The sequence below is a fragment of the Antechinus flavipes genome, chromosome 3 (genome assembly GCF_016432865.1).
Source record: "Antechinus flavipes isolate AdamAnt ecotype Samford, QLD, Australia chromosome 3, AdamAnt_v2, whole genome shotgun sequence".
NCBI lineage: Eukaryota > Metazoa > Chordata > Mammalia > Dasyuromorphia > Dasyuridae > Antechinus > Antechinus flavipes.
This window is the reverse complement of record NC_067400.1, coordinates 430,049,770-430,193,948: the sequence shown is the minus strand read 5'-3', so window position 1 is coordinate 430,193,948 and position 144,179 is coordinate 430,049,770.

Below are 144,179 nucleotides of genomic sequence, written 5' to 3'. Positions count from 1 at the left end.
TCTGGGCATATTCCTTTTGCCTTTCACACCTAGAATGCATTTTCTCCTTTATCTCCTGGCTTCAAGTCCCAGCCAAAATCCCATACTCTATGAATAGCTATTTCTGATCTTTCTTAATTCTAATGCCTTCCCTTTGTCAATTATCTCTATTTTATCTTTTATCTGTACATAATTGTTTTCATGTCATTTTCCCCATTACATTGTGAGCTCCTTGAGGTCAGAGTCTGTCTTTTGCCCTCCCAGCACAGGACCAGGCACATTGTTGGTGCATAATAAATGCTTATGTACTGAATTCAGTTTCTTGACATCTTTGACTTTCTTTAAGACAGGGTTTCTGTAAGAGATCTTTTCCAGTTTTCTTCTCCATCCCCATTTGCAGACCCAGCTGGTGCCTTCCCTCTGTGAGTTATCTTTCATTTATACTGTATAGATCTTGGATGTACATAATCCTTTGCATAATACCTCCCCCCATTAGTTTTCTTTGTATCTCTTTAGCATTGTTTATAGCCTGTATCACACACTTAATAAATGCCTGTTTGGGTTACTGTATAACCCAAAGTTTATGCCTGAATTTACATATAAACTATGTCCTTAAAAACAAGTTCTTTCTTCTTATCTCATGATCTCCAAATGTTGCCAAATTTTGTCAAGGCTGATTGCCCATTTTGGCCCCCTGGTTTTTGTTCTTCTCAATGATAAGCATACAAATGGTAATCATTGAGGGCCTTAGCAAGGCTGGAATGGATATTTCCCCCCCAAAAAAAAAATATATATATATATACAAATAGGATCATCAAGAGCCTTAGCAATGCTAAAATGGATATTTTCCCCTTTCTTTTTAGATGTTTTATAGACGTTCTTTTTTATGTGATATAATTAATTTCCAATGATTACCATCAAGAGAACCTTCCCTTGTAATAAGTAAAGTGAAGCAAAGAAATAAAAACATTGATCATTTGTGGGGGGGAAAAAACATTTAATTTCCAATCTTTGGTTCAGGGGACAATCATGATTAAATGACTTGCTCAGGGTGATACAACTAGTAAGCATCTGAGGCTGGATTTGAACTTAGGTCTTCCTGAGTCCATGGTCAGTTGCACTGAGTCACTTAGCTGCCCCCTTAGCCCTTTTCTGAAACAAATGCGCCAATTAATTTTGATCTATTATTGATTGTATTTTATTGCATTATGATCTAAAAAAATGTACATTTAGTATTTCTGATTTTATGGAGTTTTTGAGCCCTAACACAAAGACAATTTTTCGTGAAAGTGCTCTGTACAGCTGAGAAAAAGCTACACTCCTTTCATTCCCTTTCAATTTTCTCTAGAGGTTTATTATATCTTTTTCTAAGAGTCTATTCTTTTTTAATTTCTTATGTATCTTATGATTAGAATTATCTAGTTTTAAGAAAGGCAAGTTGCAATTTCCTCTTTAGTTTTACTGTCTATATCCTCTAACTCATTTAACTTTTTGTTTAAGATTATGGATCCTGTAGCATTCAGTATATGGGTAAAATTGTTATTACTTGATTGTTTATATCATTTAGCAAAATGTGGCTTCCCTGATTATCTCTTTTAATTGGATCTATTTTTGTTTTTGTTTTGTTAAAACTGAAGTGGGTTGTGGTCCCTTTAAGAAACTACATTTGTGGAGCACAACCAGGAGATCATTATATACCTCAACAATGATACTTTATGAGGATGTATTCTGAACATTCCAAAGAAAAAATACTGGGAAATGAATGTAAACTGCTTGCATTTTTGTTTTTCTTCCCAGGTTATTTTTACCTTCTGAATCCAATTCTTCCTGTGCAACAAAAGAACTGTTTGGTTCTGCACACATATATTGTATCTAGGATACACTGTGACATATTTAACTTGTAGAAGACTGCTTGCCATCTGAGGGAAAGGGTGAAGGGAGGGAGGGGAAAAGTGAGTGCAAAGGATAATGTAGTAAAAAAAATTACCCAGGCATAGGCTCTGTCAATAAAAAAGTTATTTAAAAAATAAATAAAAATTAAAAAAAAAAAAAAAGATTTTGTGATTCTTTTCAGATTGATTTGCGATGCCTTTTAGATTACTCCCAGCCCCTCCTGGCTGATGCATAACCAATTCAGGAAGCCTGCATCTTTGACTCACAAATTCTGGTCAAAAGTATCCCTTTGAATTCCAATAGGAGATCCTGGCTTGTCCCAGCCACCATCGGATCTGAGCCAACTTGGGCTCTCACAGCCCCCATCAAATCTGAGCCAACTTGGGACTCCACCCATGGGCCCCCTTTAGCTAAATCTCTCATTATAAAAAGAGCCAAAGTAAAATCTTCTCTTTGCAGAGGTTCTAACCCCAAGGGCCTCTGTCCACTAGAATAGTGTTTCCAATGCTATCTTCTCTTTACCTTCACCTATTTCCTTAACCAGACTTTAGCCTTATTTCCAATCCCCATTATAAACCTCTTTTATCAATCTAGGTTTTCAGGTCTGTAAATTCCTTTACAATGAACTTCTTGTGCTGCCAGAATGGAGTTCCCCAAATGGAGCTCCTACCTTGAGCCAAATACTGAGGGGTTTCAGGGAACCCAAAACCCTCCATTTGATTCCCTGAACCCCGAACCTGCCACTAGACCTTATCTAACTCCTTGACCACCAGAAATCCTAATTTCATTTGGGTTGCCCAAATCTAAACCTCCTTAAAACCATGATTGCTATTCCTGCCTTTTTAATTTCAGATGAAATATAATGTCTTGTCCTCCAGCCCACTTTGTTAATTCTTTGTACATCTTTTCATTTTAAGTATGTTTTTTTAATACAATATATTGTTGAAATCTGGCTTCTAAACCAATTTGCTATTTATTTCTGTTTTATTGGTAGGCTCATTCTATTTATACCCACAGTTAGCATTTGTAATTATTTATTTCTGTGCATCCAATTTTATTTTATTTATCCATCTCTATTTTTACCCTATACTCCACAAAAATCTGTTTTGCTTCTCACCACTGTCTTTCTTATTTCATTCACTTATCATCATTCCCTTTCTCTTAGCTTCATTCTCTCCCATTTCCCTGTTGGCTGAGGTAATATTCTATAGCTGAGTGCATATGTATTCTTTCCTTTTTGAATATGTCCATATGAGAATGAGGTTACAGATTGTCTACCACAACCTTTTCCTTTTTCATTGTAAAAACTCTTCTTTGCACATCTCTTTTGTGTGAGATAATTTCCTCTATTCTTCCTCAGCATTGTCTTCTCTTAAGTATCTTCCTCTTTCTCCCCCTCCACAATTTTTAGATCAACCCAGCATAATTAATTTATGCCCATGCCCTTATCTGTGTAGACTCATTCTAACTGAATGAATGATAAAGTTATTTTTTTAATTTATTTATTTTTTGTTATAGCTTTTTATTGACAAAAGATATGCCTGGATAAGTTTTCAACATTGACCTTTGCAAAAACTTCTGTTCCAATTTTTCCCCTCTTTCCCTTCATCTCCTTCCCTAGATGGCAGGTAGTCCTATATATATTAAACATGTTAAAGTATATGTTAAATACAATATATGTATACATATTTATACAGTTGTCTTGATACACAAGAAAAATTAGATTTACAAATAAGGTAAAAATAACCTGGGAAGAAAAACAAAAATGCAAGCAAACAATAACAGAAAGAGTATAAATACTAAGTTGTGGTCCACACTCATTTTCCACTGTTCTTTCACTGGGTATACCTGGTTCTAATCAGTACTGATCAATTGGAACTGATTTGGATTCTCTCATTGTTGAAGATAGCCACTTCCATCAGAATTTATCCTCATATAGTATTGCTGTTGAAGTGTATAATAATCTCCTGGTTCTGCTAAGTGAAATGAGCAGCCACTTCCATCAGAATTTATCCTCATATAGTATTGTTGTTGAAGTGTATAATAATCTCCTGGTTCTGCTCATTTCACTTAGCATCAGTCCATGTAAGTCTCTTCAAGCCTCTATTTCATCCTGATAGTCATTTGTTATAGAACAATAATATTCCAAAACATTCACATACCACAATTTACCCAGCCATTGTCCAATTGATGGGCATCCATTCAATTTCCAGTTTTTAGGCACTACAAAAAGGGTTGCCACAAACATTTTTCCACATATAGGTTCCTTTCCCTTATTTAATATCTCCTTAGGACATAAGCCCAGTGGTAACACTGCTGGATCAAAGGGTATGCACAGTTTGACAATTTTTTGAGCATAGTTCCAAATTGCTCTCTAGAGGGGTTGGATCCCAGTCACAACTCCACCAACAATGCATCAATGTTCTAGTTTCCCCACCTCTCCTCCAACATTTGTCATGATCTTTTCCTGTCATCTTAGCCAATCTGAAAGGTATGTAGTGATAGCTCAGAATTGTCTTAATTTGCATTTCACTGATCAATAATGATTTGGAACACCTTTTCATATGGGTGGAAATAGTTTCAATTTCATCACCTGAAACTTGTTGCTATCCTTTGACCATTTATCAATTGGAGAATGGCTTGATTTCTTGTAAATTAGACTCAACTCTCTATATATTTTGGAAATGAGGCCTTTATCAGAACCTTTGACTGTAAAGATGATTTTCCCATTTATTGCTTCCCTTCTAATCTTTTCTGCATTAATTTTGTTTGTACAAAAGTTTTTTTAATTTGATATAATCAAAATTTTCTATTTTATGATCAATAATGATCTCTAATTCTTCTTAGGTCATAAATTTCTTCCTCCTCTACAGGTCTGAGAGGTAAACTCTCTTATGTTTTTTCTAATTTATTTATAATTCCATTCTTTATACCTAGATCATAAACCTAAGATCATAATCTTATCTTGGTGTATGGAGTTAAGTGTGGGTCAATGCCTAGTTCCTGCCATACTAATTTCTAATTTTCCCAGCAGTTTTTGGGAAATAGTGCATTCTTATTCCAACACTGGAGTCTTTGGGTTGGTCAAACACTAGATTGCTATAGTTATTGACTATTTTGTCCTGTGAACCTAAAGTATTCCACAGATCAACTAGTCTATTTCATAGCCAATACCAAATGGTTTTGATGACCACTGCTTTGTAATATAGTTTTATATCAGATACAGCTAGGGTTTTTTCATTGGTTCCCTTGAAATTCTTGACCTTTTGTTCTTTCAGATGAATTTTGTTGTTATTTTGTCTAGGTCATTAAAATAGTTTCTTGGTACTCTGATTGGTACAGCACTAAATAAACAGATTAATTTAGGGAGTATTGTCATCTTTATTATATTTGCTTGACCTATCCAAGAACACTTAATATTTTTCCAATTGTTTCATCTGACTTTATTTGTGTGGAAAGTGCTTTGTACTTTTTGTCATCTAGTTCCTGAATTTCCCTTGGCAGACAGATTCCCAAATATTTTAAGCTATCAACAGTTATTTTAAATAGAATTTCTCTTTTTTCACTTGCTGATTTTTTTAGTGATGTATAAAAATGCTGAGGATTTATTTGAATTTATTTTGTATCATGCAATTTTGCTAAACTTGTGGATTATCTCTAATAGCTTTTTAGTAGAATCTCTGGGGTTCTCTGAATATACCATCATATAACCTGCAAAGAGTGATAATTGGTTTCCTCATCAACTATTCTAATTCATTTAATCTCTTTTTCATCTTTTATTGCCAAAGCTAGCATTTCTAAAACAATATTGAATAGTAATGGTGATATTTGACAAGCTTGTTTCATTCTTGATTTTATTGGGAATGGTTCCAGTTTATCCCCATTATATATGCTACTTACTGATAGTTTTAAATAGGTGTTACTGACTATTTTAAGGAAAGATCCATTTATTCCTATACTCTCTAGTGTTTTTAATAGGAATGGGTGTTGAATTTTATCAAATGCTTTTTCTGCATCTATTTAGATGATCATGTGATTTTTGATTTTAATTTGCTAATTGATATAGTCAATTGTGTTAATAGTTTTCCTAATATTAAATCAGCCCTGCATTCCTGGTATAAATCCTACTTAGTCATAGTGTATTATCCTGGGGATGGTTTTCTATAATCTTTTTGCTAGTATTTTATTTAAGATTTTTGCGTCAATATTCATTAGGGAGATTGGTCTATAATTTTCTTTCTCTGTTTTCTTCCTACCTGGTTTAGGTATCAGTACCATGTTTGTGTCATAAAAGGAATTTGGTAGGATTCTTAGTTAACCATTTTTTTTCAAATAGTTTATATAGTATTGGAGTTAATTGTTCTTTAAATGTTAGGCAGAATTCACATGTAAATCCATCTGGTCCTGGGGATTTTTTCCTTAGGGAGTTGATTAATAACATGTTCTACAGTAATGAATTGAACCAGCTACACCCAGTGAAAGAACTCTGGAAATGAGTGTGAATTACTACATAGAATTCCCAATGCTTCTATTTTGTCCACCTGCATTTTTGATTTCCCTCACAGGTTAATTGTACACTATTTCAAAGTCCAATTTCTCTTGTGCAGCAAACTAACTATATGGACATGTATACATATATTGTATTTAACATATACTTTAACATATTTAACATGTATTGGTCTACCAGCCATCTGAGAGAGAGGGTGGAGGAAAGGAGGGGAAAAATTGGAACAAAAGGTTTTGCAACTGTCAATGCTGAAAAATTACCCATGCATGTATCTTGTAAATAAAAAGCTATAATAAAAAATAGCTTGTCCTATTTCTTTTTCTAAAATGGGACTGATTAACCAATTTTCTTCTTCCTCTGTTAATCTCGATAAGCTATATTTTTTTAAGTTATCAAATTTATTGGCATAAAGTTGGGCAAAATAACTCCTGATTATTGCTCTAATTTCCTCTTCGTAAGTGACAAGTTTTCCCTTTTCGTTTTTAAGGCTAACAATTTGATTTTCTTCTTTCCATTTTCTAATCAAATTTACCAAGGGTTTATTTATTTTGTTGTTTTTTTTCATAGAGCCAGCTCTTGGTTTTATTTATTAATTCAATAGTTTTTTTTTTACTTTCAATTTTATTAATCTCTTTTTATTTTTAGAATTTCAAGTTTATTGTTTGAATGGGGGTTTTCAATTTGCTCTTTTTCTAACTTTTTTAGTTTTAAGCCTACTTCATTGATTTTCTCTTTCTCTATTTTATGCAAGTAGACCTCTAGAGATATAAAATTTCCCCTTATTACCCCTTTAGCTGTATCCCACACATTTTAGTATGTTTTCTCATTATTGTAATTCTCTTAGATGAAATTATTGTGTCTATGATTTGCTGTTTCTTCCCTTTATTCTTTATGATGAGATTATTTAGTTTCCAATTACTTTTTAGTCTATTTCCCCCTGGCTTTTTATTGAATGTAATTTTTATTACATCATTATCTGAAAATGATGCATTTACTATTTCTGATTTTCCACATTTGAATTTGAAGTCTTTATGTCCTAATATATGGTCAATTTTGTATAGGTTCCATGGACTGCTGAGAAGAAAGTGTATTCCTTTCTGTTTCTATTTAGTTTTCTCCTAAGATCTATCATACTTAACTTTCCTAGTGTTCTTTTTACCTCTTTAACTTCTTTCTTATTTATTTTGTGGTTTGATTTATTTAATTCTGAGAGTGCAAGGTTGAGATCTCCCACTATTATTGTTTTGCTGTCTATCTCCCTTAACTTCTCCTTTAAGAATTTAGATGCTATACCACTTGATGCATATATGTTTAGCATTGATATTGTTTCATTATCTATGCTGCCCTTTTGCAAGGTAAAGTGCCCTTCCTTATCTCTTTTAATTAGATCAATTTTTGCTTTTGCTTGATCTGAGATCGGGATGACTATCCCTGCTTTTTTTAACTTCATCTGAAGCATAGTAGGTTCTGCTCCAGCCTTTTACCTTTACTCTGTATGTATTGCCCTGTTTCAAGTGTGTTTCCTGTAAACAATATATTGTATGATTCTGGCTTTTAATCCAGTCTGCTATCTACCTCTGCTTTATGGAGGAGTTTATCCCATTCACATTTATGGTTAAAATTACTAATTCTGTATTTCCTGCCATCTTGTTAACCCCAGATTATGCTTTTCTCTTTCCTTTTCCCTTTCCTTGCCTTCCCCAGTATTAAACTTATGAGCAACATTTACCTCAAGCAGCCTCCCTCTTTAGGACTCCTCCCTCCCCCTTAAAGTCCCTCCCATTTTCTTAAACCTTTTCCTTTCAATTTCTGTATTTCCTTCTATTTGTCCTACCTCTTCCCTTTTTGTTTTTCCCCTCCCACTTTTCATTGAGGTGGAAGAAGTTTCTCTGTAAACCAAATATGTCTAATATTTTCTTTTTGAGCAAATTCTGATGAGAGTAAGATTCACACTATGATCATCCCCCTCCCTTCTTTCCCTCAGATATAATAGGTTTCCTTTGCCTCTTTGTGAGATGTAGTTTCCTTCTTTTTACCTCCACTTTTCCCTTTTTTGATACAATTTCCTTTCCACCTCTAGATCTTTTTTTTATAACACACCAAATGATACATGTACTCTTTATGTATAACATAAGAGAAATACAGTTCTCAAGAGTTGTTTTTACCTTTTTTATCCTTCTCTTGAGTTCTATATTTGGATGTTAAACTTTTTATTTAGCTCTGGGTTTTTTTGGTCAGAATTATATGGAATTCACCTATTTCATTGAATGTCCATCTTCTTCCCTGGAATAAAATGCTCAGTTTAGCTGGGTAAGTTATTCTTGGCTGCATACCAAGTTCCTTTGCCTTTTGGAATATCAGATTCCAGGCCCTTTGATCCTTTAATGTGGAAGCTGCTAGATCCTGAGTATTTTAATTTTTTCTGGTTGCTTGTAGTATTTTTCCTTGGTCTGATAGTTCTAAAATTTAGCCACAATATTTCTTGGAGTTGTAATTTTGGGGATCTCTTTCTGTAGGTGATTGATGAATTCTTTCAATATCTATTTTACCTTCTGTTTCTATAATATCTGGGCAGTTCTCTTTGATGATTTCCTGAAAAATAGTACCTAAGCTCTTTTTTTAATCATGATTTTCAGGGAACCCAATAATCCTTAGATTATATCTCCTAGATTATTTTCCAGGTCTATTGTTTTTTCAAGTAGATATTTAACATTTTTTTCATTTTTTTAGTTTTGCTTGACTGATTCTTTTTGCCTTATTGAGTCATTCATTCCCATTTGTTCAGTTTTGAATTTTAGTGTGTTTTCTTCATTTACTTTTTTTTTGCTTCTTTTTGTATTTGTCCAAATTAATTTTTGAATGAGTTGTTTTGTTCTATGAAATTTTTTTTTCCATTTCACAAATTATGTTTTTAGGGAGTTATTTTCTTTTTCCATTTCACAAATTTTGTTTTTTAAGAAGTTATTTTCAATGAAAAAAAAATCAAATGAAGGTGGTCTAGCTGTACCTGATCTAAAATTATATTATAAAGCAGCAGTCACCAAAACCATCTGGTATTGGCTTAGAAATAGATTAGTTGATCAGTGGAAAAGGTTAGGTTCACAAGACAGAATAGTCAACTATAGCAATCTAGTGTTTGACAAACCCAAAGATTCTAAATTTTGGGATAAGATTTCATTATTTGATAAAAACTGCTGGGATAACTGGAAATTAGTATGGCAGAAATTAGGCAAGGACCCACACTTAACACCACATACGAAGATAAGATCAAAATGGGTCCATGACCTAGGCATAAAGAACGACATTATAAATAAATTAGAGGAACATAGGATAGTTTATCTCTCAGACTTGTGGAGGAGAAAGAAATTTGTGACCAAAGATGAACTAGAGACCATTACCAATCACAAAATAGAAAATTTTGATTATATCAAATTAAAAAGCCTTTGTACAAACAGAACGAATGCAAACAAGATTAGTAGGGAAGTAACAAACTGGGAAAACATCTTTACAATTAAAGGTTCTGATAAAGGCCTCATTTCCAAAATATATAGAGAACTGACTCAAATTTATAAAAAATCAAGCCATTCTCCAATTGATAAATGGTCAAAGGATATGAACAGACAATTTTCAGATGAAGAAATTGAAACTATTACCACTCACATGAAAGAGTGTTCCAAATCACTATTGATCAGAGAAATGCAAATTAAGACAACTCTGAGATATCACTATACACCTGTCAGATTAGCTAAGATGACAGGAAAAAATAATGATGAATGTTGGAGGGGATGCGGGAAAACGGGGACACTGATGCATTGTTGGTGGAGTTGTGAACGAATCCAGCCATTCTGGAGAGCCATCTGGAATTATGCCCAAAAAGTTTTCAAACTGTGCATACCCTTTGATCCAGCAGTGTTTCTATTGGGCTTATACCCCAAAGAGATACTAAAAAAGGGAAGGGGACCTGTATGTGCCAAAATGTTTGTAGCAGCCCTGTTTGTAGTGGCTAGAAACTGGAAAATGAATGGATGCCCATCAATTGGAGAATGGCTGGGTAAATTGTGGTATATGAATGTTATGGAATATTATTGCTCTGTAAGGAATGACCAGCAGGATGAATACAGAGAGGCTTGGAGAGACCTACATGGACTGATGCTGAGTGAGATGAGCAGAACCAGGAGATCATTATACACTTCGATAACGATATTGTGTGAGGATGTATTCTGATGGAAGTGGATTTCTCTGACAAAGAGACTTAACTGAGTTTCATTGGAGAAATGATGGACAGAAACAGCTACACCCAAAGAAGGAATACTGGGAAATGAATGTGAACTATTTGCATTTTTTATTTTCTTCCCGAGTTATTTTTACCTTCTGAATCCAATTCTCCCTGTGCAACAAGAGAACTGTTCGGTTCTGCAAATATGTATTGTATCTAGATATACTGCAACATATTTAACATATCTAGGACTGCTTGCCATCCTGGGGGGGGGGGAGGAGGGAGGGAGGGGAAAAAATGAAACATAAGTGATTGCAAGGGATAATGTCGTGTAAAAATTATCCTGGCATGGATTCTGTCAATACAAAGTTATTATTAAATAAAATAAAATTAAAAAAAAAAAAGAAGTTATTTTCTTTTTCCAGTTTATCAAATCTATCTTTTAATGAGTTGTATGCTTTTTCCATTGCACTATGTCTATTTTGTGTTGCCTTTTCCAGACTCTCTTGCAAGGCTTTCATTTCCTTTCCCCATTTTTCCTCTAGCTCTCTTTTAAGATCCTTTCTAAGTTCTTCTAGGAGAGCTTTGTGCTATGGAGACTTGATTATTTCACCCCTTGAAGCTTCATCTGGAGACAATCTGCCTTTATTCTTCTCAGGGTTTGAAATCTGTTCTTCTCTTTCACCATCAAAGCTGTCAATTGTTAGAATCCTCTTTACTTTTTTACTCATTTTTTTAAGTTAAGTTAAAGTCTGCCTTTAGGGTGGGAGAGGTTTTTAAAGCAATGGCAACTGTGCTGGGTCAGTGCTGATTTACTCCTGTTGCTGGCTCTGCCATTTGGAGTCTTTAGCAATGCTTTGGAGCTCTGTGCTGTCTGCCCTGGTGTTTGTGGTCCCAGTCTGCTTAGGCATCCTGTGCTGGCCTTTGTGGCCTTGCTGTCTCTCTCCCACTTCCAATTGAAGTAGACATTCTTTGATCTGCTTCCTCCTGCAAACTCTCTGCCCTGCAGGAAATCACACCACCACACTGAGACTATTCTTCCCTGGGATCCTGCCCTGTCTATGCTGGTATTTGTGGTCAGCTGTTTGTGCTTTGATGCCTCTCTCCTGTTTCTGATTGAAATAGATCTTTTCTGGTCTGTTTCCTCCCACAGATTCTCTGTCTTGGGACACTGAGCTATCTGCACTGGTGTTTGTACTGGTTGCCTTGGCTACCTCCCTCCCATTTCCAATTGAAACAGACCTTTTTTGGTGATCTTTGAAAATATCTTCTGCTGATAATTTGTTGCCCCCCCAATAGTTTTGGGTTTTGCCCATCCAGAGCTAATTCAGAGGCTGGATTTTGTTATTATTGTGAGGGTTGTAAAGAAGTTCAGAGAGAAATGTGTGTCATCTCTGCCATCTTGGCGCCGCCCCCAGAAATCCTAAAGTCATTTTTAAAGCATGTTTCAGTCTCTGGAAGTAAATAATATGCTTCATCATTAGTCCCTTAGAATTGTATTAGAACATTGCATTGCTGAGAATAGCTAAATCATTTATAATTCTTCATTGTACAAAATTGCTGTTAATGTCTACAACATTTTCCTGGTTCTGTTAACTTCGCTTTGCATCCAGTTCATAACAGTCTTCCCAGGTTAATGATAAAGTTCTTAGAAGTTTTAAGAATCATCTTTTTATATAGAAATATAAGCAGTTTAACTCTACAAAGTTGCTTATGATTTCTCTTTCACATTTACCTTTTTATACTTTTCTTGAATCTTGCATTTTAATATCAGTTTTTCTATTCAGCTATCATCTTTTCATCACGAATGCTTAAATGTTGTTTATTTCATTGAAAATCCATTTTTCCTTTGAAAGATTATGTTGAGTTTTCTAAGTAAGTTATTCTTGAATATAACCATATTGTTTGCCATTCAGAATATCATATTCCAAATTTTCTGCTCCTTTATAATGGTGGTACTAAATCTTGCATGATCCTTACTATGACTCAAAGGTATTTGAATATTTTCTTTCTAGTAAATTACAATGTTACTTAGCCAGAGAACTCTAATATTTTAGCTATAGTATTATAGAGAGTTTTCATTTTGTGATCTTTTTCAGATGTGATTCATGGCTTCTTAATTTTTTTTGCCTTCTGACTACAAGAATTTGCAGCAGTTTCTGCTGCAACTATGATGCCTAGGCTCTTTCTTAGATCATGGCTTTCATGTTGTCCAATAATTCTTAAGTTTTCTCTTCTTCATTTATTTCCCAGATTAGTTGTATTTTCAATAATATATCTCACATTTTCTTCATTTTTTTTCATTACTTTACTTTTTTTCTTGATGTCTTATGGAATAATGACTCTACTTAGCATCCAGTTGCCCAATTTTAATTTTTAAGAAATTATTTTTTCAGCAAACTTTTAAACTTCTTTTTAATTTGTCCCATTATGTTAAGATTTTATTTCCCTCAATATTTACTGTATATTTTTCCAAATTCCCTTTTCATATTGTTCTTGCATTTTATCCATTTCTTTAGCTCTTTCAGGAGTTTTTATCGATCTTGTGAAGCACACTAGCATCTCAGCTTATCAAGCATTTCTTCTACTTTAACCATATATGATAATATCTTTGATGTCAATATTACCGACGGCTATTTGGGTGATATCTTTCATCTTTCAGAAGCCTGGATTTTTCTTTAAAACTGGAGACATCATCTACTAGAGTGAAAAAGAAAGCTGTGTTTTGATTTAATGAACTTTTTTTTGGAATCAGACCTAATTGATCCAAATTAGAGATTAGTTTATAATTGTTCAAAATCAATTTGGCAATAGGTTTCTAGTGGAGCAACCCAGAAATCCTTGCTTGCCGTTTTGCTTTTTACCATTTTCATCAATGACCCAAATAAAAACATATACATCATCCTCATCAAATTATCAGGTGACACAAAGATAAGAAGAAGAGTTACTGCATGGATGATAGTATCAGCATTTTAAAAGACTTTGACATTGAATTTAAAACTAAATTCAGTAAGTGATACATGTAAATTCTTACACTTGAGTTCAAAAATTAAGTTCCCAAATAAATGACAGGTAAGCATGTTTGGGAAATAACAACCAAAAAAGTATATTAGAAGACCAAGAGGACTCCAAGTTCAATATAAGTTAGCAGTTCAATGTGACAAGTGAAAAGGGTAATGAGATCTTGAGCTGCATTGAAAAGAATAGTATTAGAAATTAAGAAGGTGATACTACTGATGTATATTTTTCAGGTCAACTCACATATGAAGATTGTGTTCTATTCTGGATGTCACCTTTTAAGAAGACATTTATAAGTTAGAGAATATCTTAAGGAGGGTAGCCAAGATGGTCAAAGTTCTCATATCAGTTAAAGAAATTGAAAATATTTAGGCCAGGAAAGAGAAGACTTTGCAAGGGGGAGATAGCAACAGCATAGCTGTGTGCAAGTATTCAAAGGCTCTCTTGTGGCAGAAGAGCTAGGCATGTTATGTTTGATCTCAAAGGATAGAACTAGGCTCAATAGGTGAAAACTATAAAGAAGCAAATTTTGGCTTGATGTCAGAAAAAGCTTTCAGATTTCTCTGTCTTTCTTCAAGTCTCAACTAAAATGATACCTTCTCTAAGATACCTTCCCTGGTCCCTCTTACTACTAATATATTACCTCTGAGATAAAAAGAATAAATAATTTTTAAATATTTTGTCATTAGATAGATAGATACACACATATAGGCTCATATGTGTACATGTGAGTGTTGTATGTAATCATTTTCAACTTGTCTCCTCCATTATATTGTAAGCTCACAAAAATTGTGAGATTTTAAATTTTCCTTTGTAGTCCTAGAGCCTACTACAGCACAGATGCTTAATAAATGCTTTTTGACTTAACAGCTTAAAAGTCTTGACAACTTCAAATCTTTTAAAACCAGTAATTATTTAAAATACTTCACCCCTGAATTGAGTATATTTGCTTTCTCTGCTCCTATGAAGATGCTTCTGAATGCTGCTATAGGAAGTCATAGAATTGGGCTGCTTGGGTCCCCAACCTGTTTTTTGTGACAATCTAAAGCATCCTATAGTGGTAGATAATTTTGCACACTGACAACAATTTTCTGTTGAACAAATGACAAATAATAATTCAATATGATGTGATAAATATTTCTGATAGTAATATTGGGTAGTAATTTTTTAAGTAACTTAAAGAAAAGAAAATAATGTATCTCATGAGCCTTAAAAAACCCTCTTTTGAAGTTTTTATATATGTAGGCTGAATTTACATTTTTGCAATACAGCAACTATCTTTTTCAATTGTGAACTGTTTGCCTTACGAATGAATCTTTTTACTTTTGTCTTACAAATGAATTTACTGTTTGTCTTATGAATGAATTATGAAAGAATGCACATTTTGTTTTAATACAGCATTTTTGAGAATGAAAAATATTTTTTTAAAAAGAACAATATGGCCTAGCTTTTTTCTTTTTTCTATCTTTCTTTCCAATAAAATAGTTATTAAATCTCTTAACACCCTAAGTATATCTAATTTTGAAAATTTCTAATTAATAATCGTCTACAATTTTCTCACTAAAATTTTAATGATTTTGTATAAATGTACATAAAATTATTTTATATTTTGGAAAAAGATGGAAATGTTTCAAAAGGTAAATATGACAGCAACTTTACAAACATTTTAGATTGTGTGATTAACCTTCTCATCTCTGAAACTAGATTCACTATTTTTTCTTACAATCTAGCCAGTATATGCCACTTGCCAAGTATCCACTGTCATCATGATATAGGACAGATATTGGGAGGAATCAAGGTCATATATCTGTAAAATAACAATGCAAGGATCTACTTGGAACAAGTAGCCTAGAAATTTCCTTTAAAAATGTATTCCAGCAAATATAAAGGAAATAAGAGGGTCATAGAAAAAAGAGGTAGATTGCATTACTTATTTGTTCTAGTCTTTGATGTCATTAAGCCTTAAAAAACAAAACATTCCTTGTGTTATATACTCTTGGTAATAAAAGAAATATTTCATGAGTAAATAGCTAGTTTGTTAAAGTGGAATGGAAAAAGCATTTAAGCAGTATCTACATTTTGACAATTAGAAAAATAATGTGGAATTTAAAGTTCCAGCTACCAATGACAGAATGACATCCACTGGGGCTAGGTCATTCAGTAGACATTAATGGGGTATTCACTGGTATTTCAATATCACCTCTTCACAAATAATTACCCAATTAATTAAGGATTTCTCTCTCTATTAGATGTGCCTATGCAACGTCAACTAGTGTTCCACACACGCCATCAAGATAAGACATTCTTGGCAGAGGCAGAGCCAAGATGGCAGAGTAAGGCAGGGAATTGCCTGAGCTCTTCCCCAAAGCCCTCCAAATACCTTTAAATAATGAGTCTAGACATATTCTACAGTGGCAGAACTCACAAAAATATCAGGTAAAACAATTTTCTACTTTATAAGACAACTTAGAAGTTTAGCAGGAAAAGTCTTCTGCACAAAGGAAAGAAAGGAGTTCAGTCCAGCACAAGCTGTTCCAGCATAAACCAGCTCCCAGAAAATCAGGATCTGTCTTCAGGCTGACTAAATCAATGGTAGCAGTATCAGTTTCAAGATCTCTCAGTCCACGATAAGGGGAATAGACCATAGGTCAGAAGGAGATTTACAGCCCTTTGTTGACACCAGAAGCAAGTCTCTGTTATATTTCCTATACTTGGATCTGAGTTGCAGTCCTGGATCTTAATCCCAGGAACATTAGCATAATAGAGATTTTTCCACAGGGAAACAGAAACCCAGGTCACAATTCCAGGACTGAAAAGAGTGAATATGGTCACTCACAAACTATTGAATAATATAGGATAATAGTAAACACATCTCTTCCTAAATCATTCTACCTTGGAAGAGACAAAAATATATAGAAACTTAGAATTATCTCTGAAAACAGCTATTAAAAGAACCCTGAAATATGGGACAGTATCCCCTCCACTTGGGAGGCAGAGACCTACTTTAGCATAGAGTTGTCAAGAAACAGTCTGGAAAATGATTTAAAAAACAGAAAAAAAATCTGACCATAGAAAGTTACTATGGTGAGAAGAAAAATCAAAATACACACTCAGAAGAAGATGACAAAGTCAAAATTCCTGAATCTAAAGCTTCCAAAAAAAAATCAATTGGTCTCAGATCATGGAAGAGCTCAAAAGGGATTTTAAAAAACCAAGTAAAAGAGACAGAAGAAAAATCAAGAAGAGAAATGATAGTGATACAAAAAAATAATGAAAAAAAGAGTCCACACCTTGCTAAAGGAGGAAAAAAAAAGTTTGAAGAAAATAACACCTTAAAAAAACAGAATGTGTTTAACAGTTAAAAAAAAAAAAAAAACTTGGACAAAGGGGAAAACATACAAAAATTCACTGAAGAGAATAACTCCTTAAAAAGCAGATTTTGATAAATGGAAAAGGAGATACAGAAGCTACTGAAGAAAATAATTCCTTAAAAATTAGAATTTAGTTAAATGAAAACTAATGACTTTATGAGACATCAAGAAACAATAAAATATCAAAATATTTAAAAATAGAAGAAAATGTAAAAACATTTCATTGAGATAAATAACTGACCTGGAAAATAGATTCAGGAGATATAATTTAAGAATTACTTGACTATCTGAAAGTCATAATCAAAAAAAGATCTTAAAAATATGATACTTGACATTATCTTTCAAGAAATTATTACAGGAAACTGCTTTGATATTCTAGAACCAGAGGAAAATAGAAATTGAAAGAATAGATTGATCACATACTGAAAAAGTATGAATAAAAAATGAAAAAAAAAGAAAACTTTAGGAATATGATAGCCAAATTCCAGACCTCCCAGATCAAGGATTAAATACTGCAAGCTGCCAAAACAAACAAACAACAACAACAACAACAAAACCCTCCAAATATCCATGGAGCCATCCATAGTCAGAAAAATAGAAGATTAACAACTTCTACATTAAAGGATTGGAAGACTTGGAATATGGTATTCTGGAGAGCAAAAGAACCAGAAATAAAAGCAAGAATCGCCTATAGAGCAAAAATAAGTATACCCTTCAGAAGGGAAATGGATATTCAATAAAAGAGAGGGCTTTCAAGCATTCCTGGTGAAAAGAACAGAGTTATTGAATTTCAAATACAAGATATAAAGGAAATTGAAAAGGTAAATAAGAAAGAGATTGATAAGATTAAATTGTCTATATTCCTACAGAGGAAAAATGGTATCTATAACTCCTAAAATATTTCTCATTATTAGGGCAGTTAGCAGGAGGATAGATAGATAGAAAGCCAAAAAGTAGAGCTCTGATGGTGATTTATCTATAAAAAATAAAATTGAGGGATGAGAAAGAGGAATTTGCTGAGGGAGAAAGGAAGATGTGGAATGGGATGAATTATCTGACACAAAAGAGACCTGGAAAGATTTTACAGTGGAAGGAGCAAAGAGGGAAATGGAAAGGGGAGCAAATGTACTTTACTTTCATTGTTATTGGCTCAAAAAGGGAACACCATACACACTTAGATACCCACTATCTGACCATACAAGAAAATAGAAAGAGAAAGTGATAAGAGAAATGTAGTGAAGCTAGTACAAGGAAGGGCAGTTTTGGGGAGGTAAAAGCCAGAAGCAAAATGCTTTTGAATAATACTATTGGTGAAGTAATATATTCTGGAGAGCAATTTGGAACTATGCCCAAAGGGCTATACAACCATGCATATTCTTTGAACAAGCAATGATGCAGTTACTACTAGGATTGTTTCCCAAAGAGATAAAAACAAAATGGAAAATGTTTACAAAAAATTATTTATAGCAATTCCTTTAGTGATGTCAAAGAGTTGGAAATTGATGTGATCCCCATAAATTGGGGAATAGCTGAACAAACTGTTGTGATGGAATACTATTGTTCTTTAAGAAATGATGAGTGGAGCAGCTAGATGGCACAGTGGATAGAGCACCAGCCCTGAGGTCAGGAGCACCTGAGTTCAAATAACCCCAATTGCCTCAGATATATATATATATATATATATATATATATATATATATATATATATATATATATATATATATATATATATATATACATGCTCTTAGAAAAACATACATGAACAAAGTGATATTACCATAACAAGGAAAACATAATACATAGGAACAACAATATTTTATGATTATCTACTATAAATAACTTAACTATTCCCAGTAATATAGTGATACAAGACAATTCTGTAAGATTTATGAGGAAAGGCCCTCTCAATCTCCATGGGGAAAAAATTGGGAGACTGAATGTAGATCAAATATATGTTTTCTTTACTTCTAGTTTTCTTTCACACAGTAACTTACATTGAAATATGTTTTTCATGACTATACATGTATAATCTACCTCAAAATGCCTTATCAATGGATGGGTGAGGGGGAAAAGGAAGAAGATTAGAAATCAAAATTTGAAAAAAAATTTTGAAAATTTTACATGTAATCAGGAAAAAGAAAATATTAAATAAAAATATATTCTCCCCCAATTCATGTTGCAATTTTGTCTCCATACATAGAAAAGAGGAACAAATATTTCTCAAAATATATTTTAGTTATATAGACTTTGAGTAATTAAAATCATAGTTCTCAAACTACTCAAGAATGTTGTATTTTCACAAGAAATATCATGCTGACAGTTTCCCTCCAAAAAAAAAAAAAAAAAGTAAAAAGGAATGCCCTGAGCCTGTAATCAACCATAATAGTAGGTACTATTAGTTCTTCAAAGAAGTAGTAACTGCTATTAGCTTTTCTAATAATAGGAAATACTATATAATGGCAAAAAATAAGCAACTATTAAAAATGCTGATGATGGTGGCAGTGGTAGTAATGATAATAGGTGGCATTTACATTGTGTATAAAGATTTGCAAAGTGCTTTGCATATGTTAACTAATTTCATCACAGCAAACATTATGGTAGATGTTATGATAATAAAATAAGTTTTTGTGATTATGAAAATCTCATCAAATTTTAACTTTCTAAAAAGCTACATTTTACTTCAAAATATAGTTTAAGTTTTACATTATTAGTCTGTTTAAATTAGTTCTTCAAGATCTCCAGGAATAATCTTTTTATGTCTCTGGTCTTCCTAACACTCCAGTTTCTCAACAGTTATGTTGGTCATAATCATATTATACCTTATTATTTGTAACTTTTTGCTTTTTTCTGTCTTTTCCATTAGATCATAAGAAGAAAAGTACTTTCTATATGTTGTACAATTCTCTCATTCTGTTGAATGCAGTTTTTGGCTCAATCAATATTTATTAACTGTTTTTGGTTGTTAAGAACTGAATAGTAAACTTAGTTTCAGAACCATGAATTTGGAGTATAATGCCAAAAATGTAAGATCTACTTATTAAAGTTCTAAATCAGTCTTAAACTACCATACTGTTGAAAATAGTCAAACAAAACAAATTCCCTCATTAGTCATGTTCATAAAGTGTATCTCTCTGACTAATGTGGAAATATGCTTAACATGATTGAACATGCATAACCCTATATGAGATTGCTTGCTATTTTGGGGATGGGAAAAAGGAAGGGAGCAAGGGTGAAAATTTTACATCTCAAAATCTTAGGAAAATGAATGGTAAAAACTATCTTTACATGTAGTTGGAGGAAAAATACTATTAAGAGGGAAAAAATATAAAAATCTTAGAAAAAGACAACAGACTGAGCCTTTATTATCTTAGTATGAATGAGCTGTTAGGAAAGAAGAAAATTTTAACAAGTAAACATTGGATGCCTTGGAAAACAGAAGTTCTGGATACTGTAAGGGAAAGATAGATACAAGACAAACTTCCCTTATTTCAGGATTTTGTCAAAAACTGAATTTGATAAGAGGCTTTAATATAATTCATTTAATAATCATTTTGTTGTATATTTTGAAGGAATAGCAAGTTGTATGTAGTAGATTTGCAATTTTATATACAATTATTTTTTATTGTACTGTAATAGTAATGTATTGCATGGGAATTCATAGATATGTATTAATGTAAAAATTTGGTCTTAATTAAAACAAGGTTTTATTATTAACTTTAATAACCATGGCAAACATAAACACTCAAAGAAACAACTTTAAAAAAAAGTATATGCCTTTTTATGCAGATTAAAGTCCTGCTTTCTTTGTCTCCTAGCTGTGGGTAACATATTTCATCATGACCCTCTGGAATCATAACTGGTCATTACATTGATAATTTAAGTCTTTCAAATTTATTTATATTTACTACCACATTGTTATTAATTGTATAACTTGTTCTCCTGATTCTGCACACTTCATTCTGCATCAGTTAGTACAGTCTTCCCAGGCTTCTCTTAAATATCCCTTTATTTATATTTATGATTGTTTCTTCTCTCTCTCTCTGTCTGTCTCTGTCTATCTCTGTCTGTCTGTCTCTGTCTGAATCTCTGCCTCTCATTCTCCCTCTTTCTTTGTCTTTCTCTCTCCCTTCTCTCTCCCTCCACTTTTCTCTGTCCATCCCCATCTGTTTTCATCTCTCTCCTCCCATTCTCTTTTTCTATTTCCCTCTTTCCCTCCCAAATTTTGGGGGAAGTGGGATCAAAAAGTTTTTTTTTAAAAAAAACCTTGAAAAAAAGAGGAAGTAATAAGGGCAATATGATAACAAATTCAGGATTTTATTTTATTTTTTCTTAATTTCAGGTATGTACCTTAGATATTTTCATAGAAAAAATATTTTTAACAGCAAGATATTTCTCCTCTACACATGGTACTTGCTTTATAATCCAGTTCCTCTACCAACACAATACTCAAAACTAAAGGTTCAGGATCTGAGATCCTGGGAGATCCTACCAGATTTTAGCTCTGTCTAGCTGTGAAGCCAGGCTAATACCTATCTCACAGGAGTGTCCAGAGGAATTTTTTTAAATGAATTTTACAAAGCTCTTTGGAGATCCTTGGATAAAAGGTGCTGCCGAAGCACATAACATTCTTATCTCCCCTGTTGCCACAGAGCCTGCGATTTCCCATGGCATTTTGTATCAACTTGAGAAAAAGCCAGGGTGAGCTGTGCAAAATGTGAACACTGGCAACTGGAAGGGACAGATAGCCAATTTAGCTCACATGGGCTAGTGTGATCTCCAGGGATGATGAAAGGTAGCCTGGATTGTAATTAGTGGATCAGAATGTTGATTCTTTTTCCAGACTAACTGAAGCCATTACAAATTGGTAAAATTACACAGTTTGCACTTGGTAATTTTATTTGGCTAAAAAAAAAAATTAACTCAGAAAATAGCTCCTAAGAAAACTCCAAGTGACATAGTATCAAAATGCATTATATGAAGAGCTTGTTTTTGAACTTGAAAAGTATTCTGCAAAAATCATTTCATTTATAGACTGCTTGTTTCTGCAAAAGGAAGAAAGTAAACATTTCTATCAAGATCCTGTTCACTTTTGACTGTGGATAAAGACATTGAGCAAAATATTGCTAGGGGGAGAACAGCCTTTAATTTATTCTTTTTGCATTATTTTAAGTGTCAAAACAAATACTATATTTTGAATTCCTATAATTCAAGTAAGCTACATTTTGGTTTTTTAAAAGCTATTAATTTCCACTGTCTGAGTTTGTAAATATCAACTCTAATAATCATGTCTTTGTTTCCTTACTGAGAAATAAATTATGCATTCTATAATGTGACATAATGACATCAGTTTCTTTTGGGGAAGTGGGGTAAAAACAAACAAATAAACAAAATCCCTTGAAATAACACCTGCTCTTTCTGCACCAATGGTGAGAGAAGCCACTGAGAGGAAGTACCGCTCAAAGACTAGATAAAAATATGGGGGGAAAATCAATAAATAACTAAATTATTTAAAGAAAAGCTCCAACAGGGTGTCTTACTGTCATGCATCAGACCCCGTATCTGAAAGCAGACAGGTGGACTGTCGACAGCTCACATTGGTTTGGACGCTCTCTGCAGCATGCTCATTAGTAGCTCATGGTCTAGGTTCCCTGTTAGTAGAAAGGCAGGGATCACAGCAGGAAGTTATATCTCAGGCTTCTCACATTCCTGCTCTATCTTAGCAAAGCTTTGCAAATCCTTTTCTGGCAGCTCATTAGTAGGTGCACTGATGCATAAGAGACAGTCATTAGAAGTGTTTTTCAACATTGGCTTTTGATCAGGTGACTAGTAGCATCGTAGAGACATTTACTTACATTGTTTTCTATAAGAGATTCTGTTGCTATATTGAGAATGACATACATATAAAATGTAGAAAACTAGCTTGACCTTTCTGTGACAAAGGGGGGAAAAAAGCTCCATTAGTTGCCTGAATCTTGCCTTTATATTGTCAGCTATGACGTAATAGAAGCATGGAGTACTCCCTCAGCAACTGTGCTCTTTTAGCTTTAATAATCTAAGCCAAGTTCAAATCTATCATTTGATTTAGGGTTATGGCAAGAGGGACACCAGTGCAAGCGAATACAACTAGCATGCCATAAGCTTTATGGAGTCTCCTCTAATGTTGGGCATCCGTTTCTTTCACCATAAAGGCTGACATTCCATATAAGGACAAAATCCATCTTCTATTGCTTAATAAAACATCATAAAAATTTAGCCGACCAAATGGGAATGGCTGATTAACCTCTAAAGAGAGTCTCCACTGTCGAAATATACGAAGGCCCCAGGGAAAAAAATTTTATTAGGCATAAGCATAAGGTATAGAAACAAGCATCAGGAAAAAGCATATAGACTTTAAGGGGAAATATATCAGACAGAGCCCCAAATATATATATATATATGTTTAATAAGAGATATATGCACTTTTTACTAAAATAAAACAGCATTATGTCCAGGGATATTTTCCCTATGTTTCCTTTTAATTAATGCTTCAATCTCCCAATCCTGTTCTTTTCTCTCTTTCACCCCCATCTTGTAGACTTTAATTTCTTGAAGATTATTACTTAATCAGTTTCTAATTTGTCCATTGGTTTTTCACCAATGGAAGGAAATCATGTTACACATATGCTCTATCATAAAATCTAATAAAAAGGAGGAAGAGAAGCCCTCTTCTGAAAACTTTGGAGAAACAAAATACATCAGCTTAATCAGGCCTGTGCTTGGGCTGCGGAGGAACATGACATGCCAATTACATAAAGTTTCAACTTAGGGAAGACTCCTGCTGACTAATTCCAGTGTTGATTGTTTTCCGCTACATGGCTTTGAGGGCTTGTTAAGACTTAAAGGGAGGGAAAAAAGGGATAGAGAGAGGAGTAACAATTGTAGGAATTCTTTGCTTCCATCAAACTGTCTTATGATTGCCAGCAATTAGTTAAGCTTCTTGGCAGGAAAATGACAAGATGGAACTTGACCAAATACAATGTGTGGAACACATAGGCATCTGCCCCAGCTGAAAGACATTACAATGTTTGTTAACCTTCGGGGTCACTCCTGATTCACTTCTGCAGACAGAAAACAAGATTTATATAACACAGATCAATACTGCCCTAAGACTTTCGCTATTGAGGATGCTCGATTGAGGTACTTCTCTTTATCAGTTTACCATGACACTAATGTATTTTGCCTGTTTTGCCTGGGCAGTGATGAATCTGTTGGCAAGAGAAAACAAATAAGTTCTGTTGTTGAGAGACATGTTGTCCATGATTTGTCTCAGCAGACATGCCAACTTGCTGGCCAATTCATTTCCTATTTAATTTAAGTGGCATATCTGTCTTCCCCTTTCAGGTATGTCTTTTGTCTACTGCACAACTATACTGGCAGTGTGAGAAAGGTTTGCAATAGAGCTTTTCAGGTAGACTGACATTGAAAACCCTGAACCAAATATACTATTGATCATACATACTTACATATATATATATATATATATGTGTGTGTGTGTGTGTATGTGTGTGTGTATTTAAATACACACATACATATCTAGATGTCTGTCTATATATATATATATATATATATATATATATATATATATATATATAATTTGTTTCTTTCTTCCCCCCAGAAGCATTGTTTACACAAATAGTTCCCTGATCTAATGCAGAGCTTGGTCCATTGGCTGCTTGAGAAACATCTCAGTAGACTTTTCCAAAAATTTACTGAATTTGATATTGTTTGGGGATTAGAAATAGTCAGTAAATGTCAGTCTTTACAGGTAGTGTTTACTTATTACTTTCGAAAATATGTTCAGGTTTAGTTGGTGATGCTGACCAGATATTATTTAATGGTGAAACTCTTTGTGGCTTAAAATGAAAAATACTATATTATGACTGGTTGCATCCCTGTCCAATTCCCTCTTTCTTTATTAAAGCAATTAGTTATACTCAATACTCACACTTTTAAGACACTCAATAAAATATAAGGAGGATAGAAACAAAACCCAGAGAGGCCCATTGAAAAACAACCTCATCCTTCAGCCATGCTTTAAATGCACCTGCTTTAAAATGGGTAATACCACTTTCCATTGTACATGCACCAGTGAAACATAGATAAGTGGTAATAAGAGAGTCAAGCAGGAAAGAGCTTTCCATCGCAAATCATGACAAAGCTGACACTCAAAGAAAAGTATCATCTAACAAAACTGGAGCTTAAGAGCTTCTCCAACTAAGGAGATCCTTAAGCAATGGAATAGTTAACGTAGTCCCACACTCCATAAATGTGCCAACTAAATCTCTGTGGCAGAACACATTAATTATAGCAGTCAGTTTACCTTTCTCCTTCATAACATTTTTGATTAAAATTTCACACATTACAATGATATGTGTCTTTTCTACAAGCTGTGAAATTTACTCAGCAGTCAATGGGTTCTGATTTTGTTCTTAAGAAGCTAATAATACACAAAAAATTGACTTATGATCTCTGACAACAAAATCAAAAACGACGCTTTTTAGGATATACTTAGAATTTTATATAAGCCATGATTGGGTTGAGCAAAACACTCATTAGTAATATTATCTGCCCACCCCCACCCCAAAGCAATAACTTCTCTCTTAATATGTTGGTTCAAAATTTATAACTGTATGGCTTAATTAAGCTGTAGATTATGTTTTGAAAGGTATATTCAATTTAATGAATCCCTGAAGATGAATAATAAACAATAAAAGATAATCAAAACATTTATCTATTTAATGGATTTATATGGTTAGTCTGTGAATGTTATTTAACGGATGTGCTAAGATTAAATATAAGAATAAGGAAAACCAATAATTGTGAAAATAGTGAAATAATTACTAACTATATTGACATGCAAAACTTTCTTCAGGTTAAGTGATTAAACTACAAAACAGAATAAATGTACATTTATTCTTATAAATATAAGCCTGTCAGTTGAAATCCAATTTTGTATAAAGATACAGTATGGTGTGGTTTTATATTAGTTATTCTTCTGATTGGCTAAATCGCACCAGACTGTTCTCCACTTAGAATCAGAAAATTTAATAAAGTAACCCTGAGCCATGATTGCTCCACTGTCCTAGCATTTATCACATCTAATGATTACATCTACATCAATCATGTCATGCAATCATTCTTCTGGAGAGTTCCTGGTTTTTCAGAGCTGTTTTAGTAACCTGAAAATGCATACATACATACATACATGTGTGTGTGTGTGTGTGTGTGTGTGTGTTTTTGATTTTAGTTGATCTGAAACATCTAAACAACTTGAGATAATACTGGTTCTTAATTTATAAATAAAATAATTCATCCAAAGACTTTAATTAGCAACTATTAAGACAAATCCATTCTTTTGATTAGTTGCTTTCTTTTGTCCCTAATCAAAAGATAAAATAAATTGATGGATGAATAAATAATAGTTTTTCTACTCCAAACATAGAAATTCCCATTTCTATAGATTGAAATATTATTCAGTGGTTCTCAATCTCTTGGTTTCTATCAAAAAACTCTTATCTTGGTAGAAATACCAAGAAAACAATATAATTATCAGAAACAAAGTTATCAGATCAACTAATTAGCAACTTATTAAGGATTTGATATCAATCAGGTCCTATGCTAAGCTCTGGGAACACAAATAAAATGTGTAAAGCTAGTCTCTGCTCTCAAGCAGCTTATATCTTAATAGGGGAATATAATTCATGTTACAGAGTGGCTCCCTTTGATTACCATTTAAACTAACATGTAAGCTTAAATATCAAAGGTTATTTTTTTGCCTAGAATTTCAATAGTAAAATAAGGGAATGAAGCTATCAGAATGTAGAGTGTTATAGGAATATTGGGAAAATAAAAAGAAATAAGGTTCTAAACTCTGAATTCATCACTGTGTGTGTGTGTGTGTGTGTGTGTGTGTGTGAGAAAGAGAGAGAGAGAGAGAGAGAGAGAGAGAGAGAGAGAGAGAGAGAGAGAGAGAGAGAGAGAGAGAGAGAGGACCTTTGGCAGTCTTGTGAAATCTATGGACCCCCACTCTGAACAATGGTTTTAAATTCATTTAAAAAAATACCAAGAATGCAAAGGACACTAATAATATTGAAAAATAGTTATCAAAACATTTTTAAAAATCAGTTTAGAGATCTAACTGTAGGAATCCCTATTTTAGATCTTGTTACATTTTCCTAGAGTTTATTTTATTTTGTATAACTTGATAATATTCCTTAATAACAAATACAACAAGACTGTCTTGATTGGCTCAAAGGGCCACAAGGATAGATACATCTCTAAAGCCTTCTACAAACACCATTTTCCAATAGAGACATTCATGCTCTCCAAAGAGAGAGTGTCTACCAGTCTGAAAATATCTCTCTGCTCTCCTGAATATTGTCAATTTGGGATATGATTTTGAAGTTTAGGATAAACTTATGACTATAACTCATTAATGGGGAAAAGATGACATCAAGTTTTAGATACAAGGCTTGATTCCTTTTCCATCAAATACTACTTCCACAATGAACACTCATAGCAAATAGCAAAGAGCCCCATTTATCTAAGCTGAAAGCAAAACAGAAATGAGAAAAAAAGTATACACAGGATAATATATACCAACTATACAAAGTAAAGAAGCTCTACTACTAGGAATGAGGTAACTTAGCTCAACCAAAAGAGTGAAAGAATGTCAGATCTCACCCAAAAGGAAAATTCTCTGAAGTTTCTCTAGCAGTAGCCTAGGAATAGAGACATGATGAAGATTGCCAGCTCCTCTCATGACAGCTTCTTCTAAGAACATATACAAATAAACAAACAAATAAATAAATATATTCACATATATGTGTGTGGGTATTCTTTCAGGAACCCAAAATGAGTTTGGTATCTTCCATCTTCTTTCTTAAATCTGAAAGTCAAAAGAGTCCCAAACAAACTGGAGAATGTGCATCTTGTCTTCCTGCATTCAACAACTTCAATCCTAGGAGCCAGGCATTAATCTTAACCAGTGAGAAAAGAATCCTACACCAAGAAGCTTTATCGTTCTAGACACATAAGGATTAGACCATCTCCTGTTATGGGCCAGAATTCTGAACTTGAAACAAGGATGCTTACAAGGTACTAAGTGGAATTGAGGATATAATGGCTATCTAGTTTATCATGGTTCAGTATGATTGATTTAATCCTACAACAGATAATGGTTTTCCTAGTGATATAGTGATTGGTTTATACTCAGGGTAGAGCATATAAGCTAGGACCTTCAGCTAGGTTGATTCAGAGATTCGGAGAGGCAGAGAAGACAAAGGACTGGAGGCAGGAGCTTAAGCTCTCAGAACCAATTAATTCAAACTTCAATCTTCCTGGTGGTTGTCCTGGAATCCTGCACTTCCCCCACTAAGACCAAGGCCAGATCGAAAGGCTCTCCAGAAAGCTGCCCAGCATCAGGCAAAGAGATAATAAAGGATTTGGATTTTAACACCTGGTTGTCCTTGTGGTGATTAATGAACTGAAATGAAGGCTGCCTCAGAGACCCCCAAGAAAACTAAATCAGAGAACATTATAATCTCCATCACAGTCCAGGCTAGTTCTCCTGATACAAGGCAACAAAGTAGAGTTACTAGAACTTCAGTCACTTCCACAATAACCAGAAGGATTTGAAGTTTTGCAGGAATGGGACAAGGCCCTTGAGGTATTTCCATACTGATGGTTGTCATCCTGTTGTTAAACAGCTTTGGTTTCAGGAAGTTCATTATAATTAGCTTAAAACTCTCTTACTCTAACTTATGATCATTTCTTTCAGTCACTTAATTAACATTCATTATGGCCCACCATATGCAGGTTCTCTGTTAAGCCATGGGGACACATAAAAAAGGGCAAAATATAGATCCCCATTCTCAAGAAACTTGGAATCTAAGATATTATTGTGTCCTTGTTTCTGAAATAGAAAACAGATTTTAGGTCCCTTCCATATATTTAAGGGCTATTATCTTATTGTCAGATCCTTCATTTGGTTTTCAATCATTAGCCTATCTATAAAAAACTTTTTTCTCAAATGTTTTTGTTACTTTGTTGCTGCTTTCCTTGCTACTGTCTTCATTTCTTCATATTTTTCTTAAGTTGTAGAACTAAAGATTGCAGATGGAGAGAAGCATGCATCTATTAAGCAACTACTATGTGGTAGATAGGTAGAGAGCTTTACAAATATCTCATTTTATTCTCACAACCTTTTAGGATGCTAGTATAATCCCCATTTTTCTAATGATAAAACTGGCAGCCAGAGTTTAAATGCCTACCCAGGATCACATAACTAGTAAATTTCTCATCTGGATTTGAACTCAGATCTTCCTGGGCAAATTCATTACTATTTGTCCTTTGTTCTCAAAGAGGACCATTGCATCAGGAAGGTAATGTCATGACTTGCAAAAGAATTGGATTTAAGTGAGGGAGGCCTGTGCAAAATCTCTAGCCTTTTCTCCTGAGCCATCTGGGTCAAGTGGCAAGATATAGATCAGGATGACTAGAGATGGCGCGGGGCTTCAAATTCAGGTCTCTGTTCATGTCCCTGTAATGTCCAGACTAGCTCCCTGGAGGGCCTCAGGATCAATCAGAGTCAGGATATATCAAAGTTCTTGGTCTTTAGGGGGAGAAGTGAAGGAGGCAGGCAAACTGCCATGAGGCTTGCCAAAGATGAATCCTGGATTCTGGAATCCAGAGTCTCCAGCCTCTCTCCTCCTCTACCTGTATCAAGTGACTCTGACTTCTCTCCCCCAGCCCTCCAATCTTTACCTACGATTATCTCACCACCAAAACATTCAGCAAGTACCAATGGTGAAGAGAGCCATCACATCACCATCTCATCTAAATATGTACATAGAGCCATTATCTCATATCCAATAGATAATTAGCCTTAGGTGTTTTGCTAGCTAATTCAAGCATACCTTTTAGGAGTTTCAGACCTCTACATATCCCAACCGCAAAAAAGAACTGTTCAGTGGGGATTGTAGAACAATACATAGAAATGAACAAATGTTCTGTGGTGATACTTCTGTGGTTCTTATAACTTCATTAATAAGCAAAATAATTCTATATTAAGTATAGCTGATTAACTTGGCTAACATAAAGTGATGGACTTTGTTTAGAACTATAATTTTATTCTTTCTCTGGAGGTTATATACATACCCATTAACTATCTTATTCAGAAGACTAAGAAACATTTACCAGATATTATAATCCATTGAGAGAAACCTGAATATGGAGAGAGGTTCAAATACTGATTCTGCCACTCCTAATTCATGTTACTTTAGGCAAATGATAATTTCCCTAGGACTCAGTTTTCCCATCTACAAAGTGAGAGGATTAGACTAGTTTACCTCTAAGATCCCTTCCAGATCTAAATCTATATTCCTATGATATCTCACCAAATATAAGAATATCTCACAGAATCTCAGACCTGGAAATAATATGAGACACTATCTCATCCAGTACACACTTATTTAAGAATCAATTATACAAGATCCCTGGAAATGTTTATGTGCCTGTTGTACCTCACAGTCAGCAGATATTCTATTCTGTACTTAGTTATCAAATTGATCTTCCTAAAGAGGAAATCTGACCATAGCACTCATACAGTCTCAATTAAACAAGGTCCACTGGCCCCCTATTAACTTCAGTAACAAATATATAATTCTTATTATATGTGTCATTTGGCTCCTTCCTACCTTTCAAAATTTATAAAATCTTATTCACTTTCTTCTGAGTACTCTGAAACCAGTGATATTGGACTTTTTATTTTTCATTATGTGTCCCAACTGTGCATTTTCACTCACTGTCCCCATGCTTAGAATGCTCTCCTTTTTCATCTCCACCTGCTGGCTATCCTGACTTCCTTCAGTTCTCACCTAATATAACCTCTCCCACAAAAGACTATTCCTAGTCTCCCTTAATATTAGTAGTTTTCCTCTGCAATTACTTCCAATTTATTCTGCATGTAGTTTGCATGTGCATAGATGTTAAGGAAATAATGTACACAGATAAGTAAACAATAACGTGTACATTAGGTAAATTTAAACTAAAAGGAAGAGGAAGCATTAATAGCTAGGATAACTAAGAAAGGCCTCATGTAGAAGGTGACATGTAAGCTAAGTCTGGAAGGAAGCTTAGGCTACCAAGAGTCAGAGGTAAAAAGAATTCATTCTAGCATGGGCAATGGCCTATGCAAAGAAACAGAGTTGGGATCTATAAAATACTGAGTGAGGGCTAGCAGAAAGATCATTTTGACAGGATTGCTGCTGTATAAAGGAAAGTAATGTACAAATATATTGGAAGGAGATTGACAGAATTCATATATTTTCAGAAATAAGTTAGGCATTAATAAGATATTTATTTGTAATAAAGGATGATTCCTATTGGAGAGAATGGAATTTGTGGGTAGTATGTTGTTGTTGTTCAGCTGCTTCTGACTCTTGATGACCCCATTTGGGATTTTCCTTAATAAACATACTAGAGTGGTTTGCCATTTCCTTCTCTAGTTCATTGTACAGATGAAGAAAGTGAGGCAAACAAGGTTAAGTGGCTTTCCCAGTGTCACAAATCTAACATCTAAAGCAGATTTGAATTCATGAAGATGAGTTTTTACTGACTCCAGTTCAAGGATTCTGTCCATGGTGCATTTAGCTATCCTGGGTAGTATAATTAAGGAAAAGGAAAGAAAAAGGGAAAGAGAAAGAGAAAGGGAAAAGGAAAGGGAAGGAAAAATGAAAAAGAGGAAAGGAAAAAAAGAAGGGAAGAGAAGGAAAAAGGAAAAAGAGGAAAGGAAAGAAAGAAGGGAAGAGAAGGAAAGGACAATGAAAAGAAGAAAAAAGGAAAAAAGAAAGAGAAAAAAAGAAAAAATTAAATACATACAAGAGAATTGAAAATTCAGAAAGGAACATAGATAAAGGGAACAATAGTTTTATTACCATGTTAAATTATATATATATATATATATGCATATATATTATATTTATATGTATATAAGCTTGATAAAAAAAAGTTTATAGTTTCACTTACAACCCTGTTTATTTATATGTTGATTCACTTTCATACTGATTCATTTCTATGTTTGTTAAGTTCATTATGAAAAAGAAAACTTCAGCAAAATAATAATTGCAAGAAAAATAAAGAAAAGCTAGAACTAGACTGTTCCAAAGACAAACAGGGGAATCTGCATTTTATCAGAAATAATAAAGGGTCACTGGATGTTAGATATATTATAGAAGGATAATCAAAAAAACTTACCAACTTTTTGTACAGGATAGGGGAAAGGGAAGAGTTGAATGTGAAGCTGAGATTGGAAACTCAAATGACATAATATGTAGTGATGCTCTTGGAAAAAATAGAGAAGATAGCAAGAAGGGAAAGTTTTGGGCCAATAAGGTAATGAGATCAGTTTTGGAAGTGCTGAATTTGAAATGGCTATTGGAGATGTCTTATAGACATCTGGTATTATGGTGCTAGAGTTCAAAAGAGAGCTTGGATCTGTACATATAGAACTGGAACTCCTATATGAAATGAAGGAAACATTAAGTCCATGGAAACTATTCATTTGACTTCAAAAAAGTATACAGAACAAAGAAAAGATGCCTTAGGACAGGACTCATCTCAAAGACATGGGTCAAAGATGATAACTCTGAAAAGGAAAAGAGATTTGGAAATGAGTAGCCAAATTTGTAAGAAGGGAAATTAGGGACATCACTGCCCTGAAACCATGGAGAGGAGAAAGAATTTACCGTGGCTAGTTTTTTCCTGCCAGTGTTTTTCACATGAATTTATGAGACACACTTTTTAACGCAATAAATTTTATCAGGAACAATAGAGGGTTTTCTTCCTAGGCCCTGCCAGGCACTTCAATGGGTAGAAACCTCTCACGGTCACTATAGTAGCACCAAACCCTTTCACCAAAATAACAGATCCTCAATTCTTTAAATTGAAAATTTCTTCATTTAACTCTGGTTTATAAATAAAGCATTTAAATCTCTTTCAAAGATACATACACAAACTGCACATGTACAGAAATATATATATATATACATATATATATATATATATACACACACATACATACAGAGAACACATACATATATGAGAACAGTTTTTGTCCATAGAATCTCAAAGTCAGAATGGATATTAGATGACACCTACTCCAATCAATAACTGTTTAAGAAGCCCACTCTTCAACATTATTGATACCAGCCTTCTCAAGCTTAAGTGAGGGAAGAATCCCCAAGCAGGATTGCTTCCAAGCAATCCTAATCAATTTTTACATGGCTCTAAAGGCAACCATGTGGTTCAGTGGATAGTAGCTTGGGATCAGAAAGACCTGAGTTCTAATTTAGAAACAGGGCATTTAGTAGCTATATGACCTGAGGAAAATCCAATTTTTTATCTATCTGTTTCCCTAAATGCAAAATGGGGGTAAAAATAACTACCAACTTCTCCCTGGATTGCTGTGGGGTTCAATGAGATAAGATTTGTGAGTTGCTTAGCACATTGCTTGGCACAAAGTATGTGTTCAATAAATGTTTTCTTTTTTCCTTTATAATAATTAAGAAATTTGTTTTTTCCCTGGCATGAACCTTCATTTTCTTCTTTTCACTCTTCTTGATAATTGTGACCTCTGATGTCTAGCAGAAGTTTAATCCCTTTTCCATATGGTAACCCTTCAACCACTTTGAAACATCCTCCCTCTTTCCTACATCCTACTTTTCACCCCAAGTGAAAGTCTTCTCTAGTTCCTTCTATTGATAACTGACCCTAATGGGGCTTATTCTCCAGTTCTCTCTTTGTCTTCATCTCTCTCTATTGGAAATAATCTAGCTTGTTTATTAAGTACAAGAAAAGAAATTAATTTAGGCTACAAATTAAACTATTCAAAATATCTCTATATTAATTTTGGTCAATACCTGTGATTTTTGTCAGAGTAAGGAACTGCTAATGTGAAAAAATCTCTCTATCAATGGAGACAGACAATTCCTGTGTAATTTATAGCTTAGAGAATTTCCTAGAGTTACTAAGAGGGTAAATAAGTTGTCTATGGTCACTCAGCTACTGGATATGAGAGGCAGGACTGGAAAGAACAAAGCAAAGAACTTGGGCAGGTCATTTAATTTGCCATCCATCACATTAAGTTGCCTTTCCAATTGTTGTTTTTTCTCTTGAAATTAAAATAGTAGAAAATGATGAGGTGGGCCTATCAAAAGAGGAAATTGGACTTTTTTGAAATAATCTTGGGATTTATATATAGAACTGAGTCAAAGAATTCAAAGTTTTGGGAATCAGCATTCCTAGTTAAGAAGCCAAACTTGAGCAAAATTTATTATATTAATTGTAGAAATTTGTTATAATTTCACTATGACATACTGCCCCCAAAAGTGATTGTCTAAAATTGAGATGAAGAGATTGAAATCACCTAATTTAGACATATTAATTAGTCAATGAAAATTGATATTTTGCTAATGGTGTGGGCGACTTTTCTTATTAAATTAGCACCTTTTTTAAGGGCCTTCAAGATGACTTGCTTATAATTCTTCTCAAACTTAAAAACAATGCACTACAATCTCATTTTACAAGGAAGAGCTAAAGTGATTCTCATTCTAGAATTTTAAAGAAAATCCAAATAAATCAACAAAGTTCCCTTACTGGGGTTAAAGCTGTTTCCTGTATCCACATTATTTCATGGCATTGCCTGGAAGAGATCTCAGCCTTGTTTTCAAGCTGACTTTTTCTGCTGGCTAGTCCTTGATCACTGCTAACGATCCCCAGCTGTACCAGCTCCCTGGCTGCTTTAACCCCAATTGGCCTGGCCTCACATCTCTGCATCACTTGAAAGAAAAATGAAACTAAGCTGACTAGCACCTCCCTAATGCAGTCCCAGATAATAGGTAGTAATAGACATTCAAATCTTCTTTTTGTTATTGTACATGGACCCAGAAACTTAACAAGTCTTGCATTTAAAAAAGAGAAAGGAAAAAAATCCTAGTCTGTATGTCAACTCTGAAGCTTTTATATGATTCTCACCCCATTCATTATTACTAGGATGTTTACAATCCTGTCAGCAATAGTGCAATGGCTATAACCAAGACGTGGTAAAAATCTGTTCTGAACTGACCACACATATGCTAACTTCCCAATGACACAATGTACCTCTTCTGTAAAATAAGATCAGCAACTCTGATATTTTCCCCTAGTATACATAAAGACAATACATTGTTAAATCTTTCTATTTTCTTTCAAAGTAAAGATTAAAAAATGGTGAACATAAAATGAGGTGCTAAAACATAGAACTACTGGATGGAAGAGGATCTGCTTGTATTTGCCATCTAATCATTAGTGATGGATATCTTTCATGCATCTTCAGGATTAGTGCACTTTGACACACTGGCAAGCAGGAAGAAAAGGTTTTTATGGATTATGATCTTCTCTGAAATTTTGACATTTACACATAGTTAAACCAGTAACCAAAATGCATGGTTGCAGAGTGCTTCTTATGTCCTAGTTAAAATCAGCCTCCCGGCTAATATGTAGTCAGGATCAATAAATAATAAACTAGTGCGAGTGTTAACTACTTCTTCATTAACTGATGTTCTTATTCAGGCCTGTTAGGCCTTTTTTTAATAGCAACAATTAGTATCAAAATTAAGCAAGGAAATATAAAGATAATGCATCATTTTTTTCCAGGCTCAACAAACACTTTTCACTTTCTAAAAGCTGTCACTGAAGACTACAACCATCAGGTAAAGAAACAAGTAGATAGCTTCATTCAAGAAATGTCAACACATGAAACATGAAACACATGGTATCTGATTAACTGTAAAAGACTTTCATATGTTTCCAGAGAAAAGATCTATATCAAATAGTCATTGGTTAAATGCCATAAATAATAATAGTTGCTAATATATATAGTACCTACTATGTGTCTGGTTTAGTGCTTTACAATTATTCTCATTTAATCCGTACAACAAAGCTAAAAGGTAAGTGCTAATATTATCCCCATTTTACAAACGAGGAAGCTGAAACAAACTGAAGTTGAGTAAAACTAAGGTAAAATTAAGAACTTATATCTACAATATGTACCCAGGTAGTATAACTTTCACTTTCATAAAAAAAATTAAAAGCTGAAAACATTACTCTCTAAATAATAATAGATAAATTGAATAGATTCACATTTCTATATGTAGCTCTTAGGTAACTTCTTATACCTTGTAGAACAAATCAATGCAAGAAGTGTTTATTAAGCACCTATTATGGATCAATTTCTGTGCTATAAACTGGGGAAACAAAGAAATGGAAGTCCCAGGAAAGAATTCAGGTTAGATAATCAAGTGGCCACAGGAAAACATCTTTTTACAAAGGAGGAATGTGTTGTATAAATTGGAGATAAAATTTACAGAAGGTAGAGTTTTAGGTGGGACTTGACAGTAGCCAGGAAAATCGAGTAAGATTCACATGTGTGTTTAAGATATGTCTCCATACACATGCATATCTCTATTATAGCATCAGAGATCTATAGATCTAGAAGGAAGTGACCATGTAACTATTTTGGAGGAGACTAAAGCCAAGGAAAGTCTAAGTGGCTTGGCCAGGAATAAAATTTGAATTCAGATTCTCTAACTTTAGGGTCAGTGGTCACAACCCCCCCACACACACACATACACCCCAAAACACTGCCTCCTGGCCATGAAGAGATTAAGTTTTCATATGAATTTGCACTCTGATCCAATATCCAGACACATAAAAATTTGAAGTCATTTGGAAATAAATGTACATTAGTTGATTTAGGGCTGAGAGAAAAATTGTCCTTGTTTGATTCCACCATTGCCTTTCCATCAGAAACCAGATTCTGCTCCTAGGCACTCATTCACACTTCACAGTCACAGTCTGCCCTTTGTTACTTACACCATGTAACTCCCCTGGGAATAGTGCCCAAATAGCCAAGAACAGAGTTTGGCTTGAAGGTTGCATATAACTAACTGACAGAAAATTTGCCCTATAATCTTGTGTTTGTGACATCACAATTGGTTTCTCTGTGAAAGATTATCCTGTCAAAACAGATTACTGCAGTTGAGGAATAACAGGTGTTTTCTCTCTCTCCTTCTCCCCCTCTCTCCTCTCTCCCCCCCCCATCTTCCTCTCTCTCTCTCTTCTTCTCTCTCTCTCTCTTCCTCTCTTCCTCTCTCTCCTGCTCTTCCCCACCTCTCTCCTTTTCCCTACCTTTCCTTCCCTCTCTTCTTCCCTCTCTCTGCATCCTTCTTTCTCCACCCTTCTCTCTCTCTTACTCTGTCTCTCACTCTGTCTCTTTCTCTCTGTAGCTCTGTGTGTCTTTCTTCTCCCTTCTTTCTCTCCCCCCCCATCTTTGTGTCCCTCTCTGTCTCTGACCTCCATTCTCTTCCCACCTCTGCCCCTCATTTTTTCTCTGTCTCTCTTTTCTCGATTTTATGTCTTTCTTCTGGGTCTCTTGTCTCTCTCTGTCTCTTTCTATTTTTCTTTTATTTGTCTCTGTCTTTCTCTATATCTTTCTGTGTGTCTTCTACCCCCACCACTCTCTTTAATCCACTAGCAGAACATAGATTATCTTGTTCTTAACCCCAGGTATCTTTCTACTTTAAACGAGTCTGCCCGTTTGGATCAGGTGTGCCCTATAAAGTACATTCAGACTCTATGATTAAAAAGGCTATGTAAATTTAAGATTTATTCATTCATCTTAAACTGATGAAGGATGAACTTCCTCACTAAAGGGATTTTTTTAACTAAAAAAGAAAAAACAGTTTGGATAGAGCTCTTCTTTCAGGTCTGCTGGGGATAATGTGTCCAAAGTAAATACCCCAAAGGCCTTCCTTTTACTAAGTTCACTGTCTGTATTATCTTCTCTCCATGAAGGATTAATTTTCTAAATGCCTATGAATTTCAAACTAGAAATTGCAGAGCACAAATTAATAAAGAGTTTAGCTGTAGGGCAATCAGGGGCCCTTCCTCTAATCAAGCTCAACACAGGCAATCTGCTCTTTTAAGGTTCTAATAGTTTTGTCAATGTAGGCTAAGTCACATGGGCATGTCACCACATAAATAGTATTATTAAAAAAAAACAATTAATAAAATCCAAGAGCATCACTTTCCTAGGCTGTTGGGGGAATCAAGTTCTACCTGGCACTTGATGAATGAAAATAGCTGCATCTTTGCAGAGATTATGAGCTTAACTATACTGTAGTTACAGATATAATAAGGAATGGGAAAACAATAAGTGCTCCCTTGTGAAAAGGGCAAATTTAGTCTTTTTGGCAATTTTAGGAACATCTAAATGTACCTCGAATGCCATCTGGACTAACCTCTTCATTTTACAGATGAGAAAACTGAGACACATAAAGATTAAAGTTTGCTCAAAATTATACTGTTCATAAATAATCAGTTATTAAACACTATTTTTAAGATAGTCAGGCAATATGGAATAGTGGATAGATATTTATCTTGACAGTCATAAAGACTTAAATTGAAGCCTTGTCTTAGAAATAAATGTTGTGTTACCTTGGGTGATTCAATTTACCTTTTTATTCCCCAGGCAGCTCTCTAAGACTATATTAATGATGATAGAATTTCCAGTCTTCATTGATAGAGGGACTTCCCTTCTTGGGATTCCTTATCCTATACCATTAAAATTGAGGGCCAGACCCATCAACTATATTGAAAAGTTTCTAGGTACTGTGCCAAATGTCAGGGAAACAAAGCTATATCAATAAATGGTAGAAATCATCAAAAAAAATTTTTTGAGTGTGTTTCTGCTCCCTTAATTAGAAAAAAATATTTAAATTGTATATGTCTGAACTTTGATAATGAATCTCTCTGCTGTTATTTAATAACTCTGAATCATAAAAGAACATTTTGTCAGTGTTTTAATGTTCCTTTTACTTGACCTTGGAAGTTTCTTTTACTATTCTTTCCTTGTTTGTATTTCTCTGGTTTAGGCTCCATGACTGCAGGCCTGTGGCAATTCTACATTTCTTTCTTGTTGTTACTGCTGCTGTTGTTCTTACAGGGCCCACTGGCTGCTTTATTATTCTTATTTAATTACATAGAATAAGTGAACTCACAGGCCAAAAGTTCATTCGGTCAGAAACTAAACCTCATGTGTTTCAAACATAGTGAAGTGTTATGTTCTTCCTACTTATTTTCATTATGGAAATAAAATGTTTTTACACATTGGTTAAATGCCAACAAATGCTTCTGCATTCTAAAGAATCCTGAAGACAGGGGTTTTCGATTAGGTGTTTCATTCACCTGCAAAGGCTCTTATGGGATAGTAGAAAATGAGTCAGGAGATCTTGATGAACTTTAACTGTCAATATCTGTGTGATTCTTGGCAAATCACCTGACCTTCATCTGCTTCAATTTCCTTAACTGTAAAATGGCAATAATAATACATGACTTATTTACTTCACTGTGAGGAAAAAAAAAATTGTAAACCTCAAAGTGACATACAAACGTGTGCCATTATTATAATAATTCACATTTTTGTTAACATCAGCAAATAGTAGAAATGATATTTTTGATTCATCTATTTCCCTCATTTGTGAGAGCTCAAATGATTTATGGGATATATGTAATTTTGTAATATTTCAAATGCCCTCAACTTCAGCTGTTTATTTTTACTATTACCATGCTGACTGCTTTTATTATTACTACTACCACTATGATTATTATTCAGCTAGGCCAGTGCTTACCCTATTTTAAAAAGGGAGATATGTGTCAGTACTTCTGAGGATTCATTCTATGAATTTATCTGAGTGCCCTTACCTACAGAACTGAATAATTAGAGAACATATCTTTAAAGTTTCTGACCAATTCTCCATAACTTTTGGAAAGAATGAATAGATATTATGTGACAAGAGTTATCATTTTTAGCTTTTTAAAATTATTCTGATAATTGTATTTTAATATGATTGATTTTATTTGTAATCCTATATAATTTTATGTATTTAAAAATCATTTGGACAGGTAGGTGGCACAATAGATAATGGGGTGTTGGGCCTCGAGTCAGGAAGACATCTTCCTAAATGAAACTCTGGCCTCAAACATTTACTAGATGCATGAGTCTGAACAAGTCATTTAACCCTATTTACCTCAGTTTCTTCATCTGTAAAGTGAACCAGGAAATGACAAATCACTTTAGCATCTTTGCCAAGAAAACTGCAATTGAGGTCATAAAAAAATCTGACATGACTGAAAAATATGAAACCATGAAGTATTTAAAAACATTATTCTGGAAAGGAATCCATCACCAGATGCCAGAGGGGATCCATGATACAAAAAAAAAAAAAATAGATTAAGAACCCTTTCAATTCAAGATAAACTTTCCTTTGAGTATCCTTCACCAAACCCAATAATGGTGATAGATTTGTATTCACTGTTGGCAAGTATTTTACCTGATCTTCTTCATAGGATTTTCCCTAATCAATGACATACTTATACATGGCATCCTGGAACTAGGCCAAATCAAACAGACCACATGGAGTTTGAACCTATACCCTTCTAGTCCTTTGCCCAGCACTCCAAGCAGTCATGTTAAGCAGTCACAGATACACATGGCTAGACATATGCATTGCAGAACCTTTGCAGTCAGAACCTCTGCTGTAGATACTGGCCAGATACATCTGCACCAGAGAAAATGGGAATTGAATAAAGTAGAAAAAAAGAATCTGATCATTGTCATCAACTTCAATTGGAGAATTTGACATTGAATAAGGGCAGATTTAGCTTTTAGACTGTGAAAAGCTATTATAACCATAGCCACTGAATAGTTCTGTTTACCTTTTCCCAAATTCTTATATCAGAAAACTCAAAGGTCTAAGAGAGAGTGGGTAATGAATGATAACAATAATCATAATATTATATTGCACTTATTGTATACCAGGAACTGTGCTAAATGCTTTACAATTATTATCTCATTAGATTTTCACAATACCCCTGAAAGTTAGGTACTATTCAGCTAAGGAAACTTAGGTAAACAGAGTTTTGTAACCATGGGCCCATGGTTATACAGTTAGGAAATATCTGAAACTGGATTTTAACTCAGGAATCTTCCTGATTCCAAGTTCAGTGCTTTATCCACTGTGCCAACTGGACTATGGATGAAGAGTACAGATTCTTGGTATATGCACATTACAATTTCAGCTCTTAACACAGTGCCCGGCTCATAAAAAGATAATTAATGTTCGTTGACTTGAATGGAGTGGGCTGGGGTGGAGCACTGGACTTTAATCTAGGAAAATCTGAATGATATTTTTAAGTACTTAACCCAGTTTTTAGCATTTAATACATGTTTAATAAATGCTTATTCCCTGTCTCCTCCTTTTTAAAGTGTTTTATATATACTGATTTTCTTACTCTGGGCAAGTAACTTAAACTTTCAGGGCGCTAAGCAACTTTTAAAAACTATAAATCATAGTGAAAGTGGCACTTTCATCATTTATAAGTTCCTTAGAGTAGTGAAATCCAGTCTTTACCTGAATTCAGTTCCTAAGGATACTATGATTATAAGAGTAGGTTCTGCCTTCATTGATAGAGAGCATATCCTCCTATGGCTAGACAGATACTTTGAACATTACTGTCATCAAAAAATGTAACCCAAGGCCAAACTGGATATAAACTTCTCCAAACTTGGTAGACTGATATTTAGGTGAGAATCATACAATCTATCTTCAGACTTATCATTTAAAAAAAAAGTTGGTGATACTAAGTGAAATGAGCAGAACCAGGAGATCATTATACACTTCGACAACGATATTGTATGAGGACATATTTTGATGGAAGTGGATTTCTTTGACAAAGAGACCTAACAGAGTTTCAATTGATAAATGACAGACAGAAGCAGCTACACCCAAAGAAAGAACACTGGGAAACGAATGTGAACTATCTGCATTTTTGTTTTTCTTCCCGGGTTATTTATACCTTCTGAATCCAATTCTCCCTGTGCAACAAGAGAACTGTTCAGTTCTGCAAACATATATTGTATCTAGGATATACTGCAACATATCCAACATATAAAGGACTGCTTGCCATCTAGGGGAGGGGGTGGAGGAAGGGAGGGGAAAAAAATCGGAACAGAAACGAGTGCAAGGGATAATGTTGTAAAAAATTACCCTGGCATGGATTCTGTCAATATAGTTATTATTAAATAAAAATTTAAAAAAAAAAGAAAAGAAAAGAAAGTAATCATGAAAAAAAAAAGTTGGTTAGTGTTGGAATCCTTACTAACTGCTAAGTAATTAGAGTTGATCTAATCTTACAAGAAGTTGTTTTGGCCAGAACCTGAAACAAGGTACTAAGTAGAACTAATTAAGACAAGGCTTGTGTTCACACCTTTACTCACTGGAGTCCACAAGTATGCTAGCTTCACAAAGTACACTTTCTACACCTCCCTTAAAGCTCATTGGGCCAGAGAGCACTATGGGAGAAAACCCATAATCCCATTCTCTCAGAAGAGGCAGATAAAAGGCCAGCGATGAGGGATCTATGGCAGAATACATTTTTTCCTCTTGGCTGGCTGATCGCGCTGGACTCTAGAGGAACGACTCTGGTGCAGAGAACACTTTGACGGATTTCAGTGGAGCTACGCCAGAAGCCCTCTCTCCGCGGCAAGTTGGTGGCTGGGCTCCCCAGAAGGAGATAAGAGAGACCTTCCATCTCTGTCTTGGTTGGAGGCAGAAGAAAGCAGAGGCAGAGGCTGAAGGACAGAACCTTTGGATTTGGAGACATCCGAAGGACTCCAAGCCTCTAAACCGGCTGTGCTTTGAGAAGAACAAACTCCAACATTTGAACTCTAACAGGTTAGGATCTGCCAGAGATTATACTTACTAGAATAGCCCTTCAAAAAACCAAATATTCCCATGCCATATATGAGTTGCTAATATTAGCTTAAAAGTAAAATACAATGACCAAATTAGACACAAATTGTGTTTGATATTGTAGAATATTCTTTAGAAAACTATGACATGATGAAAATTACATTATGCTCTACTATGTATTTGTTACTAAGAATTACAAATTGAGGATTATCACAACAAACCACAAACTAAATTTAAAATGTGATTTAAACTTTTTTTTAAATTTGGGAAGAGTAAAAGCCACAAATGATTTTATAAATAGCACAATACTTGGCTATAATAGGAGCATAATAAATGGTTAGTAACATGACAAATGTTTTTAAGTGACAAAAATAATAACGAAGAAATTACTCAGAATGTTTCTGGTATCACAGATATCTTTTACTGAATCCAAATAGTTGATGAAATCCTCCAGAGCTTCTGTTCATGAATGACATTCTGCTAATTGTATTCAACTAAAGAACTCATAACTATAGAACTTCATAAATGAAATCTGTGACTACATTAGAAAAACAAAAAAATTTGATAACAAATGCATATTGTATAGGTTATATACTGCAAATTAAAGAGACAATCTATTGAGGTAGTTCATTAATATAAGTAAATTGATTAGACTTGGAATAAAGACAATGAACTAGATCTAGAATTGATTAGGAGGTTTTGGAGCTGGGAAATTTTGCAGCACCATTAATGAACCCTCAACCATGTGTTATTCCAAAAGCCCATTTCTCCCAAGAATTTTCTGTTGATATGACTGTGACTATAATGTAACACACTCAAAATTTAAGGTGATGTAAAGCAGTAGTGTCAGGGTCAAGTGGAAATAGAATAACTAAACTAAATATAAGGATACTTGTGGGAAATGTATTATTCATAAAACCACATAGTAATATTATCTATGTTCTATTGTATTTTTATTTTGTTAAAAATTCCCAATTTTACTGTAATGTGGTTCTGTCTGTATAGCAGAAGTATACCTTTTGATACCATTTGATACCTTTGACTTAAAAGGCACTGGGAAAGTACATGATGAGTGCAAGTAGGCTACAAAGTAATAGCAAATGTGATTTGCAAATGAAATTGTATAAAGTGCACAAAGGACTAAAATGACAAAAAAATAGGTTTGCGGGCATGTGGCAACCGTGAGGGAAAAGAGTTTTTATTATTTTTAAATGTTACTGTCATATACTAATTCGACTAACCAAGAAACCAATAAAAAGAATTAGAGAAAAATTTCTAATGAATTGAATAGATTCTTTACTTATGATTTCCAGAAAAGCACTGGCAAGTTTGTGATATGCAAAGGTAAACGAAGTACCTATGCTAACAAGATAAAATAAATTCAAATATTGGAATAACTCAAGAAACATGTTTTGCCCTGTGCAGTAAAATCTCTATTAAGCAACATACTTATAAATCTTCTTATTGAAGCTTTTTTCAATGAATGTTTTATTTCAGTTTTGGCTATTGACAATACTTTAGCCATATTCCTGTGATAGTAAGTAAAGTTCAAAAATTATGTCCAGATCCAACTTCATGGTCTTCATCACAATATCAGTTATCATTTTAAATTATTATAAATATAGATGTAGAATTTATTTGAATTTGGAGTGACTTTATCCTGACTCACAATATATGTTTGATTTTGTTATAAAATAATAAATACCAATCTCTTTTTTGTAGTTTATTTTATGACTTTCTTATTTTTAAAAAGTCAAATACAGAAGACAGAAGTTCAATTAAAGAAAGCATTATTTAAAGTTTTTGAGTTCATTCAGATTTTAATATATCAAGTTTGAGATATATACAGACACTGAACATGGATAATTGGTTTGTTCTAGGGCTGAGTATGAAGACAAGAGCATCTTGTTGTGTCTTTGCAAAATTGCATGATACAGTTAATGAATACAAACTTTTCCCTTTAACATAGTCTCATATTTTATATAATGTTTTCTTTCATTTGAAATAGTATGGTTATGGACTATGTGGTACCACAATTTTTCTAGGATTAAAATTGCAAATGACATAAAAGGCAATGAATTAATTGCACAGAAGAAGCAGCATAAAAAGCATCAATAGTATTCTTTTAAGGGTTGACCACACATTGAGATCAAAGAATAAAGTATGGATGGTTTGTGAGTTCAACTACTGTTTTCTCTATATTGAGAACTAGAAGAAAATCCCCACCATACTGAGTGGAATCCAGTGGAAGATTTGCAGAAAGAATTGGGCAAGATATGCCCTGGATGAGAGACATGTATGGGGCTGCAATCTTCATTGATATCTATACAAATATGAATGAGGTTTCAGATTCTTTGAAGCAGAGGACCATATCCTATGTTATAATGTTACTGTCATATATTAATTCAAGTAACCAAGAAACCAATAAAAGAATTAGAGAAAAATTTCTGATGAATTGAGTAGATTCTTTACATATGATTTCTATATATAAATTAAATTACTTTTTACATTGTTATATAGTAGAAAAATATTATTTTTGAGGAATTTAACAAAATTTTACTATACTTTTGAAAAATGCTTATTTTATCTATGTATAAAATACCACTGAAATTTCTTAGCATTAAAATTCTCAATTTTAAATTAAAACATTCTATTTTTAGATAAAACAACTGAAACTGATGACTATCCAATTGCATTGAGTTCTGTATATTTTTATGCAGTATTGAGGAAATTGTTGCTTATGCCACTATAAATCCAAGCTAAAAGATAAAACAAAGGTAGATGACTTTCAGAGTTGGAAACTTATTTAGCACATTTCTGTTCCAAATCCTTTTTTTGTTGTTTACTGCTTTTTCTAGGAGGCAAGGAAGATCATGAAATAGAGGTGTGAAAATTCAGATTGCAGTTAATTAGTTTAGTAAGACTGTTAACACCAAAGTAATGGATTTTCAGCTTCCTCTCTTCTTTATCCTTTGACTTAAGGCAATTATACACCAGCACTTCTGGAACAAGTTATTGTTCATGATTTTCAGAAAATAGACTGCTTGCACACTTAAGTCCAAACTAATTAATTCAATTTATTTGAAATTGTTTATTCATTTTAAATCAAACTGAGTTATATTTTGACCATTAGTGAGCTCACTCCTTTGGTAGAGTATGTTTTCAAGGTAACTTGTATTATTAAACTAAATACAAATAAATTTCAACAATGTGGAATAAGTATGGACTTTGCTAAGAAAAGTGTTTTGTAAACTTTAAACTACCATAAACATGACTGATGATGATGATGATTGATGATGAATATGATGATGATGATGATAAGGAGAAGGGAGTAGAAAAGAGGGAGAAAGAGAAAGAGAATGAGAACATATAAAATATAAGGAAAAAAGTCCCTTCTCTACAATGTTACAATTTAATTTGGGAAATTATAAATCCAACATGAAACTATTAAGGAACAAAGCAAGGGTGACTGATACCACCTTTACTTACATCTACAAGGAAGACACAAGTGTATGTATATTTGGTGTGTGTATGTGAAATTTCCCCAATATGTGTGTGTGAGTGTGTGTGTGTGAAATTTCCCCAATATCACTTTAATTTGATCCAGTTCAAATTTAGTGCACTGTCCTTTCCTGGTATAGTATCTGTTTTGCTATGTTTTATTTATTACATACATGCTACCGTCCTTGGCTGGCATAGTTTGCTTAGGTGTTTTGCTCACCATTCTTTTGTCATAAACTCAACTTATAGAGTTCTCTGATGCTGGAGCTACCATTCTCTTTGTCAAGCATCTCCTAACAGTTGAGAGCTCTGTGTCTGTGTGTTCTAAAAATTACTAAGAAGAACTTGCAACTTCCAGATCTATTTTTACTTAAAATTATTTTAATAGAATATATACAATCAAATACACAGTATCACGTAGAAATATACACAATAAAAAAGGTCTCAACTCTTCTAAAAGCTGTCTCGTCCTTCAAAGCTCAGATGTCTCAGAGACAATTACCTCGAGCAGGACTATTAGTTCTTTCTATACATCTCAAAATCACTCAAAACTGTTCAATATAATTTCATGTTATATAACACCAACTGGATCTACAATACTTAATTACGTTCATCCCTTACAATTTTCTTCAAATAACCAAACAAACCTTTTTGAATCCCTTATGCTTCCCCTACTTCTTCCCTTCTCTCAATAGATAGCATCACTTCCTACTTCACTGAGGAAATTGAAGCTATCTGGTGGGAGCTGAGTCATCATATCTATTCTTCATCTCAAAATGCTTAGGTAGTAAGGTAGTGTAATGGATAATGTACAGAGAACTAGGCTTGGATTCAGTCTATCTCAATTCAATCTGGCCTCAGACATTTGAGTTGATCCTGGATAAATAATGGCTTCTGTCTGCCTTTGTTTCCCTAAGTGAAAATGGGGATAATACACACACACACACACACACACACACACACACACACACACACACACACACACACACCAGTATGGAACAGGTGAATTGTAATAATTACATTAGATATTTGTAAAGTATTTAGCCAGACCTGGCACATTGTAGACACTATATAAAATGCTTATTCTCTCTTCCTTTTTGTAACTTCTGCCTTTTCTTCCACTTTTTGAGAAGGAGGCAAACCTTCTTAAAAACAACTCCACTTTCCCCCTGCATCCCATATCACCTTGGCTTATCCAGTAGTTTGTTTTTTTAATCATTTCCTTATTATTCATCTTTTCTAATATGTTGAAAATTTCCTTCATGTTTACGAGCCCAAATCTTCCCTTCCGTAATTTTTTTTCACTTGACTTTGTCATTCCCTCAAGTCAGCAGCATTGAAACAATAGGTTATACACAGATAAATAAAAAGGCTCTCTCCCTTTCACAGTTAAATTCCTATCATCCTAGAAAGTTAATTCTCCCATTCATTTTTCAATCCCTTGTGACTACTCTACTGATACTATTGATTTGAATGTTACCAAAAAATCTCAACTTCAAAATCCAATTATTCTTTTTAGTCCTCATTCCCCTTTATTGTTCAACTGTACCTTTCTTTTCCTTCCTTGGCCTCAATGATACAATTCTGATTTTTCTTCCTATGTGTCTGCCACTTCTTAGAAAGTTTCTTTAAAAAAAAAAAAAAAAAGAAAGTTTCTTTTTAAGGATCATTATCCATCTTCTATCCCTTAAGCACCAAGATTCTATTCTTGGCCTTCTGCTGTAGATCTCCACAGGTTCAATTATCATCCTGGCATAGAAAACCCTCAAATACATTTATCTGCTTCTAATCTCTTTCCTGAATCCCAAACTAAACTCCAATTGTTTAATAAACATTTTCATTGTGATGCCACATCAATATCTATGTATCTAATAATTTGGAGCTGTTCAAATTTTTATTTATATTCATCCAAATTCCCTAATTCTGATGAAGGCATTACCCCATCCTGTTCCATAATCTTGGAGAAATTCCTGACTACCCCTAATTCAATCAGTTACCAAAACTGACAGTTCTATTTCTACTGCATCTTATTCCCTCCCCACTTTTTGTTTATGGGACTATTATTTTGCTTTAGGTCTTAATTACCTGTAATCTGGATTATTGTCATAGCTTCCCAATTGACTTCTCTGCCTTTCTTTCCTCATTGACATAACTGACAAAATAGTTTTCCTAGGGCACAAGTTCATCATATCCTTTCTTCTGTATGAAAAATGTTAATGCCTTTCTGTTGCCTCTAGAGTACAATACAAACTGCTCAGTCTGGCATTTAAGGCCCTTTATGATTTAGTTTCAATTTATCTTTTCAGTTTTATGACATATTACTCTCATTCACACATTCTACATTTCAGCCAAACTCTACTACTATCTGTTCTTCAAACTCAAAATTCCATCATATGAATCTTAGCTTTTGCCAAAGCTATCTCCTAGGTCTGGAATACACTTGTTTCTCAGTCACATTTTCAGAAAGAAGTTTTACCTTCTTTCTAGATTCAGGTCATGAAACACTTCCTCTGTAAAGCCTTTCTTGATGCCCTGAACTATTAGTGCACTTTCCTTTTCAGATGATCTTGTGTTTATTTATCTGTAAAGATTTTTTTTTATTTCAATATATTTTCACTCCCCTTCTCTATTCCCAATAAAATGAAAGCCCTTTAAGGGCAGGGCCTATTTCCTTTTTGTCTTTATATCTTCAGCACATTGAGTTTCACATAAGAGACAATGTTAAATTGAAGAGTCTTCCCAACTGCCAGTTTTCCCCCTTCCCATTGCTAAGAATTTAATACATTACTTTTGATTACGTTATTGGTCTATGAAGAAGGGCACTATAGTGTCAAAAGAATTATATTTGAAGTAAAAGAACTTTATTTTGAGCCCTCTGATACAACTTGTATAATACTGGGAAAGTCATTTAAACTTTTAGGGTCTCAGCTTCCTTATTTGTAAGATGAGGTAATTGGACCAGATGACCTCAATGTTCCTTTCCAGTTTTAAATTCAGTTCTATGATTGTTATTGCAGTGAAAAGTCATTAAATATGTGAGAAAATAAGTGGTTTTAATAATTATAAATACCCAAATTAACTACAGAGGACATTTGAAGGAAGAAACTATTTGCATCCAGAGAAAGAACTGATAAATAGAAGTATTGGATGATTTTATATATATATATACAGAGAGAGAGAGAGAGAGAGAGAGAGAGAGAGAGAACTGATAAATAGAAGTATTGGATGATTTATATATATAAACATATATGCATATGTGTGTGTGTGGATGTGGGAGTAGATGTGGGTGGGTGTAGGTGTAGGTGTATGTATGTGTGAGTGGATGTAATGATAGCTATCTCTAGAGTAGGGGGAAGGAAGAAAAAAGGGAAAAAGAAATTTACATGAAAATTTTTTAATGAATAACAAGTTATGGATAATAGATTTGCAGTTTCATGTGTAATCACTTTTTTAAAATTATATTCTGCTATGGAAATGCTTATTTTATCCCATAAATTAAAATTATATATATGGTCTTTGAGTGGTAAAGTATGAAAATTTGTATTTTCCAGAGTTTGATTACATAGAACTTTGAAGACAGACTAGGCAAAATATTCAAATTCAACTAGACAAGGAATGATCTAGCAAATATAAATCAAGTATTAATAGCACACTGATAAGTAGTCCAGTGGATAGAACACTGGGTCTAGAGTCAGGAAGACCTGTGTACAAACCCCACCTGAGATACTAGCTTTGTGACCCTGGGCAAGTTGCATAACTTCTGCCTCAGTGCTCAGCTATAAAATGGAAATGATATTACCTATCCCCAGGATTTTGTTAAGGACTAAAAGAGAGATCATCTGTAAATCACTTAGCACACTACCTGGTCCATAATATGTATTTAATAAATGTTTGTTTTCTTCCTTCTTCCCTTCCTTTCTTCCTTCTTCCCTCCTTCCCTTCCCTTCCTTTCTTGCTTCTTCCCTCCCTTCTTCCCTTACTTTTTTCCTTCATCCCTCCCTTCTTTTCTTCCTTCATTCCTTTTTTTTTCCTTGGCTTCCTTCCTTTCTTCTTCCCTTCCATGTACTGGATGCCATAATAAACACATTTTAGTCTTATCTAATAAATTATCCTGCTGTCTAGTGTAAATAAAGGACCTTTTCTTTCCTTCAAAGTCCAAATAAGATGCCATCTCTCCTTGTGGACATAGATGAATGTGATCTCTGGCAGGAATATTGGGCATATAGATATTATAGAACCCAGCTTCCTAAATTGTGGGTCATAGCTCCATGTGAAGTCTCAAAACTGATTGTCTTGGTCATGAAATTATTATTTATTATCAGTAAATGTTTGACTTATATACCTATTTATATACCTGTATACCCAAGGTTATATACAATTTGGGAGGGGGGGCAAAAAGGGATTATCAGTGGTAAAAGTTTAAGAATCCCTGGTATAGAGTATAGGACTTAGAAGCACTCCATTAACTAAAACAATTTGGGTTAGATTGTATAAATTGTGTGACTCTGAGCAAGTCACTTAATTTTTCTGATTAAAATGAAGCTAATATCTAGATCTCAAATAGTTATTTTAAGAATCAAATGAGCCAATATATGCAATAAATTTTGCAAAGCTTAAAGCACTATATGAATGTTAGTTATTATTAATTTATTATGATCTCTCCAAGATTCTCATAGTACTTTGTGGCAGTCCCTATTATTACTTGCTAAATTCAATCTTATATCAAAAATATTGATATACATGTCTTCTACTTAACCTTATCCCCAATAAATTATAAATTCCTTAAAGATAGGTTTGTTTGGTTTTCAGTTTTTCTCTTCAGTCTCTTGTGTATAGTGAATGTGTGTGTGTCTGTGTCTGTGTGTGTGTAATTTGTTGAATATGTTAGACTGCACTAAATTGAACTGAATAACTCGGGGACAACATTATAAGAATTGGGTAAAGGTGATAGTAGTAGGAATGAATGAAGAGAGCAGGACAGAGGAAGTAAGAACAGATGAAATACAGAGGGGGAAGTAGAGGAGCGTTCCATAAGGTTGTGAACTTAAGTGACTAGGAGAAAAACTGCATTATCAAAAAAGGGAAGTCCATTAGATGAGTTGGTTTGGAGGAAATGCTAGTAAGTTCCTTATTAGATTGGTTCTATTTGACATGATAACTGAACTTTCAGGAATTGACATGTAGCAGCTCAGGGGGAGGAGAGAAGGACTGGGAAAATAGATTTGGAAGATATTTACATAGAGAATATAGTTTGATCCCAAAAGTCAGGGTGAGTATTCTCACCTTACCAGCAGTACCCTATTTATTGGGAAGCAAAGGGAACAGCTGTGGCAAAACATTGATTAAGGCATAAAGCCAAGTTCAATAATGAGTGTTGGAGAAACCACACATATTTGTTATCTCTTTCAAAGTTGCTGTTTAGAATCATTTCACTCTAGTGACTAACATGGTTTTCAAAATAAAAAATAGAAAGCATTCATAGTGAGAAAAATGTAGTTGCCCTGCAGATATTTGGCTTAAAAGAAAACCCTTATCCAAACTCATAGCCTCTGAAAGCAGCAAAGACACAATTGGTGGGGTGTTGATAGTGACAAATTCGGTTATCTCAAAGACATAGACAGACTGTGCAGGTCCTGCAGTCTATTACCACATAGCATAATGCTGTCTCCATTGACTGGACCAGAAATACTTCATTTCACTAGATCACAATCTTATAAGACAGCCTTGTCATTTTAATTTGTCACTCTTTGTCTCCTATATCTTATTGAAGTCTCATCTCTTCAGCCAAGTGCCATAGGCTACTTACTACTCCTGGAAGGGAAAAAAGCAATCCTATCACACTGAATAAGAAAGCAAAAGTCAGAAAAGAGAAAGTTTGTGGCCAAAGTCATTGCTGTAGATTCCACTCCCACAGGCATAGCAGGTGGTATAAATACAATCTAAACCGAGACAGAGAAATGAATTGTTGCTTCTATTCTCTGTCTCCAGTGTTTCCAGGAATGTTATATCTGCTACCTTTACACTGGTATTGATTTGGTATCCCCTCTCATCCACTGAGCAAAGTGGAAGAGGAACAAAAGAAGAAAAGGATATAGAGTATTACTGAATAAGAGAACTAATGTTTGACATGCAGTCTGAGCCTAAAAGAAGCCATAGGGAGTCTGAATTAATAAGTTCTGAAATTTTGCCTCCCCCAGAAAACCTAATTGGAAGAGAAGTAGCAAATCCCCTTCTGGCTCTGGTCCTAAATCAACAAACAATTTCAATCTCTCTCCCCACCATTCGAGTTTACAAATATAAAATGTGCTTTTTTCCCCATCTGAAATAACATAGTATGAATGCATTTTTGCTTAATTTAAAGATTTTTTGTTTATTACTGGATTCACTTCTCAATATTTCTCCTTATTCTCTAAGAAAATGGTTCTATTTTCCTCCTCTCAATGCTTTATTTGGTTTCTTTCCTCCATTTTAAGAACTTTGAACTAACAACTATCAATATGAGCAGAGACTCTTACAGTATTTTAAAACTATTAGTGAGTTCCAGTCTGAGGTAAAGCAGTGTTAAAGAATAAAATTTAAATTAGTTTGTTTTTACTATGCCTTCATTCTTTTAGTAGGGCACATTGTTTTGTTTTGTTTTTTACATGAAGCAAATTGGCTTCATTATGGAAGAAGTCAAAATAAAAAGGCATCAACATATAGCTATTAGTTACTCTATAGGGTAATAAGGGGAAAATTATTTATTCCTATAAGCCCATCCAACTGATTCACTATCTCATGACTTCTTATCCTAGCTGGATATTAAATGGTATTTGACCAATAGTGAAATATTGTGGAGTTCACAACTAAGAATCAAACTTAAAGATAAACATGCAAAAGGGCACCAACAACCCCACTGAGGATACGAAGGTAGGTTAGTGAGACTAAAGCCAAATATCTAGTCAATAGACCCAGAATTACAAATAAATCCTATTACTTCAAATTTAGTGCTTTTGTCAACATATTATGGCCATCATACTCTGTTTCTGTGCCCTATGTTCTGTTACATTTATAAAGAGAAATGATTTTCTTATATTAGAAACTTACATAAGCATATTACAATGGTTTCAGATTATCTCTTGAGCTTTATTCCATAGAATAAAATACTTATTATGCACGGTGGCCACCCTTGATAAATGCTTAATTTTATTCATTTTGCAAAGCATTTAGAACTCTGTCCCTTTCTCTTTTCTTCTCTAACCAACATACTAATGTCGTCATCCTGAGGCTGACAATTTTGTATAGATCTACCTCACTTAAAATTAGTTCCCACACAAATCGACTTCACTCTGTGATGTCATTGGTCCTCTCTGAAAAAAAGGATTAACAACATCAAAATGGTCATCTTGGAACCTTCATATACAATCCTTATAATTTTTCAAATTACAAAAATAAATAAAGCTTGGTTATTTGAGTTAAAATAGGACTCAGTTTTTACAGAATCCTACCAACTCATTTTAGACTAAGAAAAAGATGAAGTAAGAGAGGTTTTAGTAAAAAGAAAAAATAAATTTTGCAAATAAAAGAATTATGTTAAATTAGCTAGCTATATTTCCTTATGGAATGTTAAATGCATACAAACTCAGAGAGACAAAGACTACATCTTTTTGCCTTATTCTATACAGTATCAGATACACAGAGACACTTCAAAATGTTTGGGGATTATAATATAACATAAAGAAAAAAAGTATGTTCCCAAATTTATAAAGTAAACAAACATTCCCAAATAGGTATATTATATTAGGCCTTTGAGTGTAAAACCACATTTACATTCTCATCACACATATAAACATGTTTTGTATTTAAATTTCTTTGTCTAAATTTCACAATACATCCAAAGATAAGCATTCATAGTACAACATCGTTGTGCTTGAAATTATTATGTTAACTATCATCATCATTGTAATTATGTAAGTATTATTGGTATTCAAAAGTATCAAATATAAGCATAAAAATATAACTGGTATTTTTGCAGCTCTTTGTGATTTAAAAGGTATGTGTATTATATCATGTGAAGTTGATTTTGTGTGACTGACCCTATTTTCCAAATGAGAAAATCTTGGATCATAGAGGTTAAGAGTAACCTAAGTTGCACAGTCCTTGATCAATAGAGCTGAACATGGGACCTTTGTTTCTTGAGTGTAAGAGTCTTCTATGATATCAGGCTACCAATCTCAATTTGAGATGCCAGGATTTGAAACGCAAAAAGTAGGGAACTCATTTTTCAGTGCTATTCCAAAATGTTGAAATGAATCCAATGAATACATAATATATACACATGTGGCCATTAAATAAATGCTAGCTGCTGATGATAACAATCCATCTGCATGATCATCTGCTCAAAGAGAAAAATAGCATATGGAAAAGCTACTGCCTGACAGTTATATTCTATGTGTTTCTTAAAGATATAGTAGAGCTGGGGAAAATGTGGTTTCAAAGCAGAAGAAGTAAAAACATAAATGTTAGTAAGCCAAGTTTTTGATAATAACTTTCTGAGAGTGACAAAAAATATACCTCCTTTACATTGAATGCAAAGGCATATATGATTTGTAATGTGCCAAATGTACCAGTGTTTTTATGTTTTGATTACTCATCCTTTGTTTCAAAGAGTACATCATGGGAAATCTTGACATGCATGTGAATTAGATTTAAGTAAGGCAGAATTACATAGTCAACATCACATGTCCTTTTATAGTCATCGAAGTCCAATAGCAAGACAAAAGCAATGTATGACTCTGAAGGCTTAAGCATTTGACCAAGCACCTGCTTCTGCTGCCTTCATAGCTATTGAAAAAAATATGTTCTTATTTTCCAGTTTTGCCAGGGTATAGACATCTCCCTCATCAACAGCTGTCATTTGGAAAAGTTTAGGAGGATTTCTGCATTTGAACTAGCTATTTTACAAAATTGCAAAAGTTGTCTTAGACAATATTTCTAGAATTCCTACTCATTTAGATTTTTTGCCAAACTAAAGGGAACTCTTTCTCATAGAGAATAAAGAACTCTAGATGTCTGATTCTATTACTTGGTCTAAATGCATGCCTCATGAATATGTATTTCTGAATTTTCCATCTAGGTTACTATGATCTGGATTATACCATTGACTGAATTTTATTTGTGGATTAATAGTTGAGTACTTGTGTCTTTATAATCATTGGTTTTCAGGCTCTCTACATACTTCAAATAGTCTAATGAATATTCAATTATATTGTTTTGACTATTCTCTGCAGCGATGCAGATACAAACCATCTTTTGCCTACTCATCCTATGTACTTTCTATTTATACAGAATAGGGTAAGTGGCACAATGTATAGAACTCTAGAGGTGAGGTCAGGAAGACATCTTCCTAAGTTCACTTCTGGACTCAGACAGTCACTAGCTATATGATCCTATCCAAGCCACTTTTCACTATTTGCTTTCTTTCCCTTATGTGTAAAATGAGTTGGAGAAGGAAACATATCTTTGCAACTCCAGTATCTTTGCAAAAAAAATTCTAAATTCAGGCACAAAAAGTTAGCTACAACTGAACCACCACAACAACAACAAAAAAAGGGTAGTGACAGGTCCTTTGACTTTAATGTATAGAAAACTATCTAATAAAAAAAAAAAAACTACCAAAATATCTACCAAAATACCAGAATATCTCAGTACCTTCTCTTTAACTTGTGTTATTAGATTTGCCTAAAGCACTGAAAAATTAAATGGTCAATTTCAGGAGCAAATAGTATGTGTGTGAGGTGAGCTAGATCCAGGCTTTCCTGGCTTTGAGTCCAGCTTTCTATTGATTACATCATTCATTCAAAAAGTATGGTCTGAAGACCCAGGGGAATCCCCACGATCCTTTTTGAAATTTAAAAATGCTTCAGAATAATATTGTGATGTTTTAATTTCTAATATGGCAATTGTTGATATATCTAACCTACATAGATGAAGTCTTCAATAATGTTTAAGAGTATAAAAGGATCTTGATATTAAACATTCAAGAACTGGCATACTATATTATGATGTCTATCTACATCACGACGAATAACTTAGTCCAAATTTTAAAAGACAAACTAGTCATTTGGTACATAAGCAAAAGAATATTATTAAACAATTTTTAAAAACTTTTTAATGGGTGACTTTCCACAAAACGTACATATAACCCAGGATACTATCACTCCCATATTTATATTATAGGATGTTTCTGCTCAATTACTATGTCACTTCACAGACTATAAGTGCATGGCAAACAAAGGCCAATTGAAAATAAGGAAATTTTTGCATTGATGAACAGTGTTTGCTAACCTTGCCAACTTTCCACAAATGAGATGTCTGCCACAAATGACAAAAACATTCTTTTGTCAGATTTCTACTTGAAGCCTTTTCAAGAAGCTAGGGTCACACCACCATAGTAAGGACCAGATGTAGGGTTTTAATGGAAGTAGATTTGAATAACATATGATCATACAATTTGAAATAGTCTTATTTTATCCCAATTTCACCTATATTTACAGAATAATTTTTATGAATATAATTGACCAGTGTTATGGTTGTTCAGTTGTTATTCAGTTATATCTGACTCTTCATGACCCTGTTTGGGATTTTCTTGGCAAACATATTTGTGTGGTTTGTCATTTCCTTTTCTACCTCATTTTACAGATGAGGAAATGGTGTTAAGTGACTTGCCCAGACTCACACAGCTGTTAAGGGTCTGAAGTTAGGAAGATGATGAATCTTCCTCATGCCAGGTCCAATACTCTATCTATTCCAGCTGTGTCTGCAATACTCAGCTGCCACAATTGGCCAGTACCTTGGGGAAATTTTTTAAAACTTCTTTAAAGCTTTTTTTTTTTCAAAATATATGCATGGATAATTTTTCAACACTGACTCTTGCAAAACCTTGTGTTCCAATTTCCCCCTTCCCCCCCCCCTTTTCTAGATGACAAGTAATCTAATATATGTTAACACGGGAAAATATATATTTAAATCCATTATATGCATACATATTTATATAACTATCTTGCTGCACAAGAAAAATTAGATCAAAAGGGAAAAAATGAGAAAGAAAATTAAATGCAAACAAACAACAAGAAGAATAAAAATGTTATGATTCGTGATTCATGTTCAATTCCCACAGTCCTCTTGCTGGGTGTAGATGGCTCTCTTCATCACAAGATCATTGGAACTTGCCTGAATTATCTCGTTGTAAAAAGCCATATCCATCAGAATTGATCATTGAATAATTTGCTGTGTACAATGATCTGATTCTGCTCATTTCACTTAATATCAGTTCATGTCTCTCCAGGTCTCTATGAATCATCTTGCTCATTGTTTCTTATAGAACAATAACATATCATAACATTCATGTACCATAACTTATTCAGCCATTCTCCAACTGATGGGCATCCACTCACTTTTCATTTCCTTGCCATTACAAAAAGGTCTGCCACAAACATTTCTGCACATGTTCATCCCTTTCCCTCCTTTTAAATCTCTTTAGGATATAAATCCAGTAAATACACTGCTGGATTAAAGGGTATGCACATTTTGATGGTCCTTTGAGCATAATTCCAACTCACTCTCCAGAATGGTTAGCAGTTCACAATTCTACCAACAATATATTAGTGTCCCAGTTCTCCCACATCCCCTCCAACATTTGGCATTATCTTTCCCTGTCATCTTAGCCAATCTGAGAGGTAAGATAATCTCAGAGTTGTCTTACTTTACATTTTTCAGATCAATAGTGATTTAGAATACTTTTTCATATGACTAGAAATGGTTTCAATTTTTTCTTTCTTTTGAGCATTTATCAATTAGAGAATGGCTTGAATGTAAAAAATTTTCCCCATTTATTGTTTTAGTGTCTGCATTAGTTTTATTTGAATAAAACATTTTAACTTAATATAATCAAAATTATCTATTTTGTGCTCATTAGTTCTTCTTTGGACACAAATTCCTTCCTTCTCCTTCAGATCTGAGTGGTAAAGTATCCTTTGTTCTTCTAATTTGCATATGATATCATCTTTATGTCTAAATTATGAACCCATTTTAACTTTATCCTGGTATATAATGTTAGGTGTGGGTTGATGCCTAATTTCTGTTATACAAATTTCCAATTTTCCCTGCAGTACTTTGAAAAAATTTGCATTGAAAAGTTATATTGAAAAATGCAAAATTGGTTTTATGTTGTATCCCCATTATTTAGACTACTTAGCATCAGAAAATAAGCATTTAATAAATTCTTGCTGACATTGATGAAAGGACAATTGTTCCTTCTATCTCTAAAAACAATTCTGAAACCTCTCCAGAAGGTTGGAGGCTCTGACTTTTTGATAGGTCAGATGTCCTTGCCGCATTTCTTTCCTCAAATCCTCTATGTTCAGGCACTTGTTTCCTCACAATGCCTAAAAGAGTACAGGCTACATTACAGAAGATAAATAAAACTTGTTGAATTAAATATCCTACAAATCATTACCTCTAGGGGATTCCTTAAATGAAAGCTACAGCCAGTGAATACCAAAGATAAATAAATATTAAGGGATTAGTAATTTGGATCTTTTATAGGGTTCCCCAGTCTCTCTCTCTCTCTCTCTCTCTCTCTCTCTCTCTCTCTCTCTCTCTCTCTCTCTCTCTCTTTTCAGCCTCTGGCTTTGTTATGAAATAATGAATAATACTACAGACCCACTGATCTAACCCATTAAGAAATACATAAACACTTACAGGAGGAGCATATACGAAGATATATGCTCAAGTCCTATGCATGTGTAAACTACAGTGCATGAGATATTAAATGCTTAACTGTTTATTTCCATTTACAAAACATGCTGTAGCAGGATTAAACTGGATCCCCAAAGAGACATTAACTTGTATTATGCTGAAGTATTTATTATTGTGGCATATGTAACAGATAATATTTGTTTACGTTTTTAATTACTTACATATTCAGCCAAGAAAATCTCTGAGGATAATGCCTCATTTACAAGAGTGTCCTGGCAAAAGACAACATAATGTAATCACACATTACCAACAATTCCATGACAACGATGCAATGGTTTTAAAATGACTTCCAAATAAAAGCTTAATTAGAGTCAGCTATTAAAAAAAATTAAACAGGAGATACAATAATGGTACTAAAATTAAATTAAGAAGAAAAGAATCTTCAAGTTCATAGTGACAAGAAACAAATGGAGATGCTGAGACCAAAGACTTGATAGAACTTCCCTTCCTAAGTGGTCCTAGACTCCCATCTTTGAAGTCAACCTAAGCATACCTCATTCAGATTTGAAAGTTCTTATAAAGTGGACAAAGAGAAGTAGGACATTACTTAATGCTTGAAGCCTTTGCTACCAACCTATTAAATCCCATTCTTGGCATGCCTTTTGCTCCTTTATTGTTCTATTGGAAAGCAGAAATAGTAATTATATTTTCCATGATCAAATCATCATTTTTACCTTCTGAAGCATATTAGTATTTTCATTTGAATATTGTCAAATTTTTTGGAATTTTTTTGGAATTCATATTATTTCACACAAAAAATAAGAAATCCACTAAATATAACCTAATTTTGGAAGGATATGGTCAGGTCCATGTTGAGAAGAGAAAGATAGAAGCCTTACACAATGAAAGCTATCCCCATATAACTGTGCCAGAAACTGCCACTGACTCTTGGAATAATAATGATAACACTACCATTCCAAGAAAAAAAAGTGCTAATAAATTGTCTTATGATTCTTCTCACCATCCCAGGAACTTTTTGATCCAAAACATTCCTCCCTAGCCCACCAAATTTCAATTTATGTTGTCTTCTCTTATTAGAATATAAACTATTTGAGGTCAGAGATACTGTTGCTTTTTGTGTTTATATACATAGTCCATGGCATGGTGCAGAGCATATAGTAACCACTTAAAAAATTGAATATGAAACTGTTGTTGATCTGAATAATTCTTTTATATAGTAGTCCTAGACACAAAAGAAAATATGAATCCCATCACTCACAGTGCAGTTTTAAGTTTCAAGAAGTAAAACCAATTTTGGTCATTTCTGATTCTATCATAATTATATATAGTCTCAGATACACCTGTCTTCATTGTCTCTGCTAATACATGCTTCTAGAAAACATTTTTTCTGAAAAAATTAATTTAATTCAAATTTATCATATTAAACATATATTTACTAAGTATATATTAAAATATCCCAACAAGAATTTATTTTTCTAGACCTATAATTTGTTCAATATAAGAAATTGTGATAAAGGTTTTTGATCCCATTTTTTGATTATTCCCTTTTTATAGTCTTAGAGACTTGTTTTTAGGGAGCTAAGATGGGGGAGGAAGCAGTAAATACCCATAACTTTCCCATATTTACCCCCAAACAACCATAAAATAATACTACAACACAAACCCTGGAACCAGCAAAAAGGTGCAGTGAAGCAATCTTTAAACCCAAGAAACTTGAAAGATTGGCAGAAAAGATTGGTCTCATTCATGTAAAAAGGGAGCACTGTCTAGGACAGGAAGCATCTGAAAGCCAAAAAGAAAATACATTTCATCAATCTTTTAGGAGAGCCTGAGCCCCAATATAGTAGAACAAGCAAACACCAACACTAAAAGACCCCAATTTGCCTCATTCAGCCAGGAATGGTCAGACATGAGCTCTAACAAGCATGTGCTTCAGCAAAGCCTTTGGCAAACTGGCAACCACTAGAGGTCATACTGCTTATCTGCAGTGTAGCCCCAGGAAAGTGATAAAACATCCCACAAGCCTCAGCATACACCTGCCAACTACATTAGGACCCTACTGAGCACTAGTTAAGCAACCAGATCCCTAGGGCTTTTACAGTGTCAATCACCCCCATCTCAACCCCACAACATAGCCGCAGACATCAGATTTCCCTGTGGGCCTCAGACCAACATCAGTACAGAACCAGGTAAATAGCCTGGGCCTGCAATCCCTAGCACAAAATTCCTGAGACATTTTCCCTACCACCCTGGGAGCAGAACTCAAAATTAGAAGGACAAAAAAGGCCAAAAAAGATTAGCCAAAAACAAACAAACAACCAAATCCAACAGTTACAACAACAACAAAAACAAACAAAAAGGATCTGATAAATGAAATTTATTATGGTGAAGATCAAGACAAACTCCATTTAAAAAAATCCTTGAAGAGTACAATCGCCAAATAGAAAAGAAAATACAAAAGCTAATTGAGGAAAAGAACACATTAAAAGTTAGACTTGGGCTCGTGGAAGCTGATGATGATATGAGACAGCAAAAATCAATCGAATAAATTCAAAAGAATGAAAAAATGGAAGAAAATGTCAAACAACTGATATGGAAAATACATTTAGGAGAGACAATGTCAGAATCATTGGACTACATGAAAGCTACATAAAAAGGAAGATTTGAACAAAGTCTTTCAAAAAATTATCAAGGAAAACTGTCCTGATATCCTGGAATCAGAGGGCAAAATAGGCATTGAAATAATCCATTGATCACTTCAGGAAAGAGATCCCTAAATGAAAATTCCAAGGAACATATTAGCCAAATTTCAGAACTTTGAAGTCAAGGAAAACATACTACAAATGGTCAGACAGAAACACTTCACATACTAAGGAGTCACCATCATGATCACACAAGATTTAGGAGCTGCAACATTAAAGGATTGTGGCCAAGGAACTTGATATTTTCTAAGAGAAAAAAGCTAGGACTGAAACCAATAATCACTTAAATGGTAAAAAAAAAAAAAGCATAATAAACAAATAGGGAGAATGGTCATTCAATGAGATAGAAGGATTTCAAACTTTCATAAGGAAGAGAGCAGAACTAAACCAAAAATAAGACTTCCAATAAGAAGACCAAGGAGAGGCAAAAAGAGGTTAAAAAGGGGGAAAGAAAACATAAGGGATTTGATAGAGCTAAGTTCTTCATATCCATACAAAGAAAAATACTTGTAATTCTTAAAAACAGTATCCCAATAATACAGCTAAAAGGAATATAGATAGACAGATGGTATTGGTATAATGTGAATATGAGGGAAATTTAAATTTTTAGAGAAAGTGTAGTACACCAGATGCAAAAAGAAGGGAGAGGTAGAATGGTATAAATTATTTCACATGAAGTGATGTAAAAGACCTATTCCAGTGGGGAGAAAGTTGAGAGGTGGGTAATAAGCATTACTTGTACCTTACTGTCTCAGTATTGACTCAAACAGGGGAAAAAAAAATTATATATATATATATATGTTGGAATCCTTACAAACTGCCAACTAATTAGAGTTGATCTAATCTTACAAGAAGATGTTTTGGGCAGAACCTGAAACAAGGTACTAAGTAGGACTAATTAATACAAAGGTTTACACCTTTACTCATTGGAGTTCACAAGTATGCCAGCTTCACAAAGTAAACTTTGTACCTTTATGAGTTCACACCTCCCTTGAAGCTCTTTGGGCCAGAGAGCACTATGGGAGAAAACCCATAATCCCTCTCTCTCGTATCCCACAATTCCTCCCTCTTGGATAAAAGAAACAGACAGAGACTCTCGGTCAGATTTCAGTGGAGTTATGCCAGAAGCCCTCTCTCCAAGGCAAGGCAAGAGAGAATACATTTTTCCTCTTGGCTGGCTGTTTGCAGAGGAGAGTTCAGCTGGACTCGAGAGGAGCGACTCTGGTGCAGAGAGCACTTTGACGGATTTCAGCGGAATTACGCCAGAAGCCCTCTTTCCGAGGCAAGGCAGAATATTTTCCACTTGGCTGGCTGGTGGCAGACGAAGAGTTTTCAGAGGATAAAGCTAGGAGTGGAGAGTTCAGTGGACAACCAGATTCATCTTCATCTCACACCACTGTAGCTGGTGGCTGGGCTCCTGCACGCCCCCCACTGAGACCAAGCTGGTCTGAAAGACTCACCAGAAAGCTAGCCGAGCCCCAAGTGAAGGAGACAAGAGATTCATTCCATCTCTGTGTTGGTCGGAGGCTGAAGAAAGCAGAGGCAGAGGCTGAAGGACAGAACCTTTGGATTTGGAGACATCCGGAGGGCTCTAAGCTAAACCGGCTGTGTTTTGAGAAGAACAAGAACTCCAACATTTGAACTCAGTACATATATATATACAATCAGTTGAATATAGAAAGCTATCTTTCTTAACACAAAAATAGTAAGAGAGGAGTTTACATAAGTGGTGAAGGATGGGGCTTGTCAGAAGAGAGGGCAGAACAGAGGAGGCAGTAAATAGTAATAAAAACAGTAAAGAAAGGAAAGGATGAAAGGAGAGAGAGGACAAAAGAGGAAAAGTAGAATAAAGGGAAATACACAGGTAGTAATCATAATTGTGAATGTGAATAGGATGAACTCTCCCATAAAATGAAAGAGAAAAGCAGAGTGTATCAAAACCCAGGATTCAATAATATGTTGCTTACAAAAAATATACCTGAAGCATTGAGACACACACAAGGTAAAGGTTAGTAGCTGGAAGAGGAATCAATCAGGGAAAGTAAAAAAAAAAAAAAAAAGAAAGAAAGAAAGAAAGAAAGAAAGAAAAACAAGAAAAAAGTGTAGCAATACTGGCACCAAATAAATCAAAACCAAAAATAGACCTACTTAAAAGAGATAAATAAGGAAATTAAATTTTGCTAAAGCATATTATAGATAATAAAGCAATAGCAATATTAAACATATATGTGCCAAGTAGTATAGCATTCAAATCTTAAAGAAGTTAAATGAGTTACAAGAAGAAATAGCAAAGCCATATAGTAGGGACCCCAACTGTTCCCTCTCATAACTTTATAAATTCAACCCCCCCCAAAAAAAAATAAGAAAGCAACTAAAAAGGTGAATAGCGTCTAAAACATTTATGATAGACCTTTGAGAAAACTGAATGAAAAGAGAAAGGGATATAGTTTTTACTCATTAGTATATGACACCTACTCAAATATTGACCACATACTACAATATAAAAACCCAAAATTAAATGTAAAAAGACAGAAATATTAAGTGTATTTTTCTAAGATTATAATGCAATAAAATTACATTTAACAAAAGGCAGTAGAAAGATAGAGTAAAAATCAATTGTAAGCTAAATAATACAATACTATAGAATAGATGAGTTAAAGAAAAATCACAGAAACAAAACATAAGTTCATTAGAGATAATGCTTACAATGAGACATCTCAAAATTTGTGGGATGCAGCAAAGCAGTACTTAGGGGAGATTTTATTTCTCTAATTTCTTACATCAACAAAAAAGAAGGACATATCAATGAATTGGGGATGCAACTGAAAACAAACAAAACAAAAACCTAAAAAAAGAACAAATTAAAAATTCCCAATTGAGCACCAAATTGGAAAGCCTAAAAATCAAAGTTGAGAGTAATAAAATTTAAAGTTAAAAAATGTATTTACTAGTTGTATAACACTAGGCAAGTCATTTAATCCTATACTCTGGTTTCCTTATTTGTAAAGTGAGCTGGAGAAAGAAATGGAAAATCACTCCTTTATCTTTTGATAAGTAAACCCCAGATGCATTCATGAAGAGTTGGATAGGACTAAATAAGAACAACTGCACCAAATCTTGTGTATCTGTGTCATTGTTTGTCCTTGTTTGTTCCATTATTCATTACACTCAGATGAAAGAAAAATTTAGGTGATAGGTACCTTTTCATTTGTATAGTCTTCTATTTACATAATTTTATTATATCAGATTAGTTTTCCTATCATTGTCCCCTTACTGTTTACCAGTATATATCTTTTCTTTTCCTTTTACTTTGCTTTAAAAAAAATAATTATAATATAACAAAATCACTTTCAAGACTTCTTCCTTATTTTTTCTCTCTATATAACCTATGATGCCATTATTGTTTTGAGGGAACAATTATGCCTCCTCTCTATTAAAAATGTAAGTACTTCATGCTCATATATTCCTTTCTGATTGCTCAGTTGTATATATCCTAGTGTGTTTCTCTTGATCCAAGTATTTCTATTTTCAGTTTTATTCTCAGTTTTCATCATTTTATCAGAATCTTTTGAAGTTCTCTACTTCATTAAAGGCTAATTTTACCCCATTGTGTTGAATAAAATATTTTTAAGTTTAGGACTGTAATTTTCTTTTTTGATATGACATACTAAAATCATTTATTATGTTATCTTGATAGTAATTCAATTGACATTTATTAAACATCATATTAAGGTTTATAATCTAACTGGGGAAACAATATAAACAACTATGTACAAACAAGACATACAATATTATTTGGAAATAATCAATGAGGGGAAGGCACTAACACAGAGATAAAGAAAAGCTCCTTTAAGTTTTTTTTTCCCCAATCTCATATTTAACCTGGGACTGGAAGATATCCAGAGAAATCCAGAAAGTAGAAATAAAGAAGGAAAATAATTCTTGACATGGAAGATAGTCAGTGAAAATTGCTGGAGTCATTAGATGAAATATCTTGCTCAAGGAACGGTAAGGATGCCAGTCATTAATTCTCAATGTATAGAAAACAATATGGTTGCAAAGTATTAAAATGTTAGAAAGATAGAAAGTCAAATTATAAAATGTTTGAATATCAAATAGAGTATTTCATATTTGATCTAGAAGGTGATAAACTTCCAGTGATGTTTATTGAATGTATGGGAGCCCAATGGTTCTAACATGGTCATAATTTTGCTTTAGGAAAATCAATATAATAGCTGAGTGAGAATGGACAAGAGAGGAAAGAAACTAGTGTTAGGGAGACCCACCAGAGGCTACTTCAATAGTCCAAGCATGAAACGATAATGACCTACATTGATGTGATGGAAGTGTCAGAGGAGAAAAGCATACATGTGAGAGATGTTATAAAGGTGAAATCAACATATCTTGGCATCAGATTGGATATGGGGAAAGAGGTGAAAGTAAGAGAGAGTGAGAAATCAAGAATGACACTTAGGTTGTGAACATCCTTAAAAGTAATAAGGAAGTATGTAGAAGGAAAAGATCGGCAGTGGTGGTAGCAGTAGTTGTCAAAGTGGGAATGAGATGGTGGTGGGATTAATAAGTTCAGTTTGGAACATGTTAAATAAAAGATGACTATGGGACAATCAGTTGGAAATGATTAATAGAAATGATTTGGATATTCAAATATAAAGGTTGGAAGAGGGATGAGGGCTGAACAAGTAGATATGAGAGTCATGATCATAAATACAATACGTAAATACATAGGAACTGATCAGATCATCAAGAGAAATTTTATATAGAGAGAAAAGTAAAGAACTTAAGACCAAACTGAAGATCTTAGTTTAGATCATGCCTGCTACTGATATAATAATGGAACCTGAGAAGAGAGAGAATTTAGTGATGGAAGGCATGGAGACAAGCACTAATGGTCTATGGAGAGTTTATGGATCCACAAAGTTTCTTAAACTTCTGACAGCTTCATTTTAGCTACTTATTCCAAGAGATTGGGTGATGCTCCACGGTGCTACTCTTTCTTCTTTTTCTTTATTTTTTTTTATTTTTGTGATTTGTTCTGGGTCTTCCTAGCCAGCATTGTTTCCATTAGAAACACAATTGTTTTGGAGTATATTTGTCCTGGAGAATAAAAAGCTTGTCCAATTTTTTTTAAAGACTAAAATATATGACCATCTGGCTTAAGCTAATTAACAAAGTACTTTTTAGAAATATTCTTTTCTATTGATAAATGGTCAAAGGATATGAACAGACAATTTTCAGAGAATGAAACTGAAACTATTACCACTCATATGAAAGAGTGTTCCAAATCATTATTGATCAGAGAAATGCAAATTAAGACAACTCTGAGATACCACTACATACCTGTCAGATTGGCTAAGATGACAGGAAAAAATAAGGATGAATGTTGGAGGGGATGCGGGAAAACTGGGACACTAATGCATTGTTGGTGGAGTTGTGAACGAATCCAACCATTCTGGAGAGCAATCTGGAATTATGCCCAAAAAATTATCAAATTGTGCATACCCTTTGATCCAGCAGTGTTTCTATTGGGCTTATATCCCAAAGAAATACTAAAGAAGGGAAAGGGACCTGTATGTGCCAAAATGTTTGTAGCAGCCCTGTTTGTAGTGGCTAGAAACTGGAAAATGAATGGATGCCCATCAATTGGAGAATGGCTGGGTAAATTGTGGTATATGAATGTTATGGAATATTATTGTTCTGTAAGAAATGACCAGCAGGATGAATACAGAGAGGACTGGCGAGACTTACATGAACTGATGCTAAGTGAAATGAGCAGAACCAGGAGATCATTATACACTTCGACAACGATATTGTATGAGGACATATTTTGATGGAAGTGGATTTCTTTGACAAAGAGACCTGAGTTTCAATTGATAAATGACGGACAAAAGCAGCTACACCCAAAGAAAGAACACTGGGAAACGAATGTAAACTATCTGCATTTTTGTTTTTCTTCCCGGATTATTTATACCTTCTGAATCCAATTCTCCCTACGCAACAAGAGAACTGTTTGGTTCTGCAAACATATATTGTATCTAGGATATACTGCAACATATCCAACATATAAAGGACTGCTTGCCATCTAGGGGAGGGGGTGGAGGGAGGGAGGGGGAAAAAAATCGGAACAGAAACAAGTGTCAATATAATTGGAAAATTGGAACAGAAACGAGTGTCAATATAAAGTAATTATTAAATAAAAATTAAAAAAAAGAAATATTCTTTTCTGATGAATAGAAGCTGAAACATGAATATGAATCAGAAAGGCAACCATAGTAGTGATAATAAGCATTAATAACTGACAGTCATATAGAGATAGAGATAGACTGGCAATGAGTATTATGATTTTTCACTGGGCATTAGTTGATACAATGGATAGACTGCTTATTTTGGAGTCAAAATTGTTAAGAGTTCAAATGTTGGAGTTTGTTCTTCTCAGAGCACAGCCGGTTTAGAGGCTTGGAGCCCTTCGGATGTCTCCAAATCCAAAGGTTCTGTCCTTCAGCCTCTGCCTCTGCTTTCTTCTGCCTCCAACCAAGACAGAGATGGAAGGTCTCTCTTATCTCCCTCTGGGGAGCCCAGCCACCAACTTGCCGCGGAGAGAGGGCTTCTGGCGTCCAGCCACCAACTTGCCGCGGAGAGAGGGCTTCTGGCGTAGCTCCCCTGGAATCCATCAAAAGTGTTCTCTGCACCAGAGTCGTTCCTCTCGAGTCCAGCGCGATCAGCCAGCCAAGAGGAAAAAGTGTATTCTGGAATGGCTGTCTCGTCTTATATGTGAACCTTCTGAGAGAATGGGATTATGGGTTTTCTCCCATAGTGCTCTCTGGCCCAAAGAGCTTTAAGGTGTGGACTCCCTTGAAGTTAGAAAGTGTACTTTGTGAAGCTAGCATACTTGTGGACTCCAATGAGTAAAGGTGGGAACACAAGCTTTGTCTTGATTAGTTCTACTTAGTACCTTGTTTCAGGTTCTGGCCAAAACAACTTCTTGTAAGATTAGATCAACTCTAATTACTTAGCAGTTAGTAAGGATTCCAACACAAAATGAATTGAGTTCAAATCTGGTCTTAGATGCTAACTGCATAAACCTGGGCAGTCATCTAATCTGTTTGCCTCAGTTTTCTGAAATATAAAATTTATATAATAATAGTACCTACCTCCCAAGATTGTTATGAGAACCAAATAAGATATTTATAAAATGCTTAACACAGGTGCATGGTGCATAGTAGGTATTTAATAAGTGCTTGCTTCCTTCTTTTATTCATTCACGGAGATTTCACAGGTCAAAGAAATTCTTTATCCAAGTAAATCATTACTTTCTCTTCAACTTAAGAGTTTTAGAAAATTGCCTTGGGCATTGAGAGCTTCAATGGCTCACCCTCAGTTCTATGACAGGTATGTGTTACAGAGAAGACTTGAACTCAGTTCTTCCTGGCTCTAAAAATAACTTCCATCCACCACTACAAACATCTTCTTTTACATGTAGATTGTTCTTTCAAATTTGCTGGGCACTTTACCTATGAAACATTTAAACTTTTAGATTTCCAAGTAATTCTATTTCTGTAAGTTTCAGACCAGTGTTCAACCTGTGCCTTGGCATCTTAAAATACAATAGGGAGATATTTACCATATATAGAAAACTATGATTTGATGAGAATTTTTAAAGTACACAAAAGACTTCTCCAAGAAAGTTACTGATAGCAAAAGATCACTTCCAACTGAAGGAATTGGAAGTTTCTTGAGGGAGACAGTATTTAAGTGAGTCTTGATAATTAGGTAGATTTCAGTAGGTAGAAATGAAAGAGAAGGTATTCCAAGAATAGATATCAATATCAATAAAAGCATAAAGGCAGGAAAGTACAAGATGTGTTCTTGGCCTTGGGGATAATTTTCTATAGATTCTTATCGATTCTTAAAGGAATTTGTTAAAGATAAAATTAAAATGGTAGGTTGGAAACAGGTGATTGTGTAAGACTTTAAATAATAAATCAAGAAATTTGTATTTTACCCTTGAAACTATCAGGATCTCAATTCAGTTCCAATTGATCAGTGATGAACAGAATCAGCAACACCCAGCAAAAGAACATTTGGCAATGAGCATGGACCACAACATAGCATTTGCACTGTTTCTGTTGTTGTTTGCTTGCATTTTATTTTTCTTCCCAGGTTATTTTTACTTTCTAGATCCGATTTTTCTTGTACAACAAGAGAACTGTATAAATATATACACATATATTGTATTTAACATATACTTTAACATGTTTAACATGCATGAGACTGCCTGCCATCTAGGGGAGGGGATAGAGGGAAGGAGGGGAAAAGTTGGAACAGAAGTGTTTGCAAGGGTCAATGTTGAAAAATTACCCATGCATATGTTTTTATTAATAAAAAGCTATAATAATAATTTAAAAAGAAACTATAGGGATCCATTGATAGTAATTGAGCAGGAAAGTAAAACATCCAGGCCTATGCATTAGGGATATTAATCTGGCAGTGGTATATACAGTAGATTTCAGAATGTCGGTTATTTCAAGTAGATATTGTTTCAATCTTTGTACTTATATATCCAAGATGTATATATTCCCCATCATGTTGAAGTACTTAATAAAAACTTATAGGTTGACTGAAATGAAGAGGCTAGTGAATATACTACTGCGAGAGTGCAGACAAGGCACTATGATGATATGTGCTAGGACAAAGTGAAAATTAAGGGACCAATGGGACAGACATGGCAAGGAACACCATTACTTTCCATTTGAAAGTACCCAATTCCCTGCCTCCATCTGTCTTTTTTTCTTTGTTTTTTTTTCCTTTATAATTATAACAGACACTACTAACCACAGTACAGAGAACAGAAAAAGAGAACTGTATATGAAACAATGAACTTCTATTATATATAATTTGTTAGATTTTAAAAATTAGATTAGTTATGTCCTTCTTTTCTGTATCTTCTTCTGAACTTCATTCTGTCCTTTTGTATATTTTTAAATGTTTCATTAATACTTCCTTTCTACTTTTATTTTCATGTCACTATAGTTGCCATCTGAGTTTCACATAAAATTCCCCCTCCCTCCAAATAAATACCTTCCAATTACCAAATAAGTATAGTCAAGCAAAATAAGCTAACATACTGGTCATTCCTGAACAATGTCAAATTCTATAGCTCTAGTTCATCATTCTTCCTGCCAAGAAATGGGGCATGTGCTTCATATCAGATCTCTGACGTCATAATTGCTCACTGAATGACTAATATAAGTTCTTAATTCCTTCAAAAGTGTTTTCCTTTATATACATTATCTTTGTGGAAATCTTTCTTACTCCATTTTTGTTCACTTTACACTGAATCTATTCTTACAATTCTTTTCCACTTTCTCTTAATCTATCCCTCTGTCATTCCTTGAGGCATAATAGTTTGTTACATTCATGTGCCATAATTTATTCAAACATTCCTCAGTTGATAGGTACTAGTTCTTAATTAACTACAATAAAAAATACTGCTATAAATATTTTTATTCATGAGTCCTTGTCCTCTTTAAGGTATATACCTCATGGTATTCTCTCTAGCTCAAAGTATATGGGAATCTAGTTCAAAACATTCCCTAAATTGCCTACCTTACTATACAGTTCCAACAAGAGTGCATTAGTGTGCCCTTTTTCCCCCAGTACCTCCAACAAGTTTTTTATTATTTTCAGGACTACTTTAAAACTGACATGAGATGGAAACAGATAAATACTAATATCCCTTTCCTTTCTCCTTATCCAGTCTATCAATTTGTCATGCTGGGAAATACCACCATGCTAACGAAGACCATATAGATTGATTTTCTTAATGTTTCCCCAGTAGTTATCAACTTTTTTTTCCTTGATTTCAAATAGTTTTTTTTTTCTTATTGCAGCAATTATCCTCTCTCTCTCTCTCTCTGGGACCTCTGAAGAATTGGTTTTCTACTCCCAGATATTTTCTATTTGTGATAACTTTCTATCTGGATCACTTTGCTTATATTTTGTACCTTTTTATACCCAAGTTCCTCTGCCTTAGAGGATCCTCAGCTTCACAGATCATTTGACATGTTTAAATTTTCTTCCATTTGAAGGGGATTTTGCATAACAGGTTATCAGTTCAGAAACTTGTGTTATGCAAAGAAAACTTTACAGCTGTACTTTGCGGTGCTACAGAAGCCATTTTGGTAAATATTATCAAACTCCTATACCTATATCATCACTTTTCCTATAACCATTTCTATAGAAAAATGTATGGAATAAGGATTTTATTAAATACTGAAAATTTTCAGGGAAGTATCAGCACAAAATAAGTTAAATACAATATTTATCAGCTTTATTTCAATGTTTATGTTCTTGTCTTTACCTAAGAGTTAAATTGTCTATTGGCAACATAGAATGATGTATGTCAGTGAACAACACTATTTGAAACATATGATTCATGTATGAATATGGTTAAGTCAGAATGAATGACTAATGAGTGTTCTTTCCCATATTTTGTACACCTTAAAAAGTATCTTTTGTAAATAAAATAATTATGACATATTTGAAGTTCAGACAAAGCAAAGACAAAGGGACATGCAAATCAGAAGAAATGGCAAAAGGGTCCATCAATATTCTGGTCCTAATATTTAAAGTGAGTAAACATACTTTGTCCAGAGATTTTTTAAGGATCTTGGGTAAACCTTAGTAAAGCAACGAAAATTCAAGTTAATCATTAAATTGTATATGCTTCTCTTTATGCCTGCCAGCCTAAATTCAAATAGATTAATTAACAGAGAGTGTGCTACCAGGAATAAATTTTTTTTCTTTAACAGTTTAATAAACTAACCATTAGGCTCAAAAGTGTGTCTGGCTTTATCAGTGGAAGGAATGCCTACCATGATGAAAACATGTATCCTTGAAATATTAAGGAAATTACTAAGCACTGAAACTTGTATAACAAAGAATGAGAGAGAGTTTTATACAGGGTTGTAATGATCACGCTCGCACCCAGGACACCCCAGAATCAGCCCGAGTCAGGATAAGCAAAAGTCCTCAATCTTTATTCTTGGTCCCCAGAATCTGGGGGATTGAACAGGATGGAAGCAGAATCTCCAGGACCACTTTCCCTTGCCTACCACCAAGAGTGAGTCTCTGGCTAACTTTACTCCACCCCCTAGTCCCTCCTACAATCCTCTATACACCAATCATTGAGCCAGTACAGATAATGGAAAGGACCATTTTCTAAACATATGCCCATATGCTTGCAGTCCCGGCAGTCCCGATCTCAGTGCATAATTCCAGCCCTCTACACAGGATGACACAAAAGTCAGTGAAATTTTTTAAAGTTAATACTTTTAATATATTAAAGTCACACTAAAACATTTAGAACACCCTGTTTATTATGATATGGAAACAAAAGTTTTGTCAAAAAAAGATTCCCAATGAACTTAAACAGGTAGTCTTCAGTGATGTACATAAAACCTTCTGGAAATCGGGAAGTCAGGAAAAATCAAGTAAATTCAATAAGCATTAATAAATTACTTACTAAGTGCCAAGTACTGTGCTAAGTTCTGGGCACACAAGGAAAGCCAAACGCAGCCCTTGAACACAATCAAATGGAAGAATAGTTATTTAAGGCTGGCAAAGTATTCTGCAATTATCTCATCTCATGTTTCAAACAGGTTTTTTTTTTCCTTATTGCAGCAATTATCCTCTCTCTCTCTCTCTCTCTCTCTCTCTCTCTCTCTCTCTCTCTCTCTCTCTCTCTCTCCTCTGAAAAATTGGTTTTCTACTCTCAGATATTTTTTATTTGTGATTAACTTTCTGTCTGGATCATTTTGCTTATTTTTTGTACCTTTTTCTACCCAGGTTCCTCTGCCTGAGAGGATCCTTAGCTTTGAGAGGTGAGAACTGAGCTATGGATATAGAAATCTATCTTATCTTGCATAAAAGTAGGAGAAGGACTGGCTATGTGAAAGGGAAAGAATGATAGAATGGAGGGCGTATTGAGGGAGTGGAGTGATCAGAAACAAAACTGTTTTCATGAGGGATAGGGTGAAAGGGAAGGAGAGAGAGAGAGAAAGAGACAGAGAGACAGAGACAGAGACAGAGCAACAAAGAAAGATAGAGAGACAAAGACAGAGAGACAGAGAAATAGAGACAGAAAGAATAAGCAAGGAGGAGATACAGTTAGCAATACTTACTGTGAAAAGAATTTTGAAGCAAGTTTCTCTTATGAAGGACCAATTCCTCAAACATAAGGGATTGAATCAAATTTGTTTCAAAATAAAAGAGCCATTCCCCAATTGATAAATGATTTTTAAAAATTACAGTTTTCAAATGAAGTAATCAAGCTATGTATGGCCACATTAAAAACAAAAACTCTAGGGGCAGCTAGGTGGTTCAGTGGATAGAGCAGCAGCCCTGAAGTCAGGAAGACCTGAGTTCAAATGTGGCTTCGAACACTTAATACTGCCTAGCTGTGTGATCTTGGACAAGTCACTTAACCCCAATTGCCTCAGCAAAATAATAAATAAATAAAATACTCTAATTCATTCTTGATCGGAAAAATGCAAATTAAAACAATTCTGAGGTACTACCTCATACCTATTTGTAGAGGGCCACAGATAGTGGGGAACTCTAGGTAAGGTATAAGACCTTCAACCCAGAGGGAACCTCTCCACTCCCCTGCCTCCACCCACCAAAATCGTCATTTCCTATACAACACATCAGGACTTGCACAAAGAGTGGGTGGGGGCCATTCTCTCTCCAAGCTTATCTATTAATAGAGTATGGTCCAATTACTATTTAGCCTCATGTGCTTGGGACCTCAGTGCATCAACTCAAGCCTCAGCCCATTACATCTCCCGCTTTCTTTTGTTTTAGAACACAGGTGATCATGCCATCCCTGACTCTTCAGGGAGGTCAGAGCCCCCAAGGGGAGGTGATCACACCCTCCCTGATTTCTCAGGAAAGGAGGTGAAAGCACTAAAAAGGAGATAATCACGCCCTCCCTGACATCTCAGGAAGGGAGATGAAAAGCACCAAAGGGAAGTGGGGGTTGCTAGCAGGTTTCTGGGCTCAAGGGTCTTATTATGCACAAACCCATCAGCATGGGAACACATAGCACATAGCAACAACGCAGAGACTATTAGTGATGACTCTCCCCACAGTCAGTGCAGGCTTGATGTGGTGTAACAAACATGAATTATACACCCAAGTAACGGTATAACAAACAATATAAATCAACAGTATGATGTAAAAGATTGCCAGAAGTCCTAGAAGGAGAGTATGTAAACAGCAGTCACACATACACCTCTTCAGCAGCCGAGAGATAGTCCAAAACCAGTCTATTGTCCATTGCTTCACATATCAGGGAATCCAATGATCCCCCCAAGTTTTTGAAGTCCAGCAAAAGTCTTTTTATGTCTTAGGGAATCCAATGATTCCAGCAGATTTTGAAGTCCTGTAACAGTCTTATCATTTCTCAGAAAATCCAATGATTCCTGAGGGCTTTAAAGTCCTACAACAATCTTATGTCTCAGAGAATCCAATGATTTCTGAGGGTTTTGAAGTCCAATGATTTTCTATGTCCATAAGTCAAACGCCATAACTGCCACACTCTTTCAATGGTGAGCACAATCAGCAACAGAACCACCCGATGTTTCTTGGGTCTTCTCCTTCGTTTCAAGGGTCTGCTCCGTCTCTCTGCGATGGACAAGGCGAATACGGCTCGTTGGCACCCATCTGATTCCTTCTCCACCTGTAGAGATACAAGCAAACCCTCTCCCCCAAGCAGTTAGCCTATCTGGTCCCTTCCATTCACCACTTTCTGGGTCTCTCCACATCACCTGGCGATTATCTAAAGATAGTGGAGCTGCTCGCACTGGACATTGCCCTTCCGGTGGGTTATAAAACCTGTCTGCCAGAGCCAGTGCATCTTTGTCAAAAATCAAGAAGTTAATAGTATAAAGTGCTAGATTTAGAAGCTCTCTAGGGTTACCTGTGGCTCCCCCTTTCTTTTGTTTTTGGAGCAGCGTCTTAATATCTCTGTTTCTCCTCTCTACTATTGCCTGTCCTTGAGGATTAAAGGGTATGCCAGTGGTGTGTAAAATCTTATACTGTGCACAAAAGTGTGCAAAATGTTTGGAGGTGTATGCAGGACCATTGTCTGTTTTTATTGCTTGTGGCACACCCATAATGGCAAATGCTTGCAGGAGGAATTCAGTGACCACTCGGGCTGTCTCTTTTGCTGCTGGTATGGCAAAAGTGAATCCTGAAAAGGTGTCTACCACAACATGGATAAAAGACAGACGACCGAAAGATTTATAATGGGTCACATCCATTTGCCAGATTTCATTGGGTCTCAAACCACGAGGGTTCTTCCCTGGAGGCAGTGTAGGAGCATGGAAAGGAAGGCAAGCCGTACAGCTTTTTACTATGCTCCTAGCTTCCTCTTTTGTAATCCCAAATTGTAAACGCAAAGCTCGAGCAGCTGATGGTACTTAGAATGGGATTCCTGGGCCTCCTGAAATAAAGGTGTACTGGCCAACATAGTTAAAAGGCTATCTGCCTTTGAATTCCCATCAAAAATAGGGCCTGGGAGTCCACTATGTGAGTGGACATGCAAGATATAAATCTTACCTGGATGTTTTCTCACTTGCTCCTGAAGTTCCTTAAAGAGCTGATATATATTAGAAGCTGCAAATTTTATTTGGGCTGTGGCAATTCTTTGTACCACACCTACTGAATAGGCTGAATCAGATATTATATTTATGTCTCCTGGGTAATAAGTGAGAGCTAACATGATTGCATACAATTCGTTCTGCTGAGTGGACTGAAAAGGAGTTCTGACTACTCTCTTTATGGTTAAATCATGAGAGTATACAGCACAAATATTGTGTTTGGATGCATCTGTAAAGATAGTTGGTCCTTTAAGGGGAACTTTAGAAACTTTTTCTTCAAGAATCCATCGCCAATTATGTAAAAGTCTGGTTATCTTTAATGGAGACCCATGTATAAAATTAGGAGCCATGGCTAATAAAATTTGCCACTCTGGGATGGTCTCACAACACACATTAATTTGTGTATTGGTGTAAAAGGTGTATATCTTATCAGGTCTTGCCCCAGATAATTGTACTGCTCGCTTAATGGCCTTTAACAAAATTCTAGCCACAAGCACTGGGTAAGGAGTAAGGCTTTGTTCTGGTTGTGCCGGGAGGTTCACCCACTCTATCACACTGTCTCCTTGATGAAGGACTGCTGTGGGTGCCTCTTGTGTGGCAAAAACTGTTATTTCCAAGGGTTTTTGAGTGACTCTCTCAACCACATTGGATAAAGCCAGTTCAACTTCTCTCAAAGCCTCTTGAGCTTCTTTTGTAAGCTGGCGTGGTGAATTTAAAGCACTGTCTCCCCTTAAAATATCATATAATGGTTGTAACTGATAGGTAGTCAAGCCTAACACTGGTCGCATCCATTGGATATCTCCTATCAATTTCTGAAAATCATTTAAGGTGTTTAGCTTCTCTGTTCTTAAGGACAGTTTTTGTACTGTAAGCACCTTAGGGTATACTTCATATCCTAAATATTGAAAAGGAGCATGTCTTTGAATTTTCTCTTCAGCTATATATAATTTGTAGTATCTTAGTGTTTCTATGGTCTTTTGTAGACATGCTTCTAACATTTGTTCCTCAGGTGCACATCCCAATATATCATCCATATAATGTAATAGCATAACTTTTGGAAATGCTTTTCTTATTGGAGCAAGAGCAGCAGCAACATACATTTGACACATAGTGGGGCTGTTTTTCATTCCCTGTGGCAAAAACTGTCCATTCATATCTTTTATAAGGCTCAGCTAAGTTAACGCTGGGCACTGAAAAGGCAAATCTTTTCATATCCTCCTTATCCAGAGGGATAGAATAGAAACAATCCTTAATATCGATGACCCAAAGAGGCCACTCTCTAGGCAATTGAGTAGGAGATGGAAGTCCAGGCTGAAGAGTTCCCATAGTTTCCATCTGTTCATTTACTTTTCTTAAATCAGTGAGCATCCTCCATTTTCCTGATTTCTTTTTTACAACGAACACTGGGGAATTCCAAGGACTTAGAGAAGGTTGTAAATGTCCTTGTTCAAGCTGTTCCTGTACTATATCTAATAAGGCCTGAATTTTATCGCTACCCAAGGGCCACTGTTCTATCCACACTGGTGTATCAGTTTTCCATTGGATAGGAACAGGTGAAAGTGTTGGCAGGCCTTCAACAGCAGCCCTGCTTAAAAAACCGAAGTACTCATTTTTAACCCTAATTGTTGTAAAACATCTCTTCCCCACAGATTGATGGGGAGTTTTTCAACTATAAAAGGAGTAAAAACTCCTGTTTTGCCTTCAAAATTCCATCTCATAGGGGCAGCACTAACTTCAGCTGCTATTGATCCTCCTACTCCAGACATATAGGTGTCTGCTTTAATCTTTGGCCAGTGACTGGGCCAATTGGCACCTCTAATAACTGTACGATCTGCACCTGTGTCTACTAATCCTTCCAATGGTAGGCCATTTATATAGATCGTGAGCATAGGTCGGTCAGCTGTTACAGCTGCTGTCCAGTAAATTCCTGGATTTTGTGGTCTGGAGTCAGAACCTGGGTGACTATCACGAGGCTGCTTATTAGGATTCTGTATGAGTAAACCTGATGCTACTACGTCTCCTGGGTGATAAGTCACACATTGTCTACCTGTATTAGTGACTGGGATATTATCTACACATTCCCCAGTTTCCCACATCAGTGTGTGGATGGACACTGTTTTGTACGTACAAAAAGGAGGTGAGATGGTCAAGCCTACTGTGCCTGGAGGTAAGGGATCCATAGGCTGGAGAGGAACAGATTTCACCTCTCCAGGGGGTATCTCAGTTGTCCCAGCTGCGTACAGCTCTATTCTCCCCAATTGTAATTCCCTTCTGCCATCAGGTTGCTTCCTGGCTGGTTGACTGTGTAATCCCCTTCTCCCATCATATGGCTTTCTGGCTGATTGGTCATGTCTGGGTACTGGACTTCTAGGCCCTCCCTGGGTGCACCATTGGCTGCCATCATGCCCCAAGTGTTTTTTGCCTTGGGCCCTGGGGCTGGGCCCCTCATCCCGTTTCCCTGAATCTGTCTGCATTCTGAGGCCCAATGGAAGCCTCTGTTGCATTTTGGACATGGGGTTTGGGGTCTTGTTCTCCCACCTTGTTTTCCCATTCTATCTCTATACCAACATTGAGCTTTCAGATGCCCAGTGGATAGAGCACTAGCCTTGAAGTCAAGAGGACCTGAGTTCAAATCCAGCCTCAGACACTTAACAAACAGAAAAAGTGAGCTGAGCCAACCGTGGCAATGGCAATCCCAAAAGTCTCTCCTCCCCTTCCTTCTCCACTCCCCTGCCTCCACCCACCAAAATCGTCATTTCCTATACAACACATCAGGACTTGCACAAAGAGTGGGTGGGGGCCATTCTCTCTCCAAGCTTATCTATTAATAGAGTATGGTCCAATTACTATTTAGCCTCATGTGCTTGGGACCTCAGTGCATCAACTCAAGCCTCAGCCCATTACAGGAACCTGCTGACAATATCTGGTTTGACTGCCCATATCCCTTTGGTGCCTCTCACCCTTCCTGAGAAGTCAAGGGGGATATGACCTGTATTCTACTTGAAGCAAGAAATACTTACAATAAAGAGGAATTTACATATCAATAGCAGAGTGCTTATAATTAACACTTGCACAGTGTGCTGTGGTGATGTGGTAATATAATAGTTCTATAGTTGGCACATGATCACTGTGCTGTAGTGATATAATCCTACTAAGGTTTTTAGGGTCTGAGAGGACTTGAAATAAATGGACTCCATCTTTGACCATCCTCATGGGTCCCCTGCTTCATCACTCCTCCACTAAGACCAAGAACTCAGGCTGTCCCTAGAGATCTCCAGAGAGCTACTCAGGATGGTATATTTTGGAACCCGAGCATGGGGGCTCCAGAAAGCATAGTACATGTTGGCACCCCAATTTGGGGGCTCTAGAAACCACACTATACATATTAGATTAGTTAACAGGACAGAAAAGGAAAGTGACAAATGTTAGAAAAGACTTCCTTGAGCTCATACAAAATGATATGTACTGTGTACAAATAGCAACATTGTAAGATGATCAGCTGTGATTCGTATTCTGAGCCACACAATGATCTAAGACAAGTCAGAAAGGTTCATGATGAAAAATGCTATCCATACTCAGAGAAAGAACTGATTGTGTCTGAATAAAGATTAAAGCCTATTTTGTAAATAAAAAAAAACAAATTTTAGTTGGACAAATGTAACTAATATAAGTAAATAAATATTTCCCAATTATTTTTTTTTAAATTAATACACTCGTGCTTGCTTCGGCAGCACATATATACTAAAATTGGAACAATGAGGAAACCAAACTATCACTCTTTGCAGGTGACATGATGGTATACCTAGAGAACCCCAGAGATTCTACTAAAAAGCTATTAGAAATAATTCATAATTTTAGCAAAGTAGCAGGATACAAAATAAATCCCCATAAATCCTCAGCATTTTTATACATCACCAACAAAATCCAACAGCAAGAGATACAAAGAGAAATTCCATTCAAAATAACTGTTCATAGCATAAAATATTTGGGAATCTATCTACCAAAGGAAAGTCAGTAATTATATGAGCAAAATTACAAAAAACTTTCCACACAAATAAAGTCAGACTTAAATAATTGGAAAAATATTAAGTGCTCTTGGATAGGCCAAGGGAATATAATAAAGATGACAATTCTCCCTAAACTAATCTATTTATTTAGTGCTATACCAATCAGACTTCCAAGAAAATATTTTAATGATCTAGAAAAAATAACAACAAAATTCATATGGAACAATAAAAAGTTGAGAATCTCAAGGGAATTAATGAAAAAAAAAATCAAATGAAGGTGGCCTAGCTGTACCTGATCTAAAATTATATTATAAAGCAGCAGTCACCAAAACCATTTGGTATTGGCTAAGAAATAGATTAGTTGATCACTGGAAAAGGTTAGGTTCACAAGACAGAATAGTCAACTATAGTAATCTAGCATTTGACAAATCCAAAGATCCTAACTTTTGGGTTAAGAATTCATTATTTGATAAAAACTGCTGGGATAACTGGAAATTAGTATGGCAGAAATTATGCACGGACCCACACTTAACACCATATACCAAGATAAGATCAAGCCATGACCTAGGCATAAAGAATGAGATTATAAATAAATTAGAGGAACATAGGATAGTTTATCTCTCAGACTTGTGGAGGAGAAAGAAATTTGTGACTAAAGATGAACTAAAGACCATTACTGATCACAAAATAGAAAATTTTGATTATATCAAATTAAAAAGCCTTTGTACAAACAAAACTAATGCAAACAAGATTAGAAGGGAAGCAACAAACTGGGAAAACATCTTCACAGTCAAAGGTTCTGATAAAGGCCTCATTTCCAAAATATATAGAGAACTGACTCAAATTTATAAGAAATCAAGCTATTCTCCAATTGATAAATGGTCAAAGGATATGAACAGACAATTTTCAGATGATGAAATTGAAACTATTACCACTCATATGAAAGAGTGTTCCAAATCACTATTGATTAGAGAAATGCAAATTAAGACAACTCTGAGATACCACTACACACCACTACAGATGGCTAAGATGACAGGAAAAAATAATGATGAATGTTGGAGGGGATGCAGGAAAATTGGGACACTGATGCATTGTTGGTGGAGTTGTGAACAAATCCAACCATTCTGGAGAGCAATCTGGAATTATGCCCCAAAAGTTATCGAACTGTGCATACCCTTTGATCCAGCAGTGTTACTTCTGGGCTTATATCCCAAAGAAATACTAAAGAATGGAAAGGGACCTGCATGTGCCAAAATTTTTGTGGCAGCCCTGTTTGTAGTGGCTAGAAACTGGAAATTGAATGGATGCCCATCAATTGGAGAATGGCTGGGTAAATTGTGGTATATGAATGTTATGGAATATTATTGTTCTGTAAGAAATGACCAGCAGGATGAATACAGAGAGGCTTGGAGAGACTTACATGAACTGATGCTAAGTGAAATGAGCAGAACCAGGAGATCATTATACACTTCAACAACGATACTGTATGGGAGTGGATTTCTTTGACAAAGAGACCTAACTCAGTTTCAATTGATAAATAATGGATAGAAGCAGCTACATCCAAAGAAAGAACACTGGGAAATGAATGTGAACTATTTGCATTTTTGTTTTTCTTCCCGGGTTATTTTTACCTTTTGAATCCAATTCTCCCTATGCAACAAGAGAACTGTTCGGTTCTGCAAACATATATTGTATCTAGGATATACTGCAACATATCCAACATATAAAGGACTGCTTGCCATCTAGGGAAGGGGGTGGAGGGAAGGAGGGGAAAAATCGGAACAGAAGCGAGTGCAAGGGATAATGTTGTAAAAAAATTACCCTGGCATGGATTCTGTCAATATAAAGTTATTATAAAATAAAATATATAAAAAAATTAATACACTTTTATTAAAATTTTGAGTTCCAAATCTTTCTTTTACTTGTTACCTCACCACCTGAGAAAACAAGCAACATGTAATTGATTATACATATGAAGTCATGCAAAACACATTTCCATATTAGCTGTTGCAATAGAAAAACATTTTAAAAAAATAAGAAAAAATGAAAAGTATACCACAACTTGCATCCAGAGTTCATCCTTTCCAACTCTGGAAGTAGAAAAAAAAACTTTTCAGAATGTTTTTAAATGCATGAAATAAAATACATTTATCTTTTAAGTATATTTGAAATTTAAAACTATTTTAAAATAGTTGTTATGCATTAGAGAAATAGTTTTAGATCATCCAGAGTAAATTATAAGTAGACTATCAATGTTATATCATAAGATGTGAAGATCTAAAAATAGTGCCATCAAGGAGAGAAAACTTCAGGTGCTATTTACTTATTACAAAGCAATAGAAATTTTTTTTCCAATGAGAAGAAAATCGAATTTCTGTCATTAAAGAGATCAAATATTAGAGTAAAAGAAGCATTGGGTGTAAATTAATCTAAATCTTAGCAGAACAGCAACCAAAAACAAACAAATAAACAAAAAGTCCAAGGTGTCCTACTTGTGAGGAGAGAATGAAATTGAAATATTTTTTAAAAGTTTAGAGTATAACTTTTAGCTGTAGATGAGCTTCAGAATTAAAATCAATCCCTTCAATTCTTCAAGCAATCAAAAATGGTAGGGTTCAACAAAGTTTCATAATATAGTGAAAGAAACAAGAATAAGATGTTTTAGACTTCTGAACAGTTTACATGTAAAACATGCCTGCCTCTCATAGCACCTTGTATTTTCTTTAAGAAGAAAAAATATATGTTATTGTGAAGAATCATTCATGGTTGACTTAGGACATTTTATGAGAAATAAGAAGGGCATGTTTAAATTACTTATAAGAGAAAATGTCCTAAAGGCAAGAGCAATTTAACAATGGAACAGTCTCCAAAAGAGGTCACTGAAGAAACATCAATAAGACATTCAAAAAGAGATTAGATATAATTCTAAAGGGAGTAGCATTACTGTCTGACAATAACCTGCACTAGGTGAAGAGAGCTGAATACAGTGACCTATCGTGTTCTTTGTAGCCCCAGTGTCTATGATTCTACTAAAATAATCATAAGAGCAAACAGAAGCAAGGTGCACAATAAAGGGAAAACCCACCATATGAGTTTAAATATAAAAGAAAATGACTGGGCTGGCCTAAAGCAATTAGAGTCATTGTCCAAATCCACAATTGACATGGTAGTCCTTAGGTAAACTATGCTTTCTTGGTAAGGACAAGCTCACAGAGCAACAATCTGGCTCCACTCTTACTAGAGAGTTTTAGCTCTTCAGATAAAGTATAATCAATCATGCTGTCATTTAATATAGGTCTTCTCATTTTATAATTGAAGAAAATGAAGTTAGAAAAAAGTTCATTTCAGTCAGATTTACTAATAGCTAATACTCTATTCCTTATACTCCAAAACATGCTCTCCCACTTTTGAGGGTTTATTCAAGCCATCGTTTGTACCTGGAATTCACTTTTTCCTATGCATCTCTAATTCTTAGATTTTCAGTTTTTCTCAAGATTGTTCAAGTGGCACTTCTTCCATGAAACCTTCTCTCATCCCCATAGATTACTATATTCTCTTTCAATTTAGATTGCATTACATTTATATGTATAATTGTTCTATGTGATCCCCTGACCCACATATCCTCGATTAAAATGGAATCATCTTAACAAAATTCATTTTTGTCTAAGAATTCCCAGCACCTAGTGCATGCAGGCCTTTAATGAACACTAATTAAATTTAATTACTTGAAGTCACAAAACAAATTATTGGAAGAAATAAGAATCCTGATCTGCTGATTCAATTAATTCTTTTAATTATTAAGTACCTACTGTTGTGAATGGACTAAACTCATTAATCCATAAACTAAACTTGCAGAAATATGCTGTCAATTGATGTTACCACAAAAATAATGTATTTGACTTAATAATGAACATTTGTTACAAGGATTATATTTTTCTTTCTCTTTTTTTCAGTGCTAGAAAGGGGAATGATTTTTTTGGGGGGAAATAGGAAATGATGTTTCTTGAGTAAAAATATTATTTGAGAAAAAATATATAATATCAACTACATGGGAAAAAATGAAAACTATAGATCAAGGTTGGTTTGGGAGGTCTTTGAACATCAACTAGAGAATGTAATATGTGCTCCAAGAGATGATAGGGAACCACTGAATTTATTAAGTAAGGAAGAGGGATTCATGGTCAGACCTACACTCTAGAAAGATCACCTTGATAGCTGAATGGCAAATGGAGCAGAGTAGCGAGAAGCTTGTGTCAAGAAGACAAACTAGTGTCTATTGCAAAAGTTTGAGCATGTGGTGATGAAAACTTGTATCAATAAGGTGCTGGCAGAAGCAATGGAGAGGTGTAGGCATATATTATAGGTACTATGAAAATAAACTCAAAAGGCAATAGATTTGGGGAATAACAGTGAAGAGTCAAGAATGATACCTAAATTATAAGCCTGGGTAACTCAGAGGATAGTGGTGATCTCAACAGTAACAGGGACATTAAGAAGAGGAAAGAGTTTGGAGTAGAAGACGAATTCAGTGTTAGTGATGTTGAGTTTAAGATATCTCTAAGATATCCAGTTCAAACATCAAGAGGCAGTTGGAGTTGTAAAAATGGGTTCAGCAAATCTGAATAAGTGTTGGAGAATCATCAGCATAGAAATGATAATTGAATCCATGGGAGCTGATGAAGCTCTAAATGATATGTATACAGGAAAAAAAGAGAATAGGATCCAGGACAGAACCTGAAAGACAAAAGAGATTGAAAAGGAATACTCAAATATTTAGGAGGAAAACCTGGAGAAAGCAGTGTTTTGAAATCCTAGAGAGAAGATAATATCAAGAAATGGGTAATGGATAGTGTCAAAGATTGCAGAGAAATGAAAGGACAAAGATTGAGAACAATCTATTAGATTTGGCAATTAAAAGATATTAGTAATTTGAATAGAGTATTTTTGGTTGAATGATGAGGTTGAAAGCCAGATTGTGGAGAGTTAAGAAGAGAGTGATAGGAAAAGAATTGTTGACATTTGTGGTAGACAGTTTCTTCAAGGAGGTTAGCTACAAAAGGGAAGAAGAAACATGGGTGGGGTGGATGGATGGATCAAGTGAAAGTTTTTGAGAATGGTAGAGTCATGAGCAAGTTTGTAAGAAGTAGGGAAGCATCCAGTAAATACATGAAAGATTGAAGATATTGATTTGATGCATAATTACTGTCAAAATTCATAACTGCTAATAACTGGAAATTTTTATTGGGCTTTAGAGCACAGGAAACCCACAAAAAGTAAAGAAAGTACTTTCCAAACCACACCAATATTTTGTCCATCATACAATCACAGTCAACAGTCTTGGCCATCATGATTAATATTTTGAGAGAACAAGAATATAGGTATGTAATAAGGGGAAGGCACCAGCAGAGCTGAGTCAAATTGAAACCAGGTTCTCATAAATTGCCAGCCATGTTAGAATAAGTGAAGATATCCAATGAAGAGAAGTAGTCCAACATTTGCTAGTGTTATGGAGTCTTCTGATTGTGGTGATCTAAAGAGTCACATGGTTTACTTTGCTGATATTGATGAAATAGAATTACAGTTAGAGTTAATAAACATTAAATAAACAATGTGACTATAATGTACTAGCAACTGTGTTAAGTGCTATGAATACAAAGTAAGAAAGTCCTTGTTCTTTGGAAGTACACAATTTAATGGGGAAAGAAAACATAAGCTAAAAAGGAAGGGGAAATTATACATAATAGGGGCATGATACTGTACCCAAAATGAATCTGAGCTAGAAAAAATTCTGAAGTTGATTTCATTTTGTAGAATGAAGAGTTTCTGAAGATAATAAACTCCAAGAAATTAGCTGGGTGGAAAATGGTGAGGTGCATTCTCAAGATGCTTTCCTCAACCTGAGGAACTAGAAGAGCTCACAGATGTCATCCCATTGATTTTGCCTCAATATTAAATGCACTAAAGTGATCCTTCATTTAATTATGAAAACTGACATCATAATTCTCAAAATTTCTGCCAGTGACATAGTCCAGAATATATACTCCTAGCAAATCAGAAAGTTTTTATATGGGTATCCAGTAATAGACAGTATGTCTATCATCCGACAACCAATCTAGGTAAATTCACAGAAGCTCATCAAAGAGTGCTTCAGGGATATGAAACACCCGGCTTGTCCATCTTAAAAGACATACTAAATAATTTGCTAAAACAACTGCAGATGATGATGAGCTGAAAGGTAAGTACAACAAACTCTCACTACTTGAATTCTATAAGTTGATAATTTTGTATGGACCTCAAATGATGTTATAAATGTCTAAAAGGCAGAAAAAAATTAGCTCCCCATATCTGGATTATGTACTTTGTGATGAACTTTTCTGTTATAGCAACTCTCTCATATGGATTGCAACCCCTAGAATACTTATTCTGTTTTCCCTTTCTCATCACAATTCTAGTCCTCATTTCATATATATCTCCTTCCTCTCCCCACCCCAACCCCAACTTAGAATCTAACTTCCTTAAATGCAGATTTTTTTTTTCAATTTTGTCTTGAGCTTCAAGCACATTTTATTGCACATAGAAAGAACTTTTCTGTCACTGGAAATTCAAAATTTTACTTTTAGGGATCATCTCATTCATGTAATGATTTCTGCCATGCCTAAGAATATTTGTGGAACTGAACAAAATATTCATCCATATAAAAACAAGTATTGAAATATTTAAATAAGTAAAGCTGAGAAACCCCTTTAAGAAGCATTTTCAGGCAAAGGATGATGTAGCTTAGTCTGAAGCCCATTTTCATCAGCAACACACACACACACACACACACACACACACACACACGTGCACACACACACACACACACACACACCCCTATTTATCAGTCTCCATTCTTCCAGGAACACAATTTCTTTTTTTTTAAACCCTAATTCACTGGAAACACAATCAGCACAGTAGGAGAACTCCAAATAGTAGTTGGAAAATGGTTCACACATACTTCAAAAGCAGAATTTCTCCAAAAACAAAGTCATCCAATAATACTTGAGGTATGGAAATACCCACTATTACTGTTATGCCATAACCTATAAAGGCAGAGTGATCCTTCTGACTGGGATCACTCTTCTAACTGGATGTAGCTAGGCTGCTCTAGAGTATTACCACCTCATTCCAATTCAGTAAACATGCATTGAGTACCTACTATGTTCCAGGAACTGTGCTAAGCACTAGGGATACAATTAATAAAGAAAAGATAATTCCTTGCCTTCAATAATTTACAATTGTGTGTGTGTGTGTGTGTGTGTGACAATGTACAAAAAGTGGTAGTGTTAGAATAGGGGATGCTTAGCACAGGGGCAGAGGAAGCATCTTGTTCCATGGAGTTGAAATCGAGTTTCTACTCTTTATAAAAGAAAGCTTTGGAAGGAATTTGGAAGGAAGGAATACTCTACTCTCCAGTCCTACTATAAGATGGGATAGAGGGTTGAGAGATTGGATTGTCAATCTTGGCTTGAGTTAGAGGATCTGGTGATGAAATTAGAAGTGATGAGCTTAACCTGGGGGTGGAGGATATCATGTTCCATGTATTTAAAAGCAGACAAGATAGCAGATGCCCCAACTATCTCTTTTTCAATTAAACACCTGTGCTATTCAGTACAGTTAAATGTGATTATTTTATGGATATAGCTTTAACTAAAACTACAATAGTTGCTTTAGATTTAGTTGCAACTGATTGAACTAGAATCAGTCTGAGATACAACAAATTTATCAGTCTTTATTTACTCAAAATACTCTTTTTGAGGGCACCCTCTCTGATTAACAAAGTAGAAATGTAGCATGTGCTACATAATTACTTTGGTAAAGTAATACAGTATATTTTGTGTTCAACACAGTTCAGGAAAATATATCTAAGAACTTTTCCATATCCTTTTCAGAAATACTCTTGGTGATTTATTTGATCATGTTATTTCAAGAGGTTTGGAATTTTCTTAATTTGCATAAACACAAAGCACACATTGTTAGAAATACCTAAATATTAACCATGAATCAAGTTACAAGTTAGTTGTAAAAAAGTATACAAAAACATCATTGATGCTAATTCATTGAAAATGACTGGGGTTTAAAGAATCACCCACTGGTACTATTGAGAACTGGAGTCAAAATAGCAAAATTTGTTAGTTAAAAATGGAATCATGTTGATAGCCAGGCCCTGATTCCTGATTCCTGAATACATGATTCCTGAGAAAAATAGCATTATAGGAAAATCATAACAAAGAATAGCTATTTAGGAAAAAAAACTTATTTAAGGAACAAATCATGTTTCATTAAAAATTTGATAGTGCAAAAGTGGAACTTCATAATAATCAAGATTCTATATATATATGTATATGTATATATATATACATATATGTATATCTTAACAAATTGAAACTTGAGAAATGAAAGATAACAATGCAATGGATAGGTCATTGGACTGAGGATGAAAAAGATTTGATTTAGATACTAAAGAGGAGAGGAGCTGTATTATCATAGGCAAGTCATTTAATCTCTCTGCTCCTTAGGTTCCTTACCTATAAAGCAAGAGTTGAACTTTCTGACTTCTATTATTTCTTTTAGATCTAAATCTATAATCCTATGGTTTCTTTTTGTTTTAAAATGATGCTTTTGTCAATAATAATAATAATAATAATTAAGGCTATAATTAAGACTAAAAGTTAATTTCTTTTGATCAAATTTCTTTTTTTTTAAAGATCTTGGTCATTTTTTTAGAAGAATAAGGAAAAAGAAATGTCAGAAAGGAAGGAAAAAAATTAAGAAAAGAGAGGAAAGAGGTTATGTCTTTAAGCTGCTGGATCTACGTAGTCAATGTATAGTAAGCTTTGATCTTTCTTTTCTCTTTTTCAGCAGTGGAAATGGAGAAGTTTGAAATAATCTTATTCCTATCAATTGTAGACCAGTTCAGATCATAATTTGTAGATGTTCTGACTCTCACAACCTCATTCCAAGGCAAACTTTGGAAGGTTTGAAATTTGCTCTTAGGTTTATACAATGAGTTCATTTAACCCTGGAAGCCTAGCATCATGTCATTATGTCCCAAAACACAAGGAAATAAAGATTACATGTCTTTCTTTCCCTTTATAGTACTGCCCCATCTAAATACCCCTCCCAACTGAGATTCTCCTTTTTTACTTACACTTTCCCCAGTAAAACAGAGATGTTGACAAATTCATGTTATAAAAGAGCATTGTAAGACTGTTAAGCAAATAACAAGAATACACTGACTGAGTATATTTGACTTTCCAGATTTGGCATTATGTTAATGTCAGGGTTTGGGGTCCATTTATTCTGAGGCCTGTATAACATGTATGCATACGTGCACTATTTCTATCCACAATATATGAACATAATGGCCTACTGATTCCTGTGTCCTCTGCCCCAAAGTACATATTTATTTTATGACCAGAGACGTGAAAAGTTCATTCATGTCAAAATGGGTTGGTAAGTATAAACACACTACTTCACTTAACAGAATGAGGAAAGATCCCTGGTGTGTAATCTGGAGATTGGCACTCTACTGAGATAGCACAGATTTTGTATGACTAGCTGCAGCTCACAACAACAACAAAAATGTAACCTTTAAATAGAGGCACCAAAATAATTTAAAACAGATTGGAGGGTTTACTGAGCTCCCCTAGTAAGCAGCTCATATTTCAGTTTCTCCCCTCTAGGGACTACCTATTTGGTGCTCAAAGTTCATCTCATAATACAGCTGCTTATGTTCACATTTTCTACAATGTGGTATGGCAGAAATGTCCACAAAATGAAATACAAAATAAAATATGAAGCATTTTTTAAAATGGTCTCTCCAACAATAGATTAGCTGTTACTGGGCCAAGGGGAAATCATTTAAAAGCTTTTAAAAAGGAAATTCTACAGTAGAAGAAAAAGGAGAGAGGAAAGAAGAAAAATAGGGTAAATTTAAATCCTTCTAAGGTTCACAGGTTTATACTGGGATAAGGTTGAAAGAGAGGAGAGAAGACAGGAAAGGAGAAGGGGGGGAGGGAAGAGAAAGGCAAAAGGAGGGAGGAAAGAGCAGAAACCCTTGAAGATTTGGGAGGAATTTAAATTTCAACAGCTCTGAAAAAGCAAAAGCAAGATCCCATAGGTTATATAATCTATTGTAGTTTTTTTTCCCTTTATTAAAAAAAAGACTTTGTAATTTACCTAGACTTCTCCTCTACCAGTCAAAGATTGATAGCAACAAGGGACATATAATTATGCTATTTTTTTATCAGTTTATCACTTTATTTTCTTCCATGTTGCAGTTCCCATTATGGGAAACATAGATTTTGCACCTGGCTTTAGTCAAGACTAGGCTTTACAAACAATATATTTTCTCATTTTAATTAAAGGGAACAGTAATATTAGTTGTATGGGCTGAGGCTTCAAAGAGAAGAGGAAATACTCTGTTCAGTATCTAAAGCTTCAGAGGAAAGATTCTTTGCTGACTATATCAACATTTGGAGACCTATTTTTAACCAGTATTGTTAACTGCACCTGCATAGCTTACAGGGATGCCTGTCTTTCCTGTGCATAGTAAATAGGATCATAAATTAGACGAAAGTAATCAGGAAAACCCAATGGAAAAAAAAAAGTAGTTTGTGTATGTAAGAGGTATCATTGTGATTCTCTTTGGCTATGCTCCCAGAAAATTCAATAATTTTCCTATATGTCTTCTTTCTTTAGGCTTTAACATTATCCTCAAAAATCATAAAATGCAAAGTGTTAATACTCAAATTGTCAGCCCTAAGTTTCATCCCCATTCCCTAATTGTTGCAATATTCTTTGCTGCCTATTTAGAGTCCATGCATACTTCCTGATAGATATCCACTGGGGTTGGGGGCAAGGGGAATACACAATGATGATCTCTATCCAACCAGTACAACACCCTCTGCATGTCTCTCCCCAGTGCACTGAACAATGTCAGAGCTGACAACCAAGGCTTAGTGTAATGGGTCAATGATTTTTTTTCCCTCTAGATCCAAGAGTAGACTCAACTCATGCACTGGATGTAGGATAGGATGTGGAAGAATTTTTTCTACCTTCCAAGCTTTCAGAAAAGGCATTTTGGGGTGTGGGTGGTATAATGGAAATAATTTGGCTGTACATTGATAAATAGCTCAAAACCTGTTCCTTCCCATTTTCTTCCAATAATAGTACGTGAGGACAATGCTCTGAGATTTCCTTCATCCTTGCCTTTAATGTACTATAGACTTTATGGATTAAAATACTCTCTACACCAAAGCTCACTAACCCACAGAAATTTCTTTGAGACTAGTTAGTTGCTTAATTAACAAGACATTTAATAAAAGCACATTAGTAAAATAACAACAGAATACCAACTCTATAGGCCTTGATCTTATTCTACCACTAATACAACCATATACGTTCAGTGGAAGCAAGAGGACTGGATTGGGATTATGAGCATCCATGTGTAGGGAAATCATATTACCAAGGCACATTTAAGGAGAAACAACTCATGCTTATACCATTTCAGAGCTGTTATTATATTCTATCAAGATCATACTGCCCTCTACTAAACCCATTCCCAATTAAGCATTGTATGAGAGCTATGTCCTTTGGGTATCTCAACTGCTTTTTTAAAAGCCAACATGCTTCTTTCCTTGATCTGTTAACCAACTATTTCAGCCATCCCCATTATCTGTAGGAAGTATGCTGTGATTAGCAAGCCTCTCTCCTGAATAGATTCCATATAAGTATATAAATACAGGCATAAACTCTACATAAGGACTCAAAGGGGGCTACAGTTTCTTTTTAAACTTCCAATTATACCATGTCTATAGTTTCTAATTCAAGTTCAATCTTTCAAAATATGTATCTCACTCTCATCAACTCACTGTCAGTTATGTGATTAATAAGCTCCCCACCTACAAGGTGAAATATGATGTCTATGAAGCTTTATGAAACTTTCTAATTCAGCATTTTTACCATACGCTATAGAAACTGAGGATCAGATCCAACCTTATGAATTCTAATTAGAACTCATTTTCACTTATGAATATCTGCAGAATCCCTGTCTTCAACTGTCTACCCTGTATTCTTCAATTCAACCATCATTCAAATTAAGCTCAGAAATGGCATAGTTAGATAATTGAGGTAAATATGGCCAAACTTATTTCCCCGAACAGAAAAGAAACTTATCATTTTAAACACCTTCCCTTTATTTTTCCTTTTTTTATGCAAACAACAGAGGCTTTGTTTTTATAAAAGAAGACTGAGAGGCAGTAAGCTTTTCTTCCATTTCCCCTAACAACATATCATAGCCTGTTCTAAGTACGGATGACCCTTTATAATTTACAAAGCATTTTACATACAATGTCTCATTTGATTCTTAAAGCAACCTGTAAGTCAGGTAAAAATAATTTACTTTCAATACAAGCCATTCTTCAATTGATAAATAGTCAAAGGATATGAACAATTTTCAGATGAAGAAATTGAAACAATTTCTAGTCATGTGAAAAAAATGCTCTAACTCACCATTGATTAGAGAAATGCAAATAAGACAATTCTGAAGTACCACTATACACCTCCCCTATTGGCTAATAGTACAGGAAAAGATAATGATAAATGTTGGGGGGGAGGAGGGACTGGGATACTAATACATTGTTGGTAGAATTGTGAACTGATCCAACCATTATGGAGATCAATTTGGAACTATACCCGAAGGACTATCAAACTGTGTTTACTCTTTCATTCAGCAATGTTTCAGTCTATATCCCAAAGAAACCATAAAAAGTGGAAATGGACGCACACGTGCAAAAATGTTTATAGCTGTTCTTTTTGTGGTGGCAAGGAACTGGAAACTGAGTGATGTTCATCAGTTGGAGAATGGCCGAATAAGTTATAGTATATGGATGCTATGGAATATTATTGTTCTATAAGAAATGATCAACAGGATGATTCCAGAAAGGTCTGGAGAGACTAACATGAAGTAATACTAAGTGAAGTAGAATCAAGTGAACATTGTATGCAGCAACAACAAGATTATGTGATGATCAACTGTAATGGACATGGTTCTTTTCAACAATGAGGTGATTCAAACTAATTTTAATAGACTGGTGATGGAGAAAACCATCTGCATCAAGAGATAGGACTGTGGGGATTGAATGTGTATCACAACATAGAATTTTCACTTTTTTCTTGTTTTACTTGTACAGCATGATAAATGTGGAGAGATGTATAGAAGAACTGTACATTGGATTGCTTGTTCTCTAGGGAAGGGAGGTAAAGAAAGGGAGGGAGAAAAATTTGGAATATAAGGTATTGTCAGTATGAATGTTGTAAACTATTTTTGTTAATATTTTGAAAATAAGAAGTTATTTTTAAAAATTCACTTTCTTCAAATTGCTATGGTTTCATCTATATGTATATTATTACCAATAAGAAAAGGAAGCTTCTCTTACTAATGCAAACCTGAAACTGTTCAGACATAGCTATTTACCTATAAATATCGTGGTAAAACCCATCACACAAAAAAAGCATTGTAAATAGAACACTTGCCTTGAAGTCAAGAGGACCTGAGTAAAAATCCAGCCTCAGACACTGAACACTTCCTAGTTGAGTGACCTGAACAAGTTATTTAACCGCATTTGCCTCATCCAAAATAAATAAATAAATAAGTGGAATGAAATGAAATTGGGAAAGTACTCTGTGCACTGCTTCCTTTATAATGTTGTTGTCACTCTAAAGAGTTTATCTTATAAAAGTATTTTTAAAAATTATAGAAAAAGCTATTCAATACACACACACACACACACACACACACATATATGTTTATTGGACATGTTTAAATATTTTTCCTAATCTTAGTGAACCATCTTATCTAAGATTTCTTATAGCCAAAGGCATATGATGTTGCATTTGTAAATCTGTGACATAACTACATTAGGCTAATTGATCCTTCCAGATTTTAACTATGGCCATAATAGAACTATGCTGACTTTGTTATACATTTCAACAAAATAAAGAAAAAAAAAATCAATTTTCAGGTTTTTCCCCTAGTAACATATTAGTGGTATCATGGAAGATTGAAAATATACTGAACTCAGAGACAAAAATCTTAGGTCCAATAATAACCAACTGTGCAATCATAAACCAGTTGCTTACCAGTAGCAAATATGAATTGTTCATTCTAAATCTTAGTTTTCTCATCTTAAAAAATGGGAATAATAATAATTAACCAATTTGTCTCATGATTATTTTGGGAGAAATGGGATTTGTAAAGTTAAATCATTATATAAATGAGATTATTTTAAAATCCCCTTGTGATTGATTCATGTTGCTTTACATATACTAATAACTGCCAGAAATTAAGAGACAGAAACATTTTAAAACATAAAAAATTATCAAAAAGAGATACAACCAATAAAATATTTTTCATGGTTCATGTGCCATCTACTTAAATGAACTTTGACATCCATTCAAGAAGCTCAGTTGGAACTGAATTTTATTTTCTAAATCAGAGTACTTTCATATGGATTAACCATGCTCTCTGAAAAATAAAAATAAAATAAAATACATCTATAAAAAAAGAGAAGCTATGTAGATATGGAAATAACTTAAGGAACAGTGAACTTGTCTAGCTATTGCTATAATGAAAAATTAAAACAAAATTGTGATACTCACAGAATATTACATTGAAAAACTGCCATACCTAAACATATGAGAATAATGGTGACTTAGCCAAATGGACAAGATTTTTTGCCACAAAGGATATTTCTATAGGTTTTTCTTTTATATATGCATGTGTATATAACATGCACATATATATTATTCCAAAGACTTTTCAATAAAGTTGATATTCCAATTTGAAACTATCTTTGTTACCCATCTTCCTGTATTTGGCAAGTAAGTCAGATTTTGCTAAGGTGCTTTACAAACCTTTTGGCTTTTGTAGAAATTAATTTACATTAATGTAAATAAAAATAAAATAATTATAATTATGATTGATATTATTTCTATGATATATTTCCCATTTTTAGACTTAATACCTTGTTTAAATAATTTAAGTGGAATATCAATTGTAGGCTATATCTTTTATATTACTATTTTTTCTTGTTTATTATAAATCAGAATCATAACTCTGATAAGTCTGTAGTTGCTTACACAATCAGTTAAAGCTCTTCTCTCCATGAATTAAAAGCCATTTTCTGTTTGTTAAAATGAAGTCAATTTCTTCTTTGTTATGTCATTTTTTCTAGCAATGTTAAATACCTATAAATTCCTTTTTTCTGTTTTTCATAAAAATGATGTAAAATCAGTGAATAGTTATTAAATGCCTATTAAATGCCAGACATTAAGGTTTTGTATAATTTACAAGTCACTGCCATCTTATTTCTATCTTCTGAGACTGACTGTTACTCAAATAAGACACATTTTCTTAGCTCTGGTCATTTTCTGTAACTTTCCCCCACAATTGGAATATTCTCCCTCCTTAAATCTGCTTACTAATTTCCATGATTTCCTTCAAGTACACAAGAAAGTACCACCTTCTACAAGAAGCTTTTTCCAGACCCTCTTAATTATACTGACTGTTATTTGTTTCCTATTTATTCTGTATATAATTTGTTTTATATATATATATATATTTATTTATATAAAATTTATATATATATATAAACAAATATATTTGTTTTCAAGTTGTTTTCTCCATTGCATTGTAAGTTCCTTGAAGGCAAGGATTGTTTTTTTTTTGTTTTGTTTTGTTTTTTTGTTTTTTTTTTTTGCTTTTTGTGTCCTCTTAGCTTAGCATAGTGCCTGTTCTATAGTGGGTTCTTAATAAATATTATCATTGAATGATAGCTTTCTTTCTACTTATCTACAATTTCCTTCTTTTTTTTTTCTAATTTTGATTTTAGCAAGAGTGCTAAAAGAATTACATGTTTCAGTTCCTCCTGTGGTATTTAAGACATTGGTCATTAAACAAAGATTTCACATTTATATTTTCAATAATCAAATTTAAGTCATTTGATGATCTAAAAATTGTTCGATTCTTAGCATCCTTTCCCTCATTCCTCCCACTCTCTTACTATAATTACAGAAGCAATAAGAGATGATATAACACCGAGGACCATTTTGGGAGAAAAGTCTTAAACTTCAATAGAGAACGGTGACTGAGAACTTTAATAAGAATGATATATACCTCCTCTTTCATACATTATAAATAATTGTGAGAATCATCTCTATATGAATCATGGGAATATTCAATCACTACTAACTACTACTACTACTACTACTACTACTACTACTAAATGTTACTACCACTACTGCACTACTACTACTACTAAACTACTACTACTACTACTACTACTACTACTACTACTACTACAACTACTACTACACTACTACTACTACTACATTAGTAATCAAGCAATTAGTTGCAAGCAATATTAAAAAAAAAACACCTCTTTATCACTGCATAATTGACTTAAAGATGGGCTTATTATATGTTAATTATTTAAAAATCATTCAAGTTCATAGAACAAAACTCTGTATCTAACTTTTTGTAGTATCATTTAGTATTCCTGGAAAAAAGTAACAACAAGGAGTCATTTGCTCAATGACTCTTTAATAATCAAGATCCAGAAAAACTTAAAACTTTTGCTTCCCCAAAGTATTCTCTGATACGATAGAGGAAATTTAAGGCAGAATCCACATCAAGAAAAGTTCCATATACATGGTGAAGTTCCCCAGATGTTTCTATTTGTGGATGACATTATGTTTATTCCATCAATGTCCAAGAGATTGCAGAGTCTTCTGGAAGAGGTTTGTAATCATTTGATGGAATTTGGCCTCTTATTTTACACAGGAAAAACCAAATGGATGAAGAATGTGTATTGCCTAAATTTCAACATGCTTCTGAATGGACCTCCAACAAAGCTTGCTCAATATTATACACAACAGAGACAAACAATACAGATAGACAATGAACTATGCCCAGAGCTATAAAGGAAGAGCAAAGTGAGCTAGATTGCTTTCAGAAAATTTCAAAGTAGCTTAACTGATCTGGTATTTTCTTTAAAATAAAAGGTTAATTTTTTCAGTACAAACATTTTACTAGTATTTCTGTGTAACAACAAGATCTGGAGAACCATTGCCTTTAAAGAATTAAGGATGAGTATCACACTGAGGGGAGCAGAAAGGTAAATTGTGAGTGTGAGCAGGCTGTAACCAATACCAAGGAACTAAAAAAAAAAAAAAAAAAAAAACAATAATAATTGATGTCATCTAGGAATTGGATGATAGAAAGAGAATATGGATTGGAGGCCAAAGGATGACAAGTAATTAAATTAGTTTCACTGATAATCATTGCAATGCCAGGAGAAAGCAATGAAGGCACATTGAGTAGCCCTACTATAGAAACTCTCATGAGGACATGAAAGAGAATTTCACAGGATAGATAGGCACAGATGGGTTATAATTCACATTTTCCAATGAGATTACTGATCCTTTGATATTTTTGTTTATTATGGAGGATGTAAAGGGGAGCATAAATGTTAATCAAGGTATAGAATGGTTGTGATCTGCACTGGTAGAGTCAATACCCCATACACAGGGGGATGACAGATCCATCTAAATATTTCCCTATAATCACAAGTACAAATTGTATTCTTTTCTATAATTAAAACATTTTGCATTTCTATGACATATTCAAAAAATTTTTCTCACAATTTAACCAATGAACTGTATGCTTTAAGAAGCAATAATTTGGCAAAAATTAGTCAGTTCTTTACTTCCTACCAGACTCTTTGCTATATCTTCTTTGACTCAAACTTCTATTAACGCATGAATTTTATGAAGTGAAAACTAGTTGTTTCTTTTATCTTGCATCTTTAATGTTGATAACATTTCTTGTTACCAGTTATTACATTATATTTGCATATCTACAATACATAGTTTCATATTTATGGCCTTTCACTCCAAATGAAATATGTAATTAAAAAGTCATAAAATTAAAAATCTTCATAAAATATCTATGTGCAGGTTTAATTGGGTCACAAAGTTTGGGGCCTTTTATAAGTGAAACTGAATGCTTTATAGGCAGAATAGTGTAGAAACTAAGATAGAGGATATTTGTGTTCTAATCTCAGTGCTGTACCAAAGAAATCTGAGATCTGGGGCAATTTGTTTCATTATTTGGGACTCATTTAGGACATCAGTAAAATTACTGGATTAAACCACAAGATTTGTAAGGTTTTTTCTAGCTTAAATATTTTAATACCTTCAAACTCTAATGTTTCATTATTCTAAATGTTCTGGTAAACTATTACATATATATATATATTAAATTATTATATTAAAAAGTGTGAAGAAGAAAAGTCTCTGACTTTATTGGTTATATCTCTATATGAAAGACCAGGAATGTGTTAGTCAAGTAGCAGAGAGAAGGGCCCTTATCTCTCGGGTTTAACTAGTCTGAGTATCTCTTTTCTCCATTCATTATTCTACTAGGAGAATGGAATACCAAATTTTAAAGTTGTTTGGTAGCTGTTGGGCAAATAAACTTAAATTAACTTTTACTCCAGTCTTCTAAGACCAGTAATTGAGAATAGGTAGTTCTCATGGGAAAGTGAGATGAAACCTCAGAAAACCAGCCTTACTCCCCTCCTAACCCCCAAAAACTATAGAAAAGACTGAGTCTAGAAGCATTAATTAGTTCTTAGGGAGCACCCTATTCTAGATTTTATAGAATCTGAGTATTCTGGTCAATGAAAGATCTTAGTGGTCAAGATTCTCAGTAATAAGCCAACAAAGGAGTTTTAGCAATCTTAGAGAAAGGTTTTTCTGCCTTTATCTAAAGCAACTGGTTTGAAGAACCTCTCCATGCATGTATCCTGCTCATATATTTTCCTTAAATGTATTCTAGACACTTCTTTCCTTTGAAACACATACGGATGGAACTTTGGAGCTGGAAATGGAGAAGACTTGAGTTTGAATACTATCTCAGGAACTTACTAGGTATTTTACACTGAACAGGTCACTTTAAATTTTTGAATCTAAATGTCTTCTGTAAAATGGGGCTATTTCTAGAATGCCCCTGAATTTATGAGGTGATTGTAAATATCAAAGGGGATGACATATTTGAAGGACTTTACCAACTTTAAAGCAACTCTTCCTAGTGAATTAAATATATTTGTGGGGTGTTTGCAGTGTTCAGGGAGGACTAGCACCTCTGGAATGAGGACTTCTAGGACCTTTTCAGAGCAGCTCACCTGCCTTTGGTATCCACCTGATTCATCCAACTCTGACCTGTGGCTCTAACGTCCACAGGAGCTATAGCCTGATAAGCTACGGCTTATCATAGCTTACCATACCTTAGCAAGGTGATCTAAACCAAGTTGAGGGTAACAGACAAAAGTCTCAAATCTATTTATGAGTTAGGCAAAGTGTGTACACCCAAGCATGTGAAGGCTTTTCTTGGCATAATGGCAGAACTATTTGTTCCAATGGCCACTTAGGTGGCTGGGTGCTTCGAAGTGCTTAGAACTTTGTCAGGCACTAAAAATGCCAAGGATTTCCATTCCATACTGGGCCATAACCAGTTGTCTTGACTTTCTGCCTGCTGCTGCACTTTGATGAAAACAGAAGAGAGAGTGGGGCATATGAATTTGTTCAACTCTGTCTCATTTAAATCCAATTCACTAACAAATCAAGACCTTACCAATGATGTCACTTGTCTACTTTGAAAAAAAATGATGTACAATATCAATATTCATTGGAGAATGTGACCCAATTTTTTGCAGCAATCGTTTTGTTGTTACTTTTCTTACAATGTCATTCTATTAATATGTTTACTTGGAACTAATTGTAACCTCTGGTTAACTATTAAATGTAAATAATTGTTATTTGTTGTTGTTATCTGATGAAGAAATTTGTCCTATGACTAGGGATTATTACCTTAGTGCAAGCCTATTTTTTCATGTCAACATTGCCAATATATGAAAAACTATACTATTGGATTTGAAAACTGGTTGTAGATACCTTGACTATCTATGAACCTCCAATATATTTCCAAAGCCAGAGAAAAATGTCAAGTTCAGAGTCAGTAAAATAGTTTAAGAATTTTTTCACGCCTTCTGGTGTGGCTTTAGCTAGTATTTTACCCTATAATATGAAAGGCTGCATGTCATTCTTCCCTTTTGTTAGGAAGTAACAATGAAAATAGAGTTGTATACTGCCATTTCCTTGGGTTTACTTTTCAGTTAATGCCAATTTAAAGTCTAATTGATTACTCCAGAAACTTTCCAAATATCAATAGCACCTAGAAAGGTTGAGCTAGGGTCTCTGGACATACACTTTTTATTGATAATACCCTCAATAGTGAAACTCTTTTAAGTGTGAAAAACATCAAATGTGTTTTTTCTTAGCTATTTTATTGCCCTATAAGCAAAATATATGTATATATAGCCAATAAAGCTAACTGGCTTTGGATTTATTGCTTTATCACCTAAACTGTGGCCCATTGGAATTATAGAAAGTGATAGCATAACTTCAGAATAAGACTGTTATAGCACCATATTTAAGCGCTCAAAATAAGTAAAACAGTATTTTAAAAGTGCCAGGATATAGTTCAAACTAAATTTTCTCTTAAAATCAATTGAACAAATGTTTATTGAATATCTACTTGTCCCTTGTACACAAAATGTACAAGCACAAAGGCGCTATAAACCTTCAGTTGAGTAGACAGCCTAATACATCTTTTCTCCAATATTCTCTTTCAAATCCTCCCAAACACTGACCTAGCTCTAATAATGCATATGTTAGCCTTATCATCATTTGTACGTTCCTGGAAAATATAATGCCAAGTAAATAAACTAATCTACAGAATTCAAAATCTCTCCATTTGCTGGGACTGATGGTTCCATATATGAATGTATGATGCTAGTTGGTAGAAAACCTATGGCTGTTTTGTCTTAATTGCTGGGCAGAAATTAGCAAAAACATCAGAGAATTTATCCATATGTTGTTGCATCTCATCCTCAGATCAAAGTAACATACTGAATCTCTGTCCATGTCACTCTTGTTTTGTAGCTTTCCCAAGGTAAATAGTTTACTATCAGTGCAATAGCTACCTCAATGTCTTTTTCATCCTCATTGAAGGCAGTGGTGTCATCCACTGAAAACATGGGAACAAGGGATATATAGACAAGACTTGGGACACTGACAAAGATATCAAGGTGAACAAGATATGAAAAATGCTCTAGAAAGAGGAATAACTGTGATGATGGGTGCCATAAGAGAGGGGAATATGGTTTGGAGAATTTGAAGAAAGAAAACTAAGCTGGTGGGAAGGGGGAGAAATAAGGAAAGATTCATTAAGAAAGTGTTAGGTGAAGTAATCTTTAAAAGTGAAGCAAAATGAAAGGGGGAGGTGGATGTATTTGAAAGCAATTTGAGTCCTGGCCCTGCTACTTGTATAATTGTTTCAAGTCATAAACTCTCTAGATCCCAGTTTCTCCAGCCATAATGGGGATTAGATGAAATGATTTGCATGTTTTCTTTAACTGTAAATCATATGATCCTAATTAAGAATGGGTAAAAATGTAGTAGGTACTAATATAGCAGGAAAAACATTTAAAGAAAAAGGAAGACTATAAGGAAGGTCATGAAACTGGCAAAGTTGGGACATGTTTATGGAAAAGCAAAATTTTGGGGGAACTGGAATTTATTAATGGAAGAGAAGAATATGAAAGTTCTTTGAAGATTTTTGATCAGGGGAGTGACATGAGTAGAACTGTGCTTTAGCCTAGTATTGCAATGAAGGACAGATATCAGAAGTGCTACAATTCCTGATTTTAAAACTGCTCAATATGTCATATTTTCCTTTGGGATTCCCACCCAGACCATTCTGCTTAGAGAGTGTGGAACAGGTAAAGCAAGAAGGCAGGTTGCTTCATAGCAGTTCTGCTAGAAGCTGACAGGAGAATTGTTCCCAACTGTTTGACCCAGCTCCCTTGAATCATTTCATTGCTGTGATAGAAACATTTTCACTTCATCAAGAACAGGTCATGCCAAACTGACCTCATTTCCTTTTTTGACAGGGTTACTAGACTGGTATATTGGGGAAATGGTGGAGACATAGCTCATCTAGATTCCCGGAAAGCATTTGACAAAGACACTCTCATGCTATATGGAGAAGGTGGAGAGATATGGGTAAGGCAATAATGCAGGTATATAGTTGCAAAACTGATTAATGTATGAGACCCAAAGAGTAGCCAGTTGATGTTAACTTGAAATGGAGATAACTAGTGCAGTGACTCAGAGATGTATCCTTCATTCTATACTGTATACACAAAAAAGTATTTGAATACCTATAATGATAGGGGGGAAGGATTAGATGTGTTTTCTTTGACCAAAAGAGCAAAATTAGGAATAGCAGGTTCAAAAGTGGGATTGACTGCCTAAGGACGCAGTGGTCCTCCCTTTATTGGAATTCTTCAAGAAGAGTCTGGAGCACCAAATGTTGGGATAACAGAAGAAGGATTATTAAACTACAGGCTGCACTAACCTTTTAAGGTTCTAGGATCCTGGGGAAAGTGATAATCCCCAATCCTATCTTTTTCCCTGTTCATCAAGATTCACATTTAGAGTTCACACTTTCTGACACTAAACTTCCTTTATGACTGTGATTACAAATATCTTTGTCTCTTAGTCAATCAAATTTCCATCAGTTGAAAACTAAAATTCCTATTCTGGTGCTTGCAAATGACATGTCAGTTAGGTGTTGTTTCTATTATTCTTCCCCCCTCTTCCCAGGGATATGTGTTTACTGAGCTAAAAAATAATTCCACATCATCTATTGAGCATCTATCAATGCATTAAATGACCATTAATCAATATTAACTTAGACCACATTCAAATCACTGAGACAAAGGTAAAAGTGCCTGGTCTGCTATTTTCTTATTGTTCTTTTCCAGTTTTTTGCTTAAAAGTGTCTACTTTGTAAATATCAATGAGGACACCATTCTTTTCTCACTATCAAGAAATGAAGCATACTTTTGGGATATTATTCTTTTTTTCCTCCTGTGATTATAAAAAAAAACCCAACAACAACAAAGTATTTCATAAGCATTTCATAAAGTATTATTGTTTAGCAACATCTAAGATAGTAGTATAGTTATAAAGCTGCTGTTGCTTTTTCTTTAGGATGACTATTTTTAAAATTTACTGAATGCCAACAAAGAAGATTTCGTTTTCAACAATTTCTCTCAATTCAGGAGTAGATAAAATTATTATTCCTATGAGCATTACTTAATTTGGTAAGAAACAAAAAAAAAGCAAAAACAGAAAAAGAAAACATGTTTATTGCCTATTCAATGATACTAGTGAATCTTTATGGAAGCATTTTCTCTTAATATATATTTTTTAATATTTCTGTGCCTTCTCTCTCCTCTTATGAAAGCCAGAGGACTCTGATTTGAGGGTGACCCTCCATCGTGTATGAGGGATTTTATATTGACTTGTCAGAGGTAGATGAATTGTATGCTCTATAAATTCTACAGTAATTGTGTCCATTCTGTAATTCTGCTTTAGTATGGCAGTTAACTGTAAAATTACTGAAAAGTAAAACAATGCAGGTCAAAAATATTAAACTGTCATGGCCATCAAGACCAAATAACAGCAAGGAAGTATTAACAGAAACCAACATTTAGCTGCTGAATGTATATACATAATAGAACCATTATTTTTCTGGGCATTGGAATCAGGATATACAGGTTTGCACACCAATTCCAGTACTTGCTAGCCATGAGATTATGAGCAAGTTACTCATCTCTTAGAATGTAGCTTACTTGGCCTCTAAACTTAGAGCTGGAAAAGACTATAGATATTTTCTAGTTGAGTTCTGTATCTAATTTCTTAATCTGAGATACATGAATTTGGATGGATGAAAATTACCTTTTATTACAATATAATTAGTTTATTTTATAATTCTAGATATTTTGTTTTATGCACTTAAAAAATTCTGTTTTATTATTAGTATTATTAGTTTGTGATCCCTGGGAAGTCATTTAACCTTTTCTTGTTTTAATTTCATCTGAAATAATGTAAATAATAATTGTACTTACCTACCTACGTTGTTGTGAGGATAAAATGACACTATTTTGAAGATACTTTATAAATTTTAAAGGGCTATATCAATCCTAGTGATGATGACGATGATGATAAGTAGTTTATATACTTTACTACACTATCCATGAAACAAACAAACAAAAAAAAAGTCAGGAAATCTTTTCTTTAGTTCAACTCCTTCTATAAATAGGAAACAATCTTAGAGAAGCAAAATGAGTTGTCCACGGTCTCATAATGTGTAAGAAAGAGACAAGATTCAAATCTGGGTCATCTGACTCCAAATCTACCATTTTTATATTTCATCTTCTCTGTCTCAGTTATTTATCATCTTCATATGTGCCTCATATATGAAATGAGGATAATAATAATTGTAGTACTTCACATTGTGCATTTGAAGAAAGAATTTGGCAAATTACAAAAGGCTATAGTAATAAGCCATTATTAGTAGTATGATCAGAGCTTAGTGGATCAGAAACATATAAGGCCCTGACATTAACAAAGTGTAGCCATGATGCAAACCAATCAATCATTACAGCTTTGCACAGATACTTGCCAGTTTGTGCTTCAAGAACTTCAGGGCTGCATATAAATGAATTGTACACTGAAAGGGAAAAAGGGGGTGGCGGGGTAAAGAGGAGCAGCAGTAGTTTCTATACCCTTTCCTTCACTTTTTTTTCTTGAATGAATTATTTTGAGTAGAATAAACCTGCCCTATTAACCCAGAATTCTTAGTATGCTTAGTTATTGCAGACTAACCCAGGGAACATTCCTGCCAATCTATAAGGACATGAGGAAGGAATGGAGTTAGAAAAGCTTATGTCCCTCTCCAAATCCCTAGAATACCTTAATTGGACTCATTATAGTCCTAGTGATTTAGGCTACATGATCTCTGAAATTGTGTCTGACTTAAAACTTGCAATCCAGGATTGAAATGGAGAAAATAAAGTTAAATTTCAATTCATGGTGGGAGCTTGGTCATGGGGGTAGAAGTACAAAACCAAAACTAAGAATTGTTGTTGATTTTAAGTTTAATGAAAATCAAGTGTGTGTAACACAGTTGACCAAAAATCTAATACAAAATTAAACTCCATTAAAAGAATCATACTATCCATGACAGGAACATCAACAATCCTATTTTCCACATTTTAGACAAGTCATTATGGACTTGTCAAAATGGAACCCAATCATTGGTGGGCCATCAGAATGGTGAAAGGATAAAAAAGTAAGTTATATCAGAAATTTTTGAAGCATTAGGAATGTTTAACCTGGAAAAACCAACTGGGTTTGAAGGGAAACATAGCTATCTTTAAAGATCTGAATTGTGGGACCCCAGAAGGAAAAACTGGGAACAACTAGTGAGAGTTACCTTTAGACATTGTAAATTCATATAGAGATTAGGGTATAAGACTTCTAAGGTTCATTCTAGGGCTAAAGTTTGATGATTCTAGTATGGTTAGAAAATAGATCTAACACAGTCATTACAGCGCCATAACTATTGGTAATATTTCCCCTTTTTTGATGGTCTCCTTTGAGCTATACTATCTTTTATGTACTTTTTCTAGTTATAATTACATTGTCATGACTGCCCCTTCCAACAAGAATAACAACAAAAACATTTTTAACACAAGAAGTTTTAAGTGGTTGCTTTCTTCACCATCATTTTCCTTTATCTTAAATTAGATATGAGAAATTATGAAATATCAAACCACCCATCAACCATTCAATATGATTCTGTGATGCCCATGTGTTTTTGATTCACAGGACAAAGTGAAAATCTGTACAGTAGGAATTACTACAGCATTTGGGGTGCCAGTTCTGGATAGCACTCCCTGCATGATGCTATTATTATTATTAGAGGCTGTGAAGAAATCTTCTAAAATGAACAGCAGGACATTAAAGTTCAATGGAAAGATTTCATTTCAATTAATGCAGCTTTAGAAGGAAAGAGAGTTTTAACACGTGTAAAGGTATTATAATTAAAGCATCATTCCCTGGCCACTACTACTCCCTATGTATTCTCTTCCTTATTAGAAGGTAAGCTCCTTGAAGGCAAAGACTATCTTACTTTTTTTCTTTTTATTCCTGATGCTTAGATTGGTATATAACATCTAATATTTTTATTTATACATTCATGATGTAATTAATTTTGAGCCAAGAGATGAAATTTAACTTTTAAAAAATTTTATTTTAAATTAATGAAGGTCATTTTTCATACCAACATCCATGATAGGGATATATGCTTACCAATGTGGAATCCCATTTGAAGAATTAGGCAACAAATTAATGCTATTTTCTCACAAAATTGTATAGCACTACATAGACCCCAGTTGAGAAATATAAAAACAAAACTGGACTCTTATGTTTACCCAGAACCAGCTAGGTAGAATGTTTACAGACTTGGTCTTTTGTTAATCCCTCCCTTTAGAGGAAAGACAGAATACCCCACTGATTTGTCCTCTCAGGATCTCAGTTACTTCAGGCATAAAACATGCAAGAGTCTTCATATGTGACATTTAAGAGTTTTGTTGAATCATACACTCTATGGAGACAGCATGGTATCAGAGATATCCCACAGATTCAGCACTATCATCACCCATTAGATTTAATTTTTCACCCAGGCCTGTTGATTTTAGTTTTGCAATATGTCTCAGATAAATCTGCTTTTCGTCACTCTGGTACAGGCTTTTATTGCCTTAGGCTTAAACTATTGCATTAGCCTGTTGATGTTCTGCCTTTCTCAAGTCTCTTTCTACTCTAATCAAGAACTGATGTAATTTTCCAAAAGCACAGATTTACCTCCATCACTCCCCTACCATAAACTACAGTGGCTTCCTATTGTCTTCAAGATCAAATATAAAATCCTCATTCAAGACTCTTTATAACCCAGTCCACTTCTTTCTTTCCAGTCTTTTTATGCCTACTTCCTACATATATCATTATTTGTTTTTATTTATTTATTTTGCTGAGGCAATTGGGGTTAAATGACTTGTCCAGGGTCACACAGCCAGGAAATGTTAAGTGTCTGAGGTCAGATTTGAACTCGGGTACTCCTGACTTCAGGGCTAGTGCTCTATCCACTGTGTCACCTAGCTGGACCACCATATACTCTTTAATCCAATGACACTAGCTTCCTTCATCTTCCCCACACAAAACACTATCTTCACTCCAAGCATTTTCTGACTGTCCCCATAGATAGAATAACTTTCTTTCTTACCTCTGCCTATTGGCTTCCCTGACTTGCTTCAAGTCCCAAATAAAATCCCCTCTTCTATAGAAAGCCTTTTCCAATCCTTTTTAAATTCTAGTGCCTCCTTTCTCTTTTCTCTTTTTACCTATATGTAGCTTGTTTATACATGTTTGCTTGTTGTCTCAATCCCTTGAGAGCAGGTATTATCTTTTGCCCATTTTTATATCCTCAGCACTTAGCACAATGCTTAACAAATGTTTATTATCTAACTGGTACAATGGAAAGAACATTGGCTCTGGAGTCAGAGGATATGTGTTCAAACCCATTCTGATGCTTATCATCTGTGTGACTTTGGGCAAGTCACACAATTTCCTCAATTGTAAAATGAGGTGACTCAACTAGATAATTTCTGAGGTTCTTTTCAATTTAGTACATAACTTTATATGTATGTACACACACACACACACACACACACACACACACACACATATATATGAATTTCAATTTGAGAAAATACATAATGAAATGGATACATGATATTTCATCTCTGAATGTCTACCATTTTATAATTTTATGTATAGAATATTACATATCTCAGTTTCCAAGTTCTCTGACTTATGCATTGGAAAGCAAATTGTTATAAATGTTCAAGAGAATTACTACTGAGATTTTATGTGCAAGGGAGGGAAGGCATGCATGAGTCTCTCCCTGTAGCCTGTGGGAGCATAACTGCTCTCCACATGCCTGCCCCACTCCTGTCATCCGTGCATTGTGGAGGAGGCTGTGTGAGCCCTCAAGAATTCTCTTGGGGTAGGAAAACAATTCTTAAAGACCCATTTCGACATTTTCTTGTGCATCCATAAGAGACTTGTAGGAAAGTGTCATAACCAGTAACCATGCCTGGCTGCTGGCTGTGGCTCAGTGATTTTCTGTGTGAACTGAGGTATAAGTTGTGGTTTGAGCAGAGACTCTCAGAGAGGGGCCAAGGGAGGCTCTACAGAATTTCAGACAGGAGGAAAGTCAGCAGCAATGAGCTGGGGCTGGCATGACAGGAGTGGAACAACCATTACCCTATATCGTCTTTTAAAAAGAAATTCACATCTTGTTGCTACTCTTGAAACATTTAAATACTACCATCATAGCTGATTTGGATAAGAAGGGAAGGGTGTTCTGTAATGAGAATTTCCATAGCAAAGGAGATGACTGGTGAGCATGGTGGAGATGGGCTTAAAAAAAGCTCCATAAACACACAGATTATGAAGCAAATTTTCTCATTAAATAATTTAATCAACTTAAGGGGGGGAGGGAGACTCTTATAGCAACTATATTCACACTTGGTTCTATGCAAAATGAGTTAAAACAGTGAAATGGAAACATACCAAAAAAGTATATGAAAAACAAGCACCCACTAACATGAATAAAAATTGTTAACTAATAGAAGTGTTTTCATTATATTTGAGCACAAATAGAAATCCATTATGTGTAGTAGAAAGTGAATCATGATATTTTAAGAAATAAAATGAAGATTTTTAGGGAAACAACATGTCATGGGGAGTAAATGGGGGAGAGCTCCTGGAGAAGATAGATTTCATATGTCTGATGTGGAAAGAGAAAAAGTAAGGGGACTTAATACCAAAGAATAAATCAGTGAAGGTGGAGTTTGGGGGGGGAACTTATATAAACTGAATTTTTTGATATTTAAAAAAATTCACTTATGCCATTTGAGTACCTTTCTCTTATTATTTAGCAAAGTATGGCATAAGGGGAAAAAACACATGATCTAAAGCCCAAAAACCTTGGTTCAATTCTTTCTGTCTTTATGATCATAAGCCAGTAAGTGAACATTTCTAGACCTATTTCTCTTTCTATAAAATAAGGTGGTTGATTAGATGACTCCTAAGGTTTGTCTATGACTTTATGATCCTAAAATAAGAAATATCCATTAATAAATTTCCTTTTTTTCTACTGGAATTCTATATTTCTGTCAAATAATGTTTGACTGTAATGAGAGATCTAATATTATTTCTTTTCTGTGGAAGTGACTGCCTTGATACTTGATATCATACATGCACATATATATTCATATACATATATATTCACTTGGATGCTCTGCCTTCAATTCAAACTCGTGTCTAAAACAGAATTCATTATCTTTTTCCTCAAATGGCTAACCTCTTTCTCTCATGATTTCCCTATTTTCTTCAATGGCACTATCATTGTTGCCCAATCCAAAACCATGGAATTTTTTTTTAATTCTTTCATCTCTATAAAATCATTATATATTGTCATTCATTTTTCATTCTTTTTATTCATTCATTCATTACCTTTACTAGGTAAAAGATTGCTCAGTCACATGTTAGCACTTCATTTCAGGGAAATATCACACTGGGTTTCACTTTAGACTAGATGCACATTGACTCCAAATACTAGTCCAGGGTTTAAAAGATATTAAATGAATGAGTCAGATAAAAAAAAATCTCAAATATTTTTGCTAAATATAAATACTTAGCATGGATAAACAAGTACTAGCAAATATATATGTGTGTGTATGTATACACAAATATACATTACATAAACACACATATACACACATACACATACACTTACATGTATGCACATACATACATATAGATGCAGTTCCACAGATCCCTACTTACAAGAATGTACCCAGGTAAATAATAGCAGGCCCCCAGATAGATAGATAGATAATCCATCAGGTCTAAAGTGCATACTCTTTTTCTGGATACTATATACCCATCACAGAGTGGATCTTAATAAATTTAGCCAATCTTTTATATTAGTCTCTATGAATAAGTGCTACACATGTACTTTAAATCACTAGCCATGCAGTCCTGTCTGGCTAGAACAAGCAATGCCTAAAATAGTTCTCAGTGGCTGAATCAGTATATTCCCCTGAAATGAAGTGCTAACATGTGACTGAGCAGTCTTTTACCTAGTAAAGGTAATGAATGAATAAAAAGAATGAAAAAAATGAATGACAATATATAATGATTTTAGAGAGATGAAAGAATTAAAAAAATTATCTCCAGCAGGTCATATTAAGCTGGAAAGAAACACTAATCACCAGATGACACAGCAGGTAATGATTTCTGCCTCCCCCCAGCTGTAGTAACTCTTTAAAAATAAAATCTAAGGTGTGTATAATCTGCAATCTTAATCAGAGAACAAGCCCTCACCTGTGAAATAACAGTTCTTTAAAAATATTGACAAGGGCCACATTTTTGCACTAGATTAAGGAGATTACATATGGGAAAAAAATCCTGTTTTGCCCTGCAGGAGCTTACAATCTGTTAATCTTTAGAAATTAATGAGGTGGGAGAGCTAGTTGGCACAGTGGCTACAGTATAGGCCATGGAGTGCAGAAGTCTGGTCCTGAGTTCAAATATGACCTCAGACACTTTAATACTTCCTTCCTGTGTGACCCTGGGAAAGTCACTTAACTCTAATTGCCTTGCAAAAAAAAAAAAAAAAAAAAAGGAAAAAGAAAAAAATTAATGAAGCATGTGTACTTTTTTTTTTTCTTTTTAGTTCACCACTGTGATTTCATCCATGTAGGGAGATCTTTGATCAACAAACTCTCTCCTCCCTCAGGCCCATACCTGCAATAGATAGTCTTAAAAAGTTACCTAAGATACTGAGATAATAAATGACTTTCTCAGGATCATGCAACCAATATGTGTCAGAAGCAATATTTGAACCCTGGTCATCCTGACTCCAAAATTGGTTTGGAGTTAAAAAAAAAAATCATTAAACATCTACTAAGTATTTACTATGTTCAAGACACCAAGGAAGCAAGATAAAAGAAAAATAATGACAATTCATTTTCACTATTTTAAGTACTGAGGGAAAGACCTTTTTTTAAGCAAAACATAATCCCTTTTATTCCAGACATTTATTTTTAGAAATTTGCAATTTTCTTCGAAGGGGAAAAAAACAAAAGAAGTTGTCCTATATTATTTGTGGGAAATAGCATGTGCATGTATAAACTGGTGAATTGTCCCTCCTTTGAGGGCCCATATCAACTAATCCCGATCTGCAGGATCATCCTGAATGAGTCATTTGGAAGTTCTCAACTTCTCAGTCTACCTGGAAAGCAAATGAGTTCTAGTGTCTAGGGCAACGCCTACTTATCCAGTTAAACTCAACATAGGAATCCCCTTGATCAATCTTCTACACTCAGTTTAGTAAGTACAAAATAGCTAAGTTGCACAGTGGATAAAGTACAGGACTGATGTCAGGAAAATTCATCTTCCTGAGTTCAAATCCAACCTCAGATATTAACTAGCTGTTTGACCCTGGGATAATCACTTAATCTTCTTTGCCTTAATTTCCCCATCCATAAAATGAGCTGAAGAAGAAAATAGCAAACCATTCTAGTATGATTGCCAAGAAACTTCCAAATTTGGTTATGGAAGCAATGAACATGAACTTGGAAAGACTTTAGGAGATAATACAAGGTTGAAAGCTTGTAATGCTATGATCTATGGGATCACAAAGAGTAAGGCATGACTAAATGATCGATCAACAACTTCATTGGAAAAAGGTATCATAGAAACATATTTTAGAGTCTGAATAAGCTTTGAAAACCATTAGGCCTAGAGATATAACTTCAACTTAGCAACTGAGGCTTTTCTCCAGAATACTTAAATTTAGAGAGTACAAATATTTGATAAAAGCATTCCATACTCAGGGAGGAGGTCATTATAATTAACCAATTCTTCATTCAATTCAAGTGAATTTGTTTTACTTGTTTCTTGTATTATTTCTAAATCATGAATTACAATATGGAATGAAGAGCCCTGTGCTACACACACACACACACACACACACACACACACACACACACACACACACACACACGCACACACTCCTCTTACCCCAGTATTACTGATGCTTACCCCAGGCAATTTTTTATCTAACATCAAAATCTCTCATTATGGTTCTACTTTATCTCACCCTCTTATTTTTAGAGATGAAAAAAAGGAAGCCCCTGAGATGTTTAATTACTTGACTAAGATCACATGGCTCAATAGTTGAAGAACTCAAATTAGGACCTAGGTTTTTTGACTAAAATGCTAGAATTTTTTTCATTACAAATTATGAATTGAAATAAAAGAAAAATTAAATTCAGCATGTGGTATATTTCATTAGACACTATAGCTTTCACTGTGATTCATTTAAAAATAAATAAACAGCAACAATAGTTTATGGAAAAACAAATTTCATTTATTATCCACTATATGATCAACTGGACAGCTAGGTGACACAGTGGATAGAATATCAGGACTGAGGTGAGGAAAATTCATTTTCCTGAATTCAAATCTAGTCTCTAACACTTACTAGCTGAGTGACCCTGGGCAAGTCAGTTAATCCTGTTTGCTTTACTTTCCTCAACTATAAAATGAGCAGGAGAAAGAAATGTATCTTTGCCAAGAAAACTCCAAATGAGGACACAGAGTTAGATGTAACTGAATGATTGAACAACATTTAATCAGTTCCTTTCTTCTATATTCCCATCAACTATTTGCTACTGAATGGAAAAAAAATGTAGAGCAAAGTTTTTGCTATACCTATACTGTATTCTGATGGTTCTGTGGAATGAGTACTAATTATTATAGAATACCAATGTTCTGCACACTTCTATTTATCAAAATGATCTGATACTGAAAAATACACTCCCAACTGTCCTCATAAACTATACACTCTTAAAAGTCTTTTTCTTTAAGACATGACCTTGCATCTTTGCAATTCTTAACTATCATACATCCTAACTTGTGTGCCCAGAGAGTGCCTGGAGATGGGATCTTCTGGATAACCAAAGAGAGAAATCTAACTGCAGAATACCATGTCCATTATGTGAGCAAAAAATCCTTTTAAAGTTAAGTAAGACTAGAGATCTAGGAATAGTCTCAATAAAGCTTGTTTGGAATGGAGTTTATTCTTTGGGTTAAAGAAGTAGTGATGATTTCCTTTCTAACTCTGATTTCTGCTGCCCAGCTGTCAAACATAAGCTATGGATAGGATCAATATAGGCTTCAACATTTGTCATTGATAATCTAGCTCTAGTACAGTCATGTGGCTTACTTCTTTTCCTTTATACCCAGAAGTAGTGCAGAATATAAATTGGGTTGCATTCTGCACAACACCAATATTACTTGCCAAAAATAAGCTACACACTCAGAATGATCCTTATTTCTAGCCACTAAGATATCATTTCATGCATTAACACTTCAATCTAGCATTGTGATTTGGAGGGAAAAAGTATATACTGCTTATAAGAATATTACTAGAAACCAGTTATCAATAATTAGTGTAATCATCATCATCTGTACTTTTATTCAACTTTTATATCTGGGTTAATATTCCTAATTCAGACATCCTGTCCAACTCTCTTCCAGATGCTGATATACTCATACTTCTGGACTGATGGAAACAAAGGGAAAGACCAAAAGTATCATTTTTTTAAAAAAATGCAAACCCAAAGAATTATATTAAAGATCCAGATGACATTCACCAAATTTCAGCTAGTGAAGCATACACTATGGGAAGGGACAATTAGACAGGGAATATTTGAAAAAATGATGGATTTGAAATCAAAGGAACAGAATTTAGATTATAGCTTTATCCTTTACTAGTTGAGGGTTTCCTTATCTGTGAAATGGAATAATATTTTATTCACTATTTCAAAAGTTTTCTGTGTTGTTGGGGGCTGGATCTATCTCTCAAAAAAAATATATTCTATCTTCAAACAAAAGGAAATGGTCAGGTCATTCAACAGTTTTTGTAAAGAAATTTAATTAGCAATAGGAGAAGAATATTCAACAAGGATGGAACAGTGAGGACATCATGAATTAATTCTGTTCAGTGAAGTTCCCTTACTTGAATCATCCATTATTTTTCACTAGCCAGCCATTTGAACCACCTCGCAAATCATAGCTGACATTGTTAAGTGATCAGCAAATGATATCAACAGTCTTCTAAGTCAACCTAGTATCAAATCAAGGTTAGAATATGGAATATTGCTAGAATATTTGATACATATTTATGTATCAAATGTGAGTTCATATGTGCTTTGTAATAATATGTTGGAAGGGATAGCACTTAGGGGGACCACTAGTTGAGTCAGTGAATAGAGCTCTGGGCCTGGAAGTAAGAAGACATAAGTTCAAATATAACCTCCTACTAATACTAGTTGTGTGACCTGTAAAAGTCACTTATCCTTTGTTTCTCTTAAGGTATTAAAGAAGAAAATGGCAAACCACTCCAATATCTTTGCCAAGAGAAATTTATAGACAGTATTGGCACATTATAGTCAAAAGGGTCATGAGCAGCCAGACATGACTGAATGAATGAGCAGCAACAACAACCTAGCAGATAAAGTACTAGACTTAGTGTCAGGATAATCTGTCTGATCGCAGACATTTACTGTCTTTGAGACCCACTGGACTTTCTTATTTCTAAGATCTTTTCCAGATCAAAATCTCTAATCCCATCATCCTGTTCCTCTTCTTTAGTCTGCTCCTTACCATGATACATTTTATGGATAGTGCATAAGGGCCAATGAAATTGTTAGATGCTATGATATATAAGAGAAACTGTATCCTATTTTCTGGATGAAAAGTGGTAGGGAAGAGCCTAACTAAAGTTAGAGGCATATCATTTTAGATTTGATATTTGAATGAAAGATGAAAAAATAAGGCCATTCAACATTTAAACAAAAGGAGGTTTTCTTAGCAGTAGCAAAGAGATTTTTATCAAAGATACTAACTACAATTCTTAGTTTGAGTAAACATCTTGCTTTCTCTTCAGATGGAAGTCAGTTTGGTCATCAGAATAAGGTATGGCAATTTGTTGGCTCTTAGGACATCGAACTCTAAAGGGCCCCAATTCCACATGAATAACCTTTTTAATATACTTAGATGATCTGGAAGTTATGTCACTAGACCAGAAGCTATCAGCAAACTACATCAAAGGAGGAACAACTTGAGCCTTAGTCCCTTGGGACAATCAAGTCTCAGGGATATTTTTGTCACCTTTATAGAAAAAAAATAGAATAAATCCAATAGCAGGGTGAACCCTAATAAATCATAAACCTATCACACATACATTCACTCACTCTTGACAATTCCATTTATTTTTTAAAATGCTGGTAATCTTAAACCCTATTTATAGATGAATGCCTTCCACTTAGCAAGCAGGATATTTAGGCTAAGTTGAAACTTTTTTTTTTAATTTCCAGAACACATTCTCATAAGGAAGAAGAGAAGAAGTTCATATTTTTAGCAAAAAAAAGTTCACCAATTTCTATACCTGTATTTCTTTAAATTTAAAAATATCAGTATGCACTGATAAAAACTCACTTATTTTAATTATTTTTCCTGCTAAAATATATATAATAAGGTTTGTCAAAATGAGTAAGAAGAAAATAAGCAATTAGTTACTTTTTAGTGCTACTATCTTTTTCAATCAATGCTGATTTCAAATAAACTCAAACTATTATTTCTGAGAAGTAATAAACCATTTAATAAATACATAATTTATTTGTTGTATAAATGAAATGTAATTAGCAGTTGTTTGTTTCATGCCAGAATTGTAGTATGCATTACTTTTTAATCATTTAATCATTTAAGCTTATCATTTTATTTCTAGTCATTAAGTGAGAAAGGGAAATTTTACACAGGGAGACCTGTTTGGTACAATCCTTTCGATAGAAAAAAATACAAAACATTATTCATCAATGCTTCTTGGCATGATATAATATAATCAGATTTGACTCATGCAACCTCACACAATACAATGTGTCACTTGAAATACAGGAAAACCACCTCAAAATTGCCAGTAAAGAAATCTATTAATTAGGATATAAAAGCAAAAATAGACGTATGACCAAAAAACAAAATAAAACAAACTATTCATTGAAACTTGCTGAAGCTTCCAGGCTCAGATAAGGAGGTAAGTGAAAGAAGAACAATCCTACAGTAGTCAGTGAGCTAGATTCAGGTACATAGAAATATAAGATCTTTCCTTGAGAACATTAGAAATGTGAGAGGGACACCAATTTTGTCTTGTAAAACCCATCTGAATACAAATGGAACCGATGCATTCAAATAAAGTTTCTTCAATGGTTTTCACAATCTGATGCTTGTGATTTCTCATAAACTCCTGGACAATCCTAAATGGACCACACTTCATTTAAGCTGTTTTTTTCTGAGACTGCACTGTGACTCTGAACTGTGCTAAAATAACCTTGCATTATCCTAATTAGGATTATTCACAATGCACACACATTGCAAAGGGCCATTTTCATTTTCAATTAGTTGAAAAGGATTAGTTGTACTGATACCCATATGGTCCTAAATGCTATTATTATTAAGCTCAATATTTTTATTACTATTAAAATTATTCTTTCTACAGATGAAAGTTGGCTAATGTCATGAAAAGATCACTTTTTTCTTCCCACTGACAAATAATTCTCTTCTTAAGCAAATAGCAAAGAAAATGGTGCACAAGCTGAATGAAATATATAGAGAGGTTGTTTAATCACAAGTAATGGCAAACCTAAAATTAGTTCCAATTAAAAAAGAAATACATGGAAACCAATCTGAGTGTAGCAGATAAAGGACAGCATGAAGGAGAGATTATTAAGCAGCCACATATAAGAGGACCCCAGGTGCAGTACTTCCTCATTATACCTATTTGTGTGATCCAACATATGGAATGTACGGTAAAACATCTTCTCCCCAAATAAAAAAATCAAGATACATATTTGCATGGAAGCTACACTAAAGATGAACAAGTACATATAGATGAACAAGTGTGTGTATTTTGGAAGAAAGACCATAACAACTTAGTTTTTACTTCCAAAATACAGTGGCATGTTAATTGCTTGATCAACCAAATGAAACTAAATGTAATTAAGACTAGTGTGGGGTTAATTTGATCCATAATTATGTTATATAAAGTAAATGAAAATTGTTTCTTTCCTAAATTGCAATTCATTAAAATTACAGATATTAAAATAAGATACTATAAAATTACATGAAGCATGTACACATTAATAGCCATTAGTAATAGCTTGATATTTCTATCTAAGCAACAGTTTATTAGAATGCCAAAAGGTGATATTTGACCATTCAAATGACTAATTTTTTAGTCAGATTTTTGGCTCTTCTAAGAAAAATCTCTTTTGCAAGTTATTATGAACCAACTGTATATTTCACTGTTTGCTCGATATATTTTTGTAGATTTATTTTGGTAGTTTGAAAAATTTACCATTTGTAATCACATGTTAAAATAGATCTCAGTAAATTTTTCCTATATGTTTTATTGCAGTATTATTTGACCCTTTTTAAAAAAAATTTGGATCCGCATTTGTGATTTGATAGGCATAGGGACTCTTGCTGTGAAAATTTTCTAAACCAAGGTGGCCTTTTAGGGACATAGGTAGGATCACACAGTTGGTCAGAGACAAGATTTAAATCCATAATTTTGAGAGTTCCTTTAAAATGGGTTAAGTAATAAATATAAAGAAAATATTTGAAAGGTTATTCAAGAAAGCCACAATAAAATGTAGCCTTCCCTGCCATAATGTGGCAACACTACAAATTGATTTCATGTTATACAATGCCATAAGAAGGATCAGAGAAAATACCAAGACCCTTGCTTGAGAACATGGGGGAAACATAGTATTTGATGCTTGTGGCTTAGGCAGTTTGTGTCATCCAGGCAATTCTCTGTTGCTATTAAAATCTGATTGTGCCAATCAAACAAATTTTAGATCATACACAGTGTTATTGGTGTCAGTGAAGGATTGGGAGTGAAGACAAGAATACAATTTAAAATTGTTTTGTTTTGATCCAAAAGTCTCATGATGGAAAATGTTATTCATACACAAAGAAAGAGCTGATGAAGTCTAAAGACAGATAGTAGAAGCACACTAATTTCATTTTATGTGTGATTTTTGTCCTATTTCTTCTTTTACAACATAACTAATATGGAAACATGTTTTATGATTGTATATATATTTACATCAAATTGCTTACCATCTTAGGATGGCAGTAAAAGAGAAAAGAAGAAAAAAATTTAGAACTCATAATTTCATCTTAAATGAATGTTTAACATTGTTTTCCCATGTAATTGGAAAAAAAATACTATCAATTGAAAAACTAGCCAAGATAACAAAAAAAAAAAAAAAAAAAAGAATTATTTCTCAACTTGATTATCCATTAGGGATGACTCAAACTATTCTTATGATGTTGATATAATAACGTTGTTGAGGATGTTTAATAAAATTTAATTGGAATTGGCGACTTCCGGTTAAGATGGCGGAGAGGAGGCACACAGCTGCATAAGCTCCATGCTTTCTCTCACTATCCATTCCATTACAAGCCTCTGAATTAATGCTTGACTGAAAAAAAACCCACAAATAGTTACCAAGAGAAGCCATCCTTGAGATTCGCCAAGAAAGGTCTGTCTTTACTGGAGGGCTGGGATGGTTTTAGATCGGGCGCAGGCTGAGGGCAGCGGCAGTGAGAGCACGGGAGCAGACTGGAGAGGGGGTGGAGAGTGATCGCAGCCATCTCTGCGGGGAGAGCTTCGCTACAGGTTTGGATACTTTGCTCCGGCAGCAAGTCAGCAGCCCAGCAGAGAAGCTAAAAACACCGGGGCTGAAGAATACAACCCCAAACAGCTGGAGTCTCTCAGGACCTGGCCGCTCCCCTCTCCCCCCCCCCACAGTGACTCAGCACGCTCTGGGATCTCAGAGCGCAAGCACAACACAGTCCTGCTAGTGCCTCACTGCTGCCCCCTGCAGTCTGGAGAGGAAGCTCGATAACACACCCAGCCCCTCCCCCAAAGAAAGACTCCAGTTTTTTCTGTTTTTCTTTGGTAGTTTGTCTCTGATTATTAGACAGAATGAGCAAGAAGCTGAAGAGGACTTTAACCCTTGACAGCTTCTATACAGATAGAGAGCAGACTCTAAATCCTGAGGAGACTAAAAACAGACAGTCCCCAGGTGAATCCCCAAAGGAGGAGATCATCTGTTCCTCAGCACAGATGAACCTCATAGAAGTGATTAAAAAGGCTCTCACAAGGGAGCTAGAAGAAAAAAAGCAGAGTGAGGCTTGGGAAAAGGAGAGGGAGGCTTGGCAAAAGAGCCTGGAGAAAGTTAAAGAGAGAGTGGATAAAGAAGTAAAATCCTTGAAAAATAGGATTAGTGAACTGGAAACAGAAAACAGCTCTCTAAAAAACAAAATTGGCGAAATGGAAAAAAATTCCACAGAACAAAAGAACTCAATTGGACAATTAGAAAAAGATTTTTAAAAAGTGAGTGAAGAAAATACTTCACTGAAAATCAGAATTGAACAAGTGGAATTGAATGACTCGAGGAGACAAGAAGAATCAGTCAAGCAAATCCAAAAAAATCAAACAATGGAGAAAAATGTGAAATACCTTCTGGGGAAGACAACAGACCTGGAAAACAGATCCAGGAGAGACAATCTGAGAATCATTGGACTTCCAGAAAAACATGATGAAAAAAAGAGCCTGGACACTATTTTCCAGGAAATTATCAAAGAGAACTGCCCAGAAGTCATAGGAACAGAGGAAAAAATAAACATTGAAAGGATTCATCGATCACCCACTGAAAGGGATCCTAAAATCAAAACACCAAGGAATATAGTGGCCAAATGCCAGAACCCTCAGATGAAGGAAAAAATATTGCAAGCAGCTAGAAAAACCCAATTCAAGTATCAAGGAGGCACAATAAGGATCACCCAGGATCTGGCAGCATCCACATTGAAAGATCGAAGGGCCTGGAATATGATATTCCGAAAGGCTAAGGAACTTGGTATGCAACCAAAAATAACTTACCCAGTGAGAATGAACATCTTTTTCCAGGGAAGAAGATGGACATTCAACAAAGTAAGCGAATTTCATCTATTACTGATGAAAAAACCAGAACTTAACAAAAAGTTTGATCTACAAATATAGAACTCAAGAGAAATCTAAAAAGGTAAAGATTAATCTTGGGAACTATATTTTGACTATATAGATGTATAAAGAATACATGTATACCTTGTTCTAGAAACTGATGTGGAAAGGACATTGTATCAGAAAAAGGGTAAAGTGGGGGTAGTACATCTCATGAAGAGGCATAGGAAACCTATTATATCTGAGAGAAAGAATGGAGGGGGATGAATATAGTGGGTATCTTACTGCCTTCAGAATTGGCTTTAAGTGAAAAATCTTAAGACATATTCAATCTATGGTGAAACTTCTCCCACCTCATTGAAAAGTGAGAAGGGAAAAGTGAAAAGGGAAGGAATAAGCTAAGCAGAAGGGAATACGGGAACTGGGAGGGAAAGGGGTAAGATAGAGGGAAGAACTCTAAGGCGAGGGGAGGGATACTAAAAAGGGAGGGCTGTGAGAAGCAAGTGGTGCTCACAAGCTTAATACTGGGAAGGGGGGGAAAGGGGAAAGAAGAGAGAAAAGCATAAACCGGGGTTAACAAGATGGCAAGTAATACAGAATTGGTCATTCTAACCATAAACGTGAACGGGGTAAACTCCCCCATAAAGAGGAAGCGGTTAGCAGAATGGATTAAAAGCCAGAATCCTACAATATGTTGTTTACAGGAAACACACCTGAAGCAGGGAGATACATGCAGGTTAAAGGTAAAAGGTTGGAGCAAAATCTACTATGCTTCAGGTGAAGTCAAAAAAGCAGGGGTAGCCATCCTGATCTCAGATCAAGCTAAAGCAAAAATTGATCTAATTAAAAGAGATAAGGAAGGGCACTATATCTTGCTAAAGGGTAGCATGGATAATGAAGCACTATCTATATTAAACATATATGCACCAAGTGGGGTAGCATCTAAATTCTTAAAAGAGAAACTAAGAGAGCTGCAAGAAGAAATAGACAGTAAAACTATAATAGTGGGAGATCTTAACCTTGCACTCTCAGACGTAGATAAATCAAACCACAAAATAAATAAGAAAGAAGTCAAAGAGGTAAATCGAATACTAGAAAAGTTAGATATGATAGATCTCTGGAGAAAATGTAATGGAGACAGAAAGGAATACACTTTCTTTTCAGCAGTTCATGGAATCTATACAAAAATTGACCATATATTAGGACATAAAAACCTCAAACTCAAATGCAGTAAGGCAGAGACAGTAAATGCATCCTTTTCAGACCACGATGCAATGAAAATTACATTCAACAAAAAAGCAGGGGGAAGTAGACCAAAAAATAATTGGAAACTAAATAATCTCATACTAAAGAATGATTGGGTGAAACAGCAAATCATAGACATAATTAATAACTTCACACAAGAAAATGATAATAATGAGACATCATACCAAAATGTATGGGATGCAGCCAAAGAGGTAATAAGGGGAAATTTCATATCTCTAGAGGCCTATTTGTATAAAATAGAGAAAGAGAAGGTCAATGAATTGGGTTTGCAACTAAAAATGCTAGAAAAGGAACAAATTAAAACCCCCAGTCAAACACTAAACTTGAAATTCTAAAAATAAAAGGTGAGATCAATAAAATTGAAAGTAAAAAAACTATTGAATTGATTAATAAAACTAAGAGTTGGTTCTATGAAAAAACCAACAAAATAGACAAACCCTTAGTAAATCTGATTTAAAAAAGGAGAGAGGAAAATCAAATTGTTAGTCTTAAAAATGAAAAGGGAGAACTCACCACTAACGAAGAGGAAATTAGAGCAATAATTAGGAGTTACTTTGCCCAACTTTATGCCAATAAATTCGACAACTTAAATGAAATAGAAAAATACCTCCAAAAATATAGCTTGCCCAAACTAACAGAGGAAGAAGTAAATATCCTAAACAGTCCCATCTCAGAAAAAGAAATAGAACAAACTATCAATCAACTCCCTAAGAAAAAATCCCCAGGACCAGATGGATTTACATGTGAATTCTACCAAACATTTAAAGAACAATTAATTCCAACGTTATATAAACTATTTGAAAAAATAGGGATTGAAGGAGTCCTACCAAACTCCTTTTATGACACAGACATGGTACTGATACCTAAACCAGGTAGGCTGAAAACAGAGAAAGAAAATTATAGACCAATCTCCCTAATGAATATTGATGCTAAAATCTTAAATAAAATATTAGCAAAAAGATTACAGAAAATCATCACCAGGATAATACACTATGACCAAGTAGGATTTATATCAGGAATGCAAGGCTGGTTCAATATTAGGAAAACTATGAGCATAATTGACTATATCAATAACCAAACAAACAAAAACCATATGATCATCTCAATAGATGCAGAAAAAGCATTTGATAAAATCCAACATCCATTCCTAATAAAAACACTTGAGAGCATAGGAATAAATGGACTTTTCCTTAAAATAGTCAGGAGCATATATTTAAAACCATCAGTAAACATCATATGCAATGGGGAAAAACTGGAACCTTTCCCAGTAAGATCTGGAGTGAAGCAAGGTTGCCCACTATCACCATTATTATTTAATATCGTATTAGAAACACTAGCCTCGGCAATAAGAGTCGAGAAAGATATTAAAGGAATTAGAGTAGGCAATGAGGAAACCAAACTATCCCTCTTTGCAGATGATATGATGGTATACCTAGAGAACCCCAGAGATTCTACTAAAAAGCTATTGGAAATAATTCATAATTTTAGCAAAGTAGCTGGCTACAAAATAAATCCCCATAAATCCTCAGCATTTTTATACATCACCAACAAAACCCAACAGCAAGAGATACAAAGAGAAATTCCATTCAGAATAACTGTTGATACCATAAAATATTTGGGAATCTATCTACCAAAAGAAAGTCAGGAATTATATGAGCAAAATTATAAAAAAAGTCTCCACACAAATAATGTCAGACTTAAATAATTGGAAAAATATTAAGTGCTCTTGGATCGGCCGAGCGAACATAATAAAGATGACAATACTCCCTAAACTAATCTATTTATTTAGTGCTATACCAATCAGACTTCCAAGAAAATATTTTATTGATCTAGAAAAAATAACAACAAAATTCATATGGAACAATAAAAAGTCGAGAATCTCAAGGGAATTAATGAAAAAAAAAAATCAAATGAAGGTGGCCTAGCTGTACCTGATCTAAAATTATATTATAAAGCAGCAGTCACCAAAACCATTTGGTATTGGCTAAGAAATAGATTAGTGGATCAGTGGAAAAGGCTAGGTTCACAAGACAGAATAGTCAACTATAGCAATCTAGTGTTTGACAAACCCAAAGCCCCTAACTTCTGGGAAAAGAATTCATTATTTGATAAAAACTGCTGGGATAATTGGAAATTAGTATGGCAGAAATTAGGTATGGACCCACACTTAACACCATATACCAAGATAAGATCAAAATGGGTCTATGACCTAGGCATAAAGAACGAGATTATAAATAAATTAGAGGAACATAGAATACTTTATCTCTCAGACTTGTGGAGGAGAAAGAAATTTGTGACCAAAGATGAACTAGAGACCATTACTGATCACAAAATAGAAAATTTTGATTATATCAAATTAAAAAGCCTTTGTACAAATAAAACTAATGCAAACAAGATTAGAAGGGAAGCAACAAACTGGGAAAACATTTTCACAGTTAAAGGTTCTGATAAAGGCCTCATTTCCAAAATATATAGAGAACTGACTCAAATTTATAAGAAATCAAGCCATTCTCCAATTGATAAATGGTCAAAGGATATGAACAGACAATTTTCAGAGGATTAAATTGAAACTATTACCACTCATATGAGTGTTCCAAATCATTATTGATCAGAGAAATGCAAATTAAGACAACTCTGAGATACCACTACACACCTGTCAGATTGGCTAAGATGACAGGAAAAAATAATGATGAATGTTGGAGGGGATGCGGGAAAACTGGGACACTAATGCATTGTTGGTGGAGTTGTGAATGAATCCAACCATTCTGGAGAGCAATCTGGAATTATGCCCAAGAAATTATCAAATTGTGCATACCCTTTGATCCAGCAGTGTTTCTATTGGGCTTATATCCCAAAGAAATACTAAAGAAGGGAAAGGGACCTGTATGTGCCAAAATGTTTGTAGCAGCCCTGTTTGTAGTGGCTAGAAACTGGAAAATGAATGGATGCCCATCAATTGGAGAATGGCTGGGTAAATTGTGGTATATGAATGTTATGGAATATTATTGTTCTGTAAGAAATGACCAGCAGGATGAATACAGAGAGGACTGGCGAGACTTACATGAACTGATGCTAAGTGAAATGAGCAGAACCAGGAGATCATTATACACTTCGACAACGATATTGTATGAGGACATATTTTGATGGAAGTGGATTTCTTTGATAAAGAGACCTGAGTTTCAATTGATAAATGACGGACAAAAGCAGCTACACCAAAAGAAAGAACACTGGGAAACGAATGTGAACTATCTGCATTTTTGTTTTTCTTCCCGGGTTATTTATACCTTCTGAATCCAATTCTCCCTATGCAACAAGAGAACTGTTCAGTTCTGCAAACATTTATTGTATCTAGGATATACTGCAACATATCCAACATATAAAGGACTGCTTGCCATCTAGGGCAGGGGGCAGAGGGAGGGAGGGAGGGAAAAAAAATCGGAACAGAAACGAGTGTCAATATAAAGTAATTATTAAATAAAAATTAAATTTAAAAAAAATTTAATTGGAATTGCATGGAACACTTTATATACACATGCAATTGACTGAAACATGAAAAAATTATTCAGCCATTCAAATTCTGTAAGGCTTTCTTAATGGTGAAGACCCTGAAATATTCTTGGCCAAGAGAATACCTTAACAAGTAAATCAATTAAATCCAATTCTACCAATGTTCACCCAGAGATGACTAGAATTCAAGTATGAGAAAAAGAAAGGGGAAAGGAAAGTTTATGCACTACTTCATTTGTAGAAATAAAGAGGTGATCTACAAAGAGAATAAGAATAGAGGATGGTTACAGTGACTAATGAAGAATCATGTCATCTTTACATTGCCTCACCTGAAGTTCCTACTGAATATGGCATAGAATAATGGTGCATCCAAGTGGATATTAATGCTATTTGGTGGAAAAAGAAAAAACAAACCTATGCACACATACACACATATATACACATATATGCACACACACACATAATCTGCTAGTATGTTGGATTAATGAAAGCTTTTCTAATAGAATTTGAAACATATCCATATTTCTTCGTACCTGATTATAGTGTTAAGAAATACAGGATTATGAAAGTGCCACAGATAGTTACAAATGAAATCTCAATATTTGCATACATATTTCTTTATTGATCGGGAGCAAGTTATACATAACTGAAGATCTGAAACATTTTGTTGTTTCACACGAAGTGCCAAGTAGATTACTATTAATAATAACATGGATACACTAACAAATATTTCTAGGTAATTGATTGTAATGGGCTGATAAAGACCGCCTTCTTCAATTACTGTGGAAACTATCTGTATTTTTCTTTTAGGTGAAGCAATTTTTCAACTATATGAAAATGGGGCTAAAGCATAATCTTATTTAATAAGTTGCCAGACAACATTATTTACAGTATCTAGCTAAACATGTATGTTTAACAAATCAAATATTTAATATTTCATGCATGAAAATGTGCAGAGATAAGTCATTAGTATTCCAGGTGAGGCAGAACATGCAAATTTACTCAGCTATTAAAGAATGAGTCATATAGTATTTAATATAACAAACTAGTTTATGTTTATTAGAGAGTAAACAGGGAAATCACAATAGGAAAAAATGGATTTAGTTCAGATGTTGAGCTGCTGTGTAAACCAATTATCTATCCTGAGGGAAACAGCTCTGTCTACAACTACTTAGGCTCTAGGGCCTATTACAAATCCTGGAGTGGGCTGTTGTTTTAGTTCTCAGGGGAATTTACCACGTCACACTAGAAATAGCTGACAATAATTAGAAAGCCTGCTTCTGCCAGTATTGCACACATTTTTAATACCTTCCTAAGTATTATGGGAGATAATACATAAGGTTTTTAGAATTCTAGTCATGCGACAACAAGCCATGGAAAGGACAACTAGACAATAGCCCCAAACTGGACTATGACAGGCTAATTATTGTGGCTTCATTATAAAACCTCTTTTTACATAGGTCACCTGGGAAGTGTAATTAAAAATGCATTATTGGTGTATTTTTATTGAAGCAATTAAATTAAAAAGCCAAAAAAATAATTATATGAGGAGCAAATAATAATGTTGGTCAACAGCGTTTATCTAAGAAAGAGAGAACATGTTAGTGGTTCATTAGCAGTAAATGTGTTAACGGGAATCTGTTTGAAAAATGAGCCATAGAATAGCCTTTAAATACTCAGATTAAAGGATTTATAATGTCAAGTTTAACACAGAAATTATAGATAGTATTACATAACCATGAGTAATAGCACCTTTAATCTGACTTAGTAAGATGATTTACACCTTAGATTGTTCTGCTTCCATTATATGAGAATTACATTTGCTGTATCTGTAGGTAGATATAGTGACCTTGTTTCTTACATGTGTGTGTGTGCATGTGTGTGTGTATTTGTCCCTCTTTGCTTTCTAATTATGTCCTAAAATGTATATCAATTACAGATGTGTTTTTATACATTTGTTTAATATAAAGAGGCATGCCAGAATGACACCTTTTATTTGGATTTTTCCCCCAAAGTCCAACATTACTCTATCACTATGTAGAACAAAGTCCATCCTTCTCAGCTTGGCATTTGAGGATCCCCAAATCTGATGGTGGACCTGAATGTTTTTGTTTCCATTTAAGTATTGTAGACTTTCATTAGGTGGTCCTTTGAGGACTAGACATAATAAAATAGACTTAAAGGGGGAAAAGGCAGGGAGAAAAAAAGTGGTAATAAGATACAACCTCTTGGATAAATCATAACTTGAAATGTAATAAGGAGAGAGTTTGTTCATCGTTTATTTCTGAAGCTCATCAAGAAAAAATGACTATATATATATATATATATATATATATATATATAGAGAGAGAGAGAGAGAGAGAGAGAGAGAGAGAGAGAGAGAGAGAGAGCTTTAAAAATCCCTATTTAGGGATAGAATACTAGACCACATTATTCCCCAAACTCTGGCCTATTTGGAGAATGCTATAATTCTACAATTCTATGAACTCTATACAAAAATAATCACAAATTTATTCATTTGGCCAAAATAAGAATATAATTTAAAATTCTTTTTCAGTTAATAAAAGGTATGGATTTAAAAGATTCTATTAAAGTAAAATATTTTATAGAAACATTTTGGCTTGTATATTCTCCATGACTGTCTGAACACTCAAACTTGATTTCAATGTTAAGTATACATGAAGATATTTAAGTATACATATATATATACATATATATTATACATATGTTGTTGAATGACAAACTATTTCTGATTAAAGAACTACAGAATAGTAACTACAGTACAATCCCTTTATCCACTGCATCAAACCTAGCTAGCTTTTATTAATAAGAATGTCCTGTCTTCATTTTTTCTACTCTTATTTCATAACTCAGTATGATTTTAATATAACTAAATAAAATAGTTGTTCTTTTGAATGTATATTTTCTAATGATTTTTTTTATCTTGGCTTAAGTTCTATTGGAAATATCAGTCCCTTCTTTATGAATCTAGATCAATTAATTTCTTTAAGAAGCAATTGGAAACTCACTTTTGCTTAAAAGGTTTTCTTGGTTAAACCAAATGATATGATTGCCTGGTGCCCAAAGAAGAAATATGATTGCTTCCAAAAAAATGCTCTCTGAAAGGATTCAAGCCATGTGACATAGTGAGCAAAGAGATAACCTTCCAGATAGGAAAAACTGAGTTCAATTGATCCCTTTGATATATTCTGGCTATGAGAACCCTGATCAAGTTGCTTCATTGCTCATTACTCTGGACATCTTTTGAATACTCGGTTGGAAAAAACGATGCTGACCTGCATTGGTAAAGGGAGTTCCTATGCAAATTAAATCAATCCCTATCATTCCACTGACAGATGACTTTGCAGAAGAACACAATTCTGGTCAGAATTAAAATTAACTTTAGAAATATGGCAACATATTAATAGAAATGTAACTTACACAAACTTTTGTTGTTATTTTCAAGAACAATTGGTTTGCAGGAGGGAAAAGTGACTCATTCAGTTCATTTTCTATTTTGAAATGGAAAACTCTAGATCTAATTATAGCTACCACTAAATAGCTCCAAAGTACATTTTGAAGATAATAAGTAGATAGAGAAATTATACAAAGTAAGGATACCTTCACAAACTGCAAGTTAACTATAAATCTTAAAGATTTTAATGTTTCATATAAATTCCCATTAATCTAGAAAAAGAGAAACAATTATAAAATTCATATAATTAGAATATCCTTATTATTGTACAATGATAATTGGTGTTTTCAAAAGTCACTCTCAGGCATTATAGAATCCTGACTCTTTAAGGAAAGATTAAATTGTGTTTGGTATAATTTTTAATATAAATTTTAATAATATTTAAAATAATTTTTCTTTATTAAGGAAAATATAATTAGATTAGATATGAAAATATAATATTAGATCTTTGAAATATAAAACCAAAAAGTGAATTAATAACTTTTATTTTCAAAATATGTGCAAAGATAGCTTTCAACATTCATCCTTGCAAAACGTTGTATTCCAGATTTTTCTCCCTCTCTTCCCTCCACTCCCTAGAAAGCAAATGTTAAACAGCTGTTAAACATATACAATCCATTAATACATATTTCCATATTTATCGTGCTGCACAAGAAAAATCAGATCAAAAAGGAGAAAAAATGAGAAAGAAAACAAAAAGCAAGCAAAGAGCAATAAAAAAGGTGAAAATACTATATTGTGATCCACATTCAGCTCCCACAGTCCTCTATCTGTAGGCAGATAGCTCTTTTCCATTATAAATCTATTGAAATTGGCCTGAATCACCTGATTGCTGAAAAAAGCCACATACATCAGAATTGATCATTGCATAATCTTGTTGTTTTATATACAATGTTCTCTCAGTTCTATTCACTTCACTTAGCATCAGTTCATATAAATCTCTCCACGCCTTTCTAAAATCACGTTGCTGATCATTTCTTATACAATAATAATATTCCATAATATCCATATACCATAATTTATTAAGCCATTTCCCAACTGATGGGCATCCACTCAGCTTCCAGTTCCTTGTCACTATCAGTATAATTTTAATGATAAATACATTTTCCTATAGCCAGGGATTCTTTGAAAATTAATAATTTATATTATTATATTTAAGGAAACCCTCAGGTATTTAGAATATTAATTAAATAGAATATTCCATTCCCTAAACATCCTGAATAAATAAGAATTCATTGAGATAATATTTACAAAATATAATATGAAAAAATTTGCATTAAATAATAACTTATCTGGATTATAATACATAATATATAGTTGAGCAATATTTTGTATCAATAATATATACACCCATATATAGATACTGATAACACTCATATATTTCCTACTATAGCAGGATTTTACAAAAAGCACTCTGTGAAAGGATATAAGAAAATGATCATGGTAAAAGGGAAATCTGGCTTAAGAAGAAATTTTCCTCTTAATTAGAAACCTAAGAAAGTATTTTGTTGTCCCAAAGAAATGATATTGATAAGAATAAGTTAAAGTCCTCTGAGTGTTTTTCTAATTCTAGGTATTGTTAATCATGGTCTTCTTCTGTTTATGAAAAACAAAATAGATATGAGGTGTTCAATGTGATACATTACAAATTAGAGAAAAGTAATTTATAAAGAGAAAATATATTAGATCTTTGAAATATAAAATAAAAAAGTGAGTTAATAATGGATAACTAAAAACAGTTGTTATCCAATAGAGCATTTATTAAGCATTTACTGTATTTTAGGCATTGGGCTAAGTGTTGAAAATGCAAATATAAGCAAGACAGTCTCTGCCCTCAGTAGGATACACATACAGAAGCATGGAGATAGAGAGTGGAGATAGACAGAAAGTGATATGGAGCTCAAGTTCTATGTAAAATAAAGTAAAGATTCACTTATCAGAGCTCAGTCACCCAAGGGTAGAGTATCAGGTTAGAGTAGATAGTAAGGATGAGGTTGTTATCCAGAAGCAGCATATGAAGAAATGGTTAGCAAATAGGAAGGGTCATGTCTACCCTGAGGCACCATGAGGACATCACACTATACTCAAAGTGGGACTCCAATAAGAAGGTTTTGTCCTTTAATACACATGCATGTGTGCTCACACGCGTGCACACACACACATATATTGTAACACCATTCTTAATTACTGAGCAAATATGAGGTGTTGGGGTGATGAGGAGTTGTTTGTTTTTCTCCTTTGACTATATTCCCTGTAATAGTTTCTGAAGAAGCAGCATTATGTAGTTGACAGAGAACTGTCTTTGAAGGAAAGATTTGGATTCAGGTCTTACCTGTGACACAGGTATTGAAAAGTATCAATTTCTCAGTGTTCCACATAGCTTCTTAAGATTGTTATAGATAAGGTACTCATTTGTATTAGTAGTAGAAATTTATATACCAAAAGTTCCCTAGGTTGATAAAATTAAAGTCCAGAACACTTCCACACACCCCTCCCCCCCCAAAAAAAAAAACAGGAAAAAAGTGTATTTTTCAAGTCCTAATCATATTACTACTAATGATTATACTATGCTTACCAAAAATCCCTGCATGCTTATTTCAAATAGAGTGTTAGTTTATTTTTTCTGAGTAACAAATACTTGGAAGATCGATAAATCAATAAAGTAGATAGTAATCAGAAAGGGTGCCCAGGATAGTGAAAGGACTCAAAATCATATCATAAGCACAGGTTGAATGAATTGGAAATGTCTATCCTGATAAAAAGAAAGTTTGATGGGAAAGGGAATATGATAACCATCTTCAAATATTTGAAGTTTGTCATATGTAAGGCATGTTAAGTTAGGTCTTAAATAGTAACACCAGAAGTAAGGAGTTTGAGCTGTAAAGAGGCATATTTAAGGCTTAGAAATGGGGAAAAAAAACCTTCCAAATAATTACCGTTATCTAAAAGTTAATTGTACTTTCCTGGAAGAAAGAATTCCTCCTTCCTCTAATAAATATATTCAAGAAATAATTGGATGTCCAATTGTTGGTTATACTCATCATAAACACAATTCTTGATCAGATATATATGGGGCTATATGGTCTCTGATGTCCCTTCTCACACTGAGACTGTAACTCTGAGAAATGTTAACTAGAAATTCACATATGATATCCAAAATGGGAAATTCTAATGGGAATTTGTCATGTATTTCAAGACTTTTACAAAGGAAAGAAATACTAAAATGCCTCTGTGATAATATTAAACTGTTGTTAGGATCACCAAAGTGTCCCTTTTATCTAATCCTGGAATTCTTAGGGTTTTTTTTTCTTTTTAATGTCACATTCCTCTTTGACAGAGTATGTCTTCAGTCAATCAGTCATCATTTAGTGATTACCTACTATGAACCAGGAACTATGCTAAGCATTATTCTAAGAATAATGTTTTAAATGAAATATAAAAATTAAAAAGGATATATAGTAAATTTTAAAAGCAAGCTTGTGTTTTTTAAATGAACTTATTATTCTAAGTTAAGAATTCCTGGTCTAACCTAATCCATGACTATAAGCATATGCATGCAATTCTATTTGTTTTGTTCTCTGTGGAGATAGGAAGACTCACCATTTTCCTGATACCTGATATAAAAGCATCATGCTATAGTGGAAAAGAAAGACTTGCTATTTTGCTTTATATAAAGATATCATGTAATGGTAGGATGAATACTTAATGCGGGTTTAGAAAACCTGGATCTGAGATCCACTTCTGCTATTTACCAGTTATTCAATGCAAAAATTCTTGATTCTCTCTTTCCTTATGTTTATTTCAGTCTAGACTAATTTAAAGGGTTTTTGTGATGATCAAATGAAATAATATGTATAAAAGGATTTTGAAAAATCATACTGTGTTTTGTAAAGTAATTATGATATTCTAAAGATTCTTAAATAGGGCTTTAAAATCATTTCCCAAATGAAAATACATTATTTCTGTTGTCTCCAGCTGCTTTTTCTCTTATATATTTTACACCATTTACCAAAATGTGTTCATTTCTTGTGCTACTTCACTTGCCTTCACAATATCTTCTAGACATCATTTGCATTTCCATAGCCTTTGAGTAGTCTTTAATTTTTAAGTATATTTTCCACATAGTGAGTACTTAATGAGTGAATGAATGAGTTCCTCTTGTATCATTACAGTTATCTCTGTGAGCATGACAGGTATCTACATGTAAATGTAAAGCTAATCATGTCCATGTAAGATTTCACTACCTACCAGTCACTTTCCTGATTTTTCCATTTGATTCCCAGTTGCCTTGTGAATAAATCCAAAAATCTTGATCAAAAGTTTGTCCTATACTACTTGTACTTACATCATTTCTCTGACCTTTCTTCATATGTATCTTAATTGAACTATCTAGTGTAGCTTAATTATTCTGGTGATTTATGTTTCCTGTCGTCATTGCCATCTACTTCTCAGACTATAACAGTTCATTTGGCATTCCCAGAGCATTTTGACATCAACCTTTCTCTATCACCACCTCCTTAACACAATTATTCAAATGAAATTAACATTCAAATGACTAATTAAACCTTTCCTCTTTCTTGAGGTGTTCCTCTAAAGATTTATACCGAGACAATCACACTCATTTCACATTTCTCCTATAGGTAAACTCACTTTCTTGCTTATACAAATATCCTGAGTGTGTCTTTTATTCAGAAGCAACTGAGTCCTTCTGGGGAGGAACTCTTGAACTCAGGTCCATGAAGTAGAAAGATAGATAATAGAGAAATAACAAATAGAGAGATGGATAGATACATAGATACATAGATAGAAATAAAGATAAGTAGGTAGGTAGATAGATAGATAGATAGATAAATGGATGGAAGGGTAGGTGGATGGGTAAATAGGTGCATAGGTAGGGAGGTAGATGATAGAATATGGAAAGACAAATCATAGAGAGTTGGCATTGATAGAATATAGAAAAATAGATGATATGATAACAATAAACAAAGATCAGGAGTAGGGAATGTCTGGTCTGTAGACCAAATGAGGCCCACAACATCATTTGCTAAGACACTCGCAGGCAATGATGAGCTGAAAACTAGATACATCAGCCTCCTATTACTTGAGTTCTATAAGTTGATAATTTTGTATGGCCCAGAAATGATGTTATAAATATTCAAATGATCTTTGACAAAAAAAAAAAGTTCTCTACCCCTGAGATAGGCAGATAATAGATAATTGAATTTCACCATTTAATCTCATAAAATTTTATTTAATGTATTTGAAAACATTATTCTGAGGAGTTCATAGGTTTCACCAGAATATGAAGGACTTGTGACATACAAAAATGTTTAAGAAACTTTGCTCTAGGGAAAGTATAAATGACCATATAGCATAAACAACTTTAAGAGAGAGATTTGTCTAATAGCTACTCAATGACAAGACATGTTCTCAGTTCATAATTTTCATTTTCAAAAAAAAAGGATGAGGGAATACATTCAAATTTCTGGAAGACATGAAGAATGAGAAGTTAGAATTGAACTCTAAACTCCCACTATTTCATTAGATGAAGTAGAGATTCAATTTTTGACATAGAACAACTAGGAAGAGAAAGAAAAAAATGTCTTGTGAATAATATAGTTTCAAGTTCTTTCTCTGCCTTTCTTATTAGTCTTAGAAAAAATACTGATGAGAAGACCTAACTTGAATAAAATATTCTAAAAGTTCCATGAGTCTGTGGAAAACCCTGAAGGAATTTGTAAGCAATTTATTTGATTCATAAAAGTAGGAGCTAATGGAGGTATAAAGCAGATTGCTTGATATGGCTATCAGTTCTCTGAACCTAACTTACTCTAAACACTGATCTGGAGAGAAATTTAAAAATGCTTGGGATCTGAAAGGTATCCCTGTTTCACTAAATACACTATGGAAAAGAAAAACAAATAGTTAAGTCATGCTTTATGTTCCTATTTATACTTTCCAAAACTAATAGTTGGCACATTAGAATGCATTTTGTCAAATACCTGTGGCCTTCGGTTCCATTTGCTCTGTATCCATCATGGACCTAGCTTCAAATCATGAGAATTTTATTTTTCCCCTAGATTACTCACTTTTTATTTCCACTCATTTAAAAAACACACAAAGAAATAAAAAACAACAGGACTCTGAAGTTAATTCACACTTGATATTTAGTTGATCACTATGCTAATAGAATCCAACCAAAAAATGTATTGAAATTATAAAGTATTGAAATTAGAATAGAAATAAATGTTATAGCAATCAAAAAATTATCAGTCATATTTCTGAGTGATTATAATACTTCAGAATGAATGTTAATATTACTCTTTAAACTTACTCAATTTTCAGATGAAGAAACTGAAACCATTTCTAGTCATATGAAAAGGTGCTCTAAATAATTATTGATCAGAAAAATACAAATATAGACAATTCTGAGGTACCATTACATACTTCTCAAATTGGCTAAGATGACAGGAAAAGATAATGACAAATGTTGGAGATGGTGTGGGAAAACTGGGACACTTACACATTGTTGGTGGAGTTGTGAATTGATCCAATCATTCTGGAGAGCAATTTGGAACTATGCCCAAAGAGCTATCAAAATGTGCCTATCCTTTGATTCAGCAGTGTTCCTATTAGGCTTATATCCCAGAGATCATAAAGGAGGAGCAAGGACCCATATGTGCAAAAATGTTTGTGGCAGCCTTTTTTGTAGTGGCAAGAAACTGAAAACTGAGTGGATGTCTATCAGTTGGACAATAGCTGAATAAGTTATGATATATGATTTTAGAGAAGCCTGGAGAGATTTACATGAACTGATGCTAAGTGAAATGAATAGAACCAGGCGATCACTATAGATGGTAACAGCAAGATTATTCAATGATCAATTCCGATGAATATGGCTCTTTTAAACTATGAGATGAATGAGGCCATTCCCAAGGATCTAGTGAAGAAGAGAGCCATCTATATCCATAGAGAGGACCGTGGGAATAAGTGGGAATCACAACATAGCATTTTTCACTCCCTTTGGTATTGTTTGCTTGCATTTTGTTTTCTTTCTCAATTTTTTTCTTTTTGATCTGAATTTTTTGTGTAGCAAAATATTTGTGTATATATATATATATATATATATATATATATATATATATATATATATATATTGGATTTAACATGTATTTTTAATACTTTAACATATATTTGATTACTTGCCATCTAGGGGATAGGGTGGGAGGAAGGGGGAGGGGAATTTGGAATGTAAGGGTCAATGTTGAAAAATTATCCAGACATTATTTGAAAATAAAAAGGTTTAATAAAAAATAAATAAATAAACTTATTCTTACTGATATCTGCTATCTGCTACTATTTACTAAACCATACACTCCTGATGACCATAAAACTGATGAGCTGTTTTGCCTCAGGTATGATATTACTTGTTCTCTCTTGATTTTAGTTATTTTTATGTTATGATGTCAACTGTTATGTTATGGTGTGAACTCCTCACTATTCCAAGAAGAAACCATCACTATACCTTCATTTCACAGGTACTGTGCCTCATTTCTGCCTATTAAAGCAATCTATCTGTACCATGGATACATAAGGCTTTATTGAAATTGAAGTACTGGTAGTCCCAATGCTTACTCATATTGGCTACCCAAGTATCTGGGGAAATAATTCATTTTCACCACTGTTATAATTATATTACATAATTCTATTAAAATATCAGACCTTTTAAAATAAAAAAATTATTTTCACATATAAGGAAATTCTATAGCACATTCAAAGAACAATCAATTTTTAGACTCTATACTGAACTAAAAAGAAAGAAAGCACTCTTTCAATCTTGTTCTTCAATATAGATATGGTCTTGATACCTAAATTAGGAAGAGATAAAGTGAAAAAAAAACACTAATAAAAGTTAAACACAATGGTAGCAAATAGTCTATAAAAATATATTAGAAAAATTATACCCTTACCCATGTTTAGTTTATACCAGGAATGCAGAATTGGTTTGATGTAATGAAGATCATAAATATAATAAATAGCATTAATAATATAAATAATAAAATAATGTACTTACATTAATAGATATTGAAAAAGGATATTTTTTAAATCAATTACTCATATCTACTAAAAACTCTAGAAATAATAGGAATAAAGGGACTTTTAGAATATATAATAAATAGCATTTAACTGAATCGAAGGACAAACATATACCATGAAGAAAAATTCAAGACTTTTCCAGAATGATCAGAAATAAACTAAGGATGCCCACTGTTATTTCTGCTACAGAACATAGTGATAGAAATTCTAAGCATAAAAAGAACATAAAAAATAGAAATATAACACAATACCCATAGACAAATAGGAAAAATGTTTTTATGCAAGATATAGAAAAATCTAGTGGACTAAAAAATTAACTGAAATAATTATTAACTTCAGCAATTCAATAGGAAAGAAGATAACCACATAAAATATGAATCTATCTATCTTTCTATATGTGTGTGTGCATGTATATTCAAAAAAAACTAGTATAAAGTACTAGCAAGAAATTCCATTCAAAAACTATAAAATTCATCACTAACAAAACCCAACAGTTAGAGTTACAAAGGGAAATTCCATTTAAAGTAACTACTGATTGCATAAAATATTTAAGAATCTATCTGCCAAGGGAAAATCAGAAACTTTATGAGCAAAACTACAAAACACTTGCCACACAAATTAAGTCTGACCTAACCAACTGGAAAAATATTAAATGCTCTTGGATTGGGTGAGCAAATATAGTAAAGATGACAATACTAGCTAAACTAATCTATTTATTTAGTGCTATACCAATCAGACTCCCAAAAAACTATTTTGATGACCTAGAAAAAATAACAACAAAATTCATATGGAAAAACAAAAGGTCAAGAATTTAAAGGGAATTAATAAAAAAAAATCAAATGAAGGTGGCCTAGCTATACCAGTTCTAAAATTATATTATAAAGCAGCCGTTACTAAAACCATCTGGTATTGGCTAAGAAATAGACTAGTTGATCAATGGATTAGATTAGGTTCAAAGGCCAAAACAGCCAATAACTTTAATAATCTAGTGTTTGACAAACCCAAAGACCCCAGTTTTTGGAATAAGAATGCATTATTTGACAAAAATTGCTGGGAAAATTGAAAATTAGTATGGCAGAAACTAGGCATTGATCCACACTTAACACCATACACCAAAATAAGATCAAAATGGGTTCATGACCTAAGCATAAAGAATGAGATTATAAATAAATTGTAAGAGCATATGTTAGTTTACCTCTCAGACCTGTGAAAGAGGAAGGAATTTATGACCAAAGAAGAACTAGAGACCACTATTGACCACGAAATAGAAAATTTTGATTATATCAAATTGAAAAGTTTTTGTACAAACAAATCTAATGCAGAGAAGATTAGAAGGGAAACAATAAACTGAGAAAACATTTTTACAGTAAAGGTTCTGATAAAGGCCTCATTTCCAAACTATGTAGAGAATTGACTCTAATTTATAAGAAATCAAGCCATTCTCCAATTGATAAATGGTCAAAGGATATGAACAGACAATTCTCAGACGAAGAAATTGAAACTATTTCTAGACATATGAAAATATGCTCCAAATCATTATTAATCAGAGAAATGCAAATTAAGACAACTCTGAGATGCCACTACATACCTGTCAGATTGGCTAGAATGATAGGGAAAGATAATGCAGAATGTTGGAGGGGATGTGGGAAAACAGGGACTCTGGTAAATTGTTGGTGGAATTGTGAACACATCCAGCCATTCTGGAGAGCAATTTGGAACTATGCTCAAAAAGTTATCAAACTGTGCATACCCTTTGATCCAGCAGTGTTTCTACTGGGCTTATACCCCAAAGAGATAGTAAAGAAGGGAAAGGGACCTGTATGTGCCAAAATGTTTGTGGCAGCCCTGTTTGTAGTGGCTAGAAGCTGGAAAATGAATGGATGCCCATCAATTGGAGAATGGTTGAGTAAATTGTGGTATATGAATGTTATGGAATATTATTGTTCTGTAAGAGATGACCAGCAGGATGAATACAGAGAGGATTGGCGAGACTTATGTGAACTGATCTAAGTGAAATGAGCGGAACCAGGAGATCATTATATACCTCAACAACGATACTGTTTGAGGATGTATTCTGATGGAAGTGGATTTCTTTGACAAAGAGATCTAACTCAGTTTCAATTGATCAAGGATGGACAGAAGCAGCTACATCCAAAAAAAGAACACTGGGAAATGAATGTAAACTGCTTGCATCTTTGTTTTTCTTCCCGGGTTATTTATACCTTCTGAATCCAATTCTCCCTGTGTAACAAGAGAACTGTTCTGTTCTGCACACATATATTGTATCTAGGATATACTGTAACCTATTTAACATGTATAGGACTGCTTGCCATCTGGGGGAGGAGATAGAGGGAGGGAGGGGAAAAATCGGAACAGAAGTGAGTGCAAGGGATAATGTAAAAAATTACCCTGGCATGGGTTCTGTCAATAAAAAGTTATTTAAAAAAACAAACTATAAAATTCTTAGAATATCTTCTAATATTCACCCAGAGACTATATAAATTCTAATTATAAAGTATTCTTTACAGAAATAAAGACAGATTTGCTCATAAATAGATTGAATCAATATAACAAAAGTGATAATGCTACCTAAATTAATTTACTTATAAAGAAACAGAGGATCGAGGAAGAAATTATCTTTTAGATCTACAGATAAAGGAAGGAAGGATATATGGCTAAACAAGTGATAGAATTAAATAAGATAAAATGGTCTGCACAAACAAATTTAATATAGTTAAAGTCAGAAGGATCACTGAGAAATATTTTTGGCAAAAAGATTTCTCTGATAAAAGCCTAATTTCTAAGATATAAAAGTGATTCAAACCTGTTTGAACTGCAAGTAATGCAAAGTGAAGTGAGATTAGGAAATCATTGTACACAGTGACAGCAATATTCTAATGATCACTTGTCAAAGAAAAACTACTCTGCTCAATACAATTATCCAAGACAATTTCAAAGAACCCAAGATGAAAAGTATTATTTACCTTCAGATAAAGAACTGATGAGATCTGAGTGCAAATTGAAGTATGGTTTTCTCACTTTATTTTTCCTGTTTTCTTAAAATATAACTAAAAATGAAAAGATGTTTTGCATGATTTCATATAATAGATATTGTAATGTATGTCTTCTTAATGAGTTGGGGAGATTTTGGAACTCGATTTTTCTTAAATGTTACAATAGAGAAAATTAAAAAATGAATTTATAAGACTGAGCCTCTCCCAAAAGAAAATAATCAAAGGATCTAAAGTCAGTTTTTAAGCTACAAACAATCATGTGAAAAATGCTCTAAATCATTAATGATTAGAGAAATGAAAACTAAATCGAAGTTGAGTTCTACATCATAGATGTGAAATTCTCAAATATCACAAAGAAGAAAAGGACAAGTGTTGGAAAGGCTTTGAGGAAACAGATACACTAGTATATTGTTTGCTAATTATTGAATTGGTCTGGTCTTTTTGTAATATAATTTGAAAGTATGCCCAGAAATTTATGCAGCAGTGCATAATCTTTGACCTAGTTAAATCACTAGCTAAGTCTATGCTCAAAAACATTAAAGAAAGATAAAAAAAGAGTGTTACATATAAATATATTTTGTTGGCAGAAATTAATAAAATTAAGCATGGGTAACATCTGAAGGCACTGCTACATTATAAGACTTCACAGCTCTATTCAATCAACTGTGTCATAACAGTACATCCTAAGATCATATCTTATTATCTTACTATATTTTTAATGGACTATTGTTGACCATATTCAGGCTTTCACCATTTGCTCAGGTGAGCATTTGCTTTATGCAGCACTCAAAGTATTTAGATGGGAGTAGATTTGTATTAAGCATGAAAAAAAGCATTGTTTCTGACTATAATGATGTATTCATGTGACCAGCACACAAAGAGAAATACTAGGTAATTTTCCTAAAACAAAGCCACAGAAATATAACATAGTAAAAATTGAAGAGAGAATTGAAAAAGTCTGTCTTTAACTTATATTACTATCTAGACACAAATTCTGGTATTAAAAAATGGGACAAAATATTGTTATGCCATGAGAAATTATTAAATCGACAATCACAGGAAAGCTAGAAAGACTTTCATAAACTAATGCAAAGCAAACTAAGCAGAACCAGGAGAATGGTTTATATAATGATAATAATATTATGAAAAGAAAGAATATTTTAAAGATTTTATAATTTCAATCAATACAATGATAAACCATAATACATTGAAATGGAGAATTTTCAGAAATATTGAAGATGAAATATTCCACCTACTTTATGAAAGAAAAGCAATGAATTTAACATGAATTTTTTAAAATCCATCAATTATGTGGGAATTTATTTTGTCAGACAATATAGATATATAATGAGGTATTTGGTTTTGTTTAATTGCTTAATGGGGATTATTGGACAGGAAAGATTGTTTTTTTTTAATAAATGTGAAGAAATAAAAGTAAAAAGTTCTTTTAAATTAACAAAATACAGCTGTTAGGTTTATAGGGTTGTTAAGAGAGATAGATTTATTATTTTTCCCTCAAAATTTCAAGTGAGAGAATTTGTCCTTCTCTCTCCTCTCCCCTTTCCTCTTTCCCATCTCTCTTTTTCTCTGACTGTCACTCTGTTTCTGTGTCTCATATATACGCTATTTATAATACAGCTGGACTTTAAAGTCTTGGATATTTTTCCAAATATAGCAGTGGTAGAGATAGGGTTTCATGGGGGCAACTAGGTGACGCAGTGGATAGAGCACCAGCCCTGAAGTCAGGAGGACCGGAGTTCAAATCTGGTCTCAGACACTGTCTAGCTGTATGACCCTGGGCAAGTCACTTAACCCCAATTGCCTCAGCAAAAAAAAAAAAAAAAAAAAAGAGAGAGAGATAGGGTTTCATGGAAAAACTCTTATTGTTCTCACCTTAATTTTTTTTCTATATGTCATTCTTTCCATAGATAAACTTTAAATCATTTCATTTCCCAGTATTATATGTTTTTCACATATAACATGACTTTAAAAAGTCAACCCTATGTTTTACAGAGAAAATATAGTAAGTAAATCTGTCTCATATTACATAGTTACAAATGAATTACTAGTCTAGAATTTAGATATGTCTTTAATTCCAAGGATAAATTATGTGGTATTTGCAAGAATAAGAGGAAAAAGAAAAAAAAAAGGATGGCAAAAATAAGAAGACAGGGTAATACTGCAATAGGAAAATGAAGAGTGAAAAGGTAACAGCCAGAAAAATAGGAGATAGGAGAAAATAAAAGAAAGAAAATGGCACCAGCAAAAATTCCTCAGCTATCATTCAATGGTATTAGAATCATAGGTTGCCTCTCTCTGACAGGTAATTATTAGGCAGATGAACAAGTACCTGAGAGATTTTAATGTAGATTTATCAAAAAAATTGAATATAGAACGACATAAAGGATATTCTATAAGGATATGTCTTGGATCTTTTGCTTTTTCACTATTAAATAAAAATCAATAGTGTTAAAACAGAAATTATTAAATTTGCAACAAGGTAGTAAGGGGGCTAGGCAAAAAGAAAAAAGACTGAAAAGTTGTCAGAAAAATAATTTCAAAACTTTCAAGGGTACTTCTTTTTCTGGAGGCTTTTTTTAAAATAGATTTTCATTTGTCTGCTGTGTTTTAAAGTGTCCTTGCTGAAAGTTTGGGGAAAGTGAAGAAGTAAATGCCATCACAAAGTTAAAGTATCTTCTTGCTCACTATGATTTCTATAATTATGCATAGTTCTGATTCTCCCTATTCACAGGATTTAGCTTTTTAAAATATTATTCAATTCTATCCTAATTTAGTAAATATTAAGTACAACATATCTAAAATACTAGTTATTTGTGACTATTAGCTTTCCTCATTAAAGGTTTTATGCTATTTTTTAATACTACATAAAAGTGAAAGTAATACAATAGAACAATCTTGGTAAAAAAATTATAATTTAGTCATAGTCTAAATAGAAAGATATAATTTCATATTATATATAATGAATATAATTTATACATGTATTATGTATTATATATAATATATTTCAAATGAAGAAAATGTTGGAGAAATAAATTACTTTGCAGTACATCAAGGACACATCATTTTGAATTATATTTTATCTAAATAATATTTCTCTATCAAGCACATAAGAAAGCTAGTTTTACTTTCTTTCCTTTGAGAAATTATGCCATGAGTTTTAGGTTTTATTGGAAAAAAACAGATTTATCAGGTAACTAGAATAAGGATAAAATTTAGTCTCACAAATAATAGGATTTTCAAGAGAAACCAACATCCATGACTAATTAGATTTACTTTTTACTCAAAGATGCCAAAGTATATCTATAATGATTATTTTTCAAATTTCTCAGCGATGCCAGTAAATGGTGTGGTCATATCCAGCTTGTGGGCATAAGTAATAAAAGAGAAGGTATGTGATTTGCAACAATGGTAAGCATAGTAAAAAGAACTTCAAATCTTTTAATTTTTCAGTCAAGATAATGACCACACTAACACTGTAACTCAGTGAAAAAAAAATCAGAAACAATGGAATTAACTGATGACATTTTTTTAGTAGACAGAATCTTGGTTGCCTTCTTTTAGTAACCAATATTTTTTCTTAAAATATGTTGTAGAGCTTCTATTACTTAAATACTATCGCTGGGTATTCTTCCAAATTCAGAAATTTTCATGCTTTTAAAAAAAAAAGATGTTTCTCTATTAGTATTATCTCAAATTGATATCTTCATAAGTATGTGTGTTTTGTATAATATCAAATCCTGATTCCCTACTGACTATTTTTATTGTAAGATTATCTTTTTTCCCCACAAAAGTCATTAATTTGAATACTACTCATTCTGTCCCTTTCCCTCCTTTTTTAGTCAAAAAACATTCAGATTGGATTTAACGAAAATCATTTGCCACAAGCCATTTGCAATGTAAGACATATCTCTAGAGGATAACCCAAACCAGTATTCATTTGAATTTTTAAACTTGGAATATCTGACATCTTAATTACTTCCCCCTATGCCAAACT